Below are 143,581 nucleotides of genomic sequence, written 5' to 3'. Positions count from 1 at the left end.
TATCAAAGCAGAGACGGGGAGGCCTGCAGGTGGTCACAGTACGGGCCTTACCTCTGGTGAACGCACACCAACGCGACCCAAAGCTGGGGACAGAGTCACTCTGGGTTCCCATGGCAACTCAGCCTTCCAGCCTATCACAGCAAGCTGCAAAATAGTACCCCCAGGACAGCCCCCCAGTCCTGCTGAGTCTCCCGGGAAATCGTTCCAACCGATCACCATGAGCTGTAAAATCGTTTCCGGTAAGTGTGTCCACCCAGTGTTCATTTTGCTTTGTTTCCATTGGATTTTCCATAACCTCCTTCCTCATGAACAAACTAATAAATAGGATTTTGTCATTTAAATGAGTTAAGTTTATGTTGTACAACTCTCTTTTGTAAATATGAGTTTTGCAAAGCAGCTTTTGTAGTTTTATGCTGGTAAAATATAAAAACATGTAAAAATATGTCAATATATGATGCATCAATCAATACAACTAGCAAAAAACACATTTGAATGGAGTTAAAATAATAAATACTCACTAAAATCTCATAATGTTCACTGAATATCAACGAGCCCTAAAGCATTTTGTACAGTTTTCCATGTTCATTTGTTATTAACATGCTTAGAGAGGCTTATTCAACTAAGAGCCCGCGTACTTTGTCCCCCACAGGGTCACCAATCTCCACCCCAAGCCACTCCCCTCTGCCGCGCACACCAACAACCTCCACCCCTGTCCACAGCAAGCAGAGCTCTTCCTCTGTACTCAACAACCCATATATCATTGTTGACAAGCCCGGCCAGGTGATCGGCATTGCTTCCTCATCGGCCGCCTCCGCAGGTACGTGTCTCCTACTCAGTGTCCAAGTGTTGCTCGAAAAACAGAAGTGGACCTGCAGCAAAACTGAAAAGCAGTGTCTGAGCCGCCCACAGAGACTATAAAAAAAAAAAAAAAAGGCTGTGAAAAATGTACTCTGTGGCAGAACAGATGATTAACTATATACTCTGGCCCCCCATCTTTTTATCTGTTTCTCTCTACTTTTTCTTTTACTCTCTTGTTCTTTCTCATCCATCTCTGTGTACTCTCTTCTATCAGTTTTTCTATTTCTCTCTCTTTGTCCCCATTTTGCACTCCTAAAGTATGACGCGCGATGAGCCAGCAGTATGTTTGCTGGATGAGGGGTTACCATGGTGACTGAGCTGATGTGTTTCATGGTCAGATTAGGAGGATATTGGATGAGACCCCACACTCACATCAGGTTTTGCGTGTGTAAATGTGGCGTGCAATTGTCTGCAAAGATGATCGTTCACTGCCAGATGAAACAAGCGTGCAGTCGATGCGTGCGTCATGGAGCGCAGTCATCTCACACGGTCGTAACCGTTGTGTTTGCTTCCTCGCATCAGCAGCATCAGTTCACATTTACACTTTGGAGCTCTTTCCCCTAGATTGCTCTCTCACGCCCACTGAGCAACTCCTACACGTCCTCCACAAATACATAGCTCCACCAGATCTGCCAGCGGGTTTGGAGTGTTATTAAACGAAGCTTTATCAACTGGATGAGGCTGATGTGGGTGTTCTGGCTGATTCACCAATTCTGTGATAAAACAAAATTTGACATAATAGGTAAGGGCTTTACTTTAGGAGTGCGCAGCTCTCGGAGTAAACACACTGCAGCCAAATCTAGGCTTCAACACCCACACTGAGTAACCCTGACAAGAAACTGTCACCTTGCACCACAACAGCCTTGATGTGTCTGGAAAGGGTGGCAGAAAGAGCAAATGCCCTCACCAGTACATCTATTCCATGGCTCATTATGTTTGTTTGTGTGTCACTTCACAGGAAGCCCCTCTGCCAAACAGTCTGCTGCTCAAGGCACCCGCTCTCCAGCACCTAAAGTTCACAGTGGCACCTTCCTGTCTTCAGGGGTGAAGGTGAGTTAATATTCTGGATATTTTCCATCTTAACCCTGAATTCTTAAGATAAAACCTGTCCTGCAACTGTGAAGATGGTCTGTCCCTGTAGTATCTGTATCTTTAACAAAGCAGTATGGTATTAATAGTAGGCCAGGGTGCTATCTTCAGCAGATGTGAGTGCCTTGGCAGCTATTTAAATGGGACATCATTGTGACGATGGGGGAGGGGGTGTGTGGGGAGCTTTGCAGAGAGAATTGCACAGTTCTGTTTCAGGAAAAAATGTGTCAGGAGCCGGCTGTAAAATTATCCCAATTATCCTTCATGCCAATCACCCCATCACTATCTGCAAAGAATGAAATACTATTTATGATTCATCACTGTGCTGCCTTCATTATTAAGATTATTTCTCTGTTGTAACCAACAGACTAACATCTGTCAAAGCCAAGGCCAGGGCAGATGGGGAATAAATGAAATATAAAAAGATACTTGATGAATAAATGATAATGCTGATTTTCAAATATCTGTTACAAGCGACAGCATCGTCTTGCTGCTTTGTAACCTGCTGAAAAATAATAAGCAAATTGTCATTTACAGTTAAAATGCATATGATGTATGTATATCATTTAAGATTTTTATTTTAATTGATTTAATTTAATTAATTTGACAACACACATATAACTGCTACAATATCTACGACCTCCTGTGGTTTCAAGGCACTGTGGGCTCTCGGGTATAATCCCTTTCTCAATGTTTCTCGTGCAGGTGATTATCAAGCAGGAGCCAGGGGAAGTTTCAACACAGCAACAGCAGATGGTTTCCACAGTAACCAGCCAGCAGCAACCCACTGCCACAGCAGCACACCAGTTTGTCACAGTGAAGGGAGGTCATATGATCTCCATGTCAGCCCAGAAACAGGCCGGAGGGGCCACAGGGGCAGCAACTAGCAAGGTCTGTCTTTTAGAAACACCTACATTGAAGTACAACAATGATTCACTTTCTATTGATAACGTACTGGATGCGTCAAAACTTAATTTGGCCCTTCTCTTGTCTCTAGATGTTAGGTATTCCTGTTAGCTCAGCGCTCCAGTCTTCAGTCAAACAGGTTGCTATCAGCAGCGGCCAGATTCTGGTTGCCAAGGGCAACCCTTCTGTCTCCAAGGTGATGGGTGGCAAGCAGGTTTTGGCTCAGGGAGTCGCAAAAGCCATTGTCAGTGGAGCCAGTGGGATCTCTGGTCAACAGACGGCTGCCAAGGCAGCTGGTGGTTCAAGTGGCAAGAGTGGAGGTCAGAGTTCACACACACACACACACACACACACACACACACACACACGCAATGTGACACATGAGCACAAATGTGAGTTCACCAACATATTAAAGGGCATCTCCTCATTTAGAAAGTTGTTTATACAGTCAGTGTTGTGTTACTAATTATTAGATGTAAACCTTATTCTTTGCTCTTTATAAAATCTGTCATATTCAGGTTTAGCTGAGGGAAATGTATAAATATTGTACAGTTAGATCAAGTTCCTTCTCCAAAACCTTCTGTACAGTTTCAGACCTGGATAAATTCATCACAGTCCTTTCTGTTTATATTCTTAGTGATGGCTACTCTTCAGCTTCCAGCCAACAATCTGGCCAATCTGGCCAATTTGCCTCCAGGCACCAAGCTCTACTTGACCACCAACAGTAAGAACCCCTCTGGGAAGGGAAAACTGCTTCTGATCCCACAGGGAGCCATCCTCCGGGCCTCCAGTGCTAGTGAGTTATGTTACACCCTGAATTCATATTTGTTAATGTGAACATTAAATACAGAGCCCTTGGTTAGTTAATGCTGATTTAGCCTTGTCCTGCTGCCTTCTGTGATTTGTTTTTCAGTCACATTCTTCTTATACTCTTCTCACACTCTTGAACGTGCTGGGTTTTCAAATAGTTCTGGATAGGTTGGTGTTATTTAATACTTATAGGGACTAATTTATGTCTACATACATATTATAGAGAGGAGTAATACTCAATAGTTAATCATCAACCCTGCTGCAGTAACATCCCTGTAGATGTTACTGCCCATTAAATTGTAAATTAAAATATCCATTGTTGTGGTGCCATAAATATCTTGAAGTATAATAGAACTTTATAAACATAGCATCCAGGACATTGTCTTAAATTTAGTTCTTACAAATACACATTACCCATTGGTGTCTTACATGGATGTGTGGCGATAGCTTTATGACCTCCTCTTGTGCGAACTGAAAGCAATATCTGATTGTATAGGTTACTCAGTATTCCGAGCCAGAAGTCTTTGACCCTGACATTTTCCTCCAAGCCTCAAGTTGTCGGCAGCTATATTAGAAAATGTTAGCGCTTTCGGGTCATTGTAAAGTTTGGAAAAAGAAATCAACTTCTACGGTGACTCTACAGCTTGAGGCATGGTTAGTGTTACAGATGTTTTCTCCTCAGTCAATCATAGTCAGCATCCCATATTTGTTGAGCAGCAAACCACTGTTACAATGTCACTCTCTGCTTCATAATCATTGTTTTTTTTTTTGTTTGCTTTTTTAAACTAACGGGATTATATCTACTTTTTGGGTAAAGAAAAACAGTACTGTTTAACTGATTCGAGGCTGATGAGTACGTGGCTGTCTATAATTTAGGTCAGCAGTCCCAGAGCAGCTCCTCAGCCGGCACTGGGGGCTCTCAGAACTCCTCCTCCTCCTCTTCCTCTTCAAGCAGTCTGCCTTCCAACCTCTCCTACACGTCCTATATCCTGAAACAGACCCCACAGGTAGGTAGACACACATTTCTTCTGTCATACAAATCGCACACAGACATTCACACACAAGATTTTTCTCTTTGATGTATTTTTTGTCTGTTCCGTTTTTTGTTTCATTAGTGTTTCATCTGCAGAGTCTGTAGAGAGATGCGTTACATGATATCCATTCAATACTCCTCACTACTATTAGAAAAAAACAAACAACAAAAAAAAAGATTTTATTGTGTGTATAGCATGACTTGAACTGTCTCAGATTTTTGTATTCCAATAGAGGTTGACTTGTTTTTAATTAGGCACATTCATCATAGCAGCATTGATCCTGCAGTCTACTTTATAATTAAGGTGTCTACAGAGATTTCACTGGGGTGTCCACCTACATTTGTACAAATACAAGTACAAATCTGGGCCGTGTTTTCCTAATAGTGATCAATTTATAAGGATCTTGTTTTTTTTCTACTAGTGCAGTGCCCGTCGGAAGTATGTATTCCTATAGTGGGAGCCTACAGGTGCTGTGTATGAGGATTAGTGGAAATATTAGAGCGGAGAAAACCTATTTTACCGATATATTTTACATTTCTTATCCAAACAACGTCAAACTTAGCAATACACATCTTCGTGCCCGTAGCGAGACACCTGCCCAGTTTCAAATCAATCGGGCCAACGGTTCGCGAGATATGCGTGCCACAGACACACACACACACACACACACACACACAGACGCTTCTTGATTTATAGATAGATGGCGGACTACATGCTAGTTTTCCTGCTGGAGAAGATATTGAGCCTATTAGGGTTACAAGGGCAAAATATCATTTCTCCTTGAGTTTGGTTTCTTCTAAAGCCGATTTTTAAACAGTGCTCAAGATTTGTGCGCATGCTCCGCCTCTTCCTCTCCGTTTTTGGTGAATTTCTGAAAGTGGCTGTTTTTGATGACATGGCAACCGGAGTAGTGGAAATATTAGAGCGGAGAAAACCTATTTTACCGATATATTTTACATTTCTTATCCAAACAACGTCAAACTTAGCAATGCACATCTTCGTGCCCGTAGCGAGACACCTGCCCAGTTTCAAATCAATCGGGCCAACGGTTCGCGAGATATGCGTGCCACAGACAGACACACAGACGCTTCTTGATTTATAGATAGATGTCTTTGTGTGTGAACTAGTCTAAAAATGGTGACAGATTATCTTCATAATAACTGAGAGTTTTTTTTTTCTGTTTGTTGATGCTGTTTCCTCAGCTGAATTGAAACTATGACAGTCCCACTGACTTTATATTTAAAGTAAGTAATGTGCTACCAGATCTCATTCATTCATTCTTCTTAATTTTTCCACAGGGTACGTTTCTGGTTGGCCAGTCAGCACAGGGTTCAGGGAAGCAGGGAGGTTCTAGTTCGGCCGGTCACGCAGCATCATCTCAAACAGCTGTTACTCAGCAGGCTATCCGGGTTACAGCTGGACAGAAGGCGGCCATCCTGGCTCAGGTGAAAATGGGGAACTTACCTGAGGGCAAAGCTTTACTAGGTCATCTATGCTGTGTGGTAGTAGTGGAAGCTACTGTAGAAAATACTGTTTTGTTTCTTTACAGTTTCACAATCACTTAACTAACTTAACTGTCCAGTTCTGTACATTTTGTATCAAAAGTAGATGTGAGAAAACATGAAATGGTGGAGTGGGTAAAAAAGGAAATGGTTAAGATGTGGATTGCCTGGTTTTCCTTTGAAGCTTAACTTTTAATGTCAAAATGGAGACTTGCTGAATTTTCTGCAGAAACGTAAACGCTCAAAAAGGCAAATTGGAGGCATATTGGATCAAAGTGCAGAACTGGTGCAGCGGTCAAAATGCATTGGTTTGCTTCAGGATGATTGGTTCTGTGCATCCTGAACAGAACTGGTTCTCTTGTTAGCTCAGAAGCCCTATTAATGTTCTCTGTTTGTCAGATTGGTCGTGTCTCTCTTGTCTTTGTCGAGACTTAGTTTAAGCAAGGAGCAGTATTCAAATTGTCGTATTATTACTGTAGATTTTTAAGGCAGGGAACTCTTTCGCACTGAAAACAGTGTTCAAACTTGATATAAATATAGCGTATATGCATGATGTCAGTTTTCCTCTTGTTTCATCTGATATTTAATGAGCTGTAACAGTGAAGGTCCTGCCCAGGCAACAGCTGGTGTGTGTGTTGCTGAGCTGGAGGCTGACAAATTCCTTCCTGCACTTTAACTCATATATCTCACTTTGCAAAAGTATCCCAGTCATAGTTCTTCTCACTTTCTACATTGTGATTGTCCTTTTTGTTACAGGTGGGTGGCTAATTACTCTTTTTCTACGATTGACAGGTGGTGGGCGGATCCCAGGGTGCACAGGTGAAGCTGTCGGACGGCTCTGTTAAGACGGTAACCGCAGCAGGAGCGGGACACTTGTCCAAACCGGGTACCACCACATTGAGGATGACGGGTGGAGTCATCACCGCTGCTAGTTCCACCCCTGGCTCCGTCAGCAGCACAGCAGCAGTCAGCCAACAACAGGCTAGTTTCACAGTCCTCATGTTGTTCTCTTTTATTCAGCCTGACAGCCGTGGCTATTTAAAAGTCATCTTAAAACAAACAGCAGCACAGACACAGACAACAAATGAATTCAAGGCATTTATTTTATCCTGTAAACTGGTTATTTTGTTTGTAATAAGTACCCCATATTTACTAACCAATTACATTTCTACTAAAGCTAGTTTCATATAATTTAATTATTCCCGATTTACAAAAAGTAATAGAGTGGAATGTTATTATTATTATATTTTCTTGAGAATTCATTTTCATGATGAATTAAACCACATTCTTATAGAGCAACCTGACTTATATTTAACATCGTTCAATCTTGAATACCTAGAAAACAGGAGTGCAGTAGCAGGGTTGGTGATGTATTTCAGAGCTTAGAAGGCATATGAAGAGCCCTGAGCAGTCCATCAGCAGGTCTGCTTTGGTGTGATTACAGCTTGAAGTCATTAGCTAGGCCTCATTAACTAGAGAAATGGCAACGCACAAAAAAATACTTCCTAGGGGCTCTAAGACAAATATATATACAGAATAAATGCTTTCTGGAGATATTGATGCAAACACAAGAACTGGCAACTGTTCTGTTGAAGAGATATTCACTGTTTTGTTTTTGGGAATTCCGTGAAACCAGTGACCTGACCGGCTCAATCTGGGACTGGCACGGCACTGGAAAACAAAAATGAGCCGAAGAAAGGAAAGAGCGTTAACAGCAACCGTAGTCCAGCCACAGTAAAACAAAATTTTCTAAACACAGCTGTGAATTTGTAATTGGATGTGTCACATTAATAACAGCCGTATCGTAAACACATTCACTTTCATTTAATCTTCCTGCAGATAAAGCAAGGTAAGATTTATATTTAAAAACATCCAGATATTTTCTAAATGGAAGTTGTCACCCAAATACATTTGTTAATTTATTTTATCTTGATATTTTTTTTCATGGTACCACAGAAAGTAGCAGAGTCAGCAATCACTAGGGCCATGTTTCTGTTTACTTCCTGGTTGACAGATATGTTTGTGTGTGTCCATGCAGGCTGCTGATGGAGGGAAATCTGCCTCTCAGCAACACTCACTCCTTGTGGCAGCCAACCAAGCAGCAGTGATAAGTGCAGCTAAGAGCGCCAGTGCTGCTGCTGCTGCGGCTGCCGCCGCCGCCGCCACCGGTGGCAGCCTGTCAAAGGCGGCGGTGTCCTCTGTGGTCAAGGGTGCCAGCAGCTCCGCCACAATGACAAAGAGTGCTGCAGGTTCAACTGGTGCCGTGGTAACAGTTGCGAAAGGAATCACCAATATGCCCGTCGTCAGCATGTCCAAGGGTGCAGGAGTGGGGACTGTTGTGGGTGTGCCCAGAACCAGTGGCACGTCATTAGTTACTGCAGCTTCATTAGTCAGTGGGATGGCAGCTGGAGGAGGGAAGTCAGGTGCTGCTCTGTCAGGTAGGCAGAAAGATGTCTTTTGGTTTGAATGTTTGCAAATCATTTTATAATAAATATAAATATATAAATATGCTAAGGTCCAGTCATAAATGTCTCTCTGTATTATAATGCACTGTGTTTTGTCCAGGTATGCTGAAGATCCACTCTGGAGGTTCCAGCTCCCAGCAGACAGTATTAACCATTCCTGCCAACCAGCTCAAGCAGCTGGGCGTTGGCACTGGCTCTGGTGGGCTACAGACCATATTCATGCCTGTTGGAAAGGGTAAGATGTCTCCTTTGACAAAATACACAACAAGTGTGCATTCCAGCTGAAAGTAAAATGTTGATCAGTCATAAAACATGATTAACACGCAGCGACATTTGCTGTGTATACATGGACACGAGTAATCAGAATTAAAATGCTTCCTGTAACCACCTCAATCAGAACAGATCAGTCAGATTGAGACTGCTTGTGTAAGCCATTAAATACAAGCACCTAATATAAATGTCTTTTTAATATATTTTTGAAGAACAGCTGTTGTAAAGGAGCAAGTAGTTCTCGCATTATTTTTAGTGTTTTTTAGTTTGTGCCAGTGGATTTACAAAGTGATTTACTGGAGACAGACTCTAAAACATACTATAGATTCTCTTCTCCCTTTAATAATTGAAGGCCCATCTTCCTCCCCTCTCATTTATCATCTTACTGTGAAGCCTGTTTTTCTAATGGGCCATTGATCCATCTCAGTGTGTTGTTTCTGTGTATAGTAGTGTCTAAAGGCCCAGTCTCCAGTACTCCTTCCTCCTCTTCCACCACCACCCCTGGAGCAGCTGGAGCTGGAGCCTCTCCAAATCCTGTCAGCCAGGCCTCCCCCTCCCTTGCCCTGCCTCTGGCACAAGGTGAGAGGGGTCCATCCTCCACTCCACTCCACTCTCCTCTCTTCATTCTCTCAGTTTATTCCCAACTTCGATTTTCCTTGTTTGTACTGTGGTAAACATTTTGATATTACCAAAAATTATACATAAACTTCTGACGCCACATTTGAATGAGAGACACATTTCTTTTGTAATTTAACAACGTGCTTTTATAGTTAAACATAAACTAGAATCTCAACAATCCTTAATGCTCCAATTTTGGGAACTCACAGTCATTGTACATCCCAGCAGCTCCATTTCATCATTGCCTTTTCTTTCCCCCATTTGAATGAATAGAATTAATATGTTTAATAAAATAATGCGCTTGCTTTTCTGCTGCCACAGTAAAAACAGAGCCAGGTGCTGGCACAGCTGTCACAGCTGGTCCATCTCCCCCGGTGACTGCTCCCGCCCCCATTTCAGTTCCCTCTGCAGCTACGACCGTCAAGCAGGAACAAGGGGCAGACAACTCTACACATGACCTCATCAAGTAAGGACAGTCTCTGATGATACCATCTCTCTCACTACGTGTACTACGTGTAATAGGTTCTTAGAAGGACCAAGATTTTATTGTTTGCTTGAAGCAAGGCACAAATTGATTTTTAACAGCACTTGGCACAGACACTGAGTCATCACAGGGTAACAGTATTTTTATATATTTTATCACTGAAGTGTCACCGGCTCCATTTATAACTAATTTCCCACTAAAGCAGAGTGAAGTGTCATTTATTAAAGCTATCTCGGAGCTACTTGCATATTCATGAAGGCATCCGTGAATCCATTCTCCTGCTGCCTGCCTTGTGACTGGATGCTTTCCAAATAGTAAAGCTGACAGTCGCGATGGTTTTCTCCTCAGCACCGAGCACATAGAAACCATGATGCAGCTACTGACGGCTGTGGTGAAGAAGTTTCCTCTAATTGTGCCAGATAAGAGTAAGTGAGCCTCCCTTTCATTTGATACCCTTAAGAACAGTCTCCATATTTCAAAACTGTCAGAAAAGTGCAAAAGTCGATCAGAAAGATTAATTCCGTTTGCCTCCTCGTTTTAGCTGAAGACTCCCATCCGTTTTGTGCCTCCTCAACAGAACAGTATTATTCCTGGAATATTGGCAAGCGCAGAGCATCAGAGGTGACTTTTATTTTTTTCTGTCGGTGTGCATGTGATTTATGAAAATACGGTCGTTGTAAACCCTCATTATAGTCAAACAGTCGAGATGCACATTTGTTTTAAGATTTTTTTTCTTGTGGGAAACGGTAATATCAGATAAATATTGGCTGTTTTCTTCTCTGCTATCTATCACATTTAGCTCACACTAACACCCCCCTCTGAAGGTTTCATCTAACCCCGTCTGAAAGTGACAGCACTTGCTTACAGTACTCTCAAGGTTGAGGACGTCTTTAATCATAATTTGCGTTGGTTGCAGTTTTGTTGTCTCTGTGATGAGCCTTCATGCTGCATCCCGACTCAGTGAGCTTTCTGCTTGCCTCATGTCTTTCTATCAGGTCAGATTTGCATCTCTGCCTGGTTGTCTTTATTTATTTCCTCCTAATGGGCTCATTAATAGCTCATACAGGCCAGGCCATGTCTTGGCAGTCCGTTCTCAGGATCTCAGACAAGCTGAGACGTTGGTATTTATATCTGTAGGTCACTAATTTACTTAAAGGTCAAGAGACTGAAAGTTCATCCACACACAAAACGAGGACAGAAGAAGATGAAGGCAAAGAAATACAAATTTCTGGACATCAAAATGTTGATGTTGGAACTTTAAAAGTATAAGCACACAATGTTATCTATCAAATCTGTATCTGTGGATTTTAGACCTTTCATTTTATTTAATAGGTTTTGGTTGTGTGTCTGTTCAGCTTCAGCGAGCGGTGGCAGTGAAGCGGGTCGTCCAGGATGTGTTGGACCGCTCACCCCGCCTGCAGGCCCTCACTCCCCCAAAGACCAGAGAGGTGGTGCAGTGGTGCCGGCAGAGGGGCTACACGCCCCCTGATTCCGAGCCCCAACACAAAAATGACGACGAGTCCATCGAGGACATTCTCACGCAAATAGATAATGAGCCTGGTGAGTTTCTGTGTTTGTTTGGAGCTTCTGCGGGAAGATCATTTACTTGTTTTCGTGATTTCACAGTCGACTCTCCTCTGTTCCCAGCAGCTCGCAGTTGATCAATATTTTCCCTTCAGCGTTGCATGTGTGGGTGTGTTGCCTCTGCAGTTGCCAGACAATCCAGTAATGTGTTTAGAGTCCAGTTGTGTGTGAGGGCGGTCAGTGAGCAGCCTCCGTATTTTTGTTCAGCTGCAGTGTTTTATTCACAGTTAGGGTCATTAATTCAGTCTTTTGTTTCTAAAGGGTAAGAGACGGAGCTGCTTAGCTCTATGAGTCACACTCATCTGAGCCAGACGAACACAATAATCTGTATTCTCCTCGTCGCCCCGTCTTGCACAAATATCTTAATTTATAGTAGTCATGTCAATATTTTAGAAAAACACACAGCCACTCATCAAGAATCTGTAACCTGAGTGGAGTACTGATGCTGTTGTCCGCTTTGCTGCGGCTCCTGCAGCTTGTGAAACGGTGCGTTAAATGCACATGTTCTCCTGTCTGCAGAGTGCCCGTCGACCCTGAGCAGCTGCGAGGAGCTGGTGCTGCGGCTGGAGCAGATGCAAGCTCTGCTGAAGACCGAACCAGAGGAGGCGGACGACGAAATAGTGGACATTGTCACGGTGACCCCTCCCTGCCAGAAGCTAAAGGTCAAAGAGGAGGAGCAGGAAGCTGACGTGGAGCCCAAATTCTTCCTGGGCCCTTCATTGTCCGCCCAATTTGTTAGTGAAACAGCTGAACAGGTCAGAAACTTTTGGGAAGTAGAAATGTATCAGTACAACCAGCAACATTTTTTTAATGATTTAAACTTAATAAAAAAACATTTACATGATAAACCTTCTGCCTCTTTCAGATCGGTGTAACCTTCCAGCCGGTGGAGGTGGAGAAGAACGTGTTCGCTCCAGTAGTCGAAGCCATGATTCTAAAGGTCGGTCCCTATTCAGGCCAGAACAGAAACAAATATCCAGCACAGTCTGGTCCTGAATGATGAATATACTGTATGCAGAAGATATACAGTGGCTCAGTATTGTGCGTTTCACCTTGTACTCCAGGAGACAGCGGGCTGTTTTGTGACTAATGATGACTGTGTGTTTGTCTGTGTGTGTGTGTCTGTGTGTGTCTACACTGCAGGCTACAGAACAGTTTGCCAGTGACATCCTGAGAGAAGCTCTGGCTGGGGCCTACGCCAAATCCCCTGCGAATAGGTCAGCTTTTTTCCTCTCTCTGACATGCAACCTGCTTAGTGCTCTGTTTTCCACTCCATTAATTACTATATTTAGATCTTGTCCAACCAAACAGCTTAATAGTCATATTGTTCAATGCAAATGTGTTTCATAGAAATTAACTACGTAATTTAAAGGAGTTTTGTTTCAGTATTGTTAGAATGAAATGGAAAGAGATTCTGTAGGTAAACCAAATCAGGCCATGTGTTTAAAGGGCCTGACACATTAAGCTGATGGTTGGCTGTTGGCCGGTGTCGGGCCGTTGGTGAACGCCTGTCGCTCTAGTTTTTGTGGTTTGTTCTGCACCACTAGTCCGAACACTTCAGCCAAACATGAAATACACAAATATTTTGCTAAGGTTTACTGTAGTAAAACTGATTAGCTTGATTCAGGTGTGATTGTACCTTAACAAGTAAGTTTACATGTTAATGAGAAGCGTGACTATATTTTAGATTAACAGTAAACACAAAATTACATTACGTGTTTATCCTCCGAAGTATTTTTTGTGTAGCACAAGTCTTGTATATCCGATCCCTCTATGCCTTAAACCCACTTAATGACATCCTGCCAACATAAATACTTGCCAAACCACCAAATGCAGCTGAAGATAGTCCCAGACAAATGTGTTTTATGCTTCGACAAATGCAATAAATACTGGTAACACTTTGCTGCGGTTAGCCATCACTAAAATCTACTGTACTTGCCTGCAGAGAAGCTTTGCCTCTTTTTGAACCAGCTACATTATGTAAGACATAAATATCTTCAGTCATAAATATTCAGGACGTTTCCAGTTTTGGCCCAGCCTGAAATATATATATATCTGTGTGTGTGTATATATCTTAAATTCCTAACTTGTTTTTACATTTGTAGGCCACCTAGAGAGATCACAGCCATGAACATCCACCAGGCGGTCAGTAGCATCCCCACCTGTGACTTCCTCACCAACAGACACATGGGCTACCTGTCTAAGGACAACTGAGGCGTAGCAGGGCCAACACCGGCCGGTAGCTGACACACTCGGAGTGATGAGGACTGTGCGAACCGCTGGCCGTGACAAAGAGACCCGACTCTTGGAACTGACGGCTCTACTGTGTGAATATTTGCACCCAGATGATAGAGTCACGCTGCCTCAGGTGTCGCAGGAATAACTAACGTACTGTACTCATTAACTTGATCATAGAAGGGCTCAGCTTGCTTCTCAGAGCAGCAGCAGAATAACAAATGTTTCTAATACTCTGGGTATATTGTAACGTTTTAGTCCCAATGTATCAGGAGAAGCGGCATTGTGATGCTCGTGTCATTTGATTTGGAGATGCCGCTTTGTTCTTGCTTACCTCATAACAAGATTATTTTAATGACGAAGAGGTTCCCGACAGACAGTCACCTACTCAACGGGGAAATGAGGCCTGAATGACTTGCAGAGCTAAATAACAACATCAGACATCTGGCCCCTTCCTGCATACTACATCTCACCGTCACGTTCCCTGAGGTTAGAATAGGTGAACCACAGACTTACAGCCATTTAGAAACACTAACGTACATCAATTCTCCATCGGTCTGTGAGCACTTGCCAAGCCAAGCGAACAGAGGGTTCTTCCAAATGTGTCATTGCCATGGCAACAAATCATGATTATCAAAATCCTCTGATTTATTTCAGTGTTACCTGGTGGAGGTTATTAATGGATCTTACGGTACAGACATTCAAGAAGTGACTGTTTCCTGACACTTTTCAGATCCATATTTTTTAAGCCGCAGACAGATTAGACTCACCGAGATCATAAAACACAAGTAATGGTATCCTGAACAAATCACTGTCACTACAAACTACTATTTATCTCCTCCTCCATGAACCCTTTAAAGTGCTTTTAAGTGTTCTGTTGAACAGTCGTAATATGACCAGTATATGAAGTATGGCGTTTTCAAATAGTGTTTATTTTTTTATCGAATATTGACACCGGCAGACCGTAATACCCCACCAGTAGTGAGTGCGTTCATATGAATATATGTGGTTACTGGATGTAGTCCTCACTGAAATCAACGAGTTTGATGGGAAGTGAATGTGTGTGTTTTGTTGGTTGGTACAAACAAGGCGACGTTGTGCTGGTAATTGTGTTTAATGTGGAGCTTTTGCATTATGTTAATGTGTGGATGATTGGACTGAGTGGTTGTAATTGTCTGTTCAACCAAATCAAATTAGTGTACAAGATACCTAAACGTTGTATTTTCATGTTTCGGTGCAAACCAAAAAATATGATCGATATTCTTATAATAAACTAAAAAACCCCAAAAAACAAGGAATTTCTTGCAAATTTGACTCGTCTTGAACATTTTGTTTCAGTTAAAGGACCAGTTCACCAAAACTAGAGCTTTAAAATGTGCAATATTGACATTTCTGTCTCTGATATTGTTTCTGTGCTTGTGTGGATACTCAACAAACAAAACAACTTCAATTGAAAGTTCTCTCCACACAATAAATAATTCCTATAAAGAACAGTGATACTTTCTTTTACTTTTTTTTTTAATGTTGTCTAGTCAGTTTAAGTACAGAGTTGTAGCCAAGAGGCAGAGTGCAATCGATCTTCTCTCAGTTACTCTCTCTGTACTTCCCAAAAAATGTAAAACTACTCCTTTTGTATGAAAATTCAACTCTTGAAACAAGACTGCATTCAGTAGAGGCAGACATCTCAGCCAAATTGAACCCAAAACTATCTGCATGGCTAGATGGTGGTTACATGACCAGAGATAAGTCAAACATTTTACAAGCTGAGTCTACAGCACAGACTGCATAGTAGAGATGAAAGTCACACTTTGGTTTGTGAAATACTGTTTTTAAACCTGGGGGTGTTTCTTAATATGCAGTATTGTCTGTTTTTGTCTTCGGTTCCAATTCAAAGTATCTGACCACGTATGGTCCAAATGACCAAGATGTGTTCTTGTACTGAGGATGCATCGTAGGGCAACTTATGTGGACTTGAGACAGCCAGGTATCCCAGAATGCCTTTGTCAAGTGTACTGCTGTTCCAATCACAGAAAGACTAGTCTGTACCCTCACCTCCTCAAGAGTCTGTACTACCAAGTACCCAAGTCTGAAGTTCATGTTGAGGAACGTACCTAGAATCTGACAATTGGCAGTCACTGTCTTGTTTTTTCTTTTCTCTTTTTTTGGAGCCAGAACTGATCATATTTGAATTAGAGGGAGGAGCTGGGGTGGAGTGATGGGTGGGTCAAACTGAGAACCTGAGGGTCACTTGTGAATCAAAGCCAGCATGCCCCCACATGCCTTTCTTTGAGGCTTAATATCTATTTAATTGTAGAAATATTTTCAAAGCGACCACCAGTACACCAGTCAGAATCAGGGAATGTAGATACTGAAGTATTTCATGGGAGAAGTTGATGTTTAACTGGAGCTGGCACCTTGACCATTTTATACCTGGTGGCTACATTATTTCTTTTATAGCTCTGAATCTGAAAAGACAAGTACAAAAATGTTTTTTCCCTAATTACACCTTGAAAGGTTTGTTCACTCAAAAATCTCCACATACACTCCCATAGTCCCCGACCTTTTGAATAATTACAGGCAATTGCAATCAGGATTCACTTTGCACAACTCAATAGCGTGTCATTATTATTATAGAAATACACCCGAGCAGAAAGTGCTAGGAACCTTGCTAATGATCTTTTATTGTATTTTCGCTTACATTACACACTTTCTTCAATAATAGATTTACAAAATGAGAAACCGAACGACACTTCCCCCAAAACAGGAAACTAATTGAATACTGTGGAAATAACTTATTTTCAAGCAGATTTCTAGCAACACCAAAGAGCAACATGAGCGTACGCGCTTAATGACAAATCATTCATGACTATGTACAGTAAGAGGACGAGTCAGCAGGCGCGCACACACAAACAAACAAACAAACCCACACACACACAGAGCAGCCAGTTTCTTGTGCGTCTATAACCGGGGGAAAAAAAATAATTGAGCTCATTTCAAACTATTTTTTTAACATGCATTTTCATTTCCATAGCAACGGAGAGCAGGAAGGAGTGTAAAAGGGAAGAGGCGTCTTATCTATTGATCTCCTCTTGGGATACTGACACTGTAGCTCCACGGGCTTCACAACAATACATTCCCTTGCATAGATTCTTGTGTCGTGGAATGGACTGAAAGCATCCCCCTGTTGATCCGCCAAAGTGGAAACCGATCAAAGTGGAATGGCTGCAAACGGCTGCGGCTGTCAGATGTTGAAGACCCTCGGCCCGCTTTGAAAGACGGCAGAAGGGTTTGGAGGGAGTTTGGTCCTCACCAGGTGTTCCTTTGGGAAGAGAAGAGAGGTACAGCTTTAGCTTTTTAAAGTGATCAGAGAGCTGAAACAGAGGGCAGCAGCAGCAGCAGTGGCGCTTCCACTGGACCCATGAAATGAGAGGAGACTGTGTCGTCAGAAAGCATCGGATCAGCTGTCAGAGCGCAGGCAGCCTGGGCAGCACTGTTTGGCTATTTCCTCCTTAGTGCTGATCTGTTCCTCTGGTGGCAGCTGTTCTCAAAGTCTGGGCCAGAATCTGTCTGAGATGTGGAGAAATTTTAAATTAGAACGATCAGGCACAACATTATGACCACCATCCTAATATTATGTAGGTCTACCTTGTACCTACAAAATAGTTGTGACTCCTCAGAGAATGGACCGAGAGTGTCCTGTGGCATCTATCGACACAGTGTTGTTAGTGCGGGTCTGTGGGTCCTATGAGTTGAAGAGAGGGGCCAAGTCAACACCTTGTGCTGTTTTTCATGTTTTTTGAGTTGTTCCTAAACCATTATGCGTGTGTGCCAGTGTCAGGCTGCATCCTGCTGGGGATGGCTGCTGCCATCAAGGAGTGTCGTTGCTATGGGGTGGGGGTGCCTGGTCTGGTCTAGGTGGGTGGTACATGTCTAAGTAACATCCACATGAATGAATGCCAGGTCCAAAAGTTTCCCAGCAGAGCACTATTGTCACAAGATGGTCAATGTTATTTACTTCTCCTGTCAGTGGTTTTAATGTTGTGGCTGATTGGTGCATTTTGTCCTTTCCAGCAATTATCTGTCAGCGAAGATGCCCCCGACTGTTTTAATTTACTTCCGTGTCTGCTTTTATCGAGCAGTCAGACACTTTTTGTCAGCCTGTGGTCCCAGCAGCACTCTGGTTGTGACTATACACAGCTCTGTGGGTGGCAGGAGAGGCAGTACACGGTGTTCAGCAAGTCAGATTGGTGTGTGAGTGTATTCACCTCCTCCCCACACTCACACACACCCGCGCACACACACACACACACACACACACACACACTCTGTCTTTTCTGCTCTGTGTATCAGCTAGGTCTGCCTCTCTCCTAAATTAGATTGGTGCCAAACAAGACTGCTACCCTGTGCAACATTGCACTTTAACAGATAATCCATCAAATACTGCACTCTGCTCCCTTCCCCCATGTATCTCCCACCCTCCCTCCCTCCCTCCCTCCCTCTCCCTCTTTCTATCACCTATCTATCACGCCGTGCATCTCTTCCCCGTGTCTCTTTTTTTTTTTTTTGTCAAAAAAATATCTTTGTCTCTTTTTCCCCTCGTCCTTCTTTTGCCTTTCTCTTGCTCTTAATACAATCCTCTGTTCCCTGCCTGGGGACGGGCCTGCCAATTTGGCTCCGGACTCTGCGTCTGTAGTCCTGGGCAGCGTGGGAATGGGGATGAGGTCCAAGTGAAAGAACACGGGGGAGAGACAAACAGGGGAGAAAGTTTGGCTTCGGCGTGTAGGAGAAAAATTATTTAAAGAACGAGTGAGGCAGAGAGCTAGCAGGGGCAGGTTTAGAAACCGGTGAACGGTGGTGCTTCGTACCAGAGCCCTGGTCCATCCAAGAATCACTATGTACCCACGTTTACACGGAAAAGCTGTGGAGGCTCAAATCTGTTGAAATGTAATGGAAGGAACAGGTTTTTTTTCCCCCAACTCTACTGACAATACTAAATTTATTTAATAGAAGATGACTTAACGATGGCTCGAGACAGAACATGTTTTCAACTCTACCCTTGTTCATCTTTTCTAACTTGAACGATTCAATGTTTTGCTGTCTCTTGTATACCGGGGCGGCCGTGGCTCAGTCGATGCCGAAGTGACCCCAAGTTGGTGCCCATGCCCGGTGAGCACCTTGCATGACGACCGCACATAGGTGTGTGAGTGAATGGTTCTGATTAAGATGGTTACATGAGCCGTTTATATTCGGACTATTAGTGGAGTACTATCTCCATGTGAACTCGTGAACCTGTGTGACCCTGGTAGCAGAGGCATCTGAAAATCAGATTCCAGACCTCACCTCTGACTAACTGGACATCTGGGGGAAAAAAAGCAGTTAACGGGGAAACACATTTTAGGAAGCACTGTCCCAGCAGGGCTCGTAATCCTCTTTATCCATTGCGAGCTGCAATTCCCGTCTCTCTACTGCGCATCGCTGCTGCTGCCACAGGAGAACACAGTGCTGTCAAACACTGAATTCAGACGCTGAGCAGGGTAAGCTCCGAGAGCACAGTCCCAAACCTCAGAGCGCCCCTGCCTCTAAGCTGGCTACAAAAAACAAGCAAGAATTTGACATAAGGCTTCCTGCTGAGGCTTCCACTCTGCATGTTAAATGTGTTCCTCATTCAGCCGTTCTGTCTCGCTCATCCCCGACACACACAAACTGCAGATTATACACAAATCTGTTTGCCTTGTGTTACCGGGCCTGATTCCTAACACACAAACACACGTGTGCACACACACGCGCTGAGCTCAGGGGTCACGGCTGCACACATTTAAGCCACACCAGCCGGGATTCAGGTTCTCTCAACTCGCCGCAGGCCTCTCACTGGGACGTCTGAAATGAGGTTTGCGAGTTCAGCGAGTTCAGGATAGCACGGCTCCTTCGCCGTGAAGTAACGCAGCGTTGCAGTCGCTCTGTCGCCCCTGCTGCGTGTCATAAAATTAGAGCCGGCTTTTTATCCGTTGAGATGGATTTTATCTGTCGTAGGTCGGGGAGAGCACAATTTGACAAAGTGATTTGAATGATAATGAGAATTTCACGGCTTGCCCACTTCCTTTGTCATTAAGAGCTGATTTAATTTCAGCAGCTTGCTTAAATCTTTTAATGAACAGTCCGCCTCTTTCACTCAGCTGATCTGTTCCACTCTGAATGAAGGAGCTTGGAGATAACACGGCCTGGCGTTAGGTCATACATTGTAGCTGAAAAACTGAGGCCCTTACAGACAAAATAGCCATGACCAAGTGCAATGCATGGTGTAGCGCTTGGTCAGACACCTCTGCAGGGGGCTGGTGAGTCAGTAATGACTTGGCAATGAGTGGGCTGTCAGTGACCGGAGCGGATTACCTAAGTTCAACATGATTTACTGCCAGGCCGCTTTGTGTCACGCTGAGCTACGACTGATCTGAAATGCATGAGCAAAACTGCACAGTGTGCATGTACGTATGTATGTGTGGAAAACACTGACTGCAGTTGTCTCTGTCCCACAGCCTGCAGCACGGCCCCTTCTTGATGTGCCGTGAACTCTCACTCCAAATAGGCCAGTGTTATTATTAGAGTCTGTGTCCTGCCACTGACATCTCCCACTTCGACCTCCACCATCGTCACACTGAATACGAGGGGACAGAGCGGCTTGATATGCAATAATACTTGCAAATAAGCAGAGGGTTGTCCTGTTTTACCCCCGTGCATTAATCACCTTCTCCTAATTTCACTTTAACAGAGGTCAGTCGTAGAACGGAGGACAAACACCAACATGGAAGCCGAACGCGGTTTACCTTCCCTGATACCTTTTCGGATTTTTTGGGGGTTTTTTTTATGGGGCAGTTGGTGCAAACACACAAAGTGTTTTGACCCGGTCCCAGCTCTCCACTGGCAGATGGCACAGAGCGGTGTGGGTGGGGAGGAGGGATGCCACTAAACCTCTGGAGATTCCCACAAATCGACTAAAACTGCAGACGGAGGAACGTCCCCTCAAACCGTCTTATTTAGTCAGATTTGAAACGATGATCTCAGCTTCCTGAGCAGATCGTCTAGACTTGCTGCAGTTTAGTTTTACATTTCAAGTCACGCTGCACGTCTGTCTGCTTGTGACTCATTATGTTTAAAACCAATGTTTGTGATCCTTTAGCTGCTGTCCATTTGTCCCTGGTCATAGGGACACACATTTTTGTGGATGGCTACATACTGTGTTTGTCTGGAGCATGTTAAATTGCACCGATCAGGCATAACATTATGACCACCTTCCTAATATTATGTAGGTCTCCCTTGTGCCTTCATAACAGTTGTGACTCATCAGAGAATGGACATGGTCCTTCTGAGGGTGTCCTGTGGTGTCTGGTGTCTTTGGGTCCTATGGATTGAGGGGAGGGGCCTCTGTGGATCATCCCACAGATACTTGATCAGTTTGTGATCTAGTGAATTTGGAGGCCAGGTCAGCACCTTGTGCTGTTTTTCATGTTTTTTTGAGTTGATCCTAAACCGTTTTTGTGTGTGTGTCTGTGTCAGGCTGCATCCTGCTGGGGATGGCTGCTGCCATCAAGGAGTGTCATTGCTATGGGGTGGGGGTGCCTGGTCTGCTCTAGGTGGGTGGTACATGTCTTAAGTAACATCCACACTAAAACCAGGTCCAGAAGTTTCCCAGCAGAACACTGTATTGTCATAAGATGGTCAATGTTATTTACTTCTCCTGTCTGTGGTCATAATGTTGTGGCTGATCGGTGCATGCTCTTCAGTTCTACCCTTGTATCTTGGCCTGATAAAACCCTTGCATAATTTAGATTTAATACATGTATATGTTTTGTTTTACAAAAGAGCACCAGAGCTGTGTGGTTAGTGGCATTTCTGACACACGGAATCAATTTCTGAATGTAAAAATAACATACATGCATTATGTGTGTGGCTTATCCCTGAATTGATGTTAAGATCCAATACCAAAATAAAATAGAATATGAAATGTGAAGACATCAGTGTACAAGATTTGTTCCTTTTTCTTCATTTGTGAAGTTTGTGATATTCAGCTTTGGTTTAAAATGACTGCGAGAGCTGTTGATTGAACTGTGTTTTCATTTTGGAGGCTTGTAGTACTATTGAATTGTATTGTTTCTATTATTTTGACAACTGCATTTTAATCAGAGGGCTAGGCTAAATAACAGTAACACTTCTATGTCTAATTCAGTCCAGTTTAACAGCGCCGCAAACTACATCCTCCAAAATGATCCAACAGTTGATTCAGACTGTTTTAACATAAACTGAACATTATAGCCGTCATGAAGAGAGATCTAGTCCAGTACTCTTGTATTAGAATACATTCGTGCACCTAATGAACTGGTAAGTGCTATTAAAATGGGGGAGAACGATTAAATATAGAGTATTTAGTTACTTTAGAAAGGATTTTTAGACTGATTTCTAACCAAAATCGACCGCAGTCCTCAGAATTCCTCGTTTACCTTTTCTGGTCTCATTTTATTCAGGTCAAAGTAATGAGTGTGGCACCAGCAGCGTTACCTAACACAGTACCCGGCCTGCTTTAAACAGCTGGGTCACTTTGAACTGCTCGGGGATAGAATGCTGTATCACTTTCCTGAGATGCCCCACCAGCAGCAGGCCACCTGGGAGACGAGTGGAGATGACTTTCACTTCAAGAGGAGCGCGCTGCAGTTTAAACCTGTGGCTCTGAGCCTGTTTCAGATCTGTACAGACGCCGAGCGACGCGTGCTCACCTCGCCTTTGGTTGCCGCGCTGAGCTCGGTCCTCTCAGGGAAGATGTTCTGCTGGAGGCCGGAGGGGCTTGGTGAACTGCCCGCTTGTAGGGCGGTGGGGTTGGGGATGGGGGCAGGTTGTATGTTGGAGGCAGCGGACGGGATAATGCGCTCCCCCTGGTGCAGACCTGTGGACCTGTAGGCCTCCCCGCTGTAGGCGGCCTGGTAGCTGGTCTCCCGCGGGACGTGGGTGGCCTCGGTGCCTGGGCTGGAGTATTGAGCCGGAGGGTTTTTCCTCGCGCTTTTGGCTGGCCTCGCCCCCGTCCACGGCCTGTACTCTTGCCTGGAGGAAGAGGGATGCATCAGTGGGCTCACAGAGGTAGGGACAAAACTTTGTATCTTGGTACCTCAGATTTTTAACAGAAAGCCGTTCACAGATGTAGAGTTGTAATGAAATATTTATCAGTCCCTTGGATGTAATGAAAAACACTATTTGAAGCACGTGATTATGGTATTTATGACAGATATTCTGCTTTAATCCCTAAGAAGGCCTCTCACACCCTTTTGAAGGATGCATGCATGACTTTTATTCCCAGAGGTGGCTAAAATAAATCCACCCTTACTACCTGGAGGCCATAATAACTAGGTCAGTTGTTGCAGCATGATTAAAAAGTACATATTTTATTTGTTTTTTTCTTTAAATGACTCAAATCAATGCAAAAAATGGGCCAAAAGCCAAAAATGCAAAGACAAATCAAATATTCATACTGAAGCTCTCCTATATGAATATAGGGAATTATTGATGACCCTCTCGCTCCATGCATGCTTGCTGGGTCGACCTTTAAAGTCACTGAGCTCTAAATAAATGGAGGTTAAACAGGCATCAGAGCAACTTCCCCTTCTAGATCAGCTGGACAGCGACTGGTGCTGAAACTAGCCAAAGAGGCGGACATACCTGTAGGAGCTGGTTTTGCTCTCCTCCATCACCTGCTGCTCCCCGCACCTCTGCCCCTTGCCCCGCTCCTCTCTCTCCCCCGGCTGTCCCTGGATGTGGTAAGTGTTCACCGGGCTGTCCGACCCGCTGTCCGCCCTGCTGCCCCCGTTACTAATCCAAGGGAAGTTCTCCTTCCTGGGAATGGGCCAGGGTTTGAAATCCTGCTTGTACTGGGTGACGCTGGGGAAAGGTACTCCGGGCGGGTGGTAGTCCTCCCTGGGCTTGTAGCTGGGCTCCTTCCGCGCCCTGAAAGACCCTCGGGTCCCCGGGCCATCCGCGGGCGCCTGCGGGGAGCCCTTGGTGCGCGGCTCCGGCACTGAGTAGTTGTTCCCCGGTGCGCGCTCCGAGGCGGAGACCTGTTTGGTGACGGAGCGCACCTCCAGCTCGGAGATGTCCGAGTAGTTCTGGATGGTGAGGGGCACGGAGAGGTCCGATTTATCGAACTGGTTCCAGAAGCGAGCCAAGCAGCACACTCTGCTGATGCACGGCCAAGCCATACTCCCACTGAGTGTTTGACTTGGAGAGAAGAAGAAAAAGAAGAAGAAACCCCCAAACAAAAAGAAACTGGAAAAACAACAGAAAACAGCAAAAAGAAAGAAAGAAAAAAGATCAAAGGTTACATTCAGACTGAGTGTCGCCCTCCCTCCTGCTCCGGTTCTGGGAAGCTGAGAGTATTCCGCGTCCAGGAGTCCATGTCAGCAGCAGAGGAGTGCCAGCAGAGATGAACCGCTCCGTCGGGGACCGTCATTGAATATTCCTCTCACGTGGTCCGTGATAGTGCCTCCACTATGCAGAGGAATCTGTGGCAAATTATTCTCCGCAGCTCCAATCCGGATCCCGGAGTGTGCATCAGTCCGACTGACTGGACTCAGACCCAGACCCAGAGAAACGTCGTCATTTGTCTCCTCCTCAGTCATCCGCTCCCGTGGTTAAAATGCTGAGGTGATTTATGGCTCCTCCACTCGCGAGTCACCATGATCGTACCCTAACTGTTAACAGCGAGGTTACATAATTATGATGCAGCGAACAACGTACAGTGAGGACTGCTGTAGTTTCAGTTTAAACACACTGATCAACTGAGCACGGCTGGAAAACATGTGGAGGATATTTTGTTAAACGTTTCAACCTCCACCATGTGTTGCATGCACCTGCTTCTTAAGAAGTGTGCAACTGCTTAACTTAAAACTATCTCATTCATTTGTATCATGGAGGATAAAACAGCACTGCATTTTCAGATTGAAGCCAATTGCAGATAATAAATAAATATATAATATATAATATATAATACCCTGAGTTGTACTGCAAAGGAACAACAGAATACTTCTCCTACACCAATTAGCCACAACATTATGACCATTGACAGGAGAAGTAAACGCCATTGACCGTCTTGTGACAATACAATGCTCTGCTGGGAAACTTTCGTGTGGATGTTACTTAGACATGTAGCACCCACCTAGACCAGACCAGGCACCCCCACCCCGTAGCAATGACTGACACAGGCACACACAAACAATGCTTTAGGAACAACTCAAAAAACATGAACAACTCCAAGTTCCCTAGATCCCAAACTGATCAAGTATCTGTGGGATGCACTGGAACATGTCTGATCCACAGAGGGCCCTCCCCTCAACCCATAGGACCCAAAGGCCCCCACTAACAACATCCTGTTGCCAGACACCACAGGACACCCTCAGAAGGCCCATGTCCATTCTCTGATGAGTCACAGCTGTTTTGGAGGCACAAGGTTTGACCTTCACAATATTAGGGAGGTGGTCATAATGATAGGTCTGGTTGGTGCAAATCACAAGAGGAAGATCATAGGTCCAAAGGATAAAGTTGATGCTGAATTACGGCTCTTGAGAGTTTTCATGGCAACATCATACCAGGAAAAGCACAAGCACATTAACATGACATTACTGACATTGGTTAACGGCTCAGTTCCATTAAGCATCTGAGCAAACATGTTCTGTCTGGACCTGGCTCAGTTTAATGTTATTATGTAGACCAGCTTATCACACAGTCACTATATGGAGTCTTTTCGACATGTCAAAGCAGGGTAAACACAGTTGTAAATGATAAGGTGAATTATGGCCTTGTTCCATTTAGGTGGGTCGTGACCCTTAAATGAAACAAGATAATTTGATCAGATCCATCTGTTCATCCTGCTTTGCATTTTGTCAAAATGGCTGCTGATAAAAGCACCTGTTATGACTTCCTGGGACTCTTGAACAGAACGGAGGTATTATTACTGTTATTAGGAACAGCAAAACAGTCAAAATACATTTAGATTCAATGCGTTCCCATATTAGTGGGAAGGCAACATGGTAAAGAAGTGTCTAGCTGCTCTCACAGGACCACCATTATAGCATGTGGGCATGGATCAACTCACATGCAGACCACTCTCAGCAGAGAATGAGGAGAATTACAGCTGATTACAACTCAGTAAGTGTGACATGTTTTAATATGCATTTAGTTGACAGAATGACACTTGATGAAGTCCCTACATGAGATGTTTTTCCACTTCAGCTGATCTCAGCAGAAGAAACACTAGAGGTTAAGAACCACTCAGGTGTGTTTAACAAAAGCTAAATTGATGATGAAGATGATCGGATGCTGGCAGCCCACACATCATCGTCAGGTTCGTACCTTCAGATGACACAAGCTTTGTGGTGTGATTGCCAGTTTAAGCAAAGCATGATAATGATAATGCTAGTAGGACGAGGGATGATTAAGTTATCAGTGTATTTCTGGTAGCAGTTAACAAACAGCATGATACTGCCATCTGCAGGGGGAAATGGGACATTACTCTTACATGCTGAGTTGCACTATGATGAGTCCTCTACAACTCTCAACTACTCTAGCTGCTGGCTGTCTCACAATAAATGCTGGTTCCAAAAGTCACCAGGCGTTTGTCACTGTCAGAACATAAAAATAAACATATTTTAAATAAATAAAATACACTGTGTTTCAGTTTTCAGGTTATATTTTCCTTAAAAGTCCCTTTAAAATTAAACTCTAAGGGGTTTTCATATAGTCAAATACAACAGGGTTGCAACTAATATTTAACTTCATTATGATTACATTTTATAACTGAACTGAATTATGAAATGGTAGATTTTTAAATTTGTGAAATACACCTGGGATAAAAGCAGTAAATCAGGTGTCTGGTCTTTAGTTGTTTATCAAAATTGATTTGCTCCCTGTCACAACTATTCAACTTATTTCTCCATCTCTAAAATATCAACCTGCTGAGATACAAATGATCTCTTCTTCATTTAGCGTTAAAAGGGTGCGTTGCCTTATAAGTCAATTAAAGTGGCAAGCTAAAATAATAAAATCATAATAATAAAATAAAACGTATTTATTCTCGTATTCTTTGACTTTTTATATATATTTTTTGTTTTGTTTTTTGTTGTTGTTTGTTTGAAAATTGAAGAAAAGCCAAGAGTGTGCATGAATGCACCATGGAGTTTTGACGGATTTTTTGAAAAGTATGTGAAAGCAGCACCAATGAGCAAATGGTTCACCAGGAAGAATAAGAAAAACATGGGAACATGTATTTTCCTCTAAACACAGACTTTAGACATGTTTCACTTTAGCTTATCACTCAGTGTTATTCTGCTGTACAATTATCTGCAGTCAGTTTATCTACAATTACTGTCTCGAGACTATTTTTTGATGTCAACTACAACACGTGGAACCGCTCTTATGTTAGAATCTGTCCCCTCTACGGGATGTGTTTCCCCCCTCGGCCCGCCCCTCGATAACAGCTCGGTGGACGCGCGTTTGCAAATCTCCTTTGCACTAAATACTTATAATAAGTATAAAATTATTCTAATCATGAAGTATAATTATTTAAAACAGTTCTGTACATGTACAGTATGGATTACTGAATGGGTAAAAGAATAAATTAGTTGAGTCTAATCTGCACACATGCATGAAAACATCCTCAGATTATTTAGAATATTCAATATTGTCAAGAATGTGAAAACATGGATATATGTTTGTGTTTTTATTTTGTATGCGATAGTAGATCCGTGGTACGAGCAGAGGGTACGAGCCTAGTGTGGTACGAGCGGGTACGAGCCTGATATTTCGGGGGCGAGCTTTGCTGTGATCGCGCGCCGCGTCCACCACTACTTCGCTGCTTTCGGAGGGGGGCGGGCCAACTGGAGGAATACATCCCGTAAAGGAAACAGATTCTGACACAAGACCGGCTTTTTAAAACCTTGCTTCAAAACCACAGAAGTTAACGAGGAAATTGTAAGTGACTACATGAACAGTATGTAATATACGTGTTTAATACTGTGTCACAGCTACAGGTAAAGTTTAATCGACTAAACGTTGCTCTCTGTCAGTAAGTTCAACACTGCTCTCACGTTAGCGTTAGCACCGTTAGCTTAAGAGCAATGCAGCCGTGCAGTCATTTAAATGTTAATAACTAGCTCATTTTGTCAACGGTGACATATAGAAATATAAAAAGCCACTTGTGAGAAAGATAAAAACATTTTTGTGGTCCTTAAGTCAACAAAAATACGTTTATACACGAGGAAAATGTAATTTGTTGAGTAGAAGCTAGCTAGTTGTAATACAGCTTCTGACCGTTAAGTGGCAGCACTGAACAACAACATTACAAATAATTAAAATCATAATATACTATAAAACTATATATATTTATATTATTAAATCAAAAATTTCAAGTTCTTTAAACAGCAACAGAGCTCTACAAATAAAAATTTCAATTTCTATCGGTGTGAAAATATTCAAATTGGCCAACTTTATTGACACACATAAAACAACCGTCATGAAAGCTCACAGGTGCATCGCATTTAGTGATTATTTTCCTGATTCATTTGATTACTTTTCACAGTTAACTGTTTGCAGTATAAAGTCAAGAAATAGTAGGACATGCCATTCAAAATTCCCCCAAAGAAAAGGAGGCATCATTTATGTGTCTTGTTGTGTCTCACCAACAATATAAAACCTAAAGATATTTAATTCACAGTAATGTGAAATGGAAAGGGGCACAACATCTTCACATTTAAGAGACTGTATCAGAAGAATGTTGATCATTTTGACTTTTGGTCACATACTGGTATGACTTATTGGTAGCTGATTAGTTTCTGCTCATTGAATTGTTACAGCTCTACAGGATGTTACAGTAACAAGATGTATTACACCCACTAAAACATCACTGGTTGTTTGACAATGGTCTAAACAACCGGTGTAAAACTTTCCTGCAGAAATTGCAAGTTATCCACAGTCACTACTTGATAAAAGCTAAGAAATACTTGACGATGTATAGACTTATGGGCACGCATCCACATCTGTGACAGTGAAGACACAAATTTAAAATGAAAGTTTGCACTGTTATTTTTTTATAACCCTTACAGGTCACTTAAATGTTTACGTCCTCCCCAATGAACTTTTATAATGATAACTAAACAGATGTGACAAGCACCAGCAGTCTGAAATATATATATACATTTTTTTAATAGGGGCTTCCTGTTGGATTAGAGTATGAATACAAATAATGAAACTGTGCAATTGTTTTGTACTGAAGCATATTTTGTGTTTGTCACAGAGAATATGGACTACGTGCCAGATAACAACTCCAGGTACAAAGACGTTGGCTACTGGGATGAAAGATACAAGACAGAGCAGTCCTATGACTGGCTGGGGAGCTTCTCCAAATTCAGACACCTTCTGGAAAAATTTGTCAAGAAAGAAGACTCTATTCTTATACTGGGTGAGTAGTTTTAATGTACTCGTATTCTTTTACCACGCAATGCTGTACTCAGACACCTATTTCTATTCAGTATTATGTCCATATTGTCTCCTTCTGAACATCCTGATCAAAGTTGCAAAGGCCCCTGGTTTGAGTCCGGATGGGGACCTGTGTTTGTGTCACATGTCAGAGTTCCTTTCTGATTCCTGTCACCTCTCCACCGTCTGCTGTCAAATAGAGGGAAATTCCCTGCCGCCATTTGTCATTATGACTGTCAAATATCGTCGCCATGGTTGTCATTACTGTCATTATAATCACCAAGACAGTAATTTGCATTCAGTTATCGTGGTGCGTTGGTGTGGGTGAAGTGGCCTGAATACTTTTTGACATCTGGCTGCAGTGTGGAGGCATCTGCTGCACAGTAGGTTTTTAAATAATAGAGCTACGTATTGTCTGAAAATTGTCGATGACATCTCCTGAGTTTTGTTGTAAGAGAATAAACTTCACAAGGAAGTAAGCATTTTACTTCCATCATGCCATACTGGTACAATCTCCTTTACAGTTTATGCCAGGTAATTAGTGTGCAAAGACAAACATTTTGTTATGAAATCTCTTGACACATCAGGGAGGAAACTAAATGTTCTTGTGTCTGGTATTAATAAATAACAGCTTATATGTTCTTCTGTTATGGACAAATATCAGACAATCCACATACCTCTGGTTTCTTATTACATACTTCTTTCTTTATATAGAAGTCTGTTCAGATGTAAGTAAGATAGTAACTGATAGCAGCTTTTCAGTACAGCCTGGATATGCTTTCACTTGCTGCTCCATTAAGTACACAACTGAAGATGAATGCATTGTAATATAACAAACCTGCACTAAATCCTCCTTCATGACTGATATGATGTTCAGTTTATTTTGACACAGTATAATAAAGGTGGTGATTTAAAGTGTATAATCATTTTGGAGGATGTCGTTTGTGGTGCTGTTAAACTGTAACGAGTTAAAGTGTTTCGTTATTTAGCCTAGCCCACTAAAATAGGGTTGTCAAAATAATAGAAACATGTGTCGGTACAATATTATATAATTCAACATAACTATAAACTACAGCCTCCAGAATTAAAACGTAGTTAAATCAACCAGAGTTATGTTCAACAAATTTAATGAAGCTAAGGTTTAGTGCAGGGCTGTTATATTAAAATGCATGTAGGTATATATGTGAGTATATATTCTGTAGACAAAAAGTTCTTTCTAAGTTTACTTTTGCCGATTATATTTGTTCATCTTGACTCGTTAAATTGTTTGTCCTGCTGCGACATTTCTACAAAATGTCCACAAAGTGTCACTGTTGCATTAAAATAAATCCAGCTCCCTTGCACACACTGATAGCTGCAGTACATTTTTAATGGCCTCTGTAAAACAAGCTACACATTTGAACTGTTTTAGCAGCTGAACACAACAGATTCAGTCTGTATGGGAACCTGAGCTGCATAATAGAGCGTATATAGAGAGATTATATAATCAATTAGCACAAATACTTACCTGTATTCTTGCTGTTTTGTTTTTATTTGCATGTAATATTATTATTTGCCTGCTAAGTTTGCTCTGACTGCGCTGCTGTGCATTGCACTCATTCCTAATTTGATGTCTTCTCTGTTTACACATGATCAAAACAAGCATTTTTTTTACAGAGGTTACAGTTGTACAGTGTGATGTCATCTATTTTATTGGAAGCAGTAATGAGCATTAAGGTTAAATGGTTGTAAAAACATAATTTTAGTGAACTGTTTTTTTTTTTATTAGGATGATTTGGGTGAGTTATAAGCTGTGGACAAAAGGCTGAATGCCAGCTTTACCGTCTTTTTGTTAGGCTGTTATTCCTTTACAGAAGCACAGAGGGCTGTGGTGGTCTTTCTCTTTTGGTTGTAAGCCTTGTTTATGCATGTGCAGTGGTGTTTGTGTATGTGTCAGAGGGTTTGTTAAATTTGTGTCAGGGAGTGACAGGGGCTTCCTGCTACGTGTGTCTGTGTCGGGGATGGCAGGACTGGTGGGGTTGTCAAAAGTTGGGTTTTCTTTCCGCGACAAAAAGCGCTCTGTGTTGTTACTGCAAGATCACAGAATACAGACCAACTTTATGATGACTTGCTGATTTTAATTTGGATGTTTTTGGTCTGAGACCCAGCTGGTTAAAAACTGAAGCAATAATGACTGACAGATAGTATGCTACCTCACTTTTTTATTGTGCGTCACAGGCACACCTACAGCAGAGGCGTGAGTGGGATTAGAGACTCCAGAGTCTGATATATAAAATATCTTCTCCTGCTTCTCTCCTGCATTACACTGCGCCATGCATCACCATGGCAGACCACTTTCTGCACGCTGATTTAAACCCAATGGAGAGCCATTATATCGCTTGAGAGCTCCCATCTCTTTCTGTCTCTCCTCACTCGGCAAATAGTGGAATCACGCATCTCTTGTGACCAGCACGTGTGGCCGTCTCCTTCAGCAACACACATGCACGCATGGGGGCTATACAGGGAAGCCTAACCTAAAGCCACGTTAACCGTCACGTGTTGTGTGGACATGAATAGTTACTAAAACGCTGCATGCCGTCATTCGTCTCATAAAATGACACAAGAAATTACCGTCACCATCGTGGGAACAGGGTTTAACTTTAGAGAGAGGAGGGAATACTTGGAGAAAGAGGCGCCACTCTGCTGTTTGTGTGTTGAGGAGAGCATAGAGGAAAGAGAGATGGAAGGGAGGTAAATAACTAATCAGGTTTAGGCCACTCAGCTGTCTCAGATGGAGGTCATTTCCATTAAGATCTTCTGCACAGCACAAGGAGAAAGAGTATCGGGAGGGACACGAAGACGCAGAGAGTTCTCCAGCGTTTCATCCTGGAAGTTTTTAAGTTTTTCTCCTTCTATGTTTTTTTCCTGTATTTTTTAGTTGGTTTCTTTCTCCCACGTTGCTGTTAATTTCTCATTTACTTGATTTCTCTCCATCCCACTGCTTTCACACATCTTTTCTGAAGAAGGTTGGCTTCCCTATCGCTACACTTTCACTTCTGAGTGTCCTACTTATGCCTTTTGATATTAGTTTGGATTGTCTTCTATTGAATATAGTTACAACGCACAGTCCTGTCTCTGTATGACAGCAGATTTCAGATCATGTGAAATTACATGATAGCACAAGCACAGTCCGACATTAATGTCATCTTAGTTCTCTGATATTCGGATACGATTAATGTGGATTTTCAAGACTAGCAGGAGGAACTTTGGTGAGATACCACTGAATTTCTAAATATTTATATCTGTCCCATTGTGAATAAATTCCATCAAACTAAATAATATAATCCTACAAGCAAGTATCGGCTCATGTGGCTGAATATAGTTCATCTTCTGTGCCACGGCGCTCCATGCTCTCCAAAAAAAGTTGTATGTGCTGCACTGTTGCACTCGCAGGCATGGTACTTTATCGAACGTGTGTGCTGTTGTTTATTTTGGGTCAAACCCACACTCACTGTCCTGCTGCTGGAAATACTCGCTGAATCTGTGTCTGAAGATTTTATATACCATTCATTTCTGGAGTTTTATAAACCACCGGCTGTTTCTAAAATCACAGTTTGTATTTGTAACATGTTTTTAAAGACTTACATCTTCACTCTGGCTTCATAAAGACAGTATTTCCTTTTACATATAAATGTTTCAAAAGGTGTTGTCGTGACTTTATATATTTAAAGTCTTTCTGGTAACATAGCAGAACAGCCAGTAATAATAACTAATAATAATAATAATAATACATTTTACTTGTGGGCGCCTTTCAAAACACTCACGTAAAACAACAATACATAAAGCATAAGAATAAAACACACAATACAATATTATAAATGCAGATCTAAGTACATAGCAATGAGCGGGTTAAATGGAGTAAGCTATTTAAAAAAATGTGTGGAGCTGAGCGACTGAATGCTCTAAAACCCATGGTGGACAGTCGGGCAGGTGGTGCAGGTAAGTTGGGTGGCTGAGGAGGATCTGAGAGTATGTGAGGGTATATATAATTAGAGTTCAGATAGATATGATGGAGCTTGGTTGTGATGGGCCTTGAAGGTAAATAGCAGGACCTTGTATTCAATGTGGGATTTTCCTGGAAGCCAGTGGAGCAGCTGAAGAACTGGGGTGATGTTGTCCACGGGAGGGAGTTTGGGTGATGATACGGGATGCAGCGTTTTGGACCAGTTGAAGTTTGTGGAGACACTTGGACGGTAAACCAAAAAGAACAGAGTTGTGTTGCAGAGGTGGAAGTAAGCGTGGGTTTCCAGAGATAGAGCGCTGTCGAGGATGACACCCAGACTCTTAACCTGAGGGGAGGGAAGTACAGTGGAGTTATCAGTGTTTAGTATCAGTATGTTGTTGTCAAGTTCCCATCCTGTGCAGCTCTTCCAGTGTTCCATTTTTTCCATTTTTCTCAGGAATCTGAGCATTGAGTTTGACAAAAAAAGAAAAAAAGATACTTTGTTCAGTATTGATCCGTTGGTCCCTCATGATCAACAGTGTGGTTAACGCATTCATAATAACATATCCTGTTCAGATTTAGTTGCACTGCCCACTTACACACCCACTGTGAGCACATTCAGCCAGTGCTGTTTCTGCTTCAAAATGTTGCCGAATGTTGCTCATTTACAGACCACCGTGCAGAAACATTACTTTAAATAATGATAAAGAGCAGCACAAATCAAAATACTGATGTGTGCTGGATTATGAAAAGCCGTACGGGACAAAATATGTGTGGCATAAACCCAAGCCTTAAACATAATCGTCCATTATTTTGAATGTGTGATGTGCGTCCTACGTAATATTATTATTATTACACACATTACTAACTGGCCTGGCTCGTCGGTAAGCCCAAGGCCCGCGGTGGTGTGTGTCACAGCATTGCGTCAAGCAGTCCCTGACCCCTCCATCTGACCAGTATGTGAGTTAACAACATTACCGAGCATTAGCAACGATCAGCTCGCACGCGGTTCAGTTCCCGCTTGCCACAGAGCCGCGGCTCTTTCTTTTATGGCCCGCTCCAGGCTGCTGCCAGTGATGTAATGTCCCCACGTCTCCCGGTGGTCACCGCTCATGGCTCACTCCCCAAGGCGAGGGGTGATGATGTAATGGCTCTTTTATCCTGCAGTGTGTGTGGTGGTATCCAGAGATTATCTATGTTCAGTGCACCTGGTACAGAGGACATGACATACAATCTCCGCAGTCAGACCAAGAACTGCCTTTTATGATCCATGGGGCTACTAAAATACGTGTGGGTGGTTTTTTTTTTTGTTTTGTTTTTTGCGTCAGTGCTGATGATTAAGAATTAGAATAAAGTTTTTGTGAAATGTTTTACCAGAGGGAATACCGAGGATCACTGAAGCTTTCTCAGAACTAAATTTATGCCGTCAAACTAAAAGGTTCCTCTCTGGCTCTACTTTGGATTTTTTACTTTAACTTATTGATCTGATGAATCATTTAGTACTCTTTATGTCTAATTGTAAAGTAAATATATTTTATGGACTGTTGATCATACAGCATAAGCTATATGAGCACAATCTTTGGCGTTAGGAAACTTATGACATTGTAGGTAGATAGTTTTGCATTGTTTTATTTACTTCAGAGCTGAAACAACTTCTTGAATTATCAGGTTTTGATCATTTATTATTAAATTCTCCTGTAAAAGTCTTAAAAACCTCTGACGCCAAATTTCTGAATCTCCAGGGGATAAAATTTTGTTTATTTAAGATAAGATTGGGACTCGGATCAGCTGATACTGAATATTAAAGGATCGGTATCGGATCGGGTCACAAAAAAACTTGACCCTCTCTTAAAACACAATTTTTGTCTCATTTTTATTGTTTAATTGTTGTGTGATTTGAATTGTGTTTCTAATTATTTTATGTGTTATATCTATTCTCATGTCTGTGTACAGCACTTTGGCAAGACAAGTCATTTTCTGTGCAGCTCCAGTGTGCATGTAATAGTTATAGAGGGTTTTGTGTGTGTTTCCCTTTTTTAACTGACCTGCTGACATCATTGGTGTGTCTCTTCCTGTGTCCTTTCAGCTCCTGAGGGCAATGTACGTGGTGTTTATGGGCTAAGGAAGAGTGAAAGACCATGAGTAGAACTGTTCAGTCAGCTGCCGCACAGCTGTGCAACACCCAGATTTAGAGTCTTGATTATAATAATACCATGCCTTCTTATAAAGAACATGACTGCATATCGGCAACTATGCAACCTCCCTCCACCACCTTTTCTTCCTCTAGCCTCATTTTACTTATCCCTCACACCCATCTCCTTCTCTCCCTCTACATCACGTTCTTCTATCACTTCCCGATGGCCCCTTGTTTCCCCCATATGTCCTTGTTGTCTCAGTTCTCTTTTTCTTGGCCGACCATTGTTTCTCTCATGCTTCCCTTGCGCTCTCATGTGCCCGTTTGACAGTATTTGGTATCAAAGATGTCGACCTGCGTGCCCTAGGCCGGTCCAGCTATATATAGCTGGAGCAGAGGTGTTTACAGTAGTGTTGAGAGCTTTGGGAGCTGAGCTTTTCACAGGAGAATCCAACTGACTGTTTGCAGGGCTATTATGTTGAGCTACGGCTCATTCAGAAATCGGCATCCCTCTTGAGGTGTGCACATTACTAGAGTCAGTCACTGCTGCTGTTTTGACTTTGTTAAATACTGTAGTATCGCACACCCCTATTCAATGTGTGTTGCATATTTAATACGTAGAATCATTATTATTATAGATTTAGAATAAAGTCCTCCAAGCCGCGCTGAATGTCAAACAGCATCAATACTGTTTGTCTGCTGTCCAATATAAAGTCCAGTCCCACTGAACTGTTGTGGGGGGATTTGTAGGCTGTTAACGCCTTTAAAACTTTCAAACCCTAAAAGAATACCACCTGGGAGATTGTTCAAAAGCAGATGTCAGAAACGCTGATATTTTTAAAAGGTGATTTAAAAATATTACTTTCCTTTATCTTGAAGAACAAGTTCAAAGAGATTCAAACTGTTGCCCGTCCAACATTTCCACTGTATCCATAACATGTCGAGCTGCAGGAATATACTGTATAGGCCTAGCTGTGGGATTATATTTCAGCGTTTGGTGACAGTCCTCTCACATCTTTTTTTCCTCTGCAGTGTTCAACATGCACAGACACAAAATGCTGATGGGATGGAAAGTAACTGGTGACATACCAGAGGAGGGGTTAGAGTGACAGTGATTTGAAGCCAGGAGTTAAGTCTGAGCAACTGTCAGGAGGTCCAACTTCACTTTTCCTCTTCTCTGTGCACTTCTTCCTTCTCTCATGTCTCATGTTCGCCGCACGGGCAAGCACATGCATGCACACATCTCCTCTCCACTCTTGGAATAGCAATAGCTGCGAGGCTGTGAGCAATAGGCGCCATTCAGAAAAATAATAGAACCAAGAGAAAAAGGCCTGGGCCATTTCACTCTTCTCTTTCCTTTTATTGATTGCAGCTCTTCCTTCCTGTGGTGGCCAGAGGCGGAGCATGTCTGATCAGATAGGCTGGTATCAGCTCAGTCCCTCCTGTCCCTACCTTAGTTTGCGGTAGCTGTTGACGTCCAGTTTATTTGCAGTGGCGTTGAAGAAATATATTGGTTTCATGTATTTAGCCTCACACATTCAACCTCTTTTGTTGAATGTGTGATGCCTGGGGCCTGACAATCTCTGATAAGTGTATATGTTAATAAGACTCGTGTCACTGTCTTTCATTGATGATACTGAGCGATTCGTCTTGTTCGGTAATGTTCAGCAGTAACGAGGAAGAAGTACAGTTTTTTTGCAGGAGCAGTGTAATACAGTGACATGTGTAGATGCTCAACAAACAAAGGCAGTAAAGGTTGTTTTGTCTGCAGTGTCCTCTGGCCTCAGCCTGAGGGAAATTACACACACCCATCTATACTGTCCGTGCACACAAACGGCAAACCACTGCATTGTCTGTCTTTACCAAGATCAGCTGCAGCATCTGCAGCAGATGCACAACTGCCGCATTGTGAATGGAGGGCGGTTTGAATGAATGAATGAATGAACAGTGGTAGGGATGAATGGCTGACTGGAAAAAAAAAAATTAACAGGGGAGGTGAAAGAGAGTGTAGCATGAGGGGAATGGATTCTCACCCCCCTAACCTCTCTTTTCTCTCCCCCCTCCCCTCTACTCTGATTCTGCATTGGCTGTTTTTCGTTTTCAGGGAGCCCTCACCATGCAGCAGTCAGTAAGTCAGTAGGGGTAACCCTCCTCTCCCCTTCCCTTACTTTTTGCCGCTGTAAGGAGTGGTTCTGTTTATGAATGAGCCTCTGAGCCGCAGAACGTGAATGAAAAATAAGAGAGGGAGTGAGCACAGAGGGGTGCAAGCTGAATGAAATGCACCAAAGCAAGGATGGAAAAATGGAGGAAAGATGCTGAATGAAAATCAGAAGGGCGGGGAGTAGAGATGCTGGTGGTGCTAGGTGATAGAAATGAAGAGAATGTGAAATTATATGGGAGAGATAATTGTGCTCCAGTTGCTGTCCCCTGAGCTATGTGTGGTGAGGTATGGTCACGTCCACCCTCTTAGGTATGCAGAGCAGGGAGGACGCTGTGAAGGAGGGTGCCCGGACTTGTGGCTGCTTTGCCTACGAGCCAATGGGAATCTCCACTACCTGACTAACACATACATATACACAGCGCTCTCTGCAAGCTGGTGCTCCGTGCTTTGAATAATAACGGGGTTACCCGGGCAACCAGGCTAGGATGATCGATGGGCCTGGCCCTGATAAACAGAGCGCAGAGGGAGTGCACTAGTGTGTGTGTATGTGTGTGTGTCTGTGTGTGTGTCTCACAGGGTTTCTGATGTCGCAGTGGGAGTTTCTTTGTTCTGGGACAATTAGAAGATGTCTCATAATCAAAACTCTTCCAACCTACGATTACGTGTGTGGGTGTGTGTGTAAACGACACACAGAAAAACTGAGGAGAGTGTTTGATGTGTGTGAATGCTTTTTTTTTTTTTTTGGTCAGTGAATAGCTCAGTTTTCAATGACACTAAACGTCCTTGGTGAAGTGTGTGTGGTCACCCCCACTGTGTGGACACACACACACACACACACACACACACTATCCTGACTCATTCACTTACAGTATTAATGCAGCCATTGGAAGGGGGGAGACTGTAACTCACTTCCAGAGTGTAAATTATACAGCACACCAATGAGTCTACTGGCTACTTGATTAGATTAAATGTGTGATGCATACAATTATGCTCTTACAAGTGCTGCTGTTGTGAGGCTGAGCCATGTGCTGGAAACCATAAGTGGATTGGGTGAGGAGAGGGGATGTAAAAAATGTATGGAGGAAAAGAAAGTGGCTCACATTTGTGTCAGACATCAGAGGTAATGGTGAAATAATTAGAATATATGTGTACACTTTTTGGTTTTACCATTAATATGTAAACATATATACCATCCAAGGACGGATGCCTGACATACCTCACTCACAGCAGGGCTGTGTATGTCAGGCTGTGATGCTGTAGTTTGCTATTAAAGCAAAGACAACATGCTGAAGACCTTAGCTGTCTGGAAACACTTTATATTGAGAGATGAGAAGTTAAATGTAACGTTCAAAATATGTAAGAGTTTGATCGTACTAGCTAGCAAACCTAGCTAATTTCTGTTGTCCCTTTGCCATCATCCATTCATCCACTATCTATTACCACTTATCCCTTAGAAGGTTGCAGAAGGCTGGAGCGTATCCCGGCTGACTTTGGGCGAGAGGCAGGGTACAGCCTGGACAGGTTGGCAGTCCATCACGGTGGCGAACACAGAGACAGGCGACCATTGCATGTAGAATATCTGTTTAACTTAACATGGGCCACGCAGGCACAGGGAGAACATGCAGACTCCACACAGAGAGGCCCTCAGCAGGTTTGTGAGGGGACAGATGAATACATTTATAATTCACCCTGTATAGATGAGTAAACACATTGTACCACTGGCGTCTTGTGATGTATGGTCATGCGATAGATTTTTAGATTTTTTTTTTATTGTTTTTTTACTGGCATAGTCTTAAGGATATGTGTTTCTGAGACCCGCTTCCACCCTAATACAATAGCAGTGACTGGGAGGTTTATTAGTGGTGCAGCACCAGTGCTTTCTGGAAACAGTGTCCACAATAAGCTGGATAATCTGCCACAAACACTGTCAGGTGTTTCTTTAGGGATGATTTTAATCAGTAGAGAATGGTTCCAATAAAATAAATTGTTTCCCACAAGGTCAATGGATTGTCCAGAGTAATGGCTTTACAGATAATGGAAAGATAGTTTGCTTTTACAGTAAGTTGTTTAAAATGTCGTTTTTAATGCCATGAGAACAAAATTCAGTTTAGTTTTAATTGTTTTGTGATCCTGGTAGAAATCCCAGAGGCTGGCTACGTGGCTAAATGCTACTGCAGTGAAGCGTGGGTTCTTTTCTTTCTCTCTTTTTTTTTGGTTCTTCTTTTTTTTTGGTAATTTGGGTGAACTGAACCTTATAAGTGGTTTCAATATGACAGCACCCCTTCAAAATTGGGCAGCATCTTTTCTGGCCAACCACACGCGACAGCCTTATTTGAAGTGCCACAGAGGATGAGTGCCTGCAGATGTGTTTGTTGAAGTGTCTAAGGGGGATGCTGTGTGCTGACAAGGTGGGAGATGAGTCCACCTTTTCACAAAAGCAACCAAATGTAATACATTTGTAAAACTGGCATCTGTACAGTATGTGTGAGTGAATTATTTTGATGCAGGCTTTAATGTTAACCGTCAGGAGCCCCTGAGCTATTTTTTTTTTTTTTTGATTTGCTGTTAGTTTTTTATGTTTTAAGCAGAATTATAACAAATCTGTGGGAGAATACATTAGTGATTCGGCTTTTTTAAAAAACTCCTTTCTCCTCTGCTCGCTCATGCATCACATTAGCTTTTCTCACATCCCTCCCTCGCTCTCCTCTCTCTTTCACCTCTTCTCTTCCTCCTCATCCCGTTACTGCTTCCCCCTTCCCCAGTGGAGAGGAGGAGTAGGAAGGAAGAGTGGCTGCTGAGAGGTGCATCTGCAGCCAGAGTCACCTCTCAAGAAATGATGCGTCATCCTGGAGCTCGCTGTGCATTGTTCAAAAAAGACATCACGTCGACCTCGCAGAAGGGTCACCCGAGTGCGCTCGGAGTCGCACTGCTCTTTTGTCATGAATATCAAGAGACAAGCATCCCTTGCTGTGACAATGGCTGTATGTCGCAGCACAAAAAGTCGCTTCTCTGTGACCTTGTACACTTAAATTTGTGATTCCAGTGACAGGCTCTGTCTGAGGAAATCAGCTTGTAACAATAAAATAATGGCTTGGACTCATAAGTAGCCATGAAAGAGTGACGCCATTTCATGACGCTCTTGTAAGGTTTAACAAGAGACAAATATGGATGTACATGAAGCAGGTACATAGGAGCACATATGGCACTGCTATTGAGCCACAAGTGACATTGAAATAAATGTTCAGTAATTTAATGCCTTAAATATACAAGTATATCATAATACACGCAAGTAACTGAGCATCTGGCAGTACTGAGTGTCTGAAAACTCTCACTTTTGAAGACAATTATCAGGCTGATATGACAGGATACTGATAAAGACACACATCAGTGACCAAATATGCTCACTGTCTCCCGATACAAGTACAAATACAGTCGTATACAGTGTTTTTGTTTGTCTCTGAAAGAAAATATAAACCTTCTGGAGTCTCTACTGCTTGTTGACCGTGAGCGAGACACTGTGTGAGTCTCAGTGGCGTCATTGACCTGTCATCATGTAGCTCTGAGCAGGGAAAGCCCTATCAGCTAGGTAATAGTATCGCGTGTGCGTCACTGATGTCCCAGTGCATTTCGCTATCTCCGGTGACGCACTGCTGCTGTCAGCCTGCTGTGGTAGTGTAGAGTTGGACACTTCAATCTCCTGCCAGTGAATGTAGTGCTGTGTAAACATGTATATTTGTGAAAACAATGTAGAGCAGGATTTATGTTGAGAGATCACTAAGATATTTAAACTTAATGTATAAATGGCCAGTTTAATTCATATATATAAATTTCCAATAAATCACTGTTAGTTACAATCTTTTTATGCTTCTGCAGCACTGGTAACAGAGGCATTATGTTTTCAGACCTCACCACGGTCTCCCATTCTTGTGAGTCAATAAATCAGGAACGCCTGGAGGGAGTTTCATTACAGTTGGCACAAACGTCCACTTGGACCCGAGGATGAACGGATTAGAATTTAGCAGTCAAAGGTCACTGTGGGTGCAAAACAGGCTTTCGTTGATCAACATCAACAGAAATGTCAAATAAGAATCAATCCTGTTCGCTTCCTCTTCATGGATGTCAACCAGTATGTGAAAAACCTCTGTAAAAATAGTCTCTAAGTGAAGGCATAATGGGAATTCACCGCAATATAATGATTAAGTCCATTGTCCCCAAACAAATAAAGTACATTTTTTGTAGTATTTTAAGATCCTGGACGAACACGGACATGAACTACAGCTTGACTGGTTGGTGGAGGCTCACAAACGCAGTAGTAATTCCATTTGTGAGTTATAGCAGCCGAAGCACAGGTGTAGTTAATAACATGATTTGTAGTGACATTTCAACTACATTTACCAGGTCCAAGTCTCTACTGGTGATGTGTATACTCACTCAGTGACAGGGCTTACAAGGGCGTGACAAGTTAAAATTTCTACTGTGAAAAAAATATCATCAACAGCACTCTCAGAAAAGTCCACTGAACCCACCCTCTGAACTTCAGAAATGGACATCACACCAGTCAGCCACAACATTAAAACCACAGAATGGTAAAGTGAATAACATTGATGATCTCATTATGATGTAATAATCTTCTGGGAAACCTGGTTCCTGACTTTGTTCATGATAGACCAGAGTTTGTTCCAGGTCCTTGCCTCTGCCACCGATGTCAGGGACTCCAGCTCTGCCCCTACTACAGAGCCCGCCTTCTGTGTCAGTTTGTCCAGCCGTGAGGTGCCCTTCTTCTTTGTGCTGCCTCCCCAGCCCACCACGGTGTAGAAGAGGGCACTGGCAACGATATCCTGGTAGAGCATGTCCAACGGCTCTTTCAGCAGTGGGCAGGGGTCGGCACGGACACCCTGACGGGTCTATGCACCCTCATACAAAACTGTGATGCACATAGTGTTCTGACACCTTTCTGTCACTACAAGCATTAACTATTTTCAGCAATTTAAGCTACAGTAGCTCACTCATCAGTCGACTCAACTGACCCAGTCATCTAGCCTTCAAGAATGCTAGATGGTTGTTAGAGTCGCTCAGATCCTTTCACTTGCCCATTTGACCTGGCTCTAAGATCAAAATGTCCACGAACTGCTTAATATATCCCACCCACTGACAGGTATCATTACAACAAAATAATCTGTGTTATTCACTTGACCAGGAACTATAATCAATCAGCCATAATAATATGGGTAATCAGTGTGAATTACATATGACAACATCATCCTAGTCTCTCTCTCCTTCCTTTATCTCTTCAGCCTGTTATCTTTCACAAAAACCTGCCATGTCTTTCACATGTTTCCAAATCCCCTCGTCATCCTCCTCTGTAAGAACATTAAAGCAACTAAGTCGTTAAATACAAGATTTTTTTTATATTGTGTTTGTCTCATAGGATTTTTATGTGTTGGCTTTGTGCGAGGCGGTCCCCAACACTCTTACATAATATTGCTTGTAATGCTGCAGACAGACACTAGCAGACCTGCACCTCCACCTCTGTATCTTCATGCCAGCCTACATGTCTGTCTGTGTTTTACTTTGCCTCCTAGACCGTGTTATGTGCTTGAATACCCATCTGCGCATCTGTTGATCTGCTAACATTTTTGTCTTTGTGCCTCATAGCTGACATCGTTTTCGTCATTTGCTAAATCTGTCCGTCTCCTCGTTCTGTTTGTGGACTCAACTCATTGCTGGTCTGTGCTGTAGTTTTTGGATGCCGCTATATCTTTTCTCTCCATCTCCCACTACTGATATACCATGCATAACAGAGTTAGTTCAGCTCGGTCGTGATACTCTTATATAACTATCTGTTTGCCTTTGCGGTCGTCCTTTTTTCACATGCACACATAACTCACACGAACACAAGAGATGCGATTCTTGATAAAAGGAAAGAATCACAGTTTTATTCCCTTAAAATTTACTTTGGCACAGATTAGCAGCAAAGTTATTCTTGGATGCCTTTATAGCCCTGTTTTGAGGTGTGTCCTCAGATTATTGTGTGCTGCAAAACTACAACAGTTTCCCGACATCAATCTGTTCTTGATTGAGATTGAGTTGATCAGATTTGTTTTTGCTCAGACAGTTCATCACATAGTTTAACTCTGGGGTTGTTACTTGGTGATGAAACTTATCTCCCTTCTCATTATCGCAGGATGAGATTGTCTAACACAGGAATCATTATTGATATGAGTTTTTTTTAGCCCCTATCCACTATAGCAATATGAAAAGTCAGAGAGAAATGCGAGATATGCTGTGTTCTGTCTCTGTTTGTGTTTCAAAATTGTGAGTATGCCAAAAGTAGTAAACGAAACCTGCTTTTAATTGCATAAGTCGCAATTTTGTTTCCTAAAACCCAGTAAATGTTTCGTTTACACATAATCACATTGCATTAAAAAAGGAGATCAAATTAAGAGCAAATTCGATATTCTATATTCAACCCATGCTGTGCTGAATAGAATTTATGAACAAGTTAACAAAATCTATGGGTCACTCTGCTTTTTTCCTCAAGGACACTGTGCCTCTGCATTGTCTGTATATATTACTGTGACTCCCGGTGCTTGGGTGAACTGACCAGAAAGCAAATGTGGGTGTTCAGTGAGACAAGTTAAAGAGTAGAGGGAAAGCGAAATAGGGTATGCGTGGTGAGAGATGGAATTGATTAATGGTGGAAACCACTCAGTGTGGACTCTGGCTCGCTGAAAGCCACCTGCCCCGTCCGGTCCATCACTGCACATGACTGACTTTGACCGGCCTGAATCAGATCTGTTCTTTGTGTTGCTTGGCCCGCAGTGTGATGTTGGTGGCAGCACATTTGGATTTAAGCAGAAATAAATGTTTGTTTCATGTAATTTTCCCTTTTGAATTGTTTGAATATCTTATTCACGTATTTTTGCATTCTGTAGGCATAAATTATGAACTCACAGTATTTTATGTAATGATTTATTTTTAAGTATCACAGTATTTTCAATTGTCAATATCTTGTCGGTACTAATTCTTAATTTTAATTCTGGTAAATGGACTATATCGTAGTACATCTACCAGTTGTGATACTGCAGCTGAAAAGGAACAGTTAAGGCTCCAAACAAACACTACCCAGTACCAAACACAATTAGCAGACAAATACAATTAGTGACTGACTGTTAAATAAAGTGAAGCATTTACCAACTTTTTTCTCAGGAGATGGTAGAGACCACTAATGGAGCTGAGAGAAAGTGACAAGTGAACTGCAGTTTGCTTGTTGGTCTAAAAATAACTCAAAATGAAAGCCTGTGTTGTGTTATTATCTGCAATTTCCCCATTGCGGGACTAATAAAGGTCTTTCTTATTCTTATTCTTATAACTGCTAAATGTATGAATATGTAACTATGAGAGTTTGCTTTAACAGCCTTAAGGGAAATAATATCTTATCGTGCTTGTATCAGTTATCCACACGCTAAAAGCTATTTACAACGGACGTCAGCGATGTGATGCTACAAACTGACGTCTGACATTTGTTGCTGCGTGATCGTTGTGGCAAAATACAATAGCTTAGCTAACGTCAACTTCTTTTTTCAGTGCTCCAGTGACGCAGTGAAGCATCAGCCATATGTGCTTCTTTTTAGCAGTTAATTTTTAACCAGATGGAAACGTAACAATGTCAATGAATGCTTGAGCAACACCTCAGAGTCGACTGGCCAACAATGTACCTGGCCACATTTGCTGCCATTTATTTGTTCTATTTGTGATGAATATGATTCATGGTTAAATCCAGGAAAAATGATTTATTGATAACAAAGGCATTTTTTTGCACTCATATAATGCATAAACATTAAAGATTAGCTCATTTCAATAATTTGATGCCAATAATCAACAGATGGCACATAAACAGAAGAATAAAGAAGCATTTTTCTGTTGTAGTGGAACCTTATTATCAGAGAGGTCGGAGGCACATGCCCACAGGTCCTGCAGCTTGTCATTTATTATGTTCTGGGAGTATTAACAATGAATAGAAGCTGCTTGGCTGCTTTAATGTCTACAGATGATATTTGACAGTCACTTAGGTGACTGTGGTTGAATTTAAGCAGTGCCAAAAATGGACTGAAGAGTGAAAAGGTCTTACATTTGAATGGAGGGTTATCTTGTCAAGTGGTGCAAGGATTAACAAGCACTATTAGAGCATAATAAACAACGGCGTGCGCATGGCCTATATTGGCCTGTACAACGAATGAGAGAGCAGATGGTCTGTCATAGCTGGTAATGCTCTGCTCACTCAAACCCAGCCTTGAAACCCTTTCTTTTTAAACACACACACACACAATCAAAAGTATGGAAGAAGGTGAGATAATTTTGGTTATTCAAGTGAGACCGAGAGCAACAGACCCATGAGATTTGAGTCCAGTGTTCTGCTTAATGCAACACATTTTTTTTTTTTCCAAGACAATCCCTCTCTTCCCCACAGCTTTAAATCATGTTGGAGTCTGCGAAAGTACCGAGAGACAAACCCAAATCACCACTGCAGAGTCAATTCCTCTGCTTGTTGCCATGGCTACCTACTCCCCAAGACAATATTTATTCAAAAACACATTGTTATGCATTAATTTTATTTTACTGTTGGGCTGTAATAAGAAGGAGGTGGTATTGTGTCTGTGTGTGTGAGCGTAATGAGTGGGGGAGTCAACTAACACCAGAGTTCTCTCACGAATACACTGATCCGCCACAACATTAAAACCACTCACAGGAGAATGTGCAGCTAGTCAGGCCTAGTATGGTAAGGGTGATAAATAAGTGGACAGAGCTCCCAACTTTAGGCCAAGATCAGCTTTTCACACAGTGGCATTATACAACAGTTTACATGCTCAGATACTAGTTAGTTGGTTATCTGAACATGTTAAATGTTCATCTTATAATAGAGCCCTGGAACATACTTGCTAACAGATAAACGCACTCTTTAATCCATCGCTTACACTTTTCCTCCTGTGTTTTTTCCTTTTTGAAGAAGCTAAAACGAGGCATGACCCCCCAGACACTTGCTATCACTTTTAATAAAGCTCCATGCACGCCTCTTCAACATGTGAAGAATCCAAAGCTTGACAAGCCTGCTGGGCCTCGTTACGGGTGCTATGTTAGTTTAGTGAATATTTAGTGTACCCGCAATTAGGTTCATGAAAAAGAGCAAAAAAATAAATAAAAATAAAAATACAAGAACAGGGAGGAAGGAAGGAAGATTGGGAGATAGGAGAGAGTTGAGCTGCAGATTTTCAAAATCCCACTGTTGGGAGTCTTTCCAGACCTCATGTTCCCATGCAGATTAAATCCAACACACAAACACACACACACACAAACACAAAATACACATATTCAAACTATGTCGCCCCAAACAGGCTGAGAGAGCTGTGTTATGACACAGGCTGTCACGCTGTCGTTCAGACGGCAGTGTGTCCACTTGTGTCCCAGCTGATGAGGTTTCCTCTGTCCCCGTAACAAGACATAACTCTTAGTTTAAAGAGCCTGCATCTCATTTGCCTTCTGTTCATTATGCTTGGATAATAAATGTGTTTCCTGTCACTGTATGCTGCTCATGACGCTGTATGAAAGAAAGATGGGTGCTCTGCCCATGACTATTTGATGACGAGGGACTCTTCAGTTTCGGATTTTTACGCTGTGCACGGTTACATTTTTAATACACTGACACATCTTCTGCGTTACCTCTTTTGTTTCTCATCTAAATGGTGAACACTTCTGTGGTAATTTGCTTTAACTCTTTTCCTTTCTTCTCTAATGTTATTAGTAAAATGCCTAGTCACATTCCCCGTTACCCCACGCCCCTTTCCTTAAAAAGCTGTTTCTCCTCCCTGTAGCTACCTAGTTTCTTTCCTTCATTTTAGATCGTCCTCATGATTCATGGCAACTGTCCTCATGCCTCACATATTTCTGTCTCTTTCTTCCTCCTGTTCATACTCTGTGTCCTAGTCTGTTTTTGTGCCTGTCTACATGTATCTGTCCTTTTGTCTCTACCTTTGGCACACAGTCTTTTTCCTCTATCTCCCCAGCGCCCTCCTCTCCTCAGGAGTCTGTAGCCCAGGTTACATAATATATATTAGAGAGAGGTGGAGGGAGGAATGGTAGAAGTAAGGAAGTGAAGGGGATGGAGGAGGGGAGGAAGCTGTTTTGCTTCTCTGCTGAGGAGTTTGATGTGTTTTATGTATCTCTGCAACAGTCTGGGTCCTAATATTTGTCATATGATCAGCTGACCCTTGTTGATTTTGTCGGCGTATGCAATTTATTCACTTTCCTTTGTTTAATTTGCTCATTTAGGTTTTCAAATTACTCGTCATGTCCCTTCTTTACATGGCATGTTTTTGTAAGCGTGTAGCCTTTGCTGCCGGTCCAGCTCATTTTCATCTTCAGGAGCTGACATCTGGTCTGCCTTTCCTCTCCTCCCCCTTTTCCTCCTCCCCCTCTCTCTCATCCCTTCCTCATCTCATCTCGATCATGATTACACTTTGCCTCGCTGACCTCCAATGATGTAACTACATTTTGGCAGCAGACGTTACCCTTGCCAAGCATTATATTGTCCCATCTTTCTGAGAACTCGCCTGTCTCAGTCTCTTCTAACTCTGGCCATTTTTCAGTTCCTGATGCATTTCCCAGCAATAGCTAACCATCAGTAAGGGGAAGAGAATTTAGGAAAGTTTTCAGATGATTCAGTGCTCCAAGTAATGAGTAAAAGGATGTTGGCTAATTGCAGCCAGCCGCCTTCTACACCAGCCTTTTTGGCATCGAACACCATCTACAACACAAGATTAATGGTGGAGTTTATCTGGTTTCTGTATGTTCATGTTTTGGTTCCACAGCAATGTTGCCAATTAGTTTGGGGACTGCAGATAAAAATAAAAATCTATTTACTCCCAGGACTCCACCTTAGACACTTCTGTTTTCAGCAGCTATTTTTATTTGATCCAAAACATGTATGTGTCTGTACATCTTGTAAGTCTTTAGCTCATTTTGCCAAAGTGCCTCATTCGCAAAAGGAACTTCCACCCACAAAATCTTTTCCATGCATTTCTTTATTTCCTGTCAGTAAAGGGTGATAGAGGGACAGAAGTCATGGAAAGGATCTGCTCTATCTGCTCCACATATTGTTTCTGGATTTCTCTTATTTGCTGGTGTTATACAATATCTTATATTGTGTTTCCATCTGGGTTGCAACAAGTTGTTTTCCATAGCTGCTCAACCATTTCTTGCTATTGTCTTGGGTGTTATACATCTATTTTGAGCACATCGTGTTGAATATAGTTATCTCATCACCCATTCATTTAAATGTGAAAGCAATGAAGGACTGTTGAAGGCGCCAAGTCTTTGCTTTGGTTTTGTTTTGGTTTGCCACTTTCATTTTGGATCTTACCAAAGTGATGTTAATCGTGTTATCTTGTAAGTTTTTCACCTCTTCATTCACTTCTACGGCACATAAAGGTGCTTACATTTCTTTGCAGACACGGTCCCTGTTGCTATTGTAATTCTACCCCCTAGCCTGAACTTAAACTTGAGACCATCCCAAAGGGAGGGGGGGAGCTTTGTCACAGATCAGCCTCCTGGGTCAGGAAATGAGGTCCCATGTCATCAGAGGACTCCGATGTGTTGATGTCCTCACAGGGACTCGGTGGCATGACATCATGCTCTGATCACACGTTGTGGCTCAGCTTACTGTTTAGCTCTGAACTGGATTGTCCCTGACTGCTAGTCAGCCCTTGGTCTCAGTCTTTGCACAGGTATTCACGAATGAATGTTTGACAGCACAGAGAATATTTTATGTGCAGGCTGCTCAGCTGTTCATCCACCGACACTGATTTTAATCTGCATGCAGTATTATTTTTTGTGTATGTGTTTGCCCATGGGCATTTGGTGTGTATTGTGTGTAATATTTGTGTTATCAGTTGTTGAGGGCAGTGAAGGACAGTAGATGAGGGGCTGCAGGAGAACTGGTTATTTTAAAGTAAGGCTTTTTTAATCTACAGCCTCCCTCTTCACCTCTCTCTCTTTCTCTCTCTCTTTCTCTCTCTCCCCCCCCCCCCCCCCCTCTCTTTTCACCTCTAACAAAAAGTCCTGCTTGAATGTTTTGTGTATTTGCAAGGCCAACCTGAGCGTTCATGGTTTAGATGAATTGAAAAGTATACTCATGTGCAAAATATTCAGTAACGGCTGACAAAATAATTAAACCTACGACTTTACTTATGTTACTTTGTTTAAGTCAAACTAGCAGCGTTAGCTTCAGTGGCCATTTGGTCATCGCCCGTCGACCTCAGCCACACTTTATGGCTCATTGCAAATTTAAGCATGGTAACACTGAATTTATAGACACTGGTCATTTTGAAACTGGTAAACATTTGTCAGTATCATATTTGGGATCATTTCATTTTATTTTATTTCATTCACTTTATGTTTGGAGCCTATCCCAGCTGTCATTGGGCGAGAGGCGGGATACATGCTGGATAGGTCATATAGTAATATATATATAATTTATAAATATAATAGCAGAAACATTGTTTTTAATGGAAAAGAATCTCCTTGATATTCTACAGCTATAATAAACAGAATTTGCTTATTTTTCATTAAAGGGTAATGCACCACAAGGTATGATGGTTTTCTTGAATAACAGGGTAATGATGTGTGGAGAGAGGCACAGATGTCAAGTATTTTAGGTATTTCATATTTTTGGTGTATCATCTAGATGGATAAATGGCACTGCAGACCAGAAGGATGAATGCATGTTTGCTTTTGGAGTGAATGGTCCCTTTAAAAAGTTGTAGTAATGCAGTATCCCTATATAGCTTATATAGCTAGGTATCTACATATACACCTTATGCACTTAACCATCTGTCTACCTTAGATGTTTGCATTACAACTGAGGCAGTTGCGCTAAAAATTATACATGTTTGCTTTAATATTTATGTTGTTGTATCACTGATTCAAGGATGCTGTTTGGCTATTTTTTTATCCTTTATGGATTTGTTGTCTACCTATTCATCATCACTTGATAAGTAAATAAATAGTTCATAGTCTGAAAACAGTGTGACCCTCGTATACTCTACTCTCTGCTGTGTGTGTGTGTCTTTGTGAGTGTCACTGCAGGTCGGGATTGGTGCCAGACTCTTAGCGCTTAGCCTGGCACTGCTTTATCAAACAGAGTGTGTGTTGAGACTTGGGACCTGTGCTGGCTCTCTCATCAAGTATGCAGTTGGAGTCAGCGCTGCAGCAGAGATGCCTAATAGAGAAAACAGGAGAGAGAAGAGAGAGTTGGAGAAAGACTCTGAATACGTCATGCCACCCGCTCACTTCCAGCCCCTGCTCTCTCCTCTTTATCGTCGCACTTGCCAATTACGCCTTTTGACTCTTGTGTATCTCAGCCTGCCCTTCTTCCGCATCTCTTCCCTTTCACTCTCTACCCCACCCACTAAATTTGCCCGCTCTTATCCTCATTCATATCCCCAGCCATTCACATCCCTCACTCTTTCGTTTCCACAAAATTGAATGTCATTCATACCTCTATTAATCCCTTTCAGCCTGGAAAGAGCTGTTCAGAGTTTCAGCCACCCTCCTCACGCTGCAGGTAGCCTCAGAACATGACAGAAATCACTGCTGTGACACTCACAGCTCCTCTTGGATTTCCTATTCCCATGCCCATATAAGCACTTCCTCTGTGTTAAATGAGTGACTTCACAGTGTTGGTCTGACATGGAGAGTTGCAGTGACAGGCCGCAGACCCAAACGATGGAGATGGAGATTGGATGATGTTTGTACTCTAGGGAGCTTGTTGGGAGATACCAATCTTCATAACTGTTTTTTCACACACAGTCTGACTTCTCCTCATGTCCTCTTTCTCACCTCCTCCACTTCATGTTTCTTGATTTTCTCATGGACGGAGAACACCCAGTTTCTGTCAAACAGGAAGTGGTCATGATTCAGTGTGAACAGATTACCCTGTGTGTTGCAGCGTGTGTACCTCATGTCCAATCTCTGCAGGGCTACAGTTCCTTACCCACTGTGCAGCGGTTGTCTGAAAGAAAATACAAACACATCTCGATCGTCGACAATAAATAACACTTTCCTTACGATGTATCAGACAAGCAGCTGGAAGACTGGATGAATCAAAGTGTGTGTGTGTGTGTCTGTATGTGTGTCTGTCAGAGAGAGTGATGGAGAGTATCAGTGACGCATTGGCATATTGCATGTAGCAGCAGACCAGAGGAGGGGACGGAGCATGCAGCATTAATAACCATCTTCATCCACCAGCTTGTCTCAGAGGCTGACTCACTCTTCATTAGCAACTTCATTGCTGTCAGCTGCTCGTTGGTGGCTCGAAAGCAGGCTTCAAATCACTCTATCGTGTCAGTATACACTGCAGTAACAACTTTACACATTCATAGTACAAGTTTGAAAGGATGCAACTCTGTGTTACGGGAAAAGTCTAAGGCAGTGTACTCTGAAGCATCAGATCAACCTGCTATATGGAGATATTTACCATGAAAAACAAATGTTTTTAATATTGTATCATAACTTGTAAACAACTATGTCATTTTAATGCAAGGTAGAAAGCAGCTTTTACCATTTAGGGATATTGCAGATATTACGTAGTTTGTACAGCGCTGCACTACATAAATGAGAGAGGTAATGTTGGGTACTGTCAGCAGTTTCCACAGATAAATGTTAATGAACCCATTTAAGGAAACCAAATAGCCTCACTGTCAAAGTTTGTTAGCCTATTTATGTTTATTTATGTTTTAAGTGCTCAGCACCCTCATACCTCCATGTAGTGACTGTAGGAGTACATCAGTGCAGTGTGGTACTCACTGCACTCAAATGGCGCTCACCTGTTTGGTCAGCTTGTGATTATGACATCGCTGTCGCCGCTAGGCAACTGCTGCCGTCGAGAAGTAGTTTACCAAGCTAACAACCACTTGATGTAGGAAATACAAATGTATAAAAAAAAAGGTCGAGGACGTTGGGAATATCAACATATTAGTCAAATCTATTTGACTAATTTACACGATATTAACTTACCATCGTCCTCCACCATTTTGTTGAGATTAGTTCAGTTTGGTACCCGCACACTTTGTCTCGCCAAAGTTTCTCTTGTCTATCTTGTCTATCAAATTTCATCCAGTGGTGTCTTCTTGTCACATCGCTGCTAGTCTCCTAAGGTACTAAAACATTCAGTTATCTACATTGTCATATGATTTCTTGGCAGATTGTCACCACCTCAAAGGAATAGGTCAGCATTTTGAGAAATACCTGACTTTCTTTCCAAGACTTGGATGAGAAAACTGTATCACTGTTGCTGTATTTCTTGTGCAGCATGACCCATGACTTCTTGTAATTTGTAATTGTGCTTTGTATAAAATGTATATGTAATAATCATGGACCCCGCAGTTATTAACAATGCGGAATGATTTTGGGACGCTTCCCTCCCTAATTTACACCTTATATTCAGATCAGGCTGTGACACAGTGATACTGCAGGGAGACATGCTATTTCCTCCTGCAGGGATCAATATGCTTGGTCAGCTGTAAAGCTCCCACAGTGGATTGGCCTTCATCTGTAAAACCTCATCCATACTGCATAATCACACCAAGGTCAGGCAAGAGAGCCATTTACATATAGACGCAAGCACCTTGAACTGACAAACTCGCCTGCCAACCAGGCAGAAAATTAACCAGTCAAGTCAAAGTTTGAGCCACTTTGTGTTTGTGTGTTAAGAGCATTTGTGTGTGTGTGGAAAAGGCTGGGGAGGGGAGGACTCATACGGTTATGTGTGTGTGTGTGTGTGTGTGCGTGTGTGTGTGTGGGTGGGTGTGTGTGTGTGGGTGTGTGTGTGTGCGCTTTAAAATACCTGTGCTTCTTCTGCCATTTTATTTTGTCACAGACGTGGTCTTGGTAGGTGGCTAATTGAAAATGCCCATACTGCGGTTACCTTCTCTCTCTCCCCTACACAATAATGTCTGTGTGCACGTCTCTTTGTGTGTATTTATTTGTGCATTTGTGTCTTTCTTCACAGCATGTGTCAGACTATTCACCAACATTACCTTCGCTGGTGTTGGCCTCATTTAAATCTTAGCTTACACACTAGTTTAAAAGAAAGTAGTTTTGTTTTTGTACAGTACGATGTCAATTTTGTGCTAATTGTGATACAATACATGGAGGATCAGCTTTTCAGCCGACTCACCGTGTTGAATCAGTGGTTGGACGGCTCGATGAGAAAAAACTTTTGGATTTACTCTTCAGCTTAGCAAACCAGTGCAAGAGAAGATAAACAGCAGAGGTGGAAGTAAACAAGTTCAGAGGGCACAAAGAAGTCTCTTCTTGTCTTATCAGAACATTTAAATACACAAATATTTTCACAACGACATGATCATCTGGAATGTATAAACCGTAGACCAATAATCTGCATGGCAGTTTGAAGCTGTTTCTAGCTTCCTAGCCTCCTAGCTAGTAGTGGCTCCTCCAGTTTACCCTTTTGAACGATGAATACAGAATACTGCCACCAGCTGGTAGGAAGAGTTATTTCCTTTCACAGGCGCAGATGTATGTCGTCTTTGCGATGTTTTCAAGTGCATTTTTATTTTGGCCCGACACGGGTTACATAAGGCTATGTCACAGTCAGCCTTCGTCGCTGGTAGTTCATTGATGTCCGTACCCTAAGTCTGTTTTATGGAATTTTTCTCTTTGTCTTTGCTTTATTTTGTTAAATCATAGCTGAATCCTTATAGTTTAGGATTATACCTTAAAGGTCCATTAGCTTTATAGAAGTACCTCACAGTAATGTCTGTGAGTGCTGAATGTTGTGGCCTCATATGTGAGTGGGGGTTGTTTGGCAAACGGAACAAAAAACAAGTTATTTTTTCTGTCTCTGCTGACTCACGTTGTTTGTAAGTCTCTTTTTGCAGTAGTTGCCGCTTTCTCTTGAATGTGTGTCCCGTAGGTCACGCTACAGGTGAGGTAGATTAACCGCAGATTAAAGGGAGCATAGAAATGAGTCTTGTGAACTTCATCCTGCGCACACACATTCACAGTTTCTTGCTGAGTCATGACCTTCCTCGCTGCTGCTACACCACTGACTCACTGACAGATTAAAACATCGCCACTCAAACAGTCCAGAAAGAGACCCACACATACACGCAAGCGGATAGTATCTTGCTAGTATGGCCTGTTGGAAAAATAAATATTGGTATCTCTGCAGCTGACTCTGCATGGCTGTAATGAACATCAAGGGGAGCGAGAGGAGAAAGCTGTTGACAGACACAGCTGTTAATACAACGGTGCAAGTAAACAGGCCTGGACAGTGTAACTCGTGTAGGTAGTATGACATATCAAAAGCTGTGATGAGGTGGATTTTTCCACTGCACTGATAAAATGGGCCTCTGATTTTTGTCTAGCTAATGGAAAGAGCTTGTATCGCATTTCTGTTTTTAACCCCATACTTAATGGAATACACGGTGCTGTAGCCTATTGTGCTCATCTATGATCAAAGCCTGTGATGCATGCAGAGTGCTGGTGATTTTCCATGACAGATACTACTTCTGTGATGTGCAGTATGTCTCCAGATTTTGGTAAGGGACTCTTAATTAAGCTTGAGACATAAAGACCCCACGAAGTGAAGGAAAAGCCTAAATAAATTATACTGGTATACAGGTATACTGAATGCAGATGCCTCCATACAAGGCACAGAGTCCTGTTTATTGTATATTAATTGTCTGGTTGTTCTAAAAATGTATGCAGTGATTATAAATAGTGTTCACCCTCTTGGGTACTAAATAAATGGAATCATGCTAAATATACTTTGGCTTTTTTGACAAGAGTTACTGTCATAGAGTGCCAAGAGCATGCAAAGCAAATTGTGACTACTTTGAAGAATCTAAAATATAAAGCGTATTCTGGTTTGTTTAACACTTTTTGTTTGTTTGTATGAAAACCTCTGACTCGTACTTTAAGTTATTCAACCCTGTCAAGTCAGTATTTAATAGATGCACCTTTGGCTGCAATCACAATACTGAATCTGTGCCTGAAGAAGGCCCCATGCCGCTACGCGTGGGCATTTTAAAGTTGTCCAGTTAGGACATGTCATTTTTGTAATAAAGACATTTTAATTAAGGAGTGCCTCGGCTTCAGAGAATTCCTTCTCTACGCTGCCTCTTAGATGTTCTACCTTGGACCGAAGAGCACCCAAATCAAACTCAAAAGGAATTGAGCACGCCATTCATCTTGAATCTGTACTGAATCTTTGTGCTTGAAATTTGTGAAATTGCACAGACATTGGGTGTAAACAGCCCTCATCAGCTGTACATAAAAACACAAACCTAACACAAATTAATTCCCAAAATGTATTTTAGTGTGAAACTTCCTGTCAGCTAGCTTAAAAGTCATCTGCCACTACTGCAAGATGAAACTACACATATGCAGCATAAATGAACACCCCTTCAGGTCAACCACAACATTAAAACTACTGACTGGAGAATAACATTGACTATCTTGTGCCAATACAATGTTCTGCCGGGAAACTTGGCATTCGTGTGATTTCACTTATACATGTACCACCTATTTGCCTACTTCCCCCAGTTTTGTCACTATAATGATGAAGCATAGTGGATTTGCAGAAGACTGTTGAATTTCCTAGATCTGTCTGCCATCCATCATCTTCCACGTTGTCTGATATGAGCTCACAGTGCTCAAAATATGTTCAATTTGCCTGGAGTCCTGGCAGTATTATTGGGAGAATCTCATATAGTTACTTTTTTCTCTGTGGCACTAAAACATGTTGAAGGAGCCTTCAGATACCTTTAGGGATGATTAACTCTAAAAGACTTTGAGACTTAAAAACCCTTGCTAGAATAGCAACATTAAGAATAGTGTCTCTTAGAACAGACTTTTGGTTTCTTAAGGTTTAGGAGCTTATGTGCTGTACCATGTCTTGACAGCTGTAGGAAAAAACCCTGACCTCTGGGAGATTTTGAGATACTATCCCGAAAGACCAACGTGAAAACAGCATATCTTTTTGAAGAACGGTGTACATCCCTTGAGAAGAGATCCAGAGATCAAAATTTGTCATTCGGCTGTATTTGTAACAGACGGTGACATGATGTGATGATGAGTGCGCTTCGATATGCTGTGTGGGCTGTTGATGGAAGTAAGAAGAGTTTTGGATCGCCACTTCAGTGGGATGAGACTGGCGGTGAGCGAGAGATGGACACAATAGCTACTAGGCGGGCTGTATGAAAAGTTAATTGTCGTCGTTGTTATCAATCTACTAGCTTCATCATACCATTATTTACTCTTTAAAAAGGGGTTTTGTTGATGTTGCGTTTGTTGTTGTACAAGGACCTGATCCGCAGTGATACATCTGACTCATGCTGTGTGTGTGCCCCTACTTGTACTTCAAATACACAGCGAGAGCAGATCGCATTGCATCATCTGGGCCCTCCACATGTTCCCTGTCTCTCCCTCTTTCTCTAACTCACTCCTTCACTCCCACTTTTAGTCACCCCTGCTGCTGTCATCTCGCCCACCTTGTCTGACAGCTGCCCACCCTTCATGTTAGTGCTCTATTCACTGTTCTTGATCTGCAGACTTTCACCACAGGACAGTAGTTTAATTCGGCTGTTTTCTGACCCCGCTAAGGACAAGGAGGCCTGTAAATGTAGTGCTGCAGCTTCCACAGATGAGTGTTTTTCAAGCACTCGGGAAAAAAGGAAATTATGTACGGCAAATGCTTGACTTGTGGTGTTGTATTAATTCTAGCAATAAGGCATAAATAGTCATATAAAGAGGGAGGTGGGTGGCTTTCAATAACTGTTAGTTCTGGCAAAAATAAGCGAGAAAAGATGGCTCTCTCTCCTCTTGTTGCTATTTACTAAGCTCCCACTCCTGGTGCCTGTTGGTGTTTTGGATCTGAGAGAAGCTTCAGGCTCCATGCCACAACAGAGAGGCAGATTCATACAATGGAGTCCTTCCAAAAGTCCTCCATCACTCATACACACAGGAACACACACACACACAGGCTCACACTCCATCAAACAGTCACACTGTCACGGGCACACACTTAATTATTCAGTCACTAATTATCTCGTATACCCGGTTACATAACTGAGGTTGCTTTTGTGAGTGGAGGGAAGAAGAGACTTGTGAGGAGAACTTGCCGGAAGAGACGAGCTTTTCAGAGAATTTCATCTGGCCTCGCTGCTGATGCAACTTCTCTGGAGCATCTGAAACTGCTTGAAATAAGGTTTCGGTAAGGGATATCTAAATGTGGTGGAGATACAGAGATGGTATCAGAGAGGCAAAATGCACACTCAAAAGCACTCCCGCACTTTGCATGGAAGCAGGGGATGTACATGCAAGTACATAAATTGATGTACATTTCAGCTCCATGGAGACAAGGCTGGGTAGTTCACCCAGTGGCTCATCTCTTTTCCTTCTTTATTTTGCTTATCCCTTTCCACTACATTTCACTTTCTCTGCCATCTTGTTGTAGTATTTTTTTTTCCTGTCTTGCCTTATTTGTGACAGGAAATCCTTTCGTCCGTTCATTCCCAATTTCCCCTTTAACGCTTTTTGTCTCCGTCTCCTCCTTTACCTTACCTTCTTATCATTCTGCTCACCTCCACTTCCCCTCCTTCTCACTCCTCCGAATAAGCTGTAACGGCCTCACGCTGCTGGCATCTGTCCCCTTAGTGGCAGTGTTGTACGAGCCAGGAGTGTCTCCACGTGTGCGATGATCTGAATACTTTACTACTGCAGGAGTGTATTTGTAAGTGACAGTGAAATCTGTAATAGTTATTCATTTCCTCTACGTCTCCACTGTCAATCAGTTGACTGACAGATGAAGCAGACAAGCTGTTGCCTCTGCTCATACAGTATGTAGACACACTGTAAGGCTATTTCAGCCAACACAACTCTTGTTCTATTGTGTATTTAATCAAATATTAAGACAGAAAAGAGATCCGTATGTCTCAAACAAACATGCACACCCAATTCTCAAGCTCCTTATTCATTCCTATGTCACTCTAAATAAAAAGAGAAACAACCCATCAGTACCTTCACGTTGATTTGTAAGAGAGCATGCAGTGAGTTGTACTGTAAGTTATATCTATTTGTATCTTTCATCATATGTCTATGCTCCCTATAAAACCCTGCTTCTGTAATTCTTTGCTTTAAGATCTGCACAACAACAAAAGCTGACATACAGCACTAAGTATAACCAAAGGACACCGTTCTCATTCTGTCATTTTCTCATTGCCCTTAGCTAACACTTGGTTGCAATTGACCTTTGGCTAAGCCCCGCCCTAGAATGTAGATTGACCAATCACAGCCAAGAGAGCTCCCACAGGGGTCCGACACTTTTTCACAGCGCTCCATTGACTTTAACGCAGGCGTCTCATATTTTCGGTCTCGGCAGGCTATACTGTCGGTATATATCCAGCATCCAGGGTATGGATAAGCCCAATGATGTGCGCGCAAAACCCTGTGGAGCTAACCAAAACATCACCGTTACAGCTTAAGTTGCATAGTTGTTGATACGCTAGCACACGCTGAAGAAATACAACGCATACGTGTGTAACGTTAGTCCGTTTGCTTCGTAATAACGATTATAGAAGTGAATAGAGACGTACCCAGCTTTGCATGAACAGTGTTGCTCCTTGATATTGATACCAGAGCCTTATAGATAACCAGAAAACCACAGCCCAGAAGAGAATGTCGGACGTAGCAACAGTAACCAAGGGGGGCGGGGCTTAGCCAAAGGTCAATTGACCTTTGGCTAAGCCCCGCCCTAGAATGTAGATTGACCAATCACAGCGCAGAGAGCTCCCACAGGGGTCCGACACTTTTTCCACAGCGCTCCATTGACTTTAACGCAGGCGTCTCATATTTTCGGTCTCGGCAGGCTATACTGTCGGTATATATCCATCATCCAGGGTATGGATAAGCCCAATGATGTGCGCGCAAAACCCTGTGGAGCTAACCAAAACATCACCGTTACAGCTTAAGTTGCATAGTTGTTGATACGCTAGCACACGCTGAAGAAATACAACGTTATACGTGCGTGACGTTAGTCCGTTTGCTTCGTAATAACGATTATAGAAGTGAATAGAGACGTACCCAGCTTTGCATGAACAGTGTTGCTCCTTGATATTGATACCAGAGCCTTATAGATAACCAGAAAACCACAGCCCAGAAGAGAATGTCGGACGTAGCAACAGTAACTAAGGGGGGCGGGGCTTAGCCAAAGGTCAATTGGAGGTTCCAGTCGCAGGTTGCCTAGGTAACCCACCGCATATAAAAAGACTGCTAGTGTATGGACAGTGCTAGCTCCTCTTCTCTGCCACTCCATCTGGGTTCACCAGAAGTTCCAAGGCTTCCTAATGCTTTGACAGTTGATTATTATCACACATTAATGTCAACATTCGCTCAAGTCTGGACCAAAAGAAGTTTGCAAACAGACTGATAGAAGGTGCTCAGACACACCTGGACAAGTTAACAATACGAGTGAGGTCTTCGTTCACTGTTGCATTCAACGTGATAAGGCAACTTATGGACAATACGGCTAACTTTGGTTTAGGACTGCTATTCTTCATTGGACTTGTAGGGTCAGAGGGTTTAGTTTGGATTGGATCCAACACATCATCCTGAACCCAAGATTCTCAAAAGGAAACCTGGCCAATTCTCTTCCCTATGTGAATGTTTTAACTCTTGACTGCATCCCAGTTCAGCCCTCAAACACTATTGTCTACTTTGCTGGTGACCATTGTTGACCTGATTTCAGATGACAAAAAGAGACGATATACAGGTCTAGAGGTGTAACATTTGTCTTAGTGATGTCTGGGCAACATCTTGGTCCATGCCTTTTCACTTTCAACAATTACAGAATAGATTTGAAAAGCTTCAGGGACGTTCTGGGTCCCACAGATCCCTGTGTGGGGTCTACACTTATAAGGAGGTCTAGCAATAGCGTTCTACACACCACCTATGTGACATTATACCATCTGGCACAAGATATACAACGATTCAAACACACACAAATAGACCCTGGAGCAGCATCCATCCTTCCAAGAGTTCTATCTGCCTGAACTCACACTTGACCTTTTCATCAAGCACACTGCAGAAAAATAAGTTATCCCTGAAACACTGTATCCTTGCTCTTTATAACTTGCAAAAACTTATTTTCATTATTATGTATTTAACTATTTTAGGTTTACATGGGAAATTCAGCAGGTTTACATTTCAGAGAGCTGATGAAAATATAGTTGTAACACCACAATGACAATGCAAGGTCTTAGGTCTTAGACGTGCCCCAGCCTTAGGCTGTAGGCCTAAACAGTTATGCTTAATTAATCAGATAAAAGTGGACGCCAACTTCTATGGAAGATAATAAGAGATAATTGGTTAAAACAAGGTCCCATGTGACACTGTCTAATTTAATTATTGTCACAGTGCACACACACACACAAGCAGAGACACGTGCAGGCTTCTTGTAACCTGACATGACCACTCAGTGAAAGTTAATCACACACTGTGCACAAAACTGCATAAGAATTAGTTTCACATCTGTGAACCTAATGGAAACTTCTCCTCCATTTCCATCTTTATTTTAGGAAGGTTAATATGAGTAAATGCACTAAAGTGCTTTTTTCTCACAGCAAATAGCACGTTCACACAGTCCCAGGCACTAAATGCACAGCTACATGCATGTATACACATATTAATATATAAAATAAAGAGGCTCTGCTAGGGCTCTTTTCATTTGTTGACATTTACAGTAGACGTGGCTGAACTTTGTGAAGTGTCATCATGGCATCAGTTTACCCTGGGCTAGCCCAGAGCACGGGTGTGCTGGGGTGGTGGAGCTTGGGTGTTGCTCGAGTACATGTGAACCTCACCTTTCATCAACGCTGGCCGCGGTCCCCCATCCTTAATGTGTCTAAACCAATCTGGGATGTGAACAAATACCATTCGTGCCTCTGACATCATGGAGTTTCCACTGCTGTGCTCGGCTCACTGCAGAGATAGCAGCTTTGATATTTAACACCCCTGGCTCACTGGCAGGGATTCCCCCACCCACCACCCCTACGAACCATAGATGGACTCTGGAGACTTGCTGTTTACGTGGAGGGCAGTGATCTTAAAGGTCAAAGGTCAAATGTCCGACTGTTCATTTTGAGGAAGAGAGTTGTGGAAGTAGACTAATGAGATTATTGTCAAAGAGCCCCAGATCTTCGCTGGCATCCTTGCTGCAGGATAGGCTCTAACTCAGGATGAGATTCTGACATTTTAGGTTCCTTTTTTAAACCATGCCAATTTGAATTCAGTTATTCTGTTGGAGCTGCATTTAGATCAGAAGCACAATAATCCTTAAGGTACAGTTTGCATTCACTAGTGCACACTTTCCTGTAACAGTACCCCTTATGCTTGTGCTATAAATGAGGTGAGCGCCCATGGACACAGCCAGCTTGATGATTTAGTGATGAATGGGGTCATCCCCTGTGGAAAATCACAGATATATCGGCAGGTGTTGTTCAGTTACACTTTTAAATAAAAATTTTGTTGGGATCTATTTGCGGCATCATCAGTTTTTGACATGGAGTTAACATTGTGAATCAAGGGCTACCTCATCCCTTAAGTCTGGCTCAGGAATATGTTGTGTAGCTATAGTTCGCACATTTGGTAAGACAACCATGTACGAGCAGCACCTCTGAGCTAAACATCAGGATTAGCTCAGCGGTTCCTTTTTTTGTGGTGTATCTCTGCAGCGACGAGAGTCACATGTTTAGCTCTTTCCTGACTATCAAAGACTTTTTCAGGTCAGACAGGCAACATGATACTATTGTTGGACCGAGCATTTCTGAGTCTACAGGAAGCGACCACCTCCATGTTTGGCCAACATTCCTGTCCGGGAACTAGCCACCGGATCATTTCTTCTCCTGATTTAAAAAAAAAAATCTTGTTGCAGAATTTCCTGTATAAATGCACACAGAGAGGCAAACAAACACTTGAACTATCAAACTGTTTACACATGTCACAAACAGATGACTGATGCTAACCACAGTTTGTTTTCACAGATTTGTTACAGGGTTTTTTAAGACCGTGCCTCAGATTTTCCATCACACACAAGCACACACTCACACAGCCAGAACGAGGTGATATGACACCTCTAACTTTAGTCTCTCTGTCTCTGCCGCTCTGAATAATCCAGTTAGGATGCGCTCCCTGGCTATCAGGAGGTTTTAGCTCCCTCGCTTCCAGTTGGAGGAAAACAGATTTTGGGCTCCAGTGTGGCCGGGTATCCTTAATAAACCTTCGTAACACAGACACACGGTACATATTGTACATTCTGGGATTATAAAGGCATTCACGGTGCATTGCCTAACCCCTAACCTTAACCGTCACAGCTAAAAGCCTAACCCACTCGAATAGGATCCCAAAAACATCTTTAACTCTCAAACAACCATATTAAATTGAAACATTTTTCCAACCAGGCAAACGTCCTCAGTACAGTCGTTTTGAACCCAAAAACACAGACACAAAGACCAACATACTGTATATCCGGTCAGATCTCTTCTTTGGCTTTGTGTGTGTGCGTGTGTGTGCAGGTAGGTCAGTGAGCGTGTGTTTGTGTAAAGGTCAGAGTTTGCGGGGGGCACCAGCTGATGTCACGGAGCCAGAACGAGACGAGTGTCCTTGATGACAGCCTGGCAACTATAATTGTCGTGACAACCCCAAGAAATGAGCCGTCATGTGACACCCCTTCCTCAGAGCCAAGTGCATGGAAAAAGAGTTGCACATACACATAGCCGTGTCCACGGGGAGAACCCTTCGGAAACAATCTCTGGCGTGCTTGGGGATTTGAGAGGGGAGAGTAGGAGAGGTTTAACCCACTGTGAACAGCACCAAACGTGGGCACAAAACGTACCCACATGTTCACCAGAAACTGAATAGTGTTTGTGAGATTGGCCACCATTTTTTGCGCTTAAAAGCAGACCGCACTAGAAGGAGTTATTCTAACTTCTACCTTGTTTGTGAAGTTGCCTTTCCTCCCTGCGATATGTTTTCCAAAGCTGCTGCTTGCCTTTGGCACAGGTAAAGTGAGATTAAGGTTATCTAAAATAACCCGGTGAGCCTGTGTAATTCAACTCTGACACATTCTCTCATATTCCAGCCATCCATAAAGAAAGCGTTCAACTATCCGAGTGTGACGAGCAGCACTGACATATTTTCCTCCCTTGTTTTGAAGCCAACTTCTCAGGAAGAGCCATCAGGGGACGGCACGGCTCCAGCACTCTGATGTCTGGAACACACACACACACACACACACACACACACACAGACGTTTGCAGCCACAAACACGTCGTCTATGGGAGTTTACCACTTTGTTTGGCACAGGATTTCCTTCTAATACTGTGATTTAATATATATTTATGTATGTGGCTACACTTCTTTCTCTTCTCCTTGTCACTTTAAATCTGTCTTTATGGGTTTCTATCGCACGTCTTCTTGCAAAACACATGGTTTCCACATGTAGCGCACACAAGCATGCTCACACACAAACCTAAACAGGTTACAAACGTGTTGTTTAGTGTGACGCTGCAAACTGAATCAGTCTTGGATGCGCACGCACGCACACACTCTCACACACTTGCATGGGGCTTTTGTAGGTTGGTAATTAGTAGAAGCAGTAAGGTGATAACAAGCGCCAGCCACACGTTTGCAAGTGAGGTGTCGATGCCAACGTGCTGCCGGAAGTCACAGTCCCACCGATCACACCCTCTCCTCAGACATGTACCCTTACATATATATGTATATGTATATATATATGTACAGATGCAAGCATACACACAGTTTTATAAATACAAGACGGTGTGATCAACTTGTATGCCGATACAGCTTCACCTGTTCTGAAACAGAATATGTGCATCACAACAGTGTATATGTCCCCCACAAGTCCTCCTCCTACTCCTTTCCTTCCTTCTTTTTCCTTTGCCTATCATCTCCACCCACTCCTCCTCCTCCATCTACACGATCTGAGTCATCTGATCCAAAAGGTGAGATGCGGCGTTCAGTAGATTATTTTCATCTTGTCTTGCTGCACGAGAGGCTCTCTTCACTTTTCTTTTGTCCTCTTTGTATTTCCCTCGTTGGCATTCATCCATCTGTTACCCAGCAGCAGGCTACAAGTCGACACCTTGTTGCCGGTCGTGATCTTTTTGGAGTGTGACATCATTTCAGGCTGAGCTGCCCCATGAACAGCACTTTGTACAAGCCCCATATGATACTCTGTTGTGGGAGGTTTCTGTCCCTGCTCGCTCCTCGTGACAGGACAGCATTTTGATTGAGTAGACACTGTGCGTGTCATCAATCACTGGAGGTGGTCCCATAGAAGGCTTTCTTGTCATGATCTGCTGTTTAATCATATTATGCTGTAGTGATCACACCCCTGTTTATTCATACTGAAAAACATATTGGACATTTGAATCATCAGAGACATATTGGTTTCAGTCTCTCCCTTCTGTGTTTCATCATGTCTCCCCTCCTCTGTTCACGACCTTCTTTTCTCAGTATGTCTTTTGTGTTGCCCTTTTCACCTTGCATTGGCTCAGTTTTTCATTTATTTGTTTTTCCTGTTCCTTCAGGTTGTGGAAACAGCAGTATGAGTGGTGACATGTACAGTGCCGGCTACCGTGCGATCACCAACATAGATTACTCCTCGGTGTGCATCAGTGCGATGAGTGCCAGGCACAGCAACTGCCCAGGTATGACCTGGCACCAGATGGACGTGCGCCAACTCTCTTTCCCCGATGCGTCCTTTGATGTCATCCTAGAGAAGGCCACACTGGATGCCATCATGGTGGAGGACAAGACGCCGTGGGAGGTGTCCCCTCAAACAGCATGCTTCATTCACCAAGCACTCGCAGAGGTACTGTTGAATTCTGTGTCTCCTCCTCAGAGTTTAATGTAATGTGGACTGAGATCCAGGAATTTACTAGACGTTCTCACTAAAATTCACTTCCTTCTTTTGGGAATCCCAGTTGATTACAATGTAAACTATAATCACTAAATCCTAAAGTCCAACTGTCTTAATTTCATTAACAAAAGATGATGCCAAAATATTTGTCAATGACCGTTATTTCTGTGACTAAGACGAGATGTTGACGAGGTAAAACTAATATCTCATGATAAACACGATGATAAAATGTGTCCCTTTTTCTGTTGAAGAGACGGGACTAAAATGTTATTCTATAGCACAGGAGATGTTTGAATGTTTTCTTTTGGAAGAGGGAAAGGTATTTGTTTTTGTGCATGACAGAGACACACAAAGCAAAAGGCCAACCTAAAATATATACTCTAGATTGGTTCAGCTCTGTCCTTTACTTATCAGTATTCTGCAGCCCATAAGTGCCTCTGCACACCTGTGATGATTTGAATGCTCTGCTACAAGAGCAGTTTATCTGTCAGTGACTTTCTGACAGTGAAATCAGTGATAGTGGCACTTTACATTTCCACTCAATGTCCACAACCCATCAGATGACTGACAAGATGCAGAGTGCCCTTCAGCTGCAGGCTGCAGCGCTATAACCGCCACTGTGTCAGTGTGACAATGACAGTGTTTTGGCCATTAGCCATGCTTGACCTTGACACACTAAGAGAACGCTGCCATTAACTGAAGTAGGTAACTCATGATTTCTGAATGGAGAAGAATTACTCCTGATGTACTCGCTCATGCATTTGAAGCCCTGCTAAATGATTTGTAATTCAAAGTTTACTTTGTAATTACAGGTCCACAGTTTAGGCTCAATACACAGGCTGGATATATAATTACAGTAAATGTACCAGTGGAAAAGGTCAGAATATGTGAGTCATTTTAATGGAAGCAGTGAGAGAGGACTAATGTACAAGTAATATCAATGCAGATTTAAATGGTAGTGTTTCCGGAGAGATATTTAAAAATGTAAAAACTGTTTTTCTGCGGACTGCAGTCACTAGGCTACCTGTATAATGTGTATTCTGGTGATACGGATTTGACATTAAGAAAAATAGTGAATTTGACCTTAAAAAATTAGTTGATCAATTCTTCAGTTCATTTAAAGCAAAAATGTTAAGTTAAAAAAAAAGCGTATCCTCTGTACTTTTTACCAGTGTGTGTGTGTGGACTGAGATCCAGGAGTTAACTCACTAAAATTGATTTTATATTCTGCTTGTGGATACCTTAAATACGTAAGTCCAGCTTTCACGTACCATTAATTAAAGGTAATCTATATTCAGCCTCAACAATCAGTACTAAATACCGTAATGACAAGTTATTCTTTATTGGTTTCAAAAAATTTTAGAAGGTCTGAACAAAGCAGAAATCTGTACATTTAAACTATGTAGGATATTCATCTAGTTGGTTAATGAGACCAGCATTTTGCCACTCCTAAATCAGAGTCCAGAGAAAAACTCTGATACAATTAGTCAGTTAATTTATTGGACAATTAATTTCTTAATTTAAGGCAAATATGTGGATTCTAGTTTGTCACAGTTAACTGGTTTTCTTCATTGTTATATCTTTGTACATTCAAAATACTTGGATATGGCACTGATAGTTGGTCAACCCAACCAATGTAAAGGCTTTCAAACATTTACATAGATTAAATACTAGGATTGTTATTTTTATTTAAAAGTCAAACAGTTTATTAAAAATGGGAGGAGACAGTGTACTGATCTTATAAAACACAACTTCCTGCAACATTCGGTTGTAACCACAACTCATGGGAATATAGTCAGACTGGATTCCGCCTATAAAATGTAAATTTCTACTGAATTGAATAGCAGGTGTGACGGCAAAGAGGTTGCACACATAAACTGAAGGCTAACAATGATCTGCTTTTTTTGAATAATTATATTCTTTTGTATACTAAAACCAAGCAGCGTCCTTCTGTTTCTGCTGTTTCTCTTTGCGCTCACAAGATAATTTAATTCGGCCTCTCAAAGTGGCTGAATGTTCGATAGTCTTGCAATTTTTGTGTATTGTATAGGGCCGGGACTTTAACGCGTTAATTAAGATTAATTAATTACACAAAAATAACGCGTTAAACATTTTTTACGCATTTTAATCACACTTATTTTTGCACCGCGGAACGTTTCTCACTGGATGAGTTTCGGCGGACCGATTATGCTGGAGCACCAACTAGCGTTCATTACTTCAGACAACAACAAACCACAGTGAACGTGAACGAAGAAGCTGATGAGACCGCTTTGGGTGGCCCCGTGGATGGGAAATATGCTATTGCTACACTTAATGGCAAAATTGCACTGGTCTGTTGGACTTGGTTGAACAAAAATAAACAATATTTTGTTGCTTAAGCTTATGTATTCAGTCATTATTCAATGGTATACTAAAAATCCATATGAAAAAAAATTACTTCTCGCTATTCTCAGGTCAAATATTTATATGCGATTAAAATGTGATTAATTTCGATTAATTAATTACAAAGCCTCTAATTAATTAGATTAATTTTTTTAATCGAGTCCCGGCCCTAGTATTGTAGTTAGTTGCAGTCTGAATTGCTGTATGTCCTAGTTCGATTTCTTTGGAACTTTTTTCAATGTGCAACCTTTATTGAGTCAGTGGGTAAAAATAGATGTCCTTTTGAAATAAAGGTATAGTTAATTTCAACACTCAGTCATCCCTGAATGAAGATGATGCCTGAAAAATCTTAAGGAATGTTGGATTTCTCAGATTTTATTGCTATACACTTAACCTAAGGCAGGCCTGACTCACAAAGTAAACAGAGGCAAATACACTGCTGTATATGTGCCAAGATTTTAAGGATAGCGTCTGACAACAGCTACACACACACACATGCAAAAAAAGCAGGCAATGTCCTGGGTGTTTTCCTCTAACAGAAGGAAGTATTAAGGAGGGATCAGTGAGTGTGGTTGGTGGACAGATGGGAGGCTTTGACTCCCCTAAAGGAGTGAATCTGAACTCACGAAGCAGCTCTGTCTGAACGCCATTACAATAAGAGAGTCGAGTTCCTTCTCACTCGTCGTCACCTGCTTCCTTTCGCACCATCTCTTCTTCTCACTTCAGCTTCTCACTCTGTTTTCCCCTCATTTCCACTTTTATTTCTCTCACCTGCTCTGTGTCGGGGCTCTGCGGTGACCGTGATGTGTGACTGTATTCATGTTGCCTTTCTGCTGCGCTCTGAGTGATGTGCATCTTCAGATGCTGGAATATAACGTGTGTGTTTGTAATCACAGAGAAGTCGATAGTCCTCTGCGCCAGTGTACATTTGCTCCCAAGCTCCTGCTCGTACGGGTACAGCAGTCACGACTCCTGTTTATGTGTGAGTGTGTGTTCCTGCAGGAATGTGGGAGGTAGGTTCAGAGCCTACTTTCATTTTTTACAGAAACATTCTTACAAAGTGGAAATAGGGGACAGACGGAGAGAGAGATATGAGAGAAGGAAAGTACGAAGGTGAGAACGGCTCATGAGAAGCAAGAAAATGGCCTGAGTGTAGGAGAGCGAGAGATGAGAAGGGAGGAGATCACTGAAGAATCCTCTGTTAAAATCACACACAATGACGGGAGAGAAGAGAACGAGAACAAACTGCATGACAGCAGAGGAGAAAAAGAGAGAGGGAAGGGGGGAAAGAGAAGGAGTGGTAGACAGAAACCAAGACTGACAGAAAGCTAATGAGCAGTGCGCCAGTGTGAGACCGATGGGAAGAAGGTAGCAAAGGAGACGGAGAAACCGAGAGGAGGGAGTGCAGCACACTTAAATCTAAAACCTGCTTTAAAGGTGCAGCAATTAGTTGTCTGGAAGTAAAAAACAAAGAAATATGCAGCTGACATCTGACAGATTGTGCCGCTCCAGAATGACAGATCATACAATACATGTTTAAATAAGTTAGATAAGTTAGGAACATCTTGTAAAGTATTAGGCCGTCTGTGTTTTGTCAGGACCTGTGAGATAAAGAATTGTATTTCATTCTCTTGATTTTCCTTCTAGTAACGCTCAACAACATGACTGAGGATCTGAAAATGAAGCTAAATGATGCGTTTGAAGCAAGTGAAGAGATTTCTTTGAAGAAAGATATTGAATGACTTTCCGTTTGTAATCCCCTTTGTCCGAAAGGTCACTAAGACATTTCAGCTAAGGGGAACTGTGGAAGTCAAGGTTGGATCCGGTAAAACATTCAGATGTAGCTGCATGTCTGCTGAGCAAGACAAAAGAGAAAACTCCCACAAGACTGCGAAGGACCTGCAGGAAGTTTCAGTCACTTGGCATCATGTATTAAAAGAGCTTTATGTTCCACACAATTTATTGTTGTAAACCTACACAAACCAGTGCTAAAACTTGGCCCCTTTAGTATCCATTACTGAATGTCAAATTGAATCAGCACCAGAAATACTGCAAAAACTACAGCAATCTTAAAAAAAAAAAAAAAAAACCTATGCCAGATCTCTGTCAAGGACACACATACTGTATATACAAATCATGGGACAAGAGGTGTAACAGCCAATACAGTTTTATTTTTGTTGCTGACATCTACACACACACACACACTCACACACAAACAAAATCTCACAGTAGAGGCCGTGGTGCACTGAGGTGTGAAATTTATTTCACAGCCTGACACGCTCTGTGAATCACTCTAGCTGTTGCTATGGAGACTGTTTCATTGGATATCATCTCAGACTAACACTTTTAATTGCTAACCTTTAGTCTTATTTAAAAAAAAAAAGGTAAAGACTTGGTCTCAATCAAAGAGTTAAATTTACTTTAAGACAACACGTTTTGAGTTGTCTCAGCTACACTACGAATAAGTGAGTGGTTTGAAGCGACACTTGATTGATGTACATGGAGGTTTTCCTTAACTGTGTAGGGCTAGCCAAAGAATAGTGTCCTTGGAGTCTGCAGCGATGCAGTTTCTTTGTACAGGGGCACTGAGTTGTCGATTATGCAGGGTCCAGAAGTTTACTCAAGAGCAAGAGAATCCTATAAAGGAGTCTGTTGGTAACAGATTTGGATAGATTGCTTATTGTTGTGCTACATTATTAAAACAGCAATCCAGCGAATCAGGCATACGGCAAGAGCTGACAACAACTTTATTGGACCCATCAAGTGAAGTGGAACAAACTGCTTCAGTAGTTGTTATCTCACAGTCTGTCGACAGTCTTATTTAATTTACACGATTCCATGTAAAAGATTCACTTCTTCTCGTCTGTATTTCTGTCGCCTCCTCTTCCTCAGACTGAGGGTGGCAGGAGACTCCCCTCCCTCTCTTTTCTTCTTCGAAATTTTGCATATTGCAGTAAAAGATTGCTGGCAAGTCCAAACTAATGCTAAAGAAAAAGGGAGCTCGTAAACATGAAGAACTGATACATTAATCCAGTCGGTTAAACAAGGAATCCACACCTCCACTATCCACTGGTATCGGAAAATATATGGCTGTGTACACATCCTGGTGGCGAGCCTCGTGTCATGACATCACCCTGAGCTGGTTTAATACAGAAAGAGAGAGAGAGTGAGACGTTCATTGACATTGATTGGTTGTTCCTGGCTCCCGCTGAGGAGAGTTCTCCTCTGCTCCATTACCAGGAAGCTTGGATGCCTGCCGGGGGAACATTCATATTAGGGCACACACAAACACACACATAAGCTCCAGTCTTATTTCTCAGAGTTTGTGAGATGTTTTTGTGTTTGCTCAAATCATATTGAACGCTCATGCTTGTGTGCGCTTGTGTTTTGATGTCGACATGTTTTCATTGCTGTTTGAACCTTTTGTGCTAGGGTAAAATGGATTACACCAATCCACTTTATTCACTCTCTCTTTTCACACTCACCCTTTTGTATCTCACCCCCTTTCCATACTCGTCTGTAAGGAAGAGCTTAAAAAGAGACTGTAAAAATGAAGTGCTATTTGTGTGCTTACTGTTCATTTCTGACATTTTTAACATGGAGTTAAAGCCAAATTTAGATTTTCTTTTTCTCCCGAAAAATTATTGGGGAAAAAATGACATTATCTACGGCCCTAAAAATCCATTTTTTTAGTTTACCCATTTGATTAGAAATTCTTTAGTCATCATCCATTTACTGGGGCCATTCATCTCTATGAGAAACACTCAAGAACAACAACACCCTGCCACAACGAAGTGGATAAGCCTCACAAATCAGGATATAAATATAAGAAAATCTCTTAACAGTTAAGAGTACTCATTTCCACTGCCGGGGAAATAATTAAGAAGTTTAGAGTGAAGGGAGATGTTTAGAATCAGCCTGGCCTCAAGAGTGTACACTGAGCCCACACACTGTGGGGAGGATGGTTCAGCTGGCTAAAGAATCTCCCAAGGATCACATCGTGGAAAAAAACGGGGGTTAATCGAATCTCAGGGTTAGAAAGCCTCCGAAACTACCATGGGACAATGCCTAACTCACCACAATTTACTGAAGTGGGTAACCAGGAAAAAGCTTTAACCATCAACTGACAACAAACTGAAGCATGTTTGTTACTGAGAGCAAAAAAAAGAGCTTTTTTTCTTTTGGAAAAGATGGGTTGACAGAAAAGCACTTCATACCCACTGGACTTCTTGTTAGGATGCATGGTCATCAAATACCAGAAGATATGAAATGAAAACCTCGCAGCCTCTGCCAGGATACTTAAAATGTTTGGACATTCCAGCCGGACAATGATCCAGCTCCAAATTTATACAAATAATGATTTGACAACATCAGATTAAAGATTTTGCCGAGACAGGCAGTCACCCGACGTAAACCCCAAAGAAAATCTGTGGCATGCGCTGAAGAGAAGATTTCACCTTGGTCGATCTTGTAGTTTGATGGATATGGAAATGGATATGTTTGGAGGAATGGTCTCAGATCCTGTACCATGTGCTCACCAACGTCATAACTCATTATGGCAGAAGACTCAGCTGCGATATAAATATTAAATGAAGGGCGTACATATTTTTCAGACAAATATTTATTTCATTCTAACAATTTAATCTTTGCTCAAGTGCGATACTTCAGGATTCGATACTCTGCTATAGAAAGCCACATTCATTTGATTTTTGAAAAAGCAAGCTAATTCTCAGTTCTACGAAGTTGTATGTATATACAGCATGTTAATGATTTATATCGTGTGTCATTTACACACATGTCTGTGGGTGTTGTTTCACAGCGAATAATTGAAGTCGCACTGGATCTAAAAATATGTTTATCGTATTTGCAGCTTGATCTGAGTTATGTCTCCGAGAAGGAGAAGGAATTTTGTACTTGAAGACTCACAGTTCAGCTTTAGCCGTAACACATTTGTAAATACAAATTAATATGGATGTTTTTGGTCATTATAGGTTTACGAGTGCAGACATCGTTAGTTGCAGCAGTGGCGATGATGAGTACATTTTACAACACCTGATTAATGCTATTGGCTTAAGTATATATTTTCAAATCGGTGCCAGCGTGTTTGTGATGAAACCCATATGAGTTCTTTGTTATCACACCCTATTTAAATGTTGGTGCATACCATGGACTGGCTATAAAGATGGACAAACCCTCTGTGAGGAGCTGTTTTGAGGCTTAATGTGCGCGGCACCAGCCCTCACCATCTTGGTATTGCCTTACTCTGCCTGACCCCTGGCCAATTAAAAACTGGCCACCGTTTTAAGAATGGAGAAATCAGCAGCAGAGACTGAAACTGTTCCAGGCTCTTAATTACAGTTACAGCGTTTTTGCATGAGCTTTATTTTTTAGGCTGCTGATTTGTATATGTACATGGTCGTCTGATTTTGTTCATTTGCATATGTAGAATTTGCATGCCTTCTGTTTTTATGTGTTCCACTCCTGCTTTTATGTGCATATCCTATTGGTCTTTGTGCATACCATGCCCCTCTATGTGTGTATATGTGTGTAAGGTTGCTGTCCCAAGGAGTCCTCCCATTTCCAGTTCCAGCAGAGGGAAAGTAGAGCAGTGGAGCACACGTGAGGGAGAGGGCGCGTGTGTGATTTCAGTTCTGTTTGCGCATGTGTAGAGATGTGAGCATTGGATCAAAGACAGGGTGTATAAGTGCATTTGCGTATGCTTGCAGAGAATCTTTGTCTGCGTTTATTTGTCCATGTGCATGTGGTTCGCGTCTTGTGGGTTCCGTGCGGGCTAGCGAAAATGTATGTGTGTGCATGCATATTCACAAGCTTCACAAGCTGCATCTACATGTGTCCTTACATGTGTGTTGTGTATTTGGGTGTGTGCGTGTGTGTTTGTGTGTGTAAGGGGATGGACCGCTGAGCCGAGGCCTCCCGGCTCTCTAGAGATTTTCACACAGCTCTGGAATGATTCGCTGCACGTGTTCAGCCGTATATACACTTGCCACTCACATTGGCAGATGGCCTGCCCTGCACAAACAAATACAACCACCAGAACAACACACAAATGCACTTAGTGTATTTATTATGTGTGATATTTCCTGCATTTAACATAGATGAATTTAGACAAACTGCCAATGCACTTGTGGTTTCAGAATATATCATCAGATATATTTGCTGTCTCATTTATTTCCTCTTTGTCTGCACATTCCTCTTTGTCTTCTGTCCTGATTTAAACCCAAATCCTGTTTTGTTTATTCCGTCCACCTCGTGCTCGCCCTTTCTATCTGTGGATACTCTTGTTAATCCAGCGTTAAGGTTTGTCCCAGCTGTGAGGAGGGAAGCCCCCGGAGCCAGATGCACTCCCCCTGTTTCTACATATAGTCTTCCTCACTCACTTTAATTCACACACACACATGTGCACACACACAAAGACTGCTTCCAGTTTACACAAGTTACTCCAGTCCAGTCTTGGCAGATGCAACCACATTAAACATTAGTCGTTGCTGAATCTTGTACATCTGACTGAATGCTTTAGTGCACCCATCTCATATATTAATACGCAGACGTGCACACACAGTGTTCGTGTCAGTACAGTAGATCTGTGTGGTCTCATCTGTGCACCTGATTGCAGTATTACAGTGGGGGAAATTGCGTTGCGGGATTTACTCCCTCTTCTCACAACATATACTAATAATTCTGTAAGGCAGGGATGATAATCTGTGTGAAATACCCTTCAGTGGGACGCATGTGAGCGAGCAATAAGCAGAGCTTTACAATATGAAGAACCATATGTGCACGATACTGATGGATGAAGTTTAAAGGGGGGTTTGATATCAACACACTGCAGCAGAACTGAAATTTATTGTGTTTAAATGGAACTAAAGGTATTTTCGCATGATGTGGAATTACATGTATTTTAAAGACAGAATGCCATAAACCCCCCCTGCACCACAGTAAGGGGGCAAGCCCAAATCAAGTAAACATGAGACATGTTCACACACACACACACACACACACACACACACACACCCCGAATGTCCTGCCCAGCTCACCGTTGCCTAGACGACCGGTATCGACTACAGAGCACTGTTCCTATGGAAACAACGGATGCCTAAAGGAGGAAGATCATTAATTGGAATAAGAGAATATAGGGGAGAGAGGGACAAGGAAGACAGGAGACAAGGGACAGGAAAAGAGACGGAGGGGAGGATAATGAGAGGGGCAACATGTATATTGGCAGAGGTGTGGTCAGAAAATCTGAAAACAAATTCTTACAAAGGGGTATTTTTTCTGTATTATTGTATCAGTTTAACCTGTCATTTTAGCTTTGTTTTCTAATGTTAGTAGCATTTGTTTGTTTGTCCTGGTTACATAAGATGAACGGCCTGACCTAGAAACTTTTAAACCTTTGAATCCTGAGCTCCTCCTGAGGTGGCTGCAGCGTCTGGAAGCTTCTTCGATACGATGCACGCTCCCTCTCCTCCTCCGTCTCTGTCCGTATCTCTCTTCTCTTTTGTTCTTCGACCACACAGTGTTAGAATGCAAGAGAATCAATACGGACACTTTTCTCACATTAAGGCCTCTCAGAGTCAGAGAGGAGGGTGGGAGGAAGGGAAAGGAGGCTGAAATGCTTTGTCTTTGCCTGAAAATATCTCTCTCGGTGAAAGTTGTCATTGCAGTTGGCGGGATTTTGGAGGTCAAGTCCATTTTGGATTTGTTCCAGTCCTTGCAGGAGCTCGCTGTGCATTGCCCCACATGTGCCAACATCTGGCTGCACCCAGTTTAATCTGTAATATCTGCATGCTGGCTATCATGTCTGTGTCTAATTACACACTGTGAAGAATGTACTCCGTCATGCATAGCACATTAAAAGATCAACGATACAAGCAAACATGCAGGATTATGTTCACGAAAGTGCCATTACTCCAGAGTGGATGGTATAGATAGCTCTTACATTTCTCTGACATAATGGGGTTGACCACCAAGCTGTTGTTTTTTTTTTTTTACACATTAAATGTGTGTTTGGATCGGAGAAATCCAATAAGCAAGAGGCAATGTTCCATGCCAATAATGTATAGGAGAGGCATCATATGGGAGACAGCCTGTGTTAGTTGGAGTGTTTGTGCGTTGGCATGTATTCATTTATGTGTTTGCAGGAGCATGCATCTGTGTGTGTATGTGCGATGTTTCTGGATTGATCGAACCCGGCCGACTGTGAAAACTCCCTCCCTGCACACAGCAGATCAATCAAGCCTGCAGTTGGGTCACTTTCTCTCCTCTGCTGCACTTGTTTTTTATTCTCACTGCTGCCTGAACCCTTCACTGTCCGCTGAAAAATTGGCTGTGGTCGATGGCTGAGCTTTGTGATCTTCTATCTGCCGGTACTGCAGTCCCACAGCGGACACGCTGAAGAATCATAAGAAAGAGCTTTTTTTTTTTTTCCCCTGCTGGCACAGATCCATACAACATTATGCTGGTTCCATCTCAAGTGACCAAAATGACCTCCTCACTTTTGAGCTAATGGACCAGAGCAGGCAGCTAAGGTAACGGCGGTTTGCTGCTTAAAGGAGTAGATGAGGCAGGAAGAGGACACTGATTTGAACACTTGAGGCTCAGCCCTCGGGCCTGAAATAGACCTGTTTCCTGCAGGTACAAACAGATCATGTAGCTCATCCATTGTAATCTATGCTGCTCATTTGACTCTGCTTTTCCCAGGATAAACATAATTCATCACTTCCTGTAGTGTTTTACATATTCCAGCAGTTTACTTTGAATCTTTAATCACTTAATGTGAAAGATGAGAATCAAGAGAAAGAAAGTTATAGAAGTATGAGTTACCGGGGGTGACTCTTAAAATATTGTCTTAAAGCAAAATTTAAGACATGTAATACTTAATTTCTGTCACAAAGTTCAATTACCCCATTAAGCATCTGCTTTTTATCAACCATGGACACATCTCTCAGTGTATGTACTACTGTGGAGCTTTTATGTCTACACAATTGCAGTTTGTACACTAGTATTCACCACAGACTAGGCCAATCCAGGGCATTCACATTGGGAAGGGTTGTAGTTTATAATCTGTTGAATAAGTAAATATTAGCGCCTAATATCCAAGTGAATGCTGTACTGGAACGCTTCTATCTGGTTGGAATAAATATACTGTGTCTGAATGAGCAAGTTATGTCTAAAACTAAGATTTAAGGTGAGCAAAGAGAAACAGCCTGCTAGTATCAAACATTCAGAAAGTGAGGTAGGACGCATTTTTGAGTGGAGGCAGATGTTAAGAGTGCATGTGTTCCCTATATACTCAAATATTATACCCTTTTTGAATGAGTTTTCCCTAACTGTTTGGTATACAAACAACACTGAATCTCCAAGAGACTCAACTGTTATGTCTTTACACTTGTGCACTGATGCATTCATCTAGATCAGCAAATAAACACAGTTAAGCTAATAGTTAATCCACATCGTCCGACCAGTCACGGCAAAAAAATCTGTTTGTTTTTTCCTTAAAAATACTCAAATCCTCTGGCTAGGTGGTAGCTCTCCAGCTGCAGAGGGTTTTTAAATGAAGAGAGAAACTTTGTGGTTCAACATAGCGGGCTGAGCAGATGAGGATCTGCCCCCTTCATTCTGAACTGAATCACCTAAAGCACCTATGACCTGTAAGATACTAACTTACTAATAAATCTACAGCTTAACAGATTGCCTCTGAATTTAGTCAAAACTTTGCAATCTGTTCCACAACATACAGAGAAAGTTTCAGTTTTTGCTCCAGTTTTTCTCTCCTGTGTTTTACTTCTGTGACTGGAGTGATTGTGTGTTGAGGTCAGGGCATTTCCAAAACAAGAGTGACCCTACAACTCAGTGCCGTGCCCGAAAGCCTTTTACTGTAGACGCGGCATAATCATTGGACTGCATCTTCCCACATACTCGAGCAAATGTTGCAGAAGTGGTTATGGAAAGACAAGACAAAATGTCACGGGTGATTGTGTTAGTTTCACCTTAGCTGCATCTAAACAAGAAACTGTTGTATTTTAGTTTGAAGATGTATTTTTCGTGTCATTTAAGTGTGTAGACAGAAGTGATTTCTGATCTCCTGGCTCCACTAATCTAACCTTAATCCTGACCTTCTAAATACTCTGTAGGGGTTTAAAATGATGGTGTGTCGACTCCTTTGAGGGCACCACATCTTTAATTACTCGTATTTATATTTTAGAGGAGCATTCATGTATTAAACGTCCCTCCTTGTCTATCTCAAAGCTCGTCCAGGTGTCTCACAGAAAATCTGTTCATCTCATTTTGTGAAGATAAATCCATCACCTTTTTGTCTCTTTGTCTCTTTAATCTCGTCTGTTTCCTCCTCTTCCTTCGTGTCCTCTCTTACCCCTCATCATTGCTGCATGGCAGATACCCTCTCTGTGCTGCCAGATGTGCAGGGATCCCACTACTGAACAGCTGGCCACTACTACTAAAGAACACACACGCAAACACACAAGCTTGCAAGGGCACACATGAAGACATCGTGCACCGCAACAGACACCCAGATTAAAATGTTTTGGCACACATACAGATGTGACTCAGCTCCAGATGTGCGGACAGTTCTTTGCAGTGCACTCTTGTTTCTTTAGCACCGAAAAGACGCTTAAATCTTAAAGGGGACCTTGTCTTTCTTTCTCTTTGTGTGTGTGTGTGTCAGCACAGCACCGCACTACACTGCTTCATGACAACCTCCAGATAATTATACATTTATTTAACTGACACCTCCCATGCTGGAAGAAGCGTGACGCAGTGACAGTGACTTATGCATCTGCAACGCAGTAGCTGCCAGCAGCTGTCAGTGGGCTTTTGCCAGACACTGCACCTTACATACATAAATTGTAGTGGCTGTGGGAAAAAATGTCAATATGGTTGGTGTTTGCCAACAGAGTGAAGTGATGAAGAAATGTGTAAGTCAGGTCCAAGACATGTCCTAATGGCTGCGATTACGCTGGTATAAATAACTTTTGGGTTAACAGGTTTTAGCACATGATAGAAATGTAAGTGTATTTGAAGTTAAATGTCTTGGTCTATCCAGGTTTAAATATCCTCATTAATACTAAATGTTCCACTGATAGATAAAAAATAGTTAAAAACTTAGATACTTACATAGATACATAGATTAGGTTTTCAGGGTGGAGTTGTGGGATGTGCATTTCATTGGCTAGAAGTGGAGTTGTGTAATAGTCCCAATCAGTTAATTAAATCACCTCCTTCTGCACTGTCAGACTGAAGTCCTTGCAAATCTTTTATCCACTCTTCCACAGAAAACTGTATTACCTCAATCAATTGTGACAATTGATAGAGCGCAGTTTACATCACATCTTTTCCTCTCTGCGTTTGGTCATCGGATGTTCTTTCTGCTTTGGTTTGTCTTTTCTTTTTTTTTTTCCACTCGTTCTAACCTTGTTCTTTTCCTCCACGCAGTAAAATTTTAATTGTAAGATGCGACTGAAACGTATCATCTTAATCTCGTTATGTAAGAACAGGAGCTAACTGAACGTAAAGTTCCTTTAGCCAGATAAAATGACAAACTCACCAGCAATGACGCCTCAGACTGTTAATGTAGTTTAGATCACTCTTCTGGGATCAAACAATCTCACTGATTGCATCACAGTGGCACTGTTAAAGATATTATTGGGAACAAATAATAAGGTTTATAAAGTTAGTTAGTTTGAGAAATGCACTTATTTGCTTTTTTGTCTGCAGTAACTATAGAGCCCATTAATTAACAGCTACTGCTCCAAAACCACCATAAAAAAACAAGCAGACTATGGTTTGCAGCTGTACATGGAGACAACTTACTATTTGGAGAAATGTCCTCTGGTCTGTTGCAACAAAAATTGAACTGTCTGAAGAAAGGCTTACAAGCCGGAGAACAGTATCCCCAGTTGTGCAGCACAGGGTTGGCAGCATCATGTCATGCTGGTGCTTTGCTGCAGGATTATATGGATGTATTGAAGCAATATCTCAAGACGTCAAACAGGAAGTTGAAGCTTGGTCGCAAATGGATCGTCCAAACGCTTACTTCTAAAGTCATGGCAGGATGGTTTAAGGATGAAGAAATTGGGGTATTGGAGGGACTGTCATAAAACCCTGACCATAATCAAATAGAACTGTGGACCAACAAACCTGAATCAGTAACATCAGTTCATTCAGGAGGAATTGGCTAAAATTCCTGCAACTTATTGTAAGAAGCTTGTGGAAGGCTACCTATAACATTTAACACAAGTTAAACAATTTAAAGGCAACGGCATTGTTTCCAAATACTGAAGGAACGTATGCTAAAAGTATGTGTAAACTTCTCACCTACTGGGAATGTGGTGAAAAAAATAACTATTAAATTATTGTCATATAGTAGAGAGAAAAAAATAAAAGTAGTGTCATTGACTGAGCTACTTGGATTAAATGTCAGGAATTACGTAAAACTGAGTTTTAATGTACAGCACTTGAATAAAGTGTATATAAGCTGTACAAGCCGGACATTACTGGTCTCTCATGACAAAAAGTCCCGCACCTAACCTCCTGATTTCCCCAAGTGACTAAGATTTTTAGGTTGTAGCTACAGGTTATAAGTATATATTAAGCCGCCAATAACATTTTGATTATGCATATCTTTTTTTTACAGAGTTTGAAATTGCTTTGAAAAGCCAGAATCAGTGTTGAATATAAATTTGCTGAATTGTTATTGAACCCTCTTCACCTGGCATGCTCATGCTGACTCTTACAGAACCTTTAAAGAGCTGTGGTTCATCATGAATTAGGTATGTGTTGTATTAATTGTAAACTATTCTCCTGATTAGCAACAATGTCGAAATGGAAAAAAATATATAACTGTCTGTTGTGTTGTTGTATGCTTTCCTTTGTGTGTAGAGTTAATAACTCACTTCCTGTTTGCACATCTTCGCTATCAGCTTTGTTTATATTCCAGGCCCTTGTGTTTGTGTACCGGCCGTAATGTAGAAAGGCTGACTGAACTTTCCGGAGCAGTTTGTCCGAGTGATTGAATGAATAAGCCCCAGACTGCATGAATAAGTGGCAATCTGAATGTGTGTGTGCATGTGTCCATCTGTCCTATAGTGCTGTGTGCCAGTTGCTGCCCATATTGTCTGTCACTGACTGTAGTACACAACATGCTGCAAGGTTCTTTATGTGACAGCAGTGAAATAGGCTGATCCTGCAGGCTGCAGTCCAACCGCAGCCAGTGAACGATTAGAGAGCTAGATGAAGATGAGGAGGGGGTGGTGTGTGCGCAAGGAGCCATTACGGGAAATCAAATGCAGTCCAACGGCCCGTCTGTCTGTAATTTCTGGGAAACGGCCTTCTAGGTGGGCATCTGCAAATGAGTGTGTTCGGCTTGGATTTACCTGCTGGCGGCCAGCACTGCCTCCTTGTTATTCTCTCAATAACGAACAAATTATGCTGTTTGCTGCCTTCCTCTCTGGCTCATATTATTTGTGATTGTTTGTGTGTTTGTTCAGTGATCATTGGCTGTTACCAGAAAAAGGGTGGTTTACGCAAACCCCTTGTTGTGAATTGATACCTCATCCCCACATCAAAACATGCATCCAAGCACACACACACACACACACACACACACACTCACACACACATGCTCCTTTCTTCTGAGGACACTCATTTCTGATCTGCCTAACACAAATGCTTTCCTTGGACCTAAGCTAATTGTAATTCTCCCCGAAACCCGCAAAACTAGAATGTCTTCAAAAACAATCAAGTAGAGGTCAAAATGTTCTTCCTCTGAATATATAAAACTCAAGCTCGTGTGCTTGGTGGTAGTGCCAGCCATTGCAGTGGTTATGTAATGTTTGCTGTACACGATCATCAGACGAGTGAGATGAATGTCAATGAAGCTGCTCCCCCTTTTTTTTTTGTTCCAGTATAGCATCATGTTCATCACCAAACACTGAAATCCCCCCATAAAACCAACTTAATAGAAAAATAAACCAACCAGCCGGTTAGAAGACGTAGTTTTGACTGAATTTTGCACCAAAGCTACAATGACAGGCGTTTTGTCTTCATGCTAATGTGACTGTTGTGGGATTGTGCTCGTAAGCATGCACCAAATTAGACCTCCTCCACTTTACTTCAGTATCTTTTCATTTTCTCGTTCCTCTCCTCCTGTTTTTTTTTTTTCCCCCCTCCTTCCATCCTCACCTCCCTCTGCCTCTCCCACAAACAAAATCTCCACCGCCCGACTCCCGAGTTTGTTCCAGGGCCTGTTTCCATAGCAACAGGTTACCATGGAAACTAGGTGACAGTGCAGTGCATCCCATCCTGCTTTTGCCAGACGAGAGGTGTTCGAAGAAGGAAAGTTGTTTTTTTGTTTTTTTTGGCCATCTTCTGTTTACCAGAATCAGGATGAAATTGGTGGTCCAATTTTAACTCATTATTATCTCTAGAAACGTACTGTTATGAAACAGAAATTAAGGTCACTTATATGTTTCTTGGATGCAGTTTGAACAGGCTCAGAGTATTTTAATTATTTTAAACATCTAAATCTTGTCAGTTGTATGAACAAACCTCATCATGTTTAGATTTTAGCTTCAAATTGAGAACTTATTGAACTAATCAAAATGATTGTCAAGATTCCTACGTTTCTGTTAAAGCTGTCTTTTGAGGGATAAAACACGCCCGCTGACCTTTATTTGAAACATCCAATCACTAAATATCTCCGATGACCCACTTGCATTATACAGACGTGCCCATTTATCTATAATACTTTCATTCTTCCCTCTTTTCCCCATCCAATAAAGTTTTAAATTCCCCATCTCTTTGAGCCACTGCATTGTAAACAGAGAGATATCCTAGGGCTTGAAATAACTGTACCACTTCTCAAATGATGCAATTATACAGAAAGAGCACCAAAAAAAAATTGGACCCGGCTTTTATGTCGCTTCAAATTTAGAAATAGACGAGAAGAAAGAGATAACAGCAGAGCGCTCGGAAGACAAAGCTGCTCACGTGTAAATGGAGGGAGGATGAGATTTTCCTGTCTCACATGCTCAGAACAGTTATTAAAGCTGTGAAGTACCTCCACTTGCTTAAACCCCTTTGGGACTCATGATTGTGGTCAGTTTGTTCTGACCTGTACTGTAAATTAAGATTTTTTTTTTGGACATACTCAGGCGGTGTCAGCGGGGCCCCTGTCTGTTGTGGGTTTTGTTTGTAGCCAGATTGTTGCTCCAGTACTTAATTATGGAAAACAACAGCCTGGGGGCGCGTTGAATTTTCACAAAACAATCACAGCTTCTTGAATCCAAGAACTCATCCAGTCTTCGATAAGATGGAGAGAGAGAGAGAGACGGACTGCAAAGGGAGTGATGGATAAGCAGAGCACAAACAAACAGAAGGTGTGACAGGGTGATGGAGCGACTGTGTTGCGCCTGCTGCTGAGGTGGTATCAGTTCCTGCTACAACCTAAATGTGGTTTTTCTGTCTTTACATGTAGCATCTTGTAACATAAACGCAAATAGTCAGCTTCATATTTATCCGAAACCTTATTCGGATCCTATTCAAACCACACAACCTGGAAAGCTTGTTTACCGTTAAAAGTTTTCATCTTCTTCTTCCCATTTATAATAAAAGATGGAGGGTCTGAGGAGACGTAAGTGGGCGAGCTTCAGCCCACTCTCTAATGCTGTAGCTGACCTGGTTTGGGACACGTGACTAGACGCTGCTGTAGCAGCCTCCAAGCTGCATATTCTGCCTGTAGGATCGACGGCTGGCACAAAAATAGCTCCCAAATAATAGCAACAGTTCACCGGCACTTGCACAAGTCAGAACCCTACAGAGTGTCTGTTGAATTAAATGTGACATTTTAAGGTTGGACAAAGCAGCCCAGCACTGAGCATTTGATTGTTTGCTGTGGTTAGGAATGAGGTGGATTTGATTTTTCATAGGCGCTCAGCTTGCAGGCAGTTTCTTTTTTTTTCTACTCGTTTCAGGCTTTGATGTGTAGTGTTACTCGCAACGGCTTTGATGCCGGTGGCAAGATGTGAAGGGATTTGTTCAGTCCCCTTTGGGATTAGCTCTGGGAAAATCACTCTTGATGTTGTTTGTCATTACCGTCCGTGAAAATCAAGCCAACATGCAACTATGAAAACATGTAGTCAACCAAACTTGAGGAATCTTTGTACCATAGCGCTCATATCAGCTGATTTTTAAATTAATTTGGATTAAATCAGCAGTCAACTATGATGTATGTATACTTTACATTACTGTTAGTCATTACCTAAGCTGAACCACTTTTCTTTCCTTCTAGACAGCCAGTCATTTTTTAGATTTGCTCAAGGTAGACAGCACAGACTTGAAACTTGTCAGAGATATTGGTAGGGGGTTAGGGCAGGGCAGGGCAGAGCAGAGCAGGCCAGGCCGGCACAGTGGCGTGGTGGTTAGCACTGATGCCTCACAGCGAGAAAGTTCTAGGTTCGAATCCAGTCCGACTGGACATGCACAGGACACAGGACAAGAAATAAGGGTAATAACTGCTCAATAGGGTCAATAGAGAGCTGCAACCTAAGTGTGATTTTTCTGCATTTAGATGTAGCATCTTGTAGCATTATGTTAAACACAAATAGTCAGCTTCATATTTCATCCAAAAGCTTATTCAGATCTTATTAAAAACGCACAACCGCACAGCTTGTGTACCATTAAAAGTTTTCATCTTCTTCTTCCCAGTTATAATTTAAATTAAAGATACTCAACAGAGTAAAGAGTTCCTACGTTATATAAGTCATCAAAACCGTAGTATTGATGTGTATGTGATAATGAGAGAAAGTAGGAATACCAAAAAAAGAAAGTATAGTTCTAAAATACAACAGGCCATGCTTTTCCCAACTCCTTCCTGTGTGAATTGTAGTGTAAATCAACACATCTGTATTGAGGCCTCAGATACATCTTAACTGGCATGTATTTTTTTGGAAAAAGGTCATCAGGGCAGGATTTGACTCAAAGACTTGTGTCCCCACAATCATCATAATGTACACTTCTCATAATTCATAGTCAGCAGCACGTGTTTAGTATTTAAATGTCTAGAATGGCATGTAGAAATGAAAGGGGGATATAAATTTAGGTCAAATCTCTGCAGTTTCCTGACTTTTACCAACAATACCAGCCCCTTTCCAATTGATTTCCAGATGAAGGGTACGAATTATGTGTCACTGTGTGAATAGATAATTATGATTGCCTCGTGTTTTTTTTATATTGTAGTTTTACTTATGTATTCCAAAACCAAAGACTAAAAGCTGTTCATGACTAATGCGTGTTTTGACATGTCGTTCATTCACACACGCAGCGTGTGTTGCCCTTGAAGAGAAAATTAAATGTTTCTGTTCTGATAATATATCTGTTTATGATCATGTCTTTTCTGATGGTGGGTCAGCACCCTGTTGATCTACTTCAGCAGTGTTTGCTTGCTAACCAAGCTAGCTGAATATTAGGATCGCTGTGAGTTAGCATGTGGGTTTTTGAGAGAGCACCTCCCAGCTCTGCAGCATCTTCCCATTTTAGTCATAATCTGTTGTTTTTTTGTTGCCGTTATAGACTGTCAGTACTGATGCTGCTGTACAACAGTTAGGGAATTCCTCTGGCTGTTAAATTTGGATTAAAGCCTCATCGCCGATGACTCAGTCCCCCTCAAGTCATTTCAACATCAGCTCCTACAGCGACTGCTACTCTACTCACTGTGTGAGTCCGGTCCAAGCAGGTGGAAATAGAAAACACCTGCGAGCTGCAACAGTCTGCCAGTAGTCAGTCAATCACCGTTCCCCTGCCACTCTGTTCAGTGCTTCACCTAAACTTCATGCATCCGTCTGCTGTTCCTTGCATGTTAACAATCCCAGGTGTCTTTACTGACACTAAAGAGTGTGTTTGAACGTCGGCTGCCTAGAGTGCTGTACTTTATGGCTTGGCATTGCCAGCAGAGCCATCAGTATGAGATGTCAGAATGAAGCCAACTCTCTTTTGGAGCCGTCCACCCTCCTCCAGTAAACGTTGTTTGCCTCGGGGCAGACTCTGTTCACAGACTCCCTCGTTGGAAAGATGCCAGGTACAGTATATCTCACTACAACAGCAGTGTTGACAGAGAGTGCCTTTTAATTGTTTTATATATTATATGGTCTTGTTGTCCTTTTGCATTGTGGGTACTCTTGAGCTGCTATGGATTAGTAGTTAGATTGATGTTTCTGAGGAAAACACTTGAACAGTCAGTTTGATCAAATATAAAGGAGATAATACCAATAATTTTTTCTAATAGCTATATACACCAATAAAAATTATAATATTTAAAATGTCAGCAAAACACAGCAACACTTCTCTGAGCCAGAGGATTCTCGTTTACAGCCAGCTAACCTGCCTACTGCCGTCTGCCTTCCTCTTCTTCTGTTGACGGTTGGCCAAGCAGACAGGAGAAGCACTACTGTGTCTACTGCGCATGTCGGTTACATATTTGTAACCCTATATTCTACGAGTACAGGCATAGTACGTTGCCATAAAGTGCTATTTGAATGTAGTTGTTTTAAAAGTATGTGTGCGCCGTATTATTGGTATTGCTTAGATCAGTTGCACCAACAGGGAGGGGTCTGATTGGTTTTGACAGTTCTATTATCTGCAGCATTTGCACTATGCTGTATATTGAAACATATACAGACACATACAGCATATTCATACACATAAATAGTACACATGTATGAGTAACTGAGTGTTAAGCCTCGTCAGGCGGTGCAGAAAACGACAAAGGGAGGATTGATTTGATCCTTTGTGGTCTACAATTTCAACCACCATTTTCTGCTTCTCCCACTCTCTCTGTACTCATCACTGTTTTAATGTATTTTCAGTTGCACCTCTCCTCCCTCACATATAGTAGAGTCACACTACGCTGAGCTCAAACCCATCACTTGTTCCCTTCTGCAGCTCAGCCCGCCTGGCCTCGCCTCGCTCCAACACTTGTCTGGTGCTCTTACTGCATAATGAGACAGTAGAGCCACAGTTAAAGAAGAGTTTTGTGATTTAGTGCTTAATGAGTCTCGGCTTGGTTTTGTGTGGAGAGCTGTTATGTCAGGAAAGAAGGAATAGCAGTTCTGTCTTACTGTAAATCCAGACAGTGCTGAGAGATAATTGCTGCGTTGTCCAGATCAGAGGAAATTTGAAGACGCTTTATCTTTATCCAAGAATGGAGACCCAAGTCAGACACATATGCCTCTAAATTTAAGCAGTTATTACACACTTTTCCATGCCTGAGGAATAAACAGTGGTTCCCTTAGCTTTAGCTTCGCTGTATAGCTGCTGCTGTAGTTTCTAGGGATTTGTCCCTCTTCCAGACAGACATGGGTTTTCAATCATTTGCATACACTTAATTTATAAATCCCAAATATTTGCTCAAGCACCACTCAACACTTGAACAATATTAGTTAACTCACCATCGTTGTGGTTATTCTCTTAAGACTGTCCTCTTACTCTCAAGTGACTCCACGCTGCCCAATAAAAAGGTTGCAGTCTGCGGCTTTTGACACTAATTGGCTCCTTCTGTCTTCTGACATCAACACACAGCTCCCAGCCTTGACACATACTGTAACACAGACAATAGTGTTGAGTGGCGCTCAAAACATTTGGGGCTTGAGGCCCAAAACAATGCTCACATGACATCACTGGCCCAAAACACTAACACAGATATAAAGTGGAAAAACCTTGTAAGTGTGTGTCTCTCGCCCTTGTCCTGATTCTTAATGTGAATTCAGATTATGGGTTAGACGTAATAGGCTAGACTAGTATTCCTGTTTTCAGATTGCTAGTTCTTGTGTACCAGAGTTTTTAGAGTGAACGCAAATGGTTTCTTTTGATGTCTTTTTTAAGTCAGATTAATGTAGTCTTCATTTGCATGGTCAACCTTTGTAGTCTTCATACTCACCTCATGTGCACAAACTAAAACAGCACACAGCTGTCCATGAAACATTTAGTGGCCAAGTATCAAAAGGTGATCCCACACATCTTTTTATATTGATTTATACTGTTAGGCTCAAATTACAACCAGTATGTAACTGCCCAAGTACTTTAGTCTGGACATGCAAGTAGATTTTATTCCCTTATTGGGAATTAAAATTAAAAGCAAAATAATCATTTGCTGGCACACTGCATCTGGAACAGCTGATGTGACATTATTTATTAACAGGCAGACTAAACACAACTGTTGAAGCTGGAACAAATTCAAGTAGCCGTGACGAGGAGGCAGTGACTAATATCTGCATCGAGTTTTGCTTAAGGAGCGATCAACTTAGTCCGCAGTTAAATTATGATCTGTCTATAATCACGGAAACCAAATAAATGAGTAGACTTGCAGATGAGCTTCAAGAATAAGTTTGTTAAAGTTGTTTGGATTTTTAATCATTTTTTCTCGTTGTTATGGAAACTGGCCTGCCTACATCCTGCAGCAGTCCTGTGCAGTAGACAAGTTTTCAACCTCTACCTCTCTCTACAGTCACTCAGTTTATTCATAAACATTTGGCTTATGTTGAGGATCCCTCCTGTGCTCTGTGGTGCTTGAAAATAAACCAGTACTGTTATGTGAACAAGTGAAGGACAGCATAAATGCACCGGTGTCTTCTAGCCAAACGTGATAAACTGACTCGTCACTGGGATTTCTCTGACATCTTAAATGTATTGTTAACTGATCCATCAACCATTAAGTGATCAGAAACTACACTGTGTATGTGCTCACACCAGATTACACTCTATTTCAAATTGAAGTCCATGAGCCAAGGGTTTCTCCTGTCTACAGCCAGTTTTAAAGGGGGAATGGAACTGACCACAGTTGTTGTGTTTACACAAGTGCTGCAAAATAATAAAAGCAGAATAGAAGGAGAGATGCTGCAAACAAAGTTGCATCTGAACACACCGCAAAGACTGTAGCCTATGGCAAGCTGCCGCATACATTCTGTGCCTGTGTGAAAGAAAATAACATTTCATCCTTGCAAGTGGCCGTAATCGTTATTCGTCCATCAAAAGGAGAAACCAGAAGAGCTGCTATTAGCTGGGAGGCTAGGAAACAAGGAAGAGCTGCAAAACGTTGTACACAGCTGGCCTCTCCTAAATCATGCTGAGTTAATTCACCTGGCGATTCAAGATGCTGAATCTGCTATAAAGCTGCTGACAGGGGTCCAGCCAGTGGAAATGGTGCGGGACACACCAAAAAAAAACTTGGGCCACAGACGCTCGCCAACAGTCCGACATCGGCAGATTTTTTTCTGTATTTTTCAGTTTAACAAGAGCAAAAGCATTTAGGGATGAGGTGGTGAATTATCCAATCGTCTCCAAAGCACTGACATGCAAGGCGCTGGTCTAACTTCCAGGAGCAATCTGAAGTTCAATTTTGCTCAAGAACAGTGTGAGATGCGATCAGGAGCGGTTGGAGATCATCCCTGAGTTTAAAAGACTACCTGCTCCACCTCCTCAGCCTCAGCTTTATGTTTACTGAGGTGGAAACAAAGTTACTGGAGGTAGTCTCAAAAAAGGTTAAAGTGAAAGCAACAGAGAAAGCATTCCTCCACTTTCTGTAGGTCATCAAACACCTTCAGGGTGACAGCCATGAAGTACTGGTAGTATGATTGTGGAACAGGTGCCAGCGTTGTCTTGAAACATTTAGCTAACTCCAGATTTAAGCGGCTTCCCTGTGCTACTGGCCCATTGAATAGACCGGACTGTGTTAGTGTGCTGCGGGAACCTCCGCCCGGCTGTCCTGTCCCCCTTACTCGTCCCGGGGGAGACCCCTTCAGCAGCCAGACACACTGGCCCATTTTACTTCCTTTTCTGCCTCCTTCCGGCTCTGCTTCTCTTTCTGTGTCTCCCTGCTTCTCCAGCTGCTGCCAAGCTTTTTATCTCCGGCTCGCCATTAAAAAGGAGACTTTATTGATGTGGTTGTTCTGGCTCTTGGTTTGTCCACAGTGTACGTACGGTATATCAGTGCTGATTGACTTTTGTGTTTCTGTCTGGCAGCTCGTGGAATAAAAATAAAAAGTGTTTAATTAATCATATAAACTGGTATTGCTCTAGCTGCCGTGCTAAGTTGTTTTTAGTGTTACTAAACCGAGAATGGCTGTTTCGCTGACTGATGCTGATGAAAGTCTACCCACGAGAACTTAATGGATAATTACATATAAGTGCAAGGGAGGCTGGATAATTGTAATAAGAGTCCCTGGGTGTAAAAGGTAGATTTAGAGACCAAGAGAACAGATGCACAGTGGGTGTGAAAGGGATTGAGCCAAAAGCAAAAGAGGGGAACACCCTCCCTCCTCTTCCTCTGCTTGCTTCTTAGCCAAACATGTCACTGTACCAGCTACTCACGTTTTGCTCCAGTTTCCCAGCTGCTCTTATTCCTCTGAGTTTCAGTTTTTTTTTTAAAACTGCTCTGAAAGGCAGATGAGTTTATTAATTACACATTCGCTGACTCTGTGGCTTCCCTTCCTGTACAAAGTTTTTCACAAAGTCTGCATCATGTTTTTTCATCACACTGAGCCAAGAATAGCAAACATCACTTAATTAATTTAGCATATTTGACCGCAGTGCTATGCCGCTTTGTACCTGTGGCAATGGATAGGGAATTTTTAGAGAAAATCTTTCTCAGATTAAACATAAGCAAATGTTCACACGCGCATCGGAGAGCATGAAAGGCGGTGCAGGGATGCTGAGAGGATGACAGTGGGTGAGTGTGGGTGTCTGAAGTGTGTCTCTGTCTTCCTCCACCGGTGTGAAAAGTAGTTCAGTAATTAAAGCGTACCTCTTTTTGCTCCCCAGTGGAGAAGGGAAGGCAGAAAGGGTGAGGAGGCGGCGGCGGCGAGAGGGAGCAGGAGAGATAAAGAAGAAAGTAGAGATAAAAGCCAGAGACGGTTATTTTTGATGAAAAGAGAAGAAAGAGGGATTTTAATTTTAGCTCGGCATACCCGATTGCCACGAGGGAAGAAAGTGGTGACTGAATGTAAGGATGCTGATCGGTTAGACAGGGGTCTGTGCGCTTGCACACACTAACACTGAGATTGCATCTCACAGCATGCCAAATTAGCCTGAAGACTAGAGTTTCCCCTCATTTTAAGGGAAACAACCTCACCACAGCCTTCTTATTGAAGAAGCACTTTGTAGTGACCCATTTCAGAGCTACATTTAGTGTCAAAAACCTGTAGTTCTTTGTCTATACTGAGCTTATGCTGTCACTCTAATAAGGCTGCGGAGAAGCACACATTTTGTGCTTGTCAGTACACTGTAAAAGCCTCAAGTCCCATAGCAATGTTGACATTTATTTCCACAGCTAACACTCGGTGTACTCCTGCGCTCTTTGGGCATTTTTTCTTGTATTGATGCTGCTCATTATCAGAACTTTCTCACGTTCCCTCTTTGTCTAATGAAGGCGTGAATTTCACCGCTCTGCTGCCTGGTGTTATTGTTTTGAGAGGAGCTGTCCCGTCCTGACCTACATACATTACTGTGACCAGCGCAAAAAACTTTTGTCTCCATGGTAACGCAAGGTGAGAGAGAGAGGGAGAGATGCGCCTATTCGAAAGGCGGGATGTTGTTGTCTTCCTACAGTAGCCCACACAGCGCGTACTCAGATGTATATCAGAAAAAGACATAAGGAAAGGTGTCAGGCCCAGAAATCTCCATTTTGAATCAGCAATGCTTCACGAGCTTATATGTAAACACACACACAAGCACAAACAAGCAGTTTTTTTTCCTGGCACGCCATGGGTGTATAGATGTAGAAGGAGAGAAGAGAAAAGAAGCGAAGGTTTTTGATGTATAATTTATCTGTGTAGTCAGTGGGCGGAGGAGATGGGGTGAGGAGAGGAAGTTCGGAGGAGGAAAGGTGGGTGTGTAAAAGGGAAGAGGCAGGGAATGAGAGAGGGTGGAGGGGAGGATGGGGAGGGGAAATCCAACGCTGTCACGTTTCCCCTGTTATCCATCAATATTCTAACTACTGTAAGTCTTCCGGTGAGAATATGGGTCTGTCTAAATTTAAATGTGCAATTAGAGTCATGCATGTTCTGTTGTGCTGTTTTGCACTTGTTAGATGGGTCACCTTGAGTTAGAAAGATCTGCTCTTTTTGTAAAATTAAGTGTGGCTTCTCTTTTTGAACTTGTTTCTGAGGAGGACACTTTGCTTATTCAGCAGCAGCCCACTCGTTTAAGTAAATCTCTGCTCGCACACGCCCATAATGAAGCGTCTTTAGGGCAGATGGTGCCTTATAGCATTTGCACAGTTGGCTCTTTAAGGCTAGAGCTTGGAGGGAGAAGACGACGAAAAAAGGAGGGCTAAATCAGGAATGGAGGGATGAAGGAAACAAAGCAGGCTGTTGCACCCCTGGAGGGAAGAGCAGAAGAGCAGATTTGCTTTGTTAGGAGACCCATGTTAAGCCCCCCTCCCCTTCTGTCTTTATTCTCTCTCTCCTCCTTTTCTCCATGCTCTTCTCACCCACTCCCCTCTTCGTTTCCTGGAGACGTTTACACGTTTCTGCCATCCACATGCTTGGCTGCAGGCTACGGTTGAGGTGAAATGGAAAGGAAGAGAGGTGGTTAATTTCAGATGCACATTCCTTCAGGGAGGGGGGAGCTGCAGGGAGGGGGTCTGCAGAGCTACATGATACCAGTAAACAAGCGCAGAGAAGATGGGAGGAAATTTATAAAATATGATAAGAAAATATGACCTAAATAAAAAGTGCACCTCCTCGCTGCTCTTTTCTTTGCCCCACTTCAAGTCGTGCATGTTTAACAGCTGAACAAAATATACCAGTGTGTGTGTGTGTGTGTTGGCGTGTGTGTGCTTTGTTTTGTTTTGAGTGTGGGTGTACAGTATCGCTGAAGGAGACAGTCTGCTGTGGTCCGTACAGGTCTGCTGTCCAGAGATAGCACGGTGCTGTTGTCTCTACTCACTGATCAGCACCACCTCACCCACAGTGAAGTGGGGGAGCACACACACACACACACACAAAGCACCACCACCTCTGCCTCTACTCACCCCTCACTAAACCTCCCCCATACTTCAGCTTCCATCATCAGGTTGGAACAGACAGTCTTTTTTTTTCTAAGCAAGCCAGTCATTTGAGATTTAAAAAAACTTCGATGTGGCAGAAGCAGAACCACAGACAATGCACCTAGACCTAGAAAATGTAAGTTTATTTTTTTTCTGCATGCTCTTCTGATTCCTTCATTACCCACTATGCGGTCAGAGATTCAGCTGTGTTATGCTAGTAGCACCTAATGCAGCCTTTAACCTCAAGCTAATTCTGTGTTCACACTACAAGCTTTACAAGTTTCAAAATAGCCAAGTGGGACCAGAGACCCTCTCACAACTCTCTGAAAGTGTTGCTCAAATGCTGTCAATGTGTGAGTCATCAAATGCTTTTGATTGGTCGACATGTCACGTCACTGGAACATCGAAAGAAGTTAAAGCCAGCTCAACTTTGATACGTAGCATGTCGTGCAGAATCAAGAGTTGGGCATCAGTTAGACACTTCACGTTGCTGGCTTCAACTGAAAATGAATTGTAGCTTGTTTTTCTATATGTAGGGTGAACACGGCATAAGATAAAGAGCTAGCTGATCACTTTGGTAGTCTGCAGGAGCGAGTGAGTCTGACTCAGGTGATCATCATAAGCCACAAAATGGATTAACTTGCTTTGGGCCACTATGGGTCAGCACTCTAAAATACACTACAGACGTCTCTGTGTAGACTGATGTCTTATTGTTTGGATGTCGTGAGGCGTCCTGGATGCTGCATCCTCTTCCACAATGGGACAAGATATATCACACGTTTACAGTCATGACACAGACACACACACAAAAACGGTTTAGGAACAACTCAAAAAAATTGAAAAACAGCACAAGGTGTTGACCTGGCCTCCAAATTCATTAGATCCCAAACTGATCAAGTAACTGTGGGATGCACTGGAACAAGCCTGATCCACAGAGGCCCCTCCCCTCAACCCATAGGACCCAAAGACCCCCACTAACAACATTCTGTTGCCAGACACCACAGGACACCCCCAGAAGGCCCATGTCCATTCTCTGATGACTCGCAACTATTTCTGAGGCACAAGGGAGACCTGCACAATATAAGGAAGGTGGTCATAATGTTATGCCTAATGTGGGCCCCACATACACTGATCAGGCATAACATTACGACCACCTTCCTAATATTACTGCCTACATTGCAGGGAATGCTAAGGTGTAATGGCAACATGAGGCCTTTGGGAATGTCAGCAGTTTCCTCAGACATACAAGATTAGGAATAACACAAAATTACAATATATTAATTTTATCAACCATATTAAAAAAAATGTCCACTTACAAGGTCATGCCCCAGATTTACTTTCTTAATAACGAGGAGAAACATGAGCACAGGAAAAGAGGAAGAAGAGAATCAAATAACTTTTTGTTGTTTTTGACTTATTATGAAATTCATGTCACAGTAGTCAGTGTTTTTAGCAAGGGGATCTGTGAGATAACATTACGTAACCCGAGAATTTAATAAAAACAGACGCTTCAGAACTCATATTTCTTGTTTTCGTTTTCCCGATAGATTTACTTTTTAATTGCTTTTCCTTGAATTGAATTGTTGTAGTGAACTACCGCAAATCATCTTAGATATTGTTGGACCTGTCGCCTCAGGAGCCACAGCCTTTCCTTTTCCATCTCAGATCAACCCAGATTACATAACGGCAAGGTCCTGCAGTGACCACCCGCCACTCTGTCCTCATCTGGCCACCGGAGACAGTCAGTTATCTCATGTACAGTATCTTTAGGCAAACCGAGCTCAGAAAGGAGGAAATGGAGATGACACAGGATGCACTATAATATTGCGGTCTCTTGAGGACAGAAAGACAAAGCAGCGAATAGGAGACATTGAGGATGTAACACCTGGACAGAGAGAGAGAGAGAGAGACACAGAGAGAGAGAGGGACTACTGAGAAGATGAAATGTCATTCTCCTTGGATCGGCAGCTTATCTTCTCTCTGACTAATGTGGAAAGGTCAGGCAGGAACTTGGACTGACATATACAAAGTTAATATTTCAAAGGTTTAAACAAGTTCATCGCTTTCCTCCCAGTACCTGGACTGTTTGGGTCACGTCTACTAAACTCATTTTGTAATTATTATACATAAAATATATATATATAAATATATATATATATATATATATATATATATCTTTAATGATTAAGACTTTAGATGTTAGGCTCCCTTTAAAACAAAAGAATACAGATATCTTTAACCATTTTATTGTTCATTCTAGTATTTACTCATTAGCCCTAAACTTAAAATGGAGCTGATAATAACGTCATTCATTTTGAAGGTCATAAATCTTAGATTGACAGTTGTTAATCGTAGAGTACGATGCATCCTCTGGAAACCATCAATCTGTGTACAAAATTTGGCGGCAATCAATTTAGTTGATGCTTTGGTGTTACACGGGATAAAGTAGCAACTTTGAGCTTCTGGTGACGCTTGATGAAATGTTAGGGGATTACCAAAGTCAGTAGGATTCATCTCCTGGGGACCATGAACAGGCCAACCAACATCTCCAGCATTATTCAGCTAATGGTTGTGACGATCCCTCCCACTCTCTTCATTTGTTTGATGCTGGCTTGCAGGTGGAGCTGGGATGGTCTGCTGCATGTACCTGCCCACGTGGGCTTGGTCTCTAGAAGGACATGAAAGGCGGCCCTTTTCAGTGTCTCGCTCTCTCTCTGCCTGTTCCTTTGTTTGGTTTGTTGTACCCTCCAACATGCATCACATCGTACTTACACCCATCCAGTCACAGCTGACATTACTGACTCTTCTTATTTACACATCACGCTAAGTTGCCGGCCTTGAGCCTAGCGGTAGCGTGGTACACTTTCAAAATGTCAGTGCATTGCAAATAAGCAAGTGGAAATAAGGGAAACCATCTTGTATTTAACAAAGCTGCAAAGATACTGAACATAATCGAATGTTCCTTTAATTTAAAGAACACACTCGATTTGTTCCTTCCAGTAGTGTAACTCATGTTAAAGTGTCAGTGGGGTTACCTGGGAATTCTCATGGGAAACTTAAGTCCGGTTCTCATATTTCCTCTTTGTTGCCGTACACTCAAGACAGGTCAGGTCACTTACACACAAGCTTCCACCACCACACTGAATAATTCAGAACGGGCCAATGACGCCACGTGTCCTTGTGTATGTGTTTGTGTATCAGAAAAACCGTGTGTGTGTGTGTGTCTGCTAGGGAATCGTTTCAGTAGAGTGTGTGAAGATGGCCACTAACAGAGTGGTTTCCCTTGTCCTCTTGGAGGAATCCTATGTCCCACTTGGGATCAGCTTACAGATGTCTAACAGAGAGTGGATGGATTGAAAACAGATGCAGTTTTGCTCCTCCATGTGTTTTGGCATAACACCCGATGAGCCTTCACCCACCTGTTGAGTAACTGTGTGTGTTGTTTTAAATACGTTTCATATCTCCTCAACCTGAAGAACTGACCTCATATGTATCAATTACATAGTATCACAGCTGTTGTCATAGCACATAAGCTAATCTGCATACAGGATATGTCTAAATATGACTCACTCCATGCATCCTCCTCCTCCTCAAAAGGATTTTTTCAGTGTATGTGTGTATACATCCAGGCCCATGCTGAGTGTGAGAATCTGGGTCAGCAATGTGTCCTGCAAACAAATAAAGTGTGATGGCATAATGTGATGTAGGACTCATTTTAGCAAGCTGTCAAACAATCAGTCTTACAGTGATACACTACTGCTAGAGTGTTGTCTCAAATTGCAATAACATCAGTCCTCCAGTCGCCTGTGACATAAAGCTCTGGAGTTACACCGCACAGCTACGGAGAGCGCACACATACATCTCCGTGTCATGAATAATGGCTGAAGCGGTCCTGAAGTCAGGATGATGCACTTGTTAACTGTGGTTTAGTCATTCAGCGAAAACCTCTGGAGGGCTCCGCTACTGTGCTTTGACTTTAAGTTATCTGACAAGAAACTGTCGTAATATAAAGTGATTTTCTTTAAATGGAAATCTGCAAGCTACAATGGATAAACTGCATCCAACACATGAAGTCAAGTCCAGCTATGAACGACTTTTAAATACTTTCATCCACATATCTATTGTGCTTCTACGGAGAATGCTTGCATATTTGATGCGATGCACGACTGCGTATCGCACAAGATGTTTTATGCTGTCTCTGACTTCTTGCCCCCGTAATCTGATCTGTGCAACTTGAGGCGTCAAAAGTGGACTTGCCGCAAATGTTTAGCGTCACAGAGCAGAGAACCGCTTCTGAGACTCATCTGAAATGCTCTGCAGATAGTCTGGTGAAATTACAAATAACGTCTAAGTTGCCACAGTCATCTAGATTGGACACTACAACCGTGTGTGAGGGCCAGAGAGGATGGTCCTGGAGTTTCTAAGGCAGTTTAGTACAAACAATGGACAAACAATGGAGACGACCTATTTCATATATACAACACTCGTAGGTGACAGCGTGTTTCAATGAGTTGTTGGATGTATTTTCATTTAGTTCATTGCAGTTGTCACTTATTCCACCGTCTTTCTCTCTGTTTGAGCTGAGCTAGTATCAAGACATCCTGGACTTCCTTTTGTGTGTGGGACACAAAGTCTTCACACGTTCTGCTTGTTTTTTAGACGTGTAAGTGCTTCACTGAATTCTGTATTCATCACATGGTGACAACCACAACAAATGTTTAGCCTGGAGGAGGTGAAGTATTGTTCTTTTCAGCACAACATGATTATTCCCCCAACATTTAATAGAGAGAAGTAGTAGAAATCTGGAAAGGTAAAAAAATATATATGACTCTCTCCATGTTTTATGACAACCATACTTCTCTCTTAGCCTTCTCTTCATTGTGTGTGGCCCTCCCTGATCTAGATCACCCTTCACTTTCCTGTTACTGTGCATTATATTACATATTTTATCCCATATCCAGCAGCCCCGCCACCGTTCCTCTCGCCTTTTTCTCTCGTGTCACAGTGGAGAGTGAATAATTCATGTTCTTGCTGGTGGCTGGTGGAGATGAATCATGTGAGAAGAGCTGTGATACACGTGCTCGTCTCAGAGCGGCTCTTCTCCCCAAAGACCCCAACAGTGTAGGGGGAAGCTGCTGTATTCCGCCACAGCTTACTGTACGGGCTGCAGCCACTCGGTCCTGGCTGCATGACTTCACCATCCCAGCTTTCATGACAGTCACACGTGAGCTCAGCACCAGCTTCTCTGCTCTCAGAGGCCAGGCATGAAGCCACCCAGAGAGACTATGCAGTAACTCGCGATGCATCTAGATTGTCTATAGTGTAGAGCATTAGTGCTTTATGAATTGGCTCAGAATTATTCTTTAGAAGAACTTTTAGATGTTTAGATTTGGACTGTGTTCAGTCCTCAAGGTACACTTAGCTATGTCACACATATCTGTTGGTCTTTATCAGTAGGTGGTGTTTGTTTACAGAGTTGTTCTAATGTGTTAATGTGAAAAACATGCATTATACACCGATCAGACATTATTTATGACCACCTTCCTAATATTGTGTAGGTCTACCTTGTGCCTCCAAAACAGTTGTGACTCATGACTCATGGCCCATGGACCTTCTGAGGGTGTCCTGTGGTGTCTGGCAACAGAAGTTGTCAGTGGGGGCCTCTGTGGATCAGGCTTGTTCCAGTGCATCCCACAGATACTTGATCAGTCTGGGATCTAGTAAATTTGGAGGCCAGGTCAACACCTTGTGTTGTTTTTCAACTTTCATTGAGTTTTGTGTGTGTGTCTGTCAGGCTGCATCCTGCTGGGGATGGCTGCTGCCATCACGGAGTGTCATTGCTATGGGGTGGGGGTACCCAGTCTGGTCTAGGTGGGTGGTATATGTCTAAGTAACATCCACATGAATGTCAGGTCCAATGGTTTCCGAGCAGAACCTTGTATTGTCACAAGATGGTCAATGTTATTTACTTATCCTGTCAGTGGTTTTAATGTTGTGGCAGATCAGTGTATCTGTATGAGAATTTACAGAGGTGAGGTTCAAGGTACTAATGTGAACCATTAAATTTCAAGTTTCTAGTTCATAAGTAATGTCAGAAAGATGTGAGAAATCTTAGAAATCTTTGATCTTTATTGTCTTTGCTTATTTATTTCATATTTTCAAAGGTAACTATTAGATTCTATCTTTTAGATAACATTAGCTTAAACCAGAACTGGCCATTGAACATTGTAAGCCTTAATTTTCTGTTCTTTGTGAATCCATAAAGGGTTAGGCTTACGTCTGAAATCTTAAATGGGAGCCGCAGATGAAGTCAGCACCATCTGTGGTTTTTTATGTTGCCATAGGTTTTCTGTTCACCACAGTGTAGTTTTTTTTATCAGACTGCAATAATCCGTGTTATCCTCTTTGAGTCTTTGCTGACATGCATTTTCGTGCACATTGAGGCTGGCTATGGACAGATTGATTTGAAATGTCACTGTTGTTAGAACAATGATTTGGTACACTGTTTCATTGCTTTTTTTTCCAGCACTGTCCTTAGGGAAGTCATTCCCATTTAAATGCTGTAATCATTTTGCAGGTCCTCTATAAAGTCCACAACTGAGAATTAGTCATTACTAATTACTTGTAACATTTGCTGTATACCTTAATTTATTGTCCAGCAGTGTATTAAGACAATATGTTTACCCCGTTGACATGCTGTATGAAATTCAAAAACTTTGTTGCTCACTGCTCGGTGTTCTGCAGATTCTGTTCCTTCACTCCCACACACGCTTCTGTCTCTGGAGAAATTCACAGCCAAAGTCTAACTAATGTGTGTTTGTGTCAGTTTTCATATTCTCTGTGTATGTGTGTAAACACTTGCCTTAGCTTGGTCGTCCTCTTATGAATCTTTCCGTGTCTTGATGCACACGTGGATAAACACACTGGCTTGGTGTGGGAGCCAGAGCAACAATTATTCATATGAAGGGACCCTGGCAGTTTTCATGCTGCCACGCCATGTTATCAGACCGCATGGCTGAGCAGCAGGCACCACGGACCGAGCAGCTCAGAGCCTAAAGCGTCTGCTTTGGTTTACAGTGGTTTAATGCATGTACCTGTTTGGGGAGATGACAGCTTGAGATAATTCGGTCTTTGACAGATGTTCAGAAGTGGTGGTCTGTGACACGGGAGGGGGATTTAATCTCATGGTTTATAACAAAGAACAAGTAGCCAGAGAGATTTTATGACTCAGATTTGGATTTAATTTAGAAGATTGCTTCTTCCACAACATTGCCTGAGGAAAACTATGATTTATCACAACTCGGGTTTTATTTTCAAAGCTCCAGTCATCTGTGATGATAACATTGTACTTGCCAAAGTAATTGCTGAGGTTTCATAATGCAGCAACGGATGGGGCAAAATATCATTCAGTTGGTTATACAGTTTTTAAACAAACCCGCAGGTCAGTCTTAACACTTTAACTGAAGATGCACGTAAACGTCTCAAGAGACTCATAGACACCTGCCAAATCTTGTGCAATAAGGTGCAGACAAGCAACCTGATTGGCTTTTTCAACAGCCGCCAAGTGGGGAAAACAAAAACATAAACTAGGGCATAAACATCTAAAAACACATATCCCAGCAGCCCTGGTTCAGTCAGTAGAAGCCTAATTCCAGCTTTAGGCGTCACATCAAACAATTAGACTTTTATTTCCACCTGGTCAACTATCTGGTCTACTATCTATGTCCAGATTCCAGAGCTACAAAAGTAATACTCAAGTTGTAGTGAAAGTATCACCTGCAAGCATTTATTTAGGGGGGGAAAGCATTTTAAATGTGCAGAAATGTTTTGACGGTGTAGTGCATATCCCTCTTTCACCCCATAGCTCTGTCTTGTCTACAGTGCAGGATCTCAATGAATAAAGTTACAAAAACAGAGATTCTCAAATATTTCTGTTGATCTGGTTGTTCACTGGGAAACGAGGGCTGATGGTTTTGGTGGGGTTGGTAATTATGACGGTGTGGATCCTAATACTCTTCTCCTGCTTTTTCTTTGTTCTTCTCTTAGATTAGTCGCTGTTTAAAACCTGGAGGACGGTTTGTCTCCGTTACCTTTGCCCAGCCCTTCTTCAGGAAACGCTTCTACGCTCGCTCTGAGTACAACTGGTCCATCAAACATCTCAGCTATGGAGAGGGATTTCAGTATTTTGTGTTTGTAATGACCAAAGGAGAGGAGCTTAGCCCTGAAGATGCAGCTCTGGAGAAGAAGCTACAACAGGAAACTGAATCTCTGCCTACAAGAGCCACCACAACACAGGATGAAGATAAGGAAGATTTCCTGTCAAATATTGACGTGTAAGAATATATCTTAGGAATACATTATCCCTAAGATTTCTTTCCATCTCCGCCCTCGCAAACAAAAACTCAAACTGCGACATTCAAAATCAACAACTTGCTGGATGTACAGTCGATTTTTAAATTTATAAACATCATTTGTAGTTATATAGAGGAAGTAGAAAACTGGCAAGATTGGGAGTGCTGTGGTCAGTGTGACTGATGGTACCATGAGATCTGTAGAGAGGATGATGCCATGTGTGAAGAAGATGGGATCATCTGCCAACACTGTGTTTGATTGGAAGGCAAGAAAAGACTTGACAAGACCTGAAAAGAGCAGATATCATGGACTACAGTGACACTAATGTGCAGAAATACATAATTTTTTATTAAATGTGACTGTGTTGTACTCTCCCCGTGTTTGACCATAGTTTTCATTCCCTCGCTGACATTTCCCAAGACCAGTGGGATGCTTCAACTTGACGTGCCATTTCAAGTTAGTTGCCAATATGGTCGATATTTCTACTTGCTAGTACAAATTGTTTTAAAAAATGAGGGATTTGTTTCTGTCCTAATCTGAACTGATTTGTTCATGAAACAAACTTCAACAGTGCTGTCATCTACCTTTCCTATATCTCCCGTTGTACTTGCGCTGCTGATGTTGCCTGAAGCCTGCTGTCAGACAGTGTTTTGGCGCAGAGTTAACATCATTCACATTCCATATCTAAGCTAAAGTTAAAACAAAGACATGTCTACGTACAATGACTGTACTGACGCTCAGATATACCAAGACCAGGATGACGGAAAATCTTCACAGATGTTGAACAGACTTGACATTTAATAATAAAGTAAAACCTCCATCAGTAGACATGCTGCAGCCAACTATCCAGTTAACAAATGAAAAGCCATTTTGCTTCATACTGTATACATTTTTGCTATCGTGTCATTTATAAGGTCCTGTTTAATTGTGAAAGATTTGGAAAAGATTGGTAGCTAAGTTAGCCATGACTCATAGTGGTTCCTCTTCTGTCTGTGCTGCTATCATCTTCTGTTCTAGCTCCGTTCATAATAGAAACTTTTTATCATTTATAAACCAGTGTAATGTAATGTTCCATCTCAGTGTATTTCAGGAGTCTCTGCAGTACGGGTCTGTCCGTGTCACGCAATTTGATGAACTGGCGTGTCTAGACTCAGTACATGCCACCAGCAGCAGCCTGCATGTAAATTCAGAGTTATAGTCTATCACTGTGTCAGTCAGAGTCTCGGCCTCTGTTGGGTTTGTCTTAATCTGTCCTACGTCCTCTGTAGATGCCAAACAAAAGCTGCCGTGTTTGACGCGCCCGTCAAGCACGCTAAATCTGTGTGTTAGCACATACACGTGTACATGCAAGTAACGGCTCACCCTGCGTGTTATTTGTTGCAGACACATGATATGATTCCCGGGTCCTGTGCTTTCTGCTGCTTAAATATAGACTAGAGAGGGGAGAGAGAGCCAGACAGACAGGAAGGCTGGTGACTGGAGGGGGGACCACATTAATAAAGTAGAAATCATTTATTTTTAATTCTCCACTGAGATCTAATTACTGCCTATTTTTAAGACTTGGAAGAAAAAAAAAAAGGTGTGTGATTTTTCAGATGGCTCTTCTTTCCTTCCACAATTTTCTGCTGGATGGTGGTTGCTCAACTGTAGATTTGGTGTTGAGTAAACAACCTGTCCGCAAGATTTGTTATTGAGCTTGGTCTGAAGCTTTTGACGTACAATCTTCCTGAGCAGAGTGAGATTCCTCATGTGTCATGGGATCGACTGATTCCACCTGTTTGAAAATGTCTAGAGTCTCATAAAAGACGTCTTGAAGGCTACTTTCAAGTTATCATCCACGGCTTCTGAAGCTAAACCGTTAAACCTTCCTTCATCGTCCTGATTCTTTTCAGTTTGTGATTTAGGATGTGGATCCACCGATGTGTTGGCACTATCACTGCCAACTTTAGTTGGGGGTAGCTGGATCATCTCCAAATCCAATAAAGAGCAGAACAGGACAGCTAACATTAGCCTCGCAACCACGGTCAGCTGACATGTTTTAACTAACATTAAAAGTGCACTCTCTGGTAGTCAGGCTTGGTTGCAGGTAGTTAGCTTTTAGCTTGGCATAGTAACAGCGTTTAGGCATCACAGTGTTTATTCCCTTCCTTTGCTTTAATGCTGGCTTAGGAGCTTTTCTGCAGCGTTCAGTTCTAAAGGTAACTGGACAAACACCATCTGCTGAAGGATATACAATAGAAAACAGCTGCTAAATGGACGTCATGGTGAAACTACCTACCCAACTACTTAAGGATGACATTTTAAGAAGACGTACAAATTACATTTTTCACGTCTTTTGTACTGAAAGAGTCGTGACTTTACCACACTTGAGTAAAACCTGTTGGATTGATCCAGCTAGCCCTCTGGTTTCCATGGTGACAAATAGATGCTATGGCCCGACTACCTGAGCTGGAGGGTTTAGGTACAGCCTGGCAGGGTGGCAGGCAGGAGGGTGCTTCTATTAAATGGCAGCGGTTTTGATATTGATGACAGAGGCTGTGGGTGGGAAACCAGCCACACTGCAGTGCTGTGACATAAAAACATTTGATAGATTCTCCACTCTCTGGGTGGACGGAAGTGGGTCCTTTCTGCATGATGCAATTTTCTAAACTTGTTCCTCGTCTGGACTTTAGTTTTTATTCATTGTGTCAATATATGAATAAAATTGAACTGTCCTTGAATTCCATTTTCAGCTCTGTGTGCAATGGCAAATACCCTGACAGTGAGATTTAACTTGACTGGACTCATGTTATATAACCACAGAGCAGTGTACAAGCCTCACCAAGGAGAGGCTGACACTTTATCTTCAGCATAGGATGCCTTCTGGACTTTTTTTCTTCAACTGATCACCTGTGTTAACCAGGTATCTCAGGCTGTGTTATTATGTGTGTGTGTGTGTGAGAAAACTGAGCCAGAATCGTCTCTCCTGCTGCTAATTGTCCTCCACGCTCTGTTGCCCAAGGGCAGCAACTACACTAATCTACTGCATGCTCAATGCCTCTCTCGCGCTCTCTCTGTTACCCTCTCAATCACTTTTCTTCTCGACTACTGCCCTGTCCTCTCTGGAAGTATCATTTCTGCCCTCAGTGATCTGATGGGTGGGTGTTACGTGAGGGATCATGCAAGTCAAAAGGTCCTCTGCACGATTTTACAGAACAGCCACGTAATCTTAAATTACCGTGTTTTAAAGTTTTGTCCGTCATTCCCGTTGGTTACATCTCACTCACCAAGTTGACTGCTGAGATCTGGGAGTGCAGCAGCATTAATAAAAACAAGCGAGGGTGTGCAAGAAAAATGAACAGTCACGCAGTCATGCATATTTTAAACAAGCCCCAGAGTTAGTGTAATAGATTTATTTGGAAGATGGGCAAACAAAAGCAGACTGTAAAACTTTTACCCAAGCCTTCCGTGGTTGGTATGCATAACGGTGGGATTGTGCAGGTTATGCGACTTCTAGATATATGTCAAATGCATTAGCAGGCTGTACATTAGGCTGTTATCTTGTCTGTTTTGTAAAAAGCTAATCACTGGAGAACACAATTGCTCTTAAAAAAATCATGAAACTCTCTAAACCAACGAGGAAATGCATTAAAGCTTGGGAGTCAGCCTGCTGTGTGATTCTTCTCATGGTCAGCTAGCTGTAGACATTTTAGCGGATAACTTGCTAATAGCCATACTAGCTCAACTACCCTTCACCTTCAAGGTCATAGAGGTCTGTCTGGTTCAACTTTAACCTTTAACATTTACTGTTGTTGTCTAGATGTCTTGTTATTTTCCTTTCACCTAAAGTCAGCTGCGTATGAAGAGACAGAATAGAGGGAAGGAGGAAAGGTACATTTGCTTCAGATGCATTAAGAGGAAGCTCCGCTGCTGCTTTTGACAGTACTGTATATCTGTCCATGTCTCCTGGGGCAGAATAATGGCATCGTATATTGCATGGCAGGGTTATATAACAGTAGGAGGAATATTAATGGATGTCCACTCAGGATGGGGCGAAAGTGGCGTTTGTGTATTTGAGACATGACAGCGGAGGTTACAGTGACATTTACAGCGGCCTATCCGTACTACACGCATCGATGCCTGCAGTTTGTTTATGTTTGTATTTCAGTCCTGTCTTCTTGTGCTCGTTCATCGGGGAGGCATCTGTGGCACATACAGTATGTGTTAACTCCACTGTGGCCTGCACTTCCACACCATATTCCAGGTCAACCTGTGTTACACTTACAACTCCAAGTCGACTTAGCTCCGACCTTCAGAGCTGCAGGATGATGACTGCATTACTCATCAGAAGCTGTTAACAGAAATGACTACTTTGGATTTCTGTTCAAAAAACATAACACAGAATAAATGAATAAACAAGGTGCTTTCCCACAGAGAATAAGGGGTTTGATTATAAAAACATGAATTAGTTTTTACATATATACATGTAGACAGATAGAAACTCAACAAGTCCAGTTGCCTTTAGTTATAGTTTAATATTTGGATAAACCCAGGATGCCTTACACACGAGGGTTGGAAAACTCACTTTCCCAAGCTTACCTTAGCATGACAACGCTGTCAGCCTGGTTTTGTCCACAATGGTTTGGGCTACACGTTCAATTTTTATCATGTTCTGATCATGTGAGCTGTAGTAGAGCTGTCGGTAGCAAATCTGTTGCTTCGTGTTAGCTGTTTCCAAGGTTTCTACTAAACTAAGCAAACAGCCAATAGCTTCATTTTTACTGTACAGAGATAAATAATTAGGAACATACATTAGATTTTTTTTTTTTCACTCAGTTATAAAAACCTTTGAGGTATTTAAAAATAATGTGTTAACCAACCTCCTTCCTTTTTTCTTGAAGGGTTACATGGTTAATCACTTCTAGAAAGTTCATCCTTATGGGACAAATGTAATAATAACACCCACAAAGACACAAACTTTGATTTGATTATCAAAGAATTAAATACTTAGCAAATGACAGTTTACTAAACATACTCCTTAATTCTGTCAGGTGGAGCAAACATGTTACAGACCTTTATGGTATTTGATACACCCATGACATTGCAGCTGATATGCACTAATTCGCCAAGAGATGCTAATGTAATAGTCCTGCACTAAATCTTCAACCTTCATGACCTTCATGACCATTATAATTTTCAGTGACAGCTTCACAAAGGTGGTGATTCAACTGTATGATCATTTTGGAGGATGTTTTTTTTGGTGCTGTGATGACTTATACTCTAAAGTGTTTCTTTCTCATTGTGCATTAGCAAATTTCTCTCTAAGGACTCTAGATGTGATAACTGATAGTCTACATCTATCCACTGTGAATTGTTGTAGTCATTATATTCTGTGCAGTTCCTGAACATGAATTATTACACATCTGTGTACAAATCTTAAAATGTCAAAGGAAGATCTTCAGCACTACTGCCAGCAGGACTTTTGAGTGACTTACAGTAAATGTCACTTGTACACAGACGTGACAGAGCGAGGGGCGTGGATTTGCCCATATATGTCTGTCCGGTTCCAGGGCCTCCCAGCGCTGCCCATTACTGTGAATTGTGTAATTGCCCATGGCTTCAGACAGCCCCACACACACGACATCCACAACAACATGATCAATAGCCCTATTTGTTCATTCAGTGCAGCGCTGATGTTATCAGGACAGTCAATAACCCGGCTGATGGGAATGCGGACGGTTACACTTTGTTGATGTTCTTTTATTAGAGCGACGTGCAGAACAATACGTGGATCCGTGCTGGTGTGTTGTTGTCAGAGCATGTAGCTTATTATAGCGTCCCCTTACTGTAGATGTTTTTTTGAGACTGATAAAATCTGTCATTTATCTCAAACGAGTTCCTGGAAAATTCTAGCGTCATTACAAGGAAATTTATTTTTACTGAGCTGTTATCAATGTTGTTCGGGGGCTTGTGTACCGCAGCTGGAAGACTGGTGATATCAGCTGACACAATTTCCTGACTGTCACTGCTGACAAACATTGTAGTACAGTAATCTTCACCCTTTTCTTTCCTCCTTCACAGGTTTCCTGGTGTAAAAAAAAAAACAAAAGTGATTCACAAGCAGGGGTACATGCCACTACCTCAGTTGGTTCTTTTGAAATTACCAAAAGGAAAGAGTGTGTCAGAAACCCTAGGACGTGCTAAAAGAAGGAATAAATACTTCAGTGTTTACCTTTACAAATGGTTGATATGAAGAGAAGATAAAATATTAGACAATTAAGACTTCTATTGATTTGATTCACCAGAGAGTTATCTCTTCTATCAAATGCTGTTCAGCAAATAGATCATGCAATCTTCCAGGAGGGTACGATGAATGGATAGATGAACCACAGCACATCTGCAGCCTGAGTTGAAAGCCTCTCCACATGATGAAGCGTGTGTGAAAGCTGCGGTAGAGCTACTGTATGAGGACAGTGTACAGCCAGGCTCTGATAGATGATCATGTGGTCAATCGTGGCTCCCCAGGGGTCCGTGATTTAATGGATTCACTCGTGTAGACCAGCACAGAGCTGTTTAACAGCTTAACAGATGGATCACTGTTCTGTTTCTTCCCCCACTCTTTAATTAAGGATCAGTATTTACAATCACTGAAGTGATGGCTACTGATTCCAGGGACTGCAGAGGCCTTTTACTTTCCAGTACCGCAACATATTATGTATTGTGTTCGTTTAAAGGGCGATCGTTTTTCATTGGTGAGATGGTGTGCTCTCTGCTTTCTTATTCAGTTTCATTCACAGCCTGAGCCCAGGTTTCTCCAGTGCCAGCTTATTGTTTGTTATTGTCTTCCCCGAACGTCTCGGAACAAAAGCCACATCAAAGAATCACATTAACATTTTCTTTCACCATTTATTAATTCACCAAATACAGTGAAAATGGCATCGTAATATACAATGACTCATTCTTAGAATGTCATGACATTTTTGTTGCTTTTTTGCTTCATAAAACAATGTTTCATTATTGAAAATATTAAGGTTTCATGCACAACAAACCAATATCCAGTTTCGTTAAAATAATGGTACAAAATAAAACAGAATTAAAAAACAAAAAAATGTCCAAAATCGGTCAAATAACGACGTGTTATTTGAGGATACTCGTAAACAGTGCAATATACTCTAAAACTGCCATTTTCTAACAAATTCATCAACGAAGCTCAAGTCACAGTATACGATTTCTTAATAATAGTTTAACATTGATGTGTGCAAAAACCCCAGACACATTCAGTTAGTCCTTAAAAAACGTCCGACGTCTGATATAGAGTGAGACCAGTCCACCGAAACCAAAAAAATCTTAAGATTTGCCTCTATGAAGCCTAGTCTCCTTCTGTATATCCTCTCTGAAGTACAAATATTTCTGTTGATGAATTGTAAGACGATAGACTAGCATATAATTTAAATAACAAATATTTAGATATAAAAATACAAATATGACTTTTCGTTAAAAAGAAGCGTGCCAGGGTAAGAGCGGTGGCACCTGTGTTGGCACCGGAGTGACACTTCATGCAAAAAGATGGAGAAAAACTTCAAATTCATCGAGGACGAAACACAAAATAGTCGCAAAATTAAGATGAACCCGATTATAGAAAGCTTTTTTTTTCTCCCCATCAATTATCATGACTATTATTTAAAACATTTACTATAATCTCTGCTTTTTTTTCTCAGCTGGCCTCTGTAGATATCTGAGCATTTGTAAATGCAAACCAAATAGAGGAAATAAAGATATGTGCAGGTGTAAAGAAGCTACATGAAGGTGCCATTCTGCACCTTTAACCACTGATGGGTAATGCAAGAAGAAGAAGAAGAAGAGGGTTTAATCTGTGGCCTAATGCTGTTTAAGTGCCAAAACAAATGGGGTTCTACTACAGAAAATATTAACATTGCACCATTCTCGGATATATGGTAATTTCTTTTTACATACAATGAGTCTCCTGTGTTTAGTAGAGTTTGGTTGGTCTGTTTTTTTTAAAAAAAAAAAAGCATTAGCAGCAACAGGAATGCATTGGATCAGTGCTGAAAGGACAGCTCCCTTGAATGCACCGTCGCTGACTGAATCAACAAAGCAAAGCCTGCAGGAAGGAGGGGGGAGGGGGGAAAGTGGGGGGAGGGGGGCGTCTGAGAGCTTAGCCTACCTACTGTACAACTTATTGAAATTGGGCAGGGATCTATCTTCGCCCTCTATAGTTGCAGTATTTTGTTGCTTACAGCGCTTTTTGGAAATGGAAATAAAGGAGATGGTCGTGAGGAGTAATGACAAGTTCATCCATCATTAAAGTCAGCAGAGGTTGAGACACAGAGCAGGGTCCGCCATCTCAACATCTTGCTGCGCAGCAGTAGTTAAAATCGGGATTCGTTTGGAGAATTGCCAGCAATCCCACGATAAATCTTGGTCTTTTCCAGAGTCTCTCGCTCTCCTTTTCCTTCTCTCTTCCCTTTTCTCAATCTTCCTTCATCTCTCCGTCTTCCTCACATCTCATCCTTTAAGCCTTTTTTCTCTCTCTCCTCTTCCATTGCCCCTTTCTCATTTTCCCTCTCATCATCACCATCATCATCCTCATCCCGTCTTCGCTTCGTGCCGCCGTTTTTTTCTCCTGCAGTCCTCGAACATGCACAGCCGACAAGTGCTTCAAATCGGTGATCAAAATTAAAAAAGTCTGCAAGGCATCGATCGCGTTTAAACGCCAGGTGAAGACTTGTCCGTCATCCCCTTCAGGACCTCGTCTATTCGGTCGTCCTCGATGACCACTGTGGAGAGAGAAAAGGAAGAGGATGTTCAAATTCACAATTAGGTTTCTGTAATACTTATAATACAGAGGCATGGTATTAATTCTGGTATACTCTGATGCCCCTGTAAGGAAAGGGAACATGGCGCACTGAAATAACCAAAGTGCGGGCAAATGTAACCATGGTGCGTTTTGCAGGTGAATAAATTAATTAAATAAATAAATAAAAGTGCAAATCTCTATCATGGATGCAAGCGCACTTGATGGCGACCCTCCAAAGCGTTTATCCTTACAGTTAGATCCCATTGTTTGATGCAACGTGGGGTGTGCCCTTGCGTGAAGATAATTTCTCGTGTGTAAATGTAAACAGTCTGAACAGCCTCGTAATAGATAAGTGTGATCACACGGCGATGCGTAAATTAAACTTGACAACATTTAAAACGGACTTTTTGTCTAATTATCTCATTTTTCTTTCCATAAACAATTCTGCCCGTGTGTTTGTTGTAATGACAGGCTTCCTGAGTGTGAATCCTTCATTTAACCATCCTTTACCTCGCTTGGCTCGGCCGATCTGTCCAAGCTTCGGGGGTCTTTTCGCCTGCGACGAAGCGAAAAAGGCGCTTGTGTCCTGCAGTCCGCAGCTAAAGGACATCTGGCTGACCTCGCTGTCCGCCCCGTAGCCGCTCATTTTCCCCTCGTTATATGGCAGCACCTCGGACATTGTGGCACGGCGGAGAAGGATCACCAGCGTACGGTGGGTTTTAAAGGTGGGAAGAAAAAGAGTTAAGTAGATAAAAGTCTTCCTCGGAGGCGCTCGGTGCAGCCGTAGATTCCTCTCTGTGCAGCGGTCGGCGCGTCTCCTGCTGGGATCCTCTTCGCAGAGATGTGGATGAAGTGGGTTTGAGCGAGTGTGTGTTTGTTTGTGTGAGGTCCGGCTGCTGTTGTGGTCTCTCTGGATGTGATGCAGCTGCAGAGATAGAGACCGAGTGTGTGTGAGAACCGGAGAGAGAGAGAGAGAGCGAGAGCTGCGTTCGCCTGTGTTGCTGGCTGATGTCTGGCGAGGGAAGTGGGAGATCCCGGGATCATAAAGGAAACCCAGGCAGAACGGTGAAGTCATCCATCCGGGTTTGAAGCGCGGGAGTGTGTGTGTGTGTATAAATGTGTGTGTGAGTGTGTGTGAGCTGGGGACTCCGAGTGGTAGAGGAGCAAGAGGGACACCAACAGGCGAGGGAGGAAACTGCTACTGGGACAAATTTGAGGCATGTAGGATTTTCAGGGTATATTGTGGGTATAGTGAAATGAAAGCATGCCTTAGCTTTATATTCCTGTTACTGGGTCTAGTTCCCTTTGATAATATACCATAGGTTTTTATTATTCCACTTTTATCACAATAGGTGATTACGTTCTCTTCTAAAGCAGCCACAAGACATTTGTTTGTACGCTAGCTGAAAATAAAGACATTTCCTCAGTTAGTACTTCTGCCTTCTGGTGTACAATTTGAAGTACTTATGCTTTACTTGAGTATTTATATTTGACATTACTGAAGTAAATAGTTTATATCCTGTGGAAACATTTGGCATATTGGTATAAGGGAACATTTGAACATTTTGGAAGCAGTGCCTATGCATAAATGTGATATACAACAATCAGGCATAACATTATGACCATTATGTCCCAATATTGTGCCTCCAGAAGTTTTGACTCATCAGAGAATGGACATGGGTCTTCTAAGGGTGTCCTGTGGTGTCTGGCAGCGGAATGTTGTTAGTGGGGGCCTTGGGCCTTTTGAGGGGAGGGCCCTCTGTGGATCAGGCTTGTTCCAGTACATCCCACAGACACTTGATCAGTTTGGGATGTAGAGAATTTGGAGGCCAGGTCAACACCTTGTGCTGTTCTTCATGTTTTTTGAGTTGTTCCTAAACCATTTTTGTGTGAGTGCCTGTGTCAGGCTGCACCCTGCTGGGGATGGCTGCTGCCATCAAGGAGTATCATGCCTATGGGGTGGGCTTGCCTGGTCTGGTGTAGGGTAGGTGGGTGGTACATGTACACCACCCTTGGCATCAGAAGTTGCTACTGTCCCCTCTTAGCAGAAATATCTTCTTGTTGCAATTTTGCATAACTTTCCATCTGACACCAGTTGGCTGAAAATTTCTCCCTTCTACATTCCTTCTGCTGCAAATTCTTTTATTCCATCTGTTTGAAGTCCACCCACAACATTTTAATGGGACTGGGCTTTTCCTCTTGACTTGGATGTTCCATGTCCCTGCACCGATCCGTTTTGAGCCTTTCCTTGCTACTGTTCTTGGGATCATTATCCTGGCGAAATGTCCGCTTCAATGTTCGGACCGATGGCGTCACATTATCTTCAAGCACGCTCTGAATCAATGACTGCAAGCTGCCCAGTCCCTCAGGCAGTGGAGCAACCTCAAACCATAACATTTCCATCACTGTGCTTCATAGTTGGTATGAGATTCTATGCATGAAAAGCTACACCAAATATGTCTTCTGTTACTGTGGCCAAACAACTCTGCCTTTGATTTGTCTGTACAGACCAAATTTCTCAAAAACATTTGTTCTTTGCCTCAATGAAGATGTTCTCTAAATGTTGTTTTTGGACTGCACAGGCTTTTTCCTCGCACGCCACCCGTGCAGGTCAAATTTATACAATTTCTCTCTGATTACACATGCTCTTTGGCACAAAACATTCAAAGAGGTACTGCAGATCCTGAAATGATGGAGTTCTTGGAGGCTTCTTTTTGCAGCAGTCTCCTCTTGGGCTGAATTTATACAGTGACCAGTTACATTCTGTCTCCCCTGAGGAGGTTCAAACCATTTGCATCTACAGTCCCTGACAAAAGTCTTGTCACTTATCCATTTTGTAGAAACAACAGTTTATAACCTGACTTTTAATTAATCCATTGGTTTTAGAAATGGCTCATATGAAAGCTAAAACCCTCCCAAATTATGTTTGATATACTAAAATAAATTTGCTTCACTGAAGAAAGATTGATCATTTAATGAACACAGAAAGGTCAGATTTTGGCAAGACAAAAGTTTTGTCGCCTACAGAAAGTAATGTGAAAATTGAACAAATCATTTACTTCAAATACAAAAATATGATGCATAACATCAGTGAATTAAGTACTGGTGCTGTGAGATCCATATTTAATATCTTGTATGACTTCCATGAGCTTGAAGGACTGCATCCATGCGGTTCGACAATGATTCATACAATTTATTGATGAAGTCATCAGGAATAGCAAAGAAAGCAGTCTTACAAGAATAAGAAAAAGATTTGAAGAGACTGGAGATGTTTTTGACAAGCCCAGGTCCGGCAGACCCCGCAAGACAACTGCTCGGGAGGACCATTTGTTGGCTCGAAAATCCAAGGCCAGCCCCTTTTCCACTGCAGCAGAGCTCCACCAGGCCTGGTCACCTCAAGTCCCCGTGTCAACCAGAACAGTTTGTAGAATCCTGTCTCGAAATGGCCTCCATGGTAGAATCAGTGCCCAGAAACCAGCACTAAACAAAAGGCAATTAAAAAAACGTGTGGCATTTGCCAAGGCCCACAGCCTGCTAAAAGGATGGACGCTGGAAAAGTGGCAGAAGGTGGATTTCTCAGATGAATCTTCGGTTGAATTACATCACAGCCGCCGCAAATATTGCAGGAGACCTACTGGAGCTCGCATGGATCCGAGATTCACCCAGAAAACAGTTAAATTTGGTGGCGGAAAAATCATGGTCTGGGGTTACATCCAGTATGGGGGTGTGCGAGAGATTTGCAGGGTGGAAGGCAATATCAATAGCGTAATATATCAAGAAGTATTAGCTACCTCTTACATTCCCAACCATAAAAGGGGTCAAATTTTGCAGTAGGATGGTGCTCCATCGCATACTTCCATCTCTACATCAAAGTTCCTCAAGGCGAAGAAGATCAAGGTGCTCCAGGACTGGCCAGCCCAGTCACCAGACATGAACATCATTGAGCATGTCTGGGGAAGAATGAAAGAGGAAGCATGGAAGACGAAACCAAAGCATCTTGATGAACTCTGGGAGGCATGTAAGACTGCTTTCTTTGCTATTCCTGATGACTTCATCAATAAATTGTATGAATCATTGTCGAACCGCATGGATCCAGTCCTTCAAGCTCATGGAAGTCATACAAGATATTAAATATGGATCTCACAGCACCAGTACTTAATTCACTGATGTTATGCATCATATTTTTGTATTTGAAGTAAATGATTTGTTCAATTTTCACATTACTTTCTGTAGGCGACAAAACTTTTGTCTTGCCAAAATCTGACCTTTCTGTGTTCATTAAATGATCAATCTTTCTTCAGTGAAGCAAATTTATTTTAGTATATCAAACATAATTTGGGAGGGTTTTAGCTTTCATATGAGCCATTTCTAAAACCAATGGATTAATTAAAAGTCAGGTTATAAACTGTTGTTTCTACAAAATGGATAAGTGACAAGACTTTTGTCAGGGACTGTAATCTGGAGCCCCTGATTCTTATGGATCTGAAGGTTTGATTAATGTAGAGATGTGATGTACTCATGTGACTGAACTGTGTCTTTATTGAAGTTATGCAACTGTCATATTTTTTTTAGTATATCTTTGTTATCTGTAAACAGAAAAGAAAAAAACTGAAAAGCATTTAATGCTCAAAGTACATTCACAGAGTTTTCAGAAATATTGGATTTTTTGGGCCCATACAGAATAAAACTCATCTCATCTTCAGTTTTTTTTTTTTTTAAATTGTGTCCAGAGTTCAAGTTCCTATTTAAAGTGTCTTAGCAGCACAGATAAGTATGAATACAGATGCATAACTGCATTAAAAAAACATATAAGCAAGACAAAACTGGAAACCGTATAATTAAATAACTTGTGTAAGAGATTCATGAAAAACTTTATAGATATATATGTTTGTTCTAAATTTAAGTTCTGCTTGTGAACTATATTTAAATATAGAAGTTAATACCTTTAGAAACCCTATTATGGTCCTGGTTGTGTTTCATTAGCACAGTTAATTTTAGTATCATGGAAAGGGCCAGTTTAGTTTACACATTACATCTGAAATGACATCATTGTTTCCTCCATCTTTTTTTCTTGCAGCATGTGCTACAGCATATGGTGTCTCATCCAAAGCTAAAATAATGAACTGACAGAGGGCCTATTATTGGATTCAGCAACTCGGGCCAGCTGACCTCTCTATAAACATACAATAACCTTTCTATTGAAGTGGCCCTCCTCTGTTTTAGCAGCCAGTCTGCATAGCTGACTGGTGAAAGTGACCATCTGACAGTCAGGAGGTCAGTGGTGCTGGAAGGGCTCCTGGATTTCCTGCGGGGATAAGACGTGTGGCGGCCGTTCAGTAAAAATTGCTTGAGCTCCTGTCGTCTGGATGGCTTCCCATAGAAACAGTACAACCCCCTGTAAGACATATTACTGAGTCCTGATAGCATTTCTATTTGTAAGGAGTAAGGGAGTATGGAGTTAACATCTTTGGAAGCAGATTTACAAAAAAACGAAAACATTGCTTCCATTCATTACAAGAAGCAGTGACAGAAGCTCAAGTGAGGACGTCACTACGATAATGCAGATCAACGTAGTTAACTGCAACTAATTACCTTCATCCAGTCATAATTTCTCTCTTCCATTCATTCACTCTCAGTGCGAGACTATGTATCACAGATCTGCCACTCTATCTGAATGTAATTCCCCAGTGATGACTCACAAAGCTCCTCCTGCCCAATAAACTGCAGCCTCCAGCTGTCGACAAGCAGAGCTGTTGATTCATGCAGCAGGCCGGGTTCACTAGTGGGCCAGGGATTTCACATGATGTCATTAGTGGGCGACAGAGTTTGAGGCTGTGGGGAAAACTCTGACCTGCTGCCCCGCATGGTACCAGGTAGGTGCTGCTTCATATTCACTATTTAGGGCTGGAACGTGCATGTATTATCCCAACTGGACACTTTCTTACCTCTTCCCGTAATGGTGCGCTGCTTTGTACCTGAGGCTGAACCTGGCAGGCTTAAGTGCAATGACTCCTCATTTGGTCTGTCTCTGTTTAGTGCAATTGATCTCCCTCCGTTCTGTGATTTCTCCTCCTCTGTCCCATTCTTTCTCTTTCTCTGTCTTGTTTGAAGGCAGCAGGTCTCAATGATCAGGCTCACTCCATCAGTCCCATCATCTCTGACCCTTAAGAAATGTGTATGTGTGTGTGTTTGTGTGAGCATGTGCTCCTGAAACACTGCTTCCAATTACAAATGAATCACCATGCTGAGTCACTCACCCCCAGCATCTCTCCCCTTGAGCAAGACCAAGCTTTGCTCAGTTCACACACACACATAGTATATACACATTGTGTTCCTCCTGGAGGAGCACTAGCAGAGGAAAAACACCAGTAACAAGCCGAGAGCTAAATGCCGGGATCAATTCACCTCGTATTTGTGTGTCTGTGTGTGTACACTCGTCTTACTCACGTTGTGGGGACATTGATGTGTTTACACAGTCACACCGTGGAGACAAAAAGCAAGATCCCATTATGTAAATCACTGCGTTTTATGTTGACGACCTTGTTTGAGGTTAGGATTAGCCCATTGGTGATTATGTTCAGTGTAAAGTTTATGTAATGACCTCTGAAGTAATGGAAACAGACAGAGCAGGTGTATGTTTCAGGAAAACTAAAAATGTAGCTGAGGGGCCCTGCAGAAAGACGAGACACACACACACACACACACACACACACCATCTGCAGTCAAATGGATGTACTGTGTATATCTGCACTCCTCGTCATGAAGATTAATGCTGTTTGTTTTCCTGCATAAACATCCTCCACTAGACTGTGGGAACACTGGCACAGCTCCTGCCCTTGGATCAGTGCAGAAATAGAAATGCTCACAGCTGTGTTGTTCAGCACGCTGAAACTGCACAGAGTCCACACTGTACGCTTCGTCTCCCACACTTTGCGCATGGGAGGTGCAGGCTGTGACCAGAGTCGTATGTTTCATGTTGTTTAGTGCCATGTTGGTGAAAGTACAGCGTTGTATTTGGAGGGCAGGACACTCATTAAGAAGACTACAGCTTGCTTCACAAGGATCCCAAGCTGTTTAGTGTGTAACCCCATAAAACAAAACCGTAACAGACTTGCCTTCTATTAACGCCATTGTTGTCTTTATTTTTAACTGTATTCAAACTAATAAACTATATCATGTCATCAATGGATTAAGTAATGTAATCCAAGTAATGTAAAAGACACTCATTTTAACAAACCCATAGAGAATTAGCTCTGTTACTCAGCTCTACAGAACATTTTAGCATCTTTCCTCTCCTTGTTGTGGTTTCTCTAAACAGCAAAGCACAGGTAGCAGCTAGCTGGTGAACATGGTGGAGTATTTAGTAAGTGAAAAGCTTGAGAGGCGTTAATAAAGTTACATTGGACTTAGCCAGGGTGGAACAGTAACGAGGTGGTTAGCACTGATGCCTCACAGCAAGAAGGTCCCGGGTTCGATTCCATGGGCCGACTGGGCCTTTCTGTGTGGAGTTTGCATGTTCTCCCTGTGTCTGCGTGGGTTCTCTCCAGGTACTCCGGCTTCCTCCCACCTTCCAAAGACATGCTCATTAGGTTAATTGGTGATTCTAAATTGGCCGTAGGTGTGAATGTGAGTGTGAATGGTTGTCTGTCTCTCTGTGTTAGCTCTGAGATAGACTGGGGACCTGTCCAGGGTGTACCCCGCCTCTCGCCCGATGACAGCTGGGATAGGCTCCAGCAGACCCCACGACCCTTCACAGGAATAAGCGGTTATAGAAGATGAACGAATGAATGAGTGGACTTAGCCAGGCGACCAAAAACTCAAATAAGGATCCATTCAGTCTGCTTAAACGTAAAACATTTTAAATTAACATCTTTATAACGCGATTGCTGTTTCCAGCTTATTGTACTGCCACCGAGTGGCCACACATTCAACTAATGGTGTTTGAATACTTGTTCTTGACTAGCTGTAAGTCTGCTCAGGTTATGACATCTTCGTCTGAGATTTTTGCTTCCGATCCCAAATTGTCTGCGCTCAGAATAAAAACCATGACATAATAAAATCAACAGCATGTCCCAGTTACTTTTGGTAATACACAGACCTCACTGTCGACAGTTTCCATTAAAATACTTTGAACTGAGGAAATAATTCCCATGAGAACTAGTGACAGCATGTTCTGTTTATTATCAAGAGTAACACAGACGCTGATTCTGAGGGATATTTTGCAGTTTAAATGTCAGTTTTAAACGCTGTGCTAATATCCATTGTACTGGGAAAGAATAATTAGAAATGTGACACAAATAGCTATTTGCGTGGTTATGTACCTCTAAATATATGGTTTAGGAACCTCTGTCCATTTATTTTGTTAAATCAATGTAGTCTGAACAAAAACATCTTCTCCGACCAGTTTGTATTTCCCCTGATAGCATCCCTATGTCCCTGTCCTCAGGGAGGGAGCGCTCATTTTGTTGATGACAGGAGAAGCACCACAGTCACACTACTGTCAGAAAGTAGGTCACCTATCCCACGTTTCACTGCATGCCCAAAGCAGATGGGTGACAGCGGTAATTGGCATCAGCGGCTACAGCACGCTGTGATGGCTCTCTCTCCTGAGATACTGCATCTCTACCTTTTTCCTCCTGCTGTCCGTTGGAGTATGTCTGCTAAAGCACGGCTGGCAAAGACGAAGAAAAAGCAGCCCTCCGCCCAAACCTGCGTGTAAGGTCACCTGGAGCCATGCTACTTTTCATTTTCAGAAATTTCATGGCAGTTTACCAGACAGATAAATAAATGCAACCCTAAATGAATCTGAGCTGAGGCTAATGGGACTGTTTAGGATGATACTATTCGATGAAAAATGGGATGCATGTGGCTTTTAAGCCAATAGTGACCACAAATGTCACCAAAGACATAAGGCTTTATCATCTGGGAACAATCCACCTGAATATTTGAACCATTTTGATCTGGGTCAAAGTAGACTTGTAGCCACAAGAACCAAGATTTCCATTCTTAAAAAAAAAATAACAATCATGACTCTTGATTATATTAAAACTCGTAATAAATCACTAATTAAGCCAGCGCTTAAGGTTTCACACACAGCTGAACCACCACTCTGCCTCCTCATCATCACAAATCATAGCCTGCACCCATGAAGCACAGCCAATTAGAGAATAATCATATCATCTAAATTGTTTGTCAGCTATCAGGATGGATTAAACACGATCTCGCAGCTTACATTAATTGCATGTGACTTGGAAAGCCTCCACCAGAATCAGTGTCTCCCCCCACTGTCAGTCAGTGCAGCATGGATTTCAGAACCTCAAGTAAGGCAAGATGGACACCTAGTGGCAGAAGTAAAATAGCAGTTGCACTGAGAGGACTAAATGAATGAGGTAATCTGTTTTTCCTAAATAAAATCATTAATTATTTGCCAGATTTCTCTAATTTTCATAAACACAGTTACAGTATTTCCCCGCCACCGATATTCCTCTAACTTTTTCACAATAAAACCAGAATGGACCAATCAAACGCCACATTTTTTCCCGTGCCCTCAGAGGTCTGCGGTTGCTACAGTAATAGTCTCTTCCCCCAGAGCCACAGCTGTTGTTCTGCTGAGAGAGCTCATGAAGAATTTGTCAAAGCGAGCCCTTGCGACCGCTGAGGCGGATTTATGGGATCCCGTGTCGTCCACCTGCTCCTTTCTCACCCCGACTCAGGCCTGACGCTGCACCCTTCACCTCGCACAGCCTCCCTCAGCCTGCTACAAACACACACGCCTATTAGCCTTTCCCATTCTGTGCAACCGCTGGGGAAAAAAATTGAAGTTGTCTTTTTTCTTGTATGCGCTCTTCTCGATGTTGACTCACTGCTGGTTAGAGATGACAGAAATAGACGCTTGATGACTCACTAAGAGTCTTTTCAAACAGCAGGTGGTTTTAGCCATCATTTGTGCCTATTGAAAAAAAAAAGAATACCTGAATTGACATCATCTTGAGAGTCCTGTGTGTCTATTCAGGCCTCAACTACTTTACTAATGTCTAAGAGAAGCAGAAGCAATGGTGTGTGTTGTTCAGAGACACAGGTGGGTAGCACACCAGGTTTTACACTACACACGAGATAATCTGACACAGAATGAGGATTGTACTCAACGTGTCAGCCTCACACAGATCTGTTTTCTAGCCGCTCTCAGATGTGGACGATTTGAAGATGGAGAAACGTTCAATGTGAGTACAGCATTCGTGGACACGTTGAGAAAATATCCTCGTTTAATTAAATACATTTAGTTAGAAATTCAAAGTCCAACATTACAGTTCATTGCTGTAGTTGTTGCAGCAGTCCAGAAATAATGCTTTATCTTTTTTCTCTTATATTTGTTCTTTCACAAAGCACTAACAGGAAATGTATGGGATTTCTAATGAAGTAACATCCAATGTGAGTATTATGTTTGCTGAGAAATTATCTTAATCTACAAAAATTCTGTATTTAGTCTAAATCCAGAAACATGTAACCTATAGCGTTTACATGTAAATCCTGTTGTGTTTACATGGAACACAAGAATCCAGATTTCTAATATCCCCGTACACATGCTCATTCGTTGTTTGCTTGTTTGTTTTTGATCATGTACGCAGTTGTGTCTGATTTCTCAAGGCGTTCACATGACAAAGACTCCTGGTTTTATTTTCAGGTTTCTCAAAATCTGGGTATGATACCAGATCAAGGTTTCTGAAACTACAATGAAAATGTAAATATGTGGAAGTGTCCTATTTGAACAGTGAGTCCGCCCCACAAAGAACATTTTAAAACGATATCAGAATTAATGTTCCGGTCCAGAACCGCTGGACACACACATGAATGCTTTCTTATTTTTCCTCATATATTTGTTTTTGCACAAAGCAGTAAGAGAAAGTCAAACACTGCAGCCTATTACCAAAGTCTTTTAGTGACTGCGTGCACATCCATATTCCTGTTTTTATTCTCATGATGTAAGAGATTAAATCTAAGTTTCTGAAACTACAATATAAATTACTTCATAATTTATTCTTGCACAAAGCAGTAAGAGAAAAATAAGAAAGTCCTGACCACCTGTTCCCACCGGTGTTGATGAATGATCTTAAATACAACCATATAAGGGCAGCAGAATCAACGCTGCATTCCAGAAAGCTGGGAAGTTGGATTTCTCCCACGTCTCCATGGACGCCGCCATTGTTTTGTGACGTCAGGTTGCTGCATTTCTGGAAAGTCGGTTTAGATGGATTTGCCCCGACTTCTCTAGTAGGACCTCCGGCTTCAAGTGGCATTCCGGAGCACTTTTCCCAGTAGGAGATCCGTAATTTCAGACCTCCCAGTTTTCTGGAACGCATCACGAGTGCCGTGTGCAAAACCAACATAAACAATAATCTGAGATCCGAGGAAAGGATGGGGAAAGGCAGGAGAGCTAGCATGCCCCTTAAGGCAAACAGAAAGAAGAGAAACTTCACCTCTCACGAGATCGAAGCTTTACTTCTCAACGTGTCCTTAAGAAAAAAAATCTTATTTTCAAATGCGCGCTGTGGAGTCACCCGTCCAGACAAGCGCCGAGCGTGGCAGTCCGTCTCCAGGGCTGTAAACGCCGTGGGTACAGAGCAAAGAACTATGGGTGAAGTTAAGAAGAAATGGTCTGATCTGAAAATTGAAGCAAAAAAACGACTTAAAGCTGCAGGGCGTGCTGATGCAGGCATGGACAGGGAGCAGGAAGTACTAGTGAGACCAACACACGTGGACGAGCGCATCGGAGCCATCATCGGAGTGGTTTGTGTGTCTGGACTGAGGTGTGATGATGAGGGGTATGATGGTCCTCTGGATAATCGGGACAGTGAGCTCCCACAACCAGGAAGTAGTCCGACATTTTTAGACATCAAAATCGAGGACGTCAAAACCATGCGTCAACTATCAAGCTGTGAAGACATTGGTAATCATCAGTACAGATTTAGAGAATTAAGATGATTTGGACAGCTTCTTTTGACTCCATAATAAAACAACACACTTGTATTGTAGCATATGGTCTGCTATATGCATGTTTGTTTTGTGCCACAAATTTTATTATATTTGTTTCCAGACACAACTGTCTCCAGTTCACCGTCCACCTCTCAGAGCCAGCCTGGACCATCAGGTGGATCAGTCACAGAGTCCCTCCTACAGGTTCAGCAGAAGATACTGGAGTCTCTTCAGCACATGTCAGGCACGTTTTCACAAATTAGCAACACACTGAAAGAAATAAATGAAACTTTAAAACAGTCAAAGTAAAATAAAAACCTTTTTTTTTTAATGTACCCGTTGATTTTCTTTCTCTCTTGTCTGATATTAACGCTGCTACTTGTCAAAATCATTGGTATCAAAGTGCCCGCTATGCACATGCAGGTAGATTAAAGGCAACTCATCAAAACTTTAGAATGGGTAAGAACAGAGTTAATGGTTGATTCAAGATTCAAAGAGTTTATTGTCATGTGGGCAGTGTAGAAACATGTTTCACTGTACGATGAAATTCCTCTTTTGCCATCCACCCAAATGCAAACTATGCAAAATATAAGATAACTAGTGCAAATATCAATATATGTGCAAATGGGGGAATGTGAACAATGAACTGAAAAATGTATACAGAAGCTGAAAAAGTGAACAGTGCATTATATGTCACGAAGTAGTCCATGATTTTAGTCTATGATTCTAGACTCCTGTCAGCTGTTGAGGAGTCTGATGGCAGTGGGGAAGAAGGACTTCTTTAGTCTCGAGGTCCTACATTTCACACTCCTGTTCCTCCAGCTTGAGGGTAGGAGTGTGAACAGTCCGTGTTGGGGGTGGGTGGGGTCTTTAGTGATGGAGGCAGCTCTCCTGTGCTTGTAGATGCTCTGCAGAAAGGGCAGTGGTGTCCTGGTGATCTTCTCAGCAGTCGTCACCAGTCTCTGCAGGCGTTTTCGGGTTCATGGCTGTAATGCTGCCGTACCACACGGTGATGCAGCTGGTCAAGATGCTCTGAGCGATGCAGCTGTAGAAGTTGCCGAGGATCTTAGGCGACATGCCGATCTTCCTCAGCCTCCTCAGGAAGTACAGCCGCTGCTGAGCCTTCTTGACCAGCTGTGTGGTGTTCGGTAATGTGCATCTCTAGGTACTTGAAGCTGCTGCTCATCCTTTCCACTTCAATGCAAGTTTCATTCATGAATCCAATGTCACACGAGGCCCTTTGTTGTCTTCATGGTCAGAGCCCTCATTACCCACAATGCAACGGGGCATTGGAATATTATTAAAGAAAGCTCTTTATGACTGAAGTACAATATATTAACTTACCATCATCCACCTTTGCCATTTCCGAAAACTCAAACACACACGTCACAGCTTGGTAAAGTATCTCATCAAACTAATGGCCAGGTAACTCCAATAGAAAATGTATGAGCATAATGAAAAGGTGAGGATGTTTATGAATGCTGGCATTTTCCACCGACAAGAAATTAAGAAGAAAACTATGTTAAAACTATAATGTTAGCATATACAGTATGTTACAACTTGGTATCCATAACCCTACGAGGTTGTGAAGACCAAAAGAGGGGACTGGTAATTTTGGTCTTGTGAATATGGTAAACACGAACATAAACATTTAAAGGCAGCGTCTGTACAGCCACGACTGGAGCCACAAAAGACTTTATTCAGCAGTGTTTTCACCTGTAGTATGTGGTAGTTCTCCAACACCAAATTCTACCTTGTTCAGCCTCCTGCACGCCGTCTACTCATGTCTTCTCTATGTCTTCTCTATGTCATGTGTTGAAGTGATTTCAGAGAAAGTAACAGTTGATCTAGTGTTTTAGTGTTTCAGTGTGAACTAACAGAACAACACAGGGTCAGGGTTAGACACACCAGGTGCAGGTATTTATGCTTTCTCCAGCGTAAACTCCCAGCAGACCGGTTGAAGGAGTAATATCCAAGCTTAAGACTGTCCACATATAAAGCGATTTACTCACTGGCTACTACCCTAGTTGCCCCAGTTGTATATTTCTGACCCCAAATGTTTCAGAAAACCTCGTCAAAAATCATAACATCGTCAATGACACCGCCGCTTTATCTTGGTCCATACCATGATGGTCCCAGCAGGAGGCATTTGGTGGTACCAAATTCAAGAACGGTGTTTCCTTGTGGTAAATGTTTGGGGAACTCTAATGTTTGTGTTAACCATATATGACAATCAACTGTAGGAGCTCAAAGCTGAGATTAGTTCAACCTGGTACCTGAACACTTTGTGTCACCAAAGGTTTTCAAGGCTGCCTTAGCAATTTTTCATCACTCCTTTAAAATGTCATGGTCTTCCATTGTCACCACATGGCTGCCTGCCTTTCTTTGTGTACGCTTGTTTAAAAATGGACGTCTGATGGAATTCCTCTTTGAGTTACCTGTATAAGGTTAATACAGCCACACTGACAGTGAGTAAAATACACACCACAGTGTTTTAAGGAGCGGAGAGCATTACTGAATCAGCTTTCCCTGCCTTTCTGTAGCGCATTAATCACACACTGACACTCAAATTTGACCCAAGGTGTTTCTGTAACTTTCAGTCACAAACATATGTCACCAAAACCGTAGCTACTGATGAATATACACACATACAGTACAGTCACTCTGAGGCAGCAGCAGCAGCAGCAGCAGCCATATAAATCACCAGAATAAGGCACATCAGCATTCAGGAAATTAAACATTTGTATTGCTTGAATTTACTCAGTGCCCCTCTAATGAACAAATATGCCCTAATCATTGTTAAGTTAATAAGTGCAGCACTTTAGACCCTCAGGGTTTAAAGCTGATAAAGTGTGTAAAGTCCAGTGAGGTCATATGGTTACATCAGACGAGATAGAGTGGCACCACTCTGATGATGTTCTGTCTACAGATGGGGCATCGTTGCTGTGGCAGGGCCTGGTAGCAGGTATAGCAGCAGCAAACATGTCCACAGTCCAACAGGATACAGTTACGAGGCTGAGTGAGGCAAATCACACACGTATTCTCGGTGTGATTGTCGGCCCCGTCTAGTAAAGCAGGCATTCTTGAGACTTCAGCCATCAGTCTCTCGAAATCCCTGGCTTCCCGTTCGCGCTTCCTGCATTGTTCTAGGTGACGGTAGTAGCGCAGGCCTACCCAGAAGAGGACCGCTGCCCCAACCAACGCAGAAGTGACAGCCAGCACCTTCCAGCCAAAAGCCGTGCTCTCGTTCTCCTCTCTGAGGGTGTCAAAGTCCGCCAAACTTAAGAAGTACCGTGAACCATTAGACGGCGGTCGAAGACTGAGGGTGCCGTCCGAGTCCAGTATCACCTCACCTACGCCTGTAAGAGTGGTGCCCACCTGGGAAAGAGGTGTACGTTTGAATAACTGCCAGTTTTTAAAACTATTTGCCTTAGTGGTAACCAAGAAAAATATTTACACTCTGCCAACAGGAATGGGAACTTGTGTTATCTCATCTAACAACTGACCTTGAGCATCTCCTCGATCTCCAGTTGACCTTTGAGCTTCTCCCCACTGAAGAACTGTCCTACAATGTCACCCAAGCCATAACTGGCCTGGTGAAACTCCTCATAGGTGACCTCCGTGTTCGTTCCCGAGGCCTGCAAGGGGCACAGGACTCGGACTTCGGCCTCATTCGTTCCCGCTAATACAAAGGGCACCGTATTCACTCTTTCGTGCACGACTCGTTCATTGTCAGTCCTGTGGAGAGAGGAACAGTTGGTCTCTTTAGGCCACACATGCCGATACAGAGGAAATATGGAATATGCTTTGAGTTAACCTCGTTGCATTTGCTTTTCACAAACATAAATATTTAACTGAAAAGAAATTACTCAAGTGATGTCAACTGAATAATGTTTGACTGAGCTAATGGAGCTAATGTCTTTGTGAGCTTTATAATGCACAAAGTTTACCACACATGGAAAACTTAATGTATTACAGATCTGGACGACCCCAGTTCATCGTGCTGCAGAGAATCACTGTCTTGCTACGGCTCTCACCATGTGCGTGAAATAGCGTTCCACAACAGCCTGTGTTCCTTCAACATGAATTTGCGCAACACGCCGGCAATTTCTTTGTTGAAATCACTTGTCAGAGGCTTGTCTACCGGTTTCACAGCACCTACAACAACACACATATGCACACACATGCAGTAACAGGTAATAAGAGGCAGGAAGGGTACACACAGTGAAAAAACAAGTCATCAGTCGCCTGCCTGTACAGGAAAAACAATGAAACCCTGATTACCTTCAATGACGACATATTGAAGACACGCTCCTGGAGTAACTTTCAAAATGTCTTTGAGATTCCCATCTATGGTGAAGTGGGGAGCATTCTGACAACATAAACAGACTATTTGTATACGCACACAATGGCACATATAGTAGCAGACAAAATGAAGGTTTCACATTTTACGCTACAAGACTGTAACACAGAACGACCCATAAAAGAGGAAGAGAAAATAAAGTTTACTGCCACATAAAATTCTGCTTATATTATTTTTTAAATTTTGGATTTCTCTTGTGAATGTTTGCATAATTTGCTCAAAGCGTTCACATCTAAATCCATTCCCAACGATGGCTTACACAGCCTAAGAAAATGGTAATTGTGAATTAGACAAAAAGTCTCTACTAACATCGAGTTTATCTACTGTCATCTGGTTCCTCCTGTACAGATAGAAGCAGATGCCTGAGAGGGCAAGGCTGGTCCCAACAACCAACCCCTCTGTAATGCTAATGGAAAATCCATCCATTCCCTCTGGGTCTCCTGTCACGGTCCCAAATAGCAGACCTGCACAAACAAACAACAGGTGAAAAGTCAATAAATCAACTGTCTACGAACCTACAGCTGCAAGCTGTCGGAGTCTACTGTGATGTAGTTGAATGTGTTTACAGTGTGTGGCACTGAGGTAGGTGTGGAACAGATCATGACCCATCCTCCATCAGTATACTGATTACCTTGCATGCGTTTTGCATTGTTTTGGAATAATGCATTTTGACTCCGTGCAGTCCAACAGGTTAATCTCAGTGATGTATAATTCTGCTGATCAAGTAATTAGGGACCCATTTTGAAATCAGTTAAACACATATATTGTCTAAGAAAGAGTGTCACTCACTTCTACCAAGAGTAAACACAGTGAGAAGTGAAATAAGGTTGCAACGAAGCTGGAAATGAAGTGATACATGCTAGATTTTAAACATGATGTTAAACGTCTGCACTGGAGAGGTCTGGAGATATAATCAGAAAACGAAGCTTAACAACCCTCTAGGTTTTTTTAAAGAATGCCTGTTTCACTGGCAAACAGGTGAAACACGAAAAATAAAGTCAGACTTTAGCTTCTACTGATCACTGTACAGTAAACTGCACATTTCAAGAGCCACATGCTAATCTTTGATAAAAGTACAATTAAAATTGTGTGTGGAGTTTAATGTCTGTGTTGTAATCGCACCACTTACCACATAAGATATCACCCCATTATATTCTAGTAAAACAAAGTTAGCTGCTAGCCTGCTAACGTTGCTAGGACAGCCGGGGAACCGGTAGTGACCTCTAAACGTTTTTACAACCTGGAGTTAATTAACAACACGAGCAACAATAATGAATGTATATAGGTTTTAATCAACGAGTACAACTAACAAGAGTTGTTTTATATCGATCTAAATGTACCTCTCAAGTTGACATAATCGAGTAAACGCTGTCGTCCATGTCACGTGACGCCACCGATGTCACGTGACCGAGCGTTGGCGCATGTCAGTTGCGGCCTCTCTCTCTCTCCACGTCGCTGCTCGGCTCGGCTCGCTACTCCGCCGAGATGGCAGGAGGTGTGCGGAGAAAGTCTCCCGTAGCCCCGTCCCCGCTGTGGGGAAAACTCCAGTCACTGTGGCAGGACAAACATTTGATCCTGTTCAAGACGGACTACACGTTGCTGGTCGTCTCGGTTTTGTGGTTCCTCGAGATCGGCATCAATGTGTGGGTCATACAGAAGGTAGCATGTAAGTAGCTGCGCGGCTAGTTAGCACGCTACGGTGTTTGGTCACTAATCGGAACGCAGCTGAATGCTAACTAGGTAGCGTTAGCAAAGCATTTAACGTAACGCTGCCACCTGTCAGAGGGAAGTTGGCTGTCATTGCATGACCACATACGTACAGTCAACTGTTCAGTCCCCGTTAGATGACTTTCTTTAGTTACAGCTGGTCTTAAAATCAAATGTGTGTTTTTTGTGGACTCTGCTGCAAGTAAACGTCTGGAGGCATTATTATAACTGATAACGGATATATTTCAGGGATTTGTATTAGGCATTGTTAAATTTGACATTTAAGATTTAAGATTACATCGATTATTATGAATAGTTTTATAAGCAGCTGACATTTGTTTTAGTTTTTTGATTAATCAATGCATTTGTTTATTCCATGTTATGGCTGAAAGTACTGAAAACTAGCCCAGTAATGTCACAAAGACTAGGTGGTTGTCTAGGACCTATAAACATTTAATTTATGATGACATGAAACTGAGAATAAAACTCATACAATACTAGCAAATATTTGCAAACGAGAAGGTGAATGATATTTTTACAGAATAACTGACTAAATGTATTATCTGTTAAAAAAAATTGTTGGCAATTGCATTTCTCTCTGCTAACTAACCATTAAATACGTTTTTTTTTTGTGGCTTATGTGCTAAAGCGTTGATTGGCTATGTAGGAGACTTATTTGACACCACTTTGAATGTAGTGAAGTTGAGATGTGTGCTTGGTATCGTTTCAAGATCTATATGCAGTGATATATAAATTATAATCGGTAGAAACAGTGACGTCCGTCCTTCATTCATGATCACTGATTCATATCATTTACTGCAGACACCGAGATCGACTGGAAGGCCTACATGGATGAAGTGGAGGGAGTCATCAATGGCACCTACGACTACACCCAGCTGAAAGGCGACACAGGCCCTTTGGTGTGAGTTTCAGAGGCTTTAAAGTCTCTCCATCCGACGGTTATCAGTGCAGTTCTTCTGGATGAATTAGCACCTTGTTGTTGCAGGTACCCAGCTGGATTTGTGTACATCTTCACAGCTCTGTACTACATCACCAGCCATGGGGTGAACATCCGTCTGGGCCAGTACATATTCGCTGTCTTCTACCTCGTAACGCTGCTGCTTGTCTTCAGAATATACTACCGCACTAAAAAGGTCCGTTTCTTTTTTTTTAATGTGACAGAAACCTCTTGTATCTTGGAAAAGTATTCATTTTTCTACAGTATAAAGCCCAACTGTCTCTTTATTTTTAGAATAACGTGTTTTTAAATTTCTTTCAGGTCCCTCCGTACGTGTTCTTCTTCGTGTGCTGCGCCTCCTATCGCATCCACTCTATCTTTGTGCTACGTCTCTTCAATGATCCAGTGGCCATGATGCTGCTGTTTGCAGCTGTCAATCTCTTCATGGATGGATACTGGACCCTGGGCTGCGGCATTTACAGGCAAGTGTGGACTCTGATTGAACTGCTTCCACTTAGTCAAGAGAAACATGCGTACATGATGAAATTACAACTCAATCTCCCTCTCTTTCTGACAGTTTAGCAGTGTCTGTGAAAATGAACGTGCTTCTCTTTGCCCCCGGGTTACTCTTCCTCCTCTTGTCTGAGTTCGGCTTGATCAAGACAATCCCCAAACTTTCGCTGTGTGCAGGAATACAGGTAAATATTCCCTCTAACATAACGGCCAACATATGTTTACTGAGATGGTGATATATCTGAGCAACATTCATCTTATCTTTCTTTACGGTAGCTGTTGCTGGGCCTCCCTTTCCTCCTGGAGAACCCTGTCGGTTACGTGAGCCGGGCTTTTGACCTGGGCCGTCAGTTCATCTTCAAATGGACGGTCAACTGGCGCTTCCTGCCTGAATGGCTCTTCCTGAATCGCTACTTCCACTTGCTGCTACTGGCCGCTCACCTGCTAGCCCTGCTGCTGTTTGCTTTCCGCCGGTGGAAGAGGTGAGAGTGGCTGCTTGAATGACTGTCGATTAGCTCAAATAAATCAAGGGTTACAATGACGACACTAAAAGCTTTGACTCAGTGTGTAGGTGATCTCATGGAGCCTGTTGCATGGTTTTAAAGACCTATAAATTTTTTTCATATTTAACTAAACCATATGTCATAATGAGATGCAAAGAAAACTCAACTGCATAGTCTCTGAAGGATGTGACCTTTGTTTTCACTCTCATGTTTCTGTGTGTTCTGCTGAAAGCTTTAAGGTACGTGAAACACTGTTAGTGGATTATTCATTCAACCGTAGAGTACAATTAAATTCATGGCCTCTGTGCAATAATTCAGGGTTTATAAATTGTTATAAAACACGCTCTGTATCTCTGTTTCTCTCACCAGACCAGGAGAAAGCATCTTCGAACTTCTTAAGGAGCCGGGAAAGCGGAAAGTCCCTCCTCAGAAAAACACTGTGGATCATATCCTTCCGTTCTGTTTGTTTATCAGAGGGACATTGTTCCTTAAAAGACACACCAGGGTCGTTGGTAAAATTATTAATTCTACTGTTGGGTAACATGGTTAAATAAGTCTGTTAATAATGTTCCTAGTGTTCCTGTTCTCTTGTGTCAGACCTTAACAAACGATCACAGATAGTTCTGATCCTGTTCACGTCTAACTTCATTGGCATGTGCTTCAGCCGCTCGCTGCACTACCAGTTCTACGTCTGGTACTTCCACACCCTGCCTTACCTGCTGTGGAGTGGAGGAGTCAAGAAGTTGGCCCACCTGCTCAGGTAAGAGGGGATTTAAAAAATAATCTAATTTTGATTAAGTTTTTGATTGACCTACGGCACAGCGCATCCCTGAATCTCGCGCTCTTTTCTTCACATGTGCAGGGTTCTGATCTTGGGTCTGATCGAGCTTTCGTGGAACACCTACCCCTCGACTAACGGCAGCTCAGCGGCCCTCCACGTCTGTCACCTCATCATCCTCCTTTGTCTCTGGCTGGCTCCACCCCTGCATTCAGCCCCAGCAGAAACACAAAACAAGGACAAACGGCACTGAGCCACGGCCTGATCGGACCCGAACTTGCACTCGGTCCAATCAGCTGCAGAACAGCCTCCATCCTCCTCCTCCCTGTGGTGCAAAGGGAGGTCACCGTGGTAGACTGTTAACAAGTCAATAAAAAGGAGCCATTCGACGCTTTTCATCTCCGCTCGCTGCTTAAAGTGAAGCGGGCCGGTGCAGACGGGCGCCTGCACGATGAAATGGCACACTTGCAGTTGAAGAGATGAGAGGGAAAAATACAGATTCTCAGGTTTCATTTTCAGATACAGATACAGAAAATCTTGAATGTTATGCTGCGTGGAGAGAGTTTGTTACATGGGCTGTATTTCTGATGTTAAAGCTACTCTGTCCATAATTCCCCTGACCTAATCGATGCTTCCTTGCTTCATATTCGGATACTGCAGAGATCTTGTTAACTGAAAAAAGTGGCATACTGAAGAATTTTAATAATATCCCAAAGACGTAGAAGAAAATGTTTAGTTTTTCATTATATTCCCAAAAGTGTGAAAGAGTAAGCTCTAGACAATCATAGTCACTTCTTTTCTGTCTGTTTTGAGTCGTTACACTCATCATTTAATGTGAGAAATTAGGAGATTGTTAGGCATGACAACGAATGTTTAAAATACAGCGTTTTTATTTCATCATCAATAATTTCACTGTTAAGATAATCTCTCATTAGTCTACAGAATAATTATCCTGATAATCAAATTCACCCCTTGACCCAACTTGACACAGTGATTACACATTTGGCATCGTAACGCATTATACTGGCTACAAGCTAAAACCTAGACTACAAAAAGCCCATTAGGTGGTCAAGGCATTCTTGTGATTGCATAAAGCATATTGATAATAAAAGGCCACTTGGTCGTGTAAAATTGGATTGAACTTGGCACTGGATTATTGTATCAGTTAGTAAAATACACATTTAGTTTTCCATGTAAAGGTACTTGGAGTCGCTCATTGGTAACAAGTGAGTATGTTAATCAGCAGGCGTGGCTCAGCTTCCTCTGAGATGATTGTCTCACATATTGTTGGGGTTATAACACAGCATGTTGAGTTTGATGTTCTCGTCCCAGTGGCGCAGCAGCAGGAACAGCTGTCTGGCTGCTCCCTTAAGCCCTGCCAGGTCCACTCCCTCCGGCAGCTCCTGACAGCGCAGCCAAAAGTCTGCTTTTGCCGCCACGAGTTCCCACTCCATAAAGTAGCCGGCACACCGGTGCTCCAGCCAAGCTAGAGCCACAGCTGTGGCCCAGCTCGAGCCCTCCAGATCCTCTTGAGCCAACTGGCTGCTCCCTTGGAGGTCAGCTGGCTCTGCTGAAGAGCCTTCACATATGTCTGTCTCTGATCCGCGACCACTGTCTGCCTGGCCGTGGCTCTGAGAGGGGCCAACTGACAGCTCCAAGGAGCCCTCTTCAGAGCTAGGGAGGTCAGGAGGGGAGGTCACAGGAGGGTCCCGGTCAGACAGGTGTCTTCGGCGAAGCCGTGACTCTAATATCAGGGGAGTGTCGTCTGGGGTGTGGTGGAAAGGAGGAGCAGTTGGTTTGACAAGGGAGCAGGAAGAAGGAGAGAAGGTAACATGGTGACTAGCAGGAGCACCGGGAGGCTTGGCAGAGGTGGACAGAGATGGAGCACTGGGGGATGTACAGCGGAAGGCTGGGCTGAGGCTGCGGCGGTGGAGGCTGTACGGTGACGCTCTTTTAAGGCGGTCCAGGGGGATCTGGACGCAGTCAGAGTAGATCTCAGTCAGCAGAAAAGCGCCTGACGCCAGCTGCAGACGCACCTGAGAGAACATCATAGACCTGGATTAATGACTGCTTACATGCCTGTGTGTGTTCAAGTATACAGTAGTTTGCAAAAGCTTCACACACTAAAAAATAAAGTGAGGATGAAGGCGTATGTAGATTTTATTTATCATTTGGCTTCATACAAACTGTAGTAAACAGAAAAAAAACCATTTAGCAGTAAATTAGCATCCATTCTCCTCTGTAAATTTGCTTGTCGCAGTCTTCTCTGACTGACGCCATCAGGTGGAGCTCAGTGTTCTGTGGGGCTATACCATCTGCTGAAGGACTCATTGCTGTTAAAATAGTTCTTTATGACTCTTGACTACATTTCGGGGTCAGTGAATTTGGGACCATATGCCTGACAGTACTGTTTGATGATCTTCCTGAAATGTGCTGCAGATGTTGTGTAGGCACGGCTCACCAGGGGCACGTAGTCTGGACCTTCACTTTCAGGCTGTTTCTCAGTCTCTGCAGATAAACAGCTGGACTTGAGAGGAACCTGTTTTCCTGATGAAATGGAGGACCTGAGTCTGACCAGAGGGAACCTGGAATGTATTAAAACAGGTGTTTTTATTAAAGCTCTACATTTTCTAAATAAAATATGCAGTACATCTCAGAGAACCTCCAGAATAATGTGAGCATAAACAAAACAGGTGGCAGTATGCAATGGGAATTTTAAAATAAAGACCAAAGCATCTGTTCCCATGTCTTACCCTTTTAAGTTTTTATAAATGACTTAAAATTTCAATCCAAGTTCTGCATTAGCATTCTTTGCCCGTCCCTTTCACAGTCAATGCCACATCCACTAGGAGAGTTTATCTAAGGATTTAATATGAATGTCTTGCCTGGTGCCAAAGAAGCTCTCCATCGACTTGCTTTCAATCGATCGCTGTGAACGAGTGCAGGGGGTGCCGGCTATCCCAGGAGCTGTGGCACAGTAGGCGCTACCTGCAACACCTGAGACAACACATTAACAAATATTTAACTCTATTGTTTCATTTGCACAGTGATAGTGCTGTTTTCTGACTGTTTAAATCGTTTTTAGCAGAATTACTTTGAACATCATTTAAAATGGTTTACTGGAAATGTTACGACTGAAAACCTAAAATTTCAATCATACACCTCCACTGTATTAGTGTGAAAGCAATGTAGAAATCTTCTAATCAGCTTAGATAAATGAAATGTATATGCATGATGGGATACCAACAGAGATGTATTTGTAGTTTGGTTGAACTGCTCCTTTAACGTCTGCTTAACAAGTTGTTGTTGTTGTTGTTGTGTGATCAAGTCAGGAGAGAGGAGCTCTCTTGTTTGTCCTTCCTTTCAGACTCACCAGAGTTCGGACTGGCTCTCTTGGTGAGACGCCTCTATCCTTGACACTACACTGACTCTGGAGTGTTTTCACTGAGTGAGTGGACAGCAATACTTACTAGAGTCCCAGGAAGTAACGCTACAGGGTGAGGCAGGAGTGTCATCTCTGTCTGAGAGATACAAAGATTGTTGATGACCTAACGTCTTGATAACAGAAATGGGTGGTGGTCTCTTTCGGTCATTCTACCTGTGGAGTTCCAGGCGTCCTCCACATCTTCACTGTCTCTGCTGGTGCGCCGTCTTCCCAGACCAACAGAGTAAGCCCTCTGCCTCCGACTGCCGGACTGAGAAGTCTGCCTGCTGCCCAGATGCATCCCTGCGCACACAGACGCACATATAGAGTAAAATCTGGTATTTAAACTGCATCTGGATGCCCGAAAGTTTAACTATGTCGAGTTAGGGGGTTCACGAGAGACAGATTTAGAAAATAGTCAGTGGCTGAAATTTTTAATCCAGCCTGCAGATAAAACACATGAAAAACAATATCCTACAGACCCTCCCTGCCTTTAAATGTCATCCCAAGTCTGAGATAATTCTAATGACACAATCAGGATATTTTTGTTTATGTACAGGTCTTTTAACACTCTCCATCACACATCAGCAAAACTTGATTGTGCCTGTTTACTCTATGTGTGTGTCAGCTGGTAGCACACCTGTGTTTTGGACGTCCAAGCTCTCTGGCAAGCCTTTGTTGGGGTTGTTGTCAGTGGTAGTGAAGGCTGTGTACATACAGATGATGTTACAGTGCTTACTTGTCTGGATAGCTTTCATACGGTGACGCTTAGCTGGACCTAAAAAATCACCAACAGCACAGAGACGGTAAGAGATGGGTAGTTTCACTTCAGAGATAACTGTACACCAGTAAACCCTCACCATGTCCGGTGTCACACTCCTTCTCTGCCATTTTCTCAAAGTCTCTTATGACTGAGCGAGCGGTCAGTTGGTGAATTATCTCCTCCCACGGTTGCCCTCCTTTCCCTTCTTCCCCTCCTGCTCCAGCGCATCCCTCGTCCCCTCCGATCTCCAGGCTCTCGGGGGTCCAGAGGTGCCCTAGGTCCACCGTGACCTCCCAGGACACGGGCCTGCCGCTCAGCAGGCCATGAATGAGGGAGCGGCACTGACCTGGAGGAGGATTGTCTGGTGGAAGAGCGGTGAAGAGGTACTCTGGGTCTGTGAAGCTGTCCCAGTCCAGAGGTGATGCAGGGAACAGGAGTCCATCTGAGGGTCGGAGTGAGAACAAGAAATGTCATTGGAGTTGAATTATGAAGGCATGTTCTCACGTTTATTTGTACTCTAACTTACTGGAGTCAGTAAGGCTTCTGTGGGACGGGGGCTTCGTCTCCCCATCGCTTTCGTCCAGCCTCCCTCCCAGTGTCTGGTCAAAGGAGACCCTCTCCAGAGCCCTCCTCAGGCGATGCATCTCAAGTTCACCCTGAGGGGACGAGAAGCTCCGTGCAGCCATGGTCGAACGTGCAAGAGCTTTCTGTCTTCTTCGAGACTCCTCGCCTCCTTCCAGACGCCCGCCGCTCTGGATAAATAAGAGGGAGGAGTTGGCGGCTTTTTCATGACTAAATCTTCCATCTAAATCTTTCCACTAACCTGTAGTAAGACAGAAAAGTCTTACCTTTTTGGACCCGTTGTCTGAGGTTTCAGCTGAAAGGTTTTGCTGCCATGATGAATCTGCCCAGCGAGACAAGGACGACCTCTGTTCTGGAGGCGGCATCTTCTCGAGGCCTTGGGGTAGAGACCCTGTATCCAGCACTGGATCAGAGTGAGGGTCAGTGAGAAAGGCCCCGCCTGCGGAGTCTGAGTTTGAGCCGTGTATGTGTGAGTGGGACTGAGTTTGTAGACTTCGCTCACTGCTGAGGGAGCAGCGCGTGAGGACGTACTGCTCCTTGATGTAAGAGCTCTGCTGGATCCTCCTCCTGACATCACTGGACCAGTCCAGCTCCACACCTAGAGTGGACAGAAAGCAGCCGTTTACCACTATGGCTATAAAAATAGGCAAATGGACGTTTCAGTGACGAGTGACTGACCTGGACTGATGCCAGGGTCAGTGTCTCTGGCACAGGAGAACTCAGAAGATATTTCTCTGGAAATTTCCCGCAGTGCCTCCTCCAAGTCGGTGCCGTCTGCACATGTGACCATGGGCATCAGCTCAGAGGCAGGAGGAGAAAGCTCGTCACTTGATAGGCCAAACATAGAACCGGTGGAGCCACGGTTTAAACCTTTACACCCTCGTCCTTGAGACTTAAAAAAATAAAATTAAGAGATTGTTTTCCATACAGACAAACTGATGTTTTTAGTTTTTTTTTAAATCTAGTGGTATATTGCATACCTCACTCTTCTTTGCTTTGAAATTTGTCATGTCGTACAGAGTGCAGTATCCAATGAGGCAGTTCCCAGGGTAGAGTGGAGGGATTTCATTGGGTGAAAGAAGAGCCTCCATATTTTCTGGCAGATACCAGTCAATGCGTACGTCAGTCAGCACAGGTTCAAAAGCCTTTTTCAGAGACTTGATTAACTGGAGGGAGAATTGGGGGATAAACCAAGTTGAAGGTTATATTTATACAAATTACTTATAACATGTGGTGGATCAAGTGTTCAGATTATTTTTCGTATGTACAGACAGACGGGATCCCCACACAATGGGGATGTACAAATGTACAAATGTACAAAAGTGTTAATGTGTAATTGTTCTGCAATTCATATTTTGTCCAATAGGTGTCAGTGCTGCAGTGCTGCTGACCTTGGGCTGGAGTCTCTCCTCATCATCCAAGAACTCTGTGGTCCCTCCTGTCAGCCTGGCAACGCCCTGCAGGAGTCTCCTGCAGGCTCGGGGACCAAGGCCCAGGCCAAAGCATCTACAGAGGTGATACTGTACATTAAATATCTATCACAAATCAGGAGAACTGTTAAGAATGCCACAACTATTACGTGAGTATTATCTTCATTTTTTGCTATTACAGAGCTTCAGCACCCTGCCTGCACTAAACATGCAATGCTGCTTCCATGTGTCTCTGAGAAAGAGAAAACACAGAGCCATCAAACAGACAGAACTGTTATTTGTGCTCTCGGAGGGATCAACGGCTATTTGGCTAATTGAGAGTTTGAAAAGAGCAGGAGACAGAATAATTGAAAAGGCTGAGATCTCGAGCGCCGTCTCTAAAAACAGCAGGTCTTTCTGGCTGTCAGCCCCGCATGAAGAGAGAGAAACAGAAAACCAAAATGATATACAAAGAAGAGAAAAAAAAAACACATTTGCAGCCATGTAAGTAACATTCATTAAACAATTACATGTATTGTGTGAGAATAAAGACACAAACTTGTACATGTTTGGCAGAGGGATGGCCAAAATACAGCAGCGAAAGTCAGTCAAAGAGGAGAATACTAATGAGGCATAAATGGAGATATTCTGCATCGGTGAAGGGCCTGGGGGAAACCAGAAGGGGCGTGACTCTTACTGCAGAGGAGAGCACTTAACAGGATTACTGGGAGGGGCTGAAAAATACTTTTTTTTTTCCCCCTTATGTATAGACCCCCGCTCCTTTCCTCCTCTACATAGTATCTGTCAGGTTTATCACCTCACTCTGCCTGCACTCGTTGTGCTCCCGGTCCTCCCTGCTTGCTTGTCACCCACAGTGATTTAATGTCCTATCACATGCGAGCCATGTATTGCATGTTGTTAACGTGTTGTTTAGATTAACGTCTGTGTTTTCTCTCATGTCCGACGTCCGCCTGATTTCCATACCTGCCGGCGCATGTGTTCCTGCGTACCAGCTCCAACACTTTAGCCACATTGCTGATGGACCCATCTGTGATGATGAAGACCTGGCGAGGATATGAACGCTGCATGGGCTGCTGGTAGAGCCAGGACAGCGCCCCCAGCAGGTTGGTGCCTCGCATGTCGGCTCTCATCCTCTGGACGTACTCGTAGGCCTGCATTAGAGTCACCTGGATGCGTAGTAGATTAAAGCGGGGATGAAAACAGATCCACAGTAAAGGAGGAAGAAGCAAACAACACCTGTCTGACTGCTCTGCTGTGCAAACATCACCTATGTTGTCAAGATAAATTGACTGTTTGATATCAGATGCCCCAATTAGCCTGTGAGGGCAGTGCTGAATGAAATCAGTCCTTCCATAATAAAGAGAGCACAAACACACACACACACATTAGCACCTGCATTAAAATTACCTCAATTCACGCCGTGGACAAACACGACTGGCAGGACAGGAGATGATTGGAGAACATCTCCTGCCTACGTGAAAATGCATGAAAGGCCACCATATGGTGAGGAGAATGTGCAAAGGCTGTTTGTCCTGGTCTGGTTAAAACCTGATACTCTGCTACTAAGGCAACCCAAGGAACTGACCTATTCCCTGATTAAAGAGCAGAGAAAATAGAACAGATTGTCTTGCATGGTTGAACAACATCTGTGCTCAGGAAACATGATCTCCAGAGTCCATGTTGTTTTTCATATGTATAGAGAAGAACATACAATTAAGCCAGATTCAGGTAATTCTGAGAAAACTAACATCAGTGCAGAGCTTGCTGGAGGTGAACAAGGGCTTAATGGTGGTACCAAAGCCCACGATGTTGAGCATAGTGCCAGAAGGTAGACTCTTCAAGGCCACCACCATGGCTTCCTGTCGAATCAAGAAAGGAAATAACAGGATGGAGCTTCTTATGTCAGTGAATGTTGAAAACTGAAATTCATGCGTATGTTTTCTACTGCAGGTCACCTTCACGCGTTGGATGTTGGTGCCACTCATGCTGCCACTGCGATCAACGAGGAACAGCAGCTCTCTGGTGGCTTTGTGCAGCTCCAGAGGTTCACACAGCAGGTCAGGACAGAAATTGAGCATCAAGACGGGGCTGCTCAGGATATCCTTGTGGTACCGCTTCCTCACAAACTCCAGCTGTAGGCCAAGGGGAACATCAGCATGTACAGTTTTCTATAACAATCATATCTTGTAAATGCATGAGATAAGAAAAACATCGAAACGCAAAGTGTTGTGAGTATTCACTAGCCTTTCTCTCTGGATCTGAATCTTTGCGTGTGCAGCGGATGAAATCACGGCGGGAAAAGATTTGCTGTTCATACTGGGTGAAAGAGAGTCTGCCTCTCTCTAAGATGACCAGTGGGTTGTGGGGTTCTGTGGAGGTATTTGAGAATAAAGATTACATTTAGGTTAAAATAAACAGAACTGACAAGAAAAATTACAAGCATTTTATGGACAATCTTTTCCTTACTCACCACTGAGGTGCAAAATGATCTCTATGTGTCTGTCGTACGGATGCTCCTGTGCCAAGGTGATGTAGGTGGCAGAGGCGCTTTGGGCACTAGGATCCGCATCTGCCCTCAGAGCGTGGGTGGGGCTCTCCAGTCCTACAAATACGTTTAGGAGAATAGAAAAAGAGGAAAAATATGATTTTACAGTTTTTTGATGATGGTAATTTTAAGACCAATCATGCATTTTGCAGAATAATTTAGAGTGTTTTTACATTTTAACACTGCACACCAGAGGAAATTAATTCATCTTTCTATAAAAACCTTTACATTTTATATTCAGGCTTTGATTATCCCTCTCTGCCAATCCATTCATTTTATTTTGTAATGAGTTTGACTACTGTTCCAGTATTTCACTATTGGCTGAGTTAAGATCCACTGAATCAAACTTATTTGAGAAGACAGGCAGTACCAGCCAGCAGACAGGCCCCTCTGACCAGCAGCTGGAAGTTGAGCTCATACGGTGCCAGGTTGGCAGCTGGACTGGTGAACATGGCGTGGGCACACTGCTGCTCAGAGTCTGAGGCCCGATCTTGTTTTCCTGAGGTGGCACCAAAACAGCTGGTTGCTCTAGGGAGGAAGGCACTTATTAGACAACAAACAACAGACAAATGACATAATCAGGTAGAAGAGTATTGCCACAGTTAAAAGCATAAATACCCAGTTTCATCAGATTTCCCCCCATTTTCACTCTTGCTTGGAGTCATCTGGCCTCTCACAATCGGTGTAAGCAGTGTGGGGTAGACAATGCGGATTGCTCCATTTTCTAATGTGGGGAGTTCTAATGTGGTGCTTATGATGATGGACACTATATCCATGGGGCCAATGACCCCTGTACCCACAATGAAGGTGGTTCTTTCCAGGTCCTCATCCAGGATGAGATGTCCTGAAATAAAGGGCAAAAATAAAGTTAATCACATCATAAAAAATGTCAGAGTTTGAACATTTTTAGGTTTAGACTGCAGCTTAAGTGTTAGGGTTAGGGTTAATGTTTTTGGAGTCCTCGTCTTGACAGCATCTCCTCCCTAATATGGCAAATTTATGAAAATGGTGAAATAGCTGCTGCCTGTGTTTGAAAACATAAATGCATGTGAACAAATTTGGCTTAGAACTGATGATTCTGTGCTATCTGATGCCTGATTGTCCATCATAAGCGAATCAACACATGATCACTGACTTGCATGGCCAGGCCAAAAGAGAGCACACAGTCAATCACTGTCAATTATCTTCGTCCAGTACAATAAAATTAAAGTAGTAAGTATTAAAGAAATTTCTCCATATTCTTGGTGCCACCATTGCTGAACGAATGCTGAGGACATCAAATTGATATACAGTACATGTACTAAGTAAATGCCACTTCGGTATTAGGCAGGAAGCCAGATCTATTCACATTCATCGTCTGTCCTTTCCTATCCCCTAAAACAGGACAGAGAAGGGACACACTGTAGCTGCATCTGCTTCAGATCATTGCAGCGGTTGACTACAAAACAAGCTGGTTGATATTATATGCAGCTCGATTACAGTACTATAAAAGAGTGTTTAGTAAGTAGATATAGATTTTGCCTGCATTTATTTTCATCATTAATTGATATCAGATGCATTTTATAATAATTATGTCCTTGTCCTTTTTCAGATAGCCTTCATCAGGCCTGGCTTTTTGTAAAGCTAGAGTTTCTGTGGAAGACAGAACCAATGATTAGCTGTCTGTTAGCAGCATCAATAAACGCCTATTTATAAAACATTATTTACTTCTTTATTATAATGCTGCTTGGGGATAAGCGATGGCCCCAAAAGCATTAGTGATTTAAATTCTCTACATGAATGCATGTTTACATTTTTAATTGTTAGGTTTTAATTAGTGGAATCAGATAAATATATTTAGATTTGTTTATTTTATTTATTGACGGCAGTCCTCCATCCTCCCTCCTCACCGTTGGTGCATTGCATGTCTAGGCTGGAGCTGCCACAACAGCCCCACTCCCGGCCGTTCCCACAGTGGCCGTCAAGACCAGACCCAGGGCAGCAATCCAGACAGCAATCCTTCAGCTTCCCTCGGTTCTGGATCTGGACCCCGACCAACCGGCCAGCAATCACAGCTTCAAAGTCCACCACAACCTCCTTTTCCCCGAGAGGGTACACAAACACACCTAGACGAAGGGTTACAGAAATACTAGGTTTGGCAAAAGAGTCCCCAACTTCTTCACAGCTAAGATACATACAATTAAACCAGACTTTTGCTTCAGTAAGAAAATAGGATGTTTAAAAGAACAATAGATATTTTCTAAGAACACAGTAAAGGTATGCTCTGCTAGCTTTACACAACAATTGCTTTCAGATACAGGCATCATGAAGGTAGTAATGCTATGGCTGAAACAGAGGCACAACAGGTGCTTATTTTGTTAATTTTTTTCTATTCATGTTTACGTTACAGGTAAATGTTCCTCATGTTCCTCCTCCATCCACTGGAGCTCAGAAATATGTTTTCAGAAGTTGGATCTTGTTGTTACATCTCATCACAACAAAGCAACAACAAACCTTGCCAAATATTCATTCACTGAACCCTGGTCCTCAGTGGAAGTGAAATGATTATCATTTATTCTTTCTCAACAAACATACCCTTATGTATGTATAAGTGTATACATACATAAGTGTATGTTTGTTGTATATATATATGTGTGTATCTAATCTAGCAGGAAGCGGCTACTGTCCCAGTAAAGCTACTGATGCTTAGCCAATGTAAGTCCAATCCAAACACCACAACGTTTTGTTTATTACGTATAGTAGTCTTGCTAGCTATTTCTTTCCTGCTCACTTTTACACTTATGCATGATGATCACACTACCCACCCTCTACAGACTCTGTGTCAGCGTTGGCATATGTAAGGCGCGCAGTGATGCCCATGGAGCAGCCGTTGGCACATGACTTGACACAGGAGGCCTTGAGCAGCAATGGTTCCCACGTAGAGCGGTTTCTCAGCCCCACCATCTTTTCGGTACCAGCAAGCCTCTACTTTCTGCTGGTTGCATGAAAACACAAGTACACTTGCCAGAGATATGCTGTGAACAGACAGACAGGAAGAGGCATATGTGAGTGTGCATTTAAATTCTCTCATTTTCTATTCAATGCACAATCGCTGTGATCTTTTTAAATCAGGCCAGAGTTTTGCTGTGTGAATTAAAAGCATCTAAAAAGAACCAGGTCCCATTTTCATGTATATATGCTGGGCAGATAATTATTTATACTGTATGTACACATCAGCATTTGGCCATGTAAACAAGCTATCTCCTGTCCTTAGGCTCTTAGCAACCAAGTGTGATAGTTTTAGTATAACAGGCTTAGTCAATCATTAACATTGCAGGTCAGCACTTATTACGCTATGCATCACGCTAAGCATCTGCAATCAGTGGTCAAACTGTATGCAAATCAACGAGTGCTAGCAACTACAAAAGCCCTTTTACATAGATACGAGAACAAATGGAAAAAAGAAATGGTAGACTGTACTCTTCTGTTTTCAACTTGGTAACTAACCACCAGCTATGCTCACTTTCTCTCAGAGTTTCCATCTTTTTTACTGAAGCTGTAAGCAATAATTCTTCATGACTGACCTCCTAATAACTTTAAGTGCAACAGGTGCTGAGACCAGTGTGCAGATCACTTAGTGAATGGTACACTGCACTACACGGTGTGTGTACGCATACGTGTTTGAGTATGCATGCATGCATTTGCGTGCGCGTGTCTGTGTGTGTTTGCTGTGGTCCAGGTAATGGTCTTTTCACATCTACCTTTCTAACAAGATCAACAGCCTCCATCTGGCTACTGTGCCCTCAGCTCATAAC

General features: G+C 42.4%; 7 protein-coding genes across 11 annotated transcripts in view; 3 read left to right on the top strand and 4 right to left on the bottom strand.

Annotated features, from left to right (window-relative positions):
• yeats2 (YEATS domain containing 2) overlaps positions 1–15,641 on the top strand; it is a 21,218-nt gene extending 5,577 nt beyond the window's left edge. For 2 of the 3 annotated variants that reach the window (XM_084546174.1, XM_084546175.1), the window contains exons 11-30: positions 1–239; positions 650–817; positions 1,817–1,908; positions 2,653–2,838; positions 2,945–3,173; positions 3,491–3,649; positions 4,540–4,670; positions 5,996–6,142; positions 6,992–7,180; positions 8,238–8,637; positions 8,765–8,899; positions 9,382–9,513; positions 9,874–10,018; positions 10,385–10,461; positions 10,578–10,657; positions 11,392–11,596; positions 12,140–12,375; positions 12,486–12,560; positions 12,764–12,837; positions 13,726–15,641. The exon at positions 1–239 is cut by the window's left edge and continues 4 nt beyond it. In XM_084546174.1, coding sequence (XP_084402300.1) covers positions 1–239; positions 650–817; positions 1,817–1,908; positions 2,653–2,838; positions 2,945–3,173; positions 3,491–3,649; positions 4,540–4,670; positions 5,996–6,142; positions 6,992–7,180; positions 8,238–8,637; positions 8,765–8,899; positions 9,382–9,513; positions 9,874–10,018; positions 10,385–10,461; positions 10,578–10,657; positions 11,392–11,596; positions 12,140–12,375; positions 12,486–12,560; positions 12,764–12,837; positions 13,726–13,834 — 3,208 coding nt within the window. In that variant the 3' untranslated portion in view covers positions 13,835–15,641. The remainder of the gene's footprint in view (positions 240–649; positions 818–1,816; positions 1,909–2,652; positions 2,839–2,944; positions 3,174–3,490; positions 3,650–4,539; positions 4,671–5,995; positions 6,143–6,991; positions 7,181–8,237; positions 8,638–8,764; positions 8,900–9,381; positions 9,514–9,873; positions 10,019–10,384; positions 10,462–10,577; positions 10,658–11,391; positions 11,597–12,139; positions 12,376–12,485; positions 12,561–12,763; positions 12,838–13,725) is intronic. The other variant, XM_084546176.1, reaches the window with a different exon arrangement.
• Positions 15,642–16,818: 1,177 nt separating this feature from the next.
• Positions 16,819–24,621, bottom strand: map6d1 (MAP6 domain containing 1). The gene is made up of 3 exons (XM_084547246.1): positions 23,552–24,621; positions 22,618–22,939; positions 16,819–17,174 (listed from the first exon to the last, which is right to left on the bottom strand). Exons 1-3 carry the CDS (start codon positions 24,085–24,087, stop codon positions 17,097–17,099), a joined length of 936 nt encoding a protein of 311 aa, XP_084403372.1. The 5' UTR covers positions 24,088–24,621; the 3' UTR covers positions 16,819–17,096.
• A 3,065-nt stretch (positions 24,622–27,686) lies between these two features.
• On the top strand, positions 27,687–101,828 carry ece2a (endothelin converting enzyme 2a). The gene is made up of 4 exons (XM_084546485.1): positions 27,687–27,853; positions 29,175–29,339; positions 65,317–65,600; positions 101,149–101,828. The coding sequence occupies exons 2-4, from the start codon at positions 29,180–29,182 to the stop codon at positions 101,437–101,439; spliced, it is 735 nt and encodes a 244-aa protein (XP_084402611.1). The 5' UTR covers positions 27,687–27,853; positions 29,175–29,179; the 3' UTR covers positions 101,440–101,828.
• Positions 101,829–110,160: 8,332 nt separating this feature from the next.
• camk2n2a (calcium/calmodulin-dependent protein kinase II inhibitor 2a) lies at positions 110,161–111,091 on the bottom strand (the record flags this gene model as incomplete). Its single annotated transcript, XM_084547464.1, has 2 exons — positions 110,762–111,091; positions 110,161–110,231 (listed from the first exon to the last, which is right to left on the bottom strand). The coding sequence occupies exons 1-2, from the start codon at positions 110,928–110,930 to the stop codon at positions 110,161–110,163; spliced, it is 240 nt and encodes a 79-aa protein (XP_084403590.1). The 5' UTR covers positions 110,931–111,091.
• Positions 111,092–123,825: 12,734 nt separating this feature from the next.
• mul2 (mitochondrial E3 ubiquitin protein ligase 2) lies at positions 123,826–127,980 on the bottom strand. 3 transcript variants are annotated; one of them, XM_084546798.1, is made up of 6 exons: positions 127,925–127,980; positions 126,894–127,048; positions 126,506–126,593; positions 126,259–126,379; positions 125,728–125,959; positions 123,826–125,599 (listed from the first exon to the last, which is right to left on the bottom strand). In XM_084546798.1, the coding sequence occupies exons 2-6, from the start codon at positions 127,008–127,010 to the stop codon at positions 125,105–125,107; spliced, it is 1,053 nt and encodes a 350-aa protein (XP_084402924.1). In that variant the 5' UTR covers positions 127,011–127,048; positions 127,925–127,980; the 3' UTR covers positions 123,826–125,104. The 3 variants fall into 3 exon arrangements, with proteins under 3 accessions (XP_084402924.1, XP_084402923.1, XP_084402922.1); XM_084546797.1 differs by lacking the exon at positions 127,925–127,980 and adding an exon at positions 127,714–127,880; XM_084546796.1 differs by lacking the exon at positions 127,925–127,980 and adding an exon at positions 127,216–127,425.
• A 9-nt stretch (positions 127,981–127,989) lies between these two features.
• On the top strand, positions 127,990–132,184 carry alg3 (ALG3 alpha-1,3- mannosyltransferase). Its single transcript, XM_084546795.1, has 9 exons — positions 127,990–128,250; positions 129,114–129,213; positions 129,298–129,445; positions 129,571–129,731; positions 129,827–129,947; positions 130,039–130,244; positions 130,635–130,712; positions 130,882–131,025; positions 131,128–132,184. The coding sequence occupies exons 1-9, from the start codon at positions 128,070–128,072 to the stop codon at positions 131,294–131,296; spliced, it is 1,308 nt and encodes a 435-aa protein (XP_084402921.1). The 5' UTR covers positions 127,990–128,069; the 3' UTR covers positions 131,297–132,184.
• Positions 132,185–132,273: 89 nt separating this feature from the next.
• On the bottom strand, positions 132,274–142,781 carry vwa5b2 (von Willebrand factor A domain containing 5B2). The gene is made up of 21 exons (XM_084546794.1): positions 142,592–142,781; positions 141,677–141,892; positions 140,406–140,631; positions 140,158–140,315; positions 139,713–139,844; positions 139,487–139,611; positions 139,198–139,374; positions 138,991–139,101; positions 138,206–138,408; positions 137,204–137,318; positions 136,793–136,978; positions 136,491–136,704; positions 136,079–136,410; positions 135,757–135,982; positions 135,328–135,672; positions 135,108–135,245; positions 134,642–134,770; positions 134,514–134,564; positions 133,929–134,040; positions 133,505–133,628; positions 132,274–133,079 (listed from the first exon to the last, which is right to left on the bottom strand). Exons 1-21 carry the CDS (start codon positions 142,728–142,730, stop codon positions 132,321–132,323), a joined length of 4,218 nt encoding a protein of 1,405 aa, XP_084402920.1. The 5' UTR covers positions 142,731–142,781; the 3' UTR covers positions 132,274–132,320.
• Positions 142,782–143,581: the final 800 nt, after the last annotated feature.

Source organism: Chelon labrosus (assembly GCF_963514085.1).
Source record: "Chelon labrosus genome assembly, chromosome: 6".
Lineage (NCBI taxonomy): Eukaryota > Metazoa > Chordata > Actinopteri > Mugiliformes > Mugilidae > Chelon > Chelon labrosus.
The sequence above is the reverse complement of the archived record's forward strand: the minus strand, read 5'-3'. Positions and strand labels throughout refer to the sequence as shown.

Coding starts and splice junctions, on each gene's coding strand:
- map6d1 (XM_084547246.1), bottom strand. CDS start 24,087: ATGGCTTGGCCGTGCATCAGCAGAGTGTGCTGCTTGGCTCGCTTCTGG. Junction 22,940..23,551: donor AGCAAAACCAGCTCCTACAG/GTATGTCCGCCT, acceptor CTCTTCCTCCAG/GCAAGAGTACAGGCCGTGGA. Junction 17,175..22,617: donor GCGCGGCAACCAAAGGCGAG/GTGAGCACGCGT, acceptor CTCTTCCCAAAG/GAACACCTGGTGAGGACCAA.
- ece2a (XM_084546485.1), top strand. CDS start 29,180: ATGGACTACGTGCCAGATAACAACTCCAGGTACAAAGACGTTGGCTAC. Junction 29,340..65,316: donor AGACTCTATTCTTATACTGG/GTGAGTAGTTTT, acceptor CTGTTCCTTCAG/GTTGTGGAAACAGCAGTATG. Junction 65,601..101,148: donor TTCACCAAGCACTCGCAGAG/GTACTGTTGAAT, acceptor TTCTTCTCTTAG/ATTAGTCGCTGTTTAAAACC.
- mul2 (XM_084546796.1), bottom strand. Junction 126,594..126,893: donor TGACAGTAGATAAACTCGAT/GTTAGTAGAGAC, acceptor TTATGTTGTCAG/AATGCTCCCCACTTCACCAT. Junction 126,380..126,505: donor TCAATATGTCGTCATTGAAG/GTAATCAGGGTT, acceptor GTGTTGTTGTAG/GTGCTGTGAAACCGGTAGAC.
- alg3 (XM_084546795.1), top strand. CDS start 128,070: ATGGCAGGAGGTGTGCGGAGAAAGTCTCCCGTAGCCCCGTCCCCGCTG. Junction 130,245..130,634: donor GCTTTCCGCCGGTGGAAGAG/GTGAGAGTGGCT, acceptor TTCTCTCACCAG/ACCAGGAGAAAGCATCTTCG. Junction 130,713..130,881: donor CAGAAAAACACTGTGGATCA/TATCCTTCCGTT, acceptor CAAACGATCACA/GATAGTTCTGATCCTGTTCA.
- vwa5b2 (XM_084546794.1), bottom strand. CDS start 142,730: ATGGTGGGGCTGAGAAACCGCTCTACGTGGGAACCATTGCTGCTCAAG. Junction 140,316..140,405: donor GGGAAATCTGATGAAACTGG/GTATTTATGCTT, acceptor CTTCCTCCCTAG/AGCAACCAGCTGTTTTGGTG. Junction 139,375..139,486: donor ATTCAGATCCAGAGAGAAAG/GCTAGTGAATAC, acceptor CTTGGCCTACAG/CTGGAGTTTGTGAGGAAGCG.